At 42.8% G+C, this 144,179-nt stretch overlaps 5 protein-coding genes across 7 annotated transcripts; 2 read left to right on the top strand and 3 right to left on the bottom strand.

Moving 5' to 3' along the window:
* The first annotated feature begins 27,322 nt into the window (after positions 1 to 27,322).
* Positions 27,323 to 28,537, top strand: LOC139407852 (thyroxine 5-deiodinase-like). The gene has a single exon (XM_071151721.1). The coding sequence runs from the start codon at positions 27,398 to 27,400 to the stop codon at positions 28,199 to 28,201; it is 804 nt and encodes a 267-aa protein (XP_071007822.1). The 5' UTR covers positions 27,323 to 27,397; the 3' UTR covers positions 28,202 to 28,537.
* Positions 28,538 to 62,724: 34,187 nt separating this feature from the next.
* LOC139407317 (serine/threonine-protein phosphatase 2A 56 kDa regulatory subunit gamma isoform-like) lies at positions 62,725 to 101,333 on the bottom strand. 3 transcript variants are annotated; one of them, XM_071150999.1, is made up of 16 exons: positions 101,194 to 101,333; positions 100,702 to 100,746; positions 99,062 to 99,227; positions 81,433 to 81,632; positions 74,239 to 74,349; positions 73,935 to 74,027; positions 73,699 to 73,829; positions 73,286 to 73,345; positions 73,080 to 73,188; positions 72,828 to 72,881; positions 72,388 to 72,558; positions 72,124 to 72,251; positions 71,907 to 72,008; positions 71,542 to 71,614; positions 69,218 to 69,328; positions 62,725 to 67,415 (listed from the first exon to the last, which is right to left on the bottom strand). In XM_071150999.1, the coding sequence occupies exons 1-16, from the start codon at positions 101,218 to 101,220 to the stop codon at positions 67,281 to 67,283; spliced, it is 1,716 nt and encodes a 571-aa protein (XP_071007100.1). In that variant the 5' UTR covers positions 101,221 to 101,333; the 3' UTR covers positions 62,725 to 67,280. The 3 variants fall into 3 exon arrangements, with proteins under 3 accessions (XP_071007100.1, XP_071007102.1, XP_071007103.1); XM_071151001.1 differs by having other exon boundaries at positions 99,062 to 99,224; positions 101,194 to 101,282; XM_071151002.1 differs by lacking the exons at positions 99,062 to 99,227; positions 100,702 to 100,746; positions 101,194 to 101,333 and adding an exon at positions 87,357 to 87,548.
* A 5,803-nt stretch (positions 101,334 to 107,136) lies between these two features.
* LOC139407316 (heat shock protein HSP 90-alpha-like) lies at positions 107,137 to 114,254 on the bottom strand. The gene is made up of 11 exons (XM_071150998.1): positions 114,083 to 114,254; positions 111,941 to 112,090; positions 111,278 to 111,647; positions 111,028 to 111,161; positions 110,357 to 110,686; positions 109,986 to 110,151; positions 109,689 to 109,879; positions 108,791 to 108,938; positions 108,427 to 108,695; positions 107,876 to 108,209; positions 107,137 to 107,637 (listed from the first exon to the last, which is right to left on the bottom strand). The coding sequence occupies exons 2-11, from the start codon at positions 112,088 to 112,090 to the stop codon at positions 107,528 to 107,530; spliced, it is 2,202 nt and encodes a 733-aa protein (XP_071007099.1). The 5' UTR covers positions 114,083 to 114,254; the 3' UTR covers positions 107,137 to 107,527.
* Positions 114,255 to 114,742: 488 nt separating this feature from the next.
* On the bottom strand, positions 114,743 to 120,182 carry LOC139407315 (heat shock protein HSP 90-alpha 1). Its single transcript, XM_071150997.1, has 11 exons — positions 119,905 to 120,182; positions 118,480 to 118,629; positions 117,908 to 118,274; positions 117,608 to 117,741; positions 117,124 to 117,432; positions 116,841 to 117,006; positions 116,534 to 116,724; positions 116,265 to 116,412; positions 115,877 to 116,145; positions 115,425 to 115,758; positions 114,743 to 115,186 (listed from the first exon to the last, which is right to left on the bottom strand). Exons 2-11 carry the CDS (start codon positions 118,627 to 118,629, stop codon positions 115,077 to 115,079), a joined length of 2,178 nt encoding a protein of 725 aa, XP_071007098.1. The 5' UTR covers positions 119,905 to 120,182; the 3' UTR covers positions 114,743 to 115,076.
* Positions 120,183 to 123,576: 3,394 nt separating this feature from the next.
* Positions 123,577 to 135,430, top strand: LOC139407314 (WD repeat-containing protein 20-like). Its single transcript, XM_071150996.1, has 4 exons — positions 123,577 to 123,905; positions 128,042 to 128,224; positions 131,468 to 132,865; positions 133,366 to 135,430. The coding sequence occupies exons 1-4, from the start codon at positions 123,657 to 123,659 to the stop codon at positions 133,417 to 133,419; spliced, it is 1,884 nt and encodes a 627-aa protein (XP_071007097.1). The 5' UTR covers positions 123,577 to 123,656; the 3' UTR covers positions 133,420 to 135,430.
* The last annotated feature ends 8,749 nt before the right edge of the window (positions 135,431 to 144,179 follow it).

Below are 144,179 nucleotides of genomic sequence, written 5' to 3'. Positions count from 1 at the left end.
ATGTACATACTATAAAACATTCTACATTCTATCATGATTGCATTGTTTACCACTATTCGTTGATTTCGGTAGAGCATCCCCTATCTAATTGATGAGCTGTTGTCAAAGCCGAAATGAGTATGACATATGGATATTCGGACAAGGCCAGCTTCTAAGAGCAACTTTATTCTACTTAGTGAATCTGTTATGGGAATGAAGATAGAACGGTAGGGGAGACCGGGGTTGATATGTATACGGATTGGTTGTCACAGTGCTTATTTATCATCATCTATGTAATCATTTTCAGATGAAACTGATGGATTTTGATGGAAATGGTTTTTGTTAAAAGATCGTTTGATTGTTTTGATCACGCGGACTGGGACATGTTCCGGGTAGCCTCAGAGAATAATATTGATTTATATGCTGATTCTGTGAGTGAGTTTATAAGGAAGTGCATAGGAGATGTTGTACCACTGTGACTATTAAAACCTACCCTAACCAGAAACTGTGGATAGATGGCGGCATTTGCACAAAACTGAAAGCTCGAACCATCGCATTTAACCATGAAAAGGTGACTGGGAATATGGCCGAACACAAACAGTGTAGTTATTCCCTCTGCAAGGTAATCAAACAAACAAAATGTAAGTATAGAGACAGTGGAGTCGCAATTCAACAGCTCAGACACGAGACGCATGTGGCAGGGTCTACAGACAATCACGGACTACAAAAAGAAAACCAGCCACATCACAGACACCGACGTCTTGCTTCTAAACAACTTCTTTGCCCGCTTTGAGGAAGTGCCACCGATGTGGCCTGCTACCAAGGACTGTGGGCCCAAGATCTCTGTTGCCAACATGAGTAAGACATTTAAACGTGTTAACCCTCGCAAGGCTGCTGGTCAAGATGGCATCCCCAGCTGCATCCTCAGAGCATGTGCAGACCAGCTGGCTGGTGTGTTAAACAGACATATTCAATCTCTCCCTATCCCAGTCTGCTGTCCCCAGATGCTTCAAGATGGTCACCATTGTTCCTGTACCCAAGAAGGCAAAGGTAACTGAACTAAATGGCTAATCGCCCCATAGCACTCACTTCTGTCATCATGAAGTGCTTTGAGAGACAGTTGAAGGATCATATCACCTCCACCTTATTGGTCACCCTAGACCCACTTCAATTTGCATACCGCCCCAACAGGTCCACTGACGATGCAATCGCCATCACACTGCACACTGCCCTATCCCATCTGGACAAGAGGAATACCTATGTAAGAATGCTGTTCTTTGAATACAGCTCAGCATTCAACACCATAGTACCCTCCAAGTTTATCATTAAGCTTGAGGCCCTGGGTCTCAACCCCACCCTGTGCAATTGGGTCCTGGACTACCTGACGGGCTGCCCCCAGGTGGTGAAGGTAGGAAACATCTCCACTTCGCTGATCCTCAACACTGGGGCCCCACAAGGGTGCGTGCTCAGCCCCCTCCTGTACTCCCCGTTCACTCATGACTGCGTGGCCATGCACGCCTCCAACTCAATCATCAAGTTTGCAGACGACACAACAGTAGTAGGCTTGTTTACCAACAGCGACAAGATAGCCTATAGGGAGGAGGTGAGGGCACTCGGAGTGTGGTGTCAGGAAAACAATCTCTCACTCAACGTCAACAAAACAAAGGAGATGATCGTGGACTTTAGGAAACAGCAGAGGGAGCACCCTCCTATCTACATCAACGGGACAGCAGTTTGTCAGATCACGGACAAACTGAAATGGCCCACCCACACAGCTGATGTCACAAAGTGCTATACAGAAATCCAGCCTAAAACCCCAAACAGCAAGCAATGCAGGTGTAGAAGCACGGTGGCTAGGAAAAACACCCTAGAAAGGCCTGAACCGAGGAAGAAACCTAGAGAGGAACCAGGCCATGAGGGGTGGCCAGTTAACAATAATTTTGCACGCCCAATTTTTCAGTAATTTGATTTGTTAAAAAGGTTTGAAATATCCAATAAATGTCGTTCCACTTCATGATTGTGTCCCACTTGTTGTTGATTCTTCACAAAAAAATACAGTTTTATATATTTATGTTTGAAGCCTGAAATGTGGCAAAAGGTCGCAAAGTTCAAGGGGGCCGAATACTTTCGCAAGGCACTGTATATTCTTATTCTATCCCTTCACTTGGAGAGTGTGTATTAGATAGTTGTTCTGGAATTCTTAGATTACTTGTTAGATATTGCTGCACTGTCGTAACTAGAAACACAAGCATTTTGCTACACTAGCAATAACATCTGCTAACCATGTGTATGTGACTAATAAAATTTGATTTGGATACTTTGGGATTTTGGCAATTGGGCCCTTTATCTACTTGTGGAAACCATTTCTGTCTCTGTGTCCAGTATGATGGAAGATAGAGGTAGTTTTGCGAGCCAATGCTAACTAGCATGACTGGAAGTCTATGGGTATCTGCTAGCATGCATGGGGATTTAAAGGGGATTTAAATCTGTGAATTCTTTAAAATAACTCCTCCACCTGGTCAATTCATGTCAGTATGACAAAACATTGAGGTGAGGGGAGTTTGTTTTTCATAGGTGAAAGATGTCTTGCTATTTTCTTGGTAGATGTTTGAATTGTGGGAGTATACAGTATATGAAACATTATGTTTGTTGCAAAGAGGAAAAGGAGAGCTACATTCCAAACCTGTTTCTGCGTTGCTACAGCTGATCAAGCCATGTGGTAACTAGCATCTTCATTAGCATTGCAGGGCAGGTTAGGGATGGTTTTCACATAAAATGTGGGGTTGTTTGTCACTATCAACTCCATTATAACCATATTGCTCGGGAACATTGCCACTGCCAATAAATCCCACACTCTTTTGTTCTGTTGCTATAAAGACCTCCCTTCCCAGTAAACACAAACACCTTTGCCCGAAATGTCTATATGTGTTGGGAATATGTAGTGTGGAGAGCGTTTGTACATTGGGAAGATGTCGCCGAGTCATCAGAATAGAATGTTGATTACTGGCCGACGTATAAACGATGTAGAACTGTGGAATTTACAATGTACTAGGTATTCTACACATCTGTGAGACTTAGCAAATGCTGTCTAAACTGTATCTTCCCGATGCATCATGAATACATCTGTTGGGCAGAGGTATCTGTGCTATCTGGGTTTGTTGACTCTCTCGCACACACATATATTTTCTTTCAAACACCCACACATGCAAACACACGCATACACACACATACACACACAAACACACGCATACACACACATACACACACATACACACACATACACACACATACACACGCATACACACACATACACACACATACACACACATACACACGCATACACACGCATACACACACATACACACACATACACACACATACAAACACACGCATACACACACAAACACACGCATACACACACACATACACACACAAACACACACATACACACGCATACACACACATACACACACATACACACACAAACACACACATACACACACATACACACACATACACACACAAACACACGCATACACACACATACACACGCATACACACAAATGTACTCAAAATGTCTAATGTTGTTCTCACGGAAAAAAATGCTAAATTTTGTTTGGAATATCGCTCGATCAAAGAAAGGCTATTTATAAGACTGTTTGCTATATTACTTAATTTCCTGTTACAAAAGTTACATTGCGACAACCAACCCTATACTGTGTGACATCCAACCCTGCGATGGGTCTGGTTGTCACAAGTGGACAGAGTGTGTTTGATGGCTTATAACAACATATTGGAATAAGAAATGATGATAAAAAGGTCTCCATTTCAACCCAAGACTTTGGTCTTTCTCCTAATATTGAAAAGAGGCTTGTAAGATATACTGGTAATGAGAAATACACACAAGAGTAAAAAGTGTGACAACCAACCCCGGTTCCCCTAACAGAAACAGAGCATGACAAATGAGAAAGAAATGGGTATTGAACATTAGCATAAGAGAGCAGTGAGTGGAGTCTAGCATTGTCAGTGTGTGTCCACTCTGGAGCAGCATAACAATAGAGCCAGGACAAATATGTTTGGACAACTATTCAAAAAATGTTTTTTGATTACTGAGAAAGAGCCAGATTAAAATCTAAGAATCGCTGCAATCAACTGGAACCTTGAATAACAACATAGACCTTATCTGCCCATAATTGAAAACAAAAGCTGAATTGGATCAATAAGCAATGATTCTCCACATGATCAAAAGTATGTGGACGCCTGCTCGTCGAACATCTAATTTCGAAATCATGGGCATTAATATGGAGTTGGTACCCCCTTTGCTGCTATAACAGCCTCCACTCTTCTGGGAACATTGCTGCTGGGACTTGCTTCCATTCAGCCACAGCAGCATTACTGAGGTCGGGCACTGATGTTGGTCGAATAAGCTCGAAGTCAGTGTTCCAATTCATCCCAAAGGTGTTCGATGGAGTTGAGGTCAGGGCTCTGTGCAGGCCTGTCAAGTTCTTCCACACCGATCTCAGCAAACCATTTCTGTATGGACCTCACTTTGTGCATGGGGGCATTGTCATGCTGAAACAGTAAAGGTCCTTCCCAAAACTTTGCCAAAAAGATGAAAGCACAGAATTGTCTAGAATGTCATTGTATGCTGTAGCGTTAAGATTTCCCTTCACTAGAACTAAGGGGCCTAGCCCAAACCATTAAAGCAGCCCTAGACCATTATTCCTCCTCCCCCAAACTTGACAGTTGGCACTACACATTGGGGCAGGTAGCGTTCTCCTAGCTTCCACCAAACATAGATTCGTCCATTGGACAGCCAGATGGTGAAGCGTGATTCATCACTCCAGAGACCACGTTTCCACTGCTCCAGAGTCCAATGGAGGTGAGTTTCACACCCCTCCAACCGACACGTGGAATTGCGCATGGTGATCTTAGGCTTGTGTGCGGCACCTCGGCCATGGAAACCCATTTCATGAATCTCCCGACAAACAGTTATTGTGCTGACGTTGCTTCCAGGGACAGTTTGGAACTCGGTAGTGAGTGTTGCAACCAAGGACAGACCATTTTTATTTTAACACGCTACCCGCTTTAGCACTCAGTGATTCCATTCTGTGAGCTTGTGTGGCCTACCACTTCGCCGCTGAGCCGTTGTTTGTCCTAGACGTTTTCACTTCACAATAACAACAATTGCAATTGACTGGGGCAGCTCTAGCAGGGCAGAAATTTGATGAACTGATTTGTTGGAAAGGTGGAATCCTATGATGGTGTCACGTTGATAGTCACTGAGCTCTTCAGTAAGGCCATTCTACTGCAAATGTTTGTATATGCAGATATATGGCTGTGTGCTTGATATTATACACCTGTCAGCAACGGGTGTGGTTGAAATAGCTGAATCCACTAATTTGAAGGGGTGTCCACATAGTGTTCTATATATAGTGTAAGTATTCCATCTGCAAACACTTGCCATGTGTTCACACTCCTGGCATGTTCTCCCTAAACCACAAAGTCTTTATGTCCAACAAGACAACAGATATGAAACCTTTAACTGGTTTCCTACTCAGAAAATCATAGCTTTCAACATCATAGAGTTGAAGTCGGAAGTTTACATACACTTATGTTGGAGTCATTAAAACTCGTTTTTCACCCACTCCACAGATTTCGTGTTAACAAACTATAGTTTTGGCAAGTCGGTTAGGACATCTACTTTGTGCATGACAGAAGTAATTTTTCCAACAATTGTTTACAGAGAGATTATTTCACTTATAATTCACTGTATCACAATTCCAGTGGGTCAGAAGTTTACATACACTAAGTTGACTGTGCCTTTAAACAGCTTGGAAAATTCCAGAAAATTACGTCATGGCTTTAGAAGCTTCTGATACGCTAATTGACATCGTTTGAGTCAATTGGAGGATGTATTTCAAGGCCTACCTTGATCTCAGAAAAAAAAGATTGTAGACCTCCACAAGTCTGGTTCATCCTTGGAAGCAATTTCCAAATGCATGAACGTACCACATTCATCTGTACAAACAATAGTACGCAAGTATAAACATGGGACCACGCAGCCGTCATACCGCTCAGGAAGGAGATGCATTCTGTCTCCTAGAGATGAACATACTTTGGTGCGAAAAGTTTAAATCAATCCCAGAACAAGAGCAAAGGGCCTTGTGAAGATGCTGGAGGAAATAGGTACAATGCATTTTAATCCACAGTAAAACGAGTCCTATATCGACATAACCTGAAAGGCCGCTCAGCAAGGAAGAAGTCACTGCTCCAAAACTGCCATAAAAAAGCCACTACGGTTTGCAACTGCACATGGGGACAAAGATCATACTTTTTGGAGAAATGTCCTCTGGTCAGATGAAACAAAAATAGAACTGTTTGGCCATAATGACAATCATTATGTTTGGAGGAAAAAGGGGGAGGCTTGCAAGCCAAAGAACACCATCCCAACCGTGATGCACGGGTTAGCAGCATCATGTTGTGTGGGTGCTTTGCTGCAGGTGGGACTGGTGCACTTCAGAAAATAGATGGCATCATGAGGCAGGAAAATTATGTGAATATATTGAAGCAACATCTCAAGACATCAGTTAAAGCTTGGTCACAAAGCATACTTCCAAAGTTGTGGCAAAATGGCTTAAGGACAACAAAGTCAAGGTATTGGAGCGACCATCACAAAGCCCTGACCTCGATCCTGTAGAAAATTTGTGGGCAGAACTGAAAAAGCGTGTGTGAGCGAGGAGGCCTACAAACCTGACTCAGTTACACCAGCTCTGTCAAGAGGAATGGCCAAAATTCATCCAACTTATTGTGAGAAGCTTGTGGAAGGCTACCCAAAACGTTTGACCCAAGTTAAACAATTTAAAGGCAATGCTACCAAATACTAATTGAGGGTATGTAAACTTTGGCAGCGATTACAGCCTCAAGTCTTCTTGGGTTTGTCGCTACTACTTTGGCACACCTGTATTTGGGGAGATCTTCTCTGCAGATCCTCTCAAGCTCCGTCAGGTTGGATGGGGAGTGCCGCTGCACAGCTATTTTCAGGTCTCTCCAGAGATGTTCGATCGGGTTCAAGTCCGGGCATTCAGAGACTTGTCCCGAAACCACTCCTGCATTGTCTTAGCTGTGTGCTGGGTCGTTTTTCTGTTGGAAGGTGAACCTTCGCCCCAGTTTGAGGTCCTGAGCTCTCTGGAGCATATTTTCATCGAAGATCTCTCTGTACTTTGCTCCGTTTATCTTTCCCTCGATCCTGACTAGTCTCCCAGTCCCTGCCACTGAAAAACATCCCCACAGCATGATGCTGCCACCACCATAACTCCACCGTAGGGATGGTGCCAGGTTTCCTCCAGACATGACGCTTGGCATTCAGGCCATAGAGTTCAATCTTGGTTTCATCAGACAAGATAATCTTGTTTGTCGTGGTCTGAGTTCTTTAGGTGCCTTTTGGCAAACTCCAAGTGGGCTGTCGTGTGCCTTTTATTGAGTAGTGGCTTCCATCTGGACACTTTACCGTAAAGGCCTGATTGGTGGAAAGCTGCAGAAATGGCTGTCCTTCTGGAAGGTTCTCCCATCTCCACAGAGGAACTCTGGAGCTCTGTCAGAGTAACTATCGGGTTCTGTTTTTCATTTCTAATACAACTGCAACATGTTTTATTTATTTAATCCATTTTACAATAAGGCTGTAACGTAACATAATGTGTTACAAAGCGAGGGAATCTAGCAGACAATTAGAAATATTAAATCCAAATGCCTGCGTTCATTAATTAAAGGTTAATTACACAGTTTAGCATATCTTATATTGTAATTTAAGAATATACATACATGTGTAGAATGTGAATTGTATCACTTTTTTTCCTGGACCACAAGAAATGCAGAGCTTTGTGATTTACATAGATTCACTGAAATCTCGCACTAACAAACAGTTATGTTAACGGTATTGCACTTTTCGTGTAGTCTGCTTTTGGCCAGCTAACAGCTAACAGCTAACAGCCTAAGCTAATAGCTAATCAAGCAACATTATGAACTAAACCTTCAAATCCTGTTGCTGAAGTATTATTTTGCTGTGACAAAATAGGTCAAATGAAGATCCTATATCTGTACTTCACCCCCGCCCCCCCCCCCAAAAAAAAAAAAAAAAAACTTAAAATAAGTACCTGTAGGACATACTGTATGCTTTGCTTTGTTACTTTAAAGATAAAATACTTGAGCATTTTTCAGGTGGCTTTGATAACAGCATGATGTAGGCTAGTGAGTAACCGAACAAATAATGCATGTGTGTGACCACAAGGTACTGTATACACAAATCCACTACTAAACACATACCTGGCCCATGTATAATTAATTTCTATCTGTGAGTTCTTCTTGACTTTGACTTAATAAAACATGAGAATTAAAGGGGCTGGAAAGTTCTTTGAGAACGTCCTTCTTTACAATTATATTATCCCAGACCTTCGAGGGTATTCATAAGTTCACACCAATGATACATATTACATGGGTTCACAGTGAACATTGTTCCATATGCCATTCCAAGTCACTAATGCTACAGGAGTGCTGTGAGGTGAAGGCAGGTCAGGCAGGATGTGGATTGTGAATAATTCAATAAAACATTGCTCAACTCCACTCTTAAAAGTAATAGCAAATTGACTTTCCAAGCTCCAGGCTTCTGAGGGTGTTCTCTCAGTCTTTCCACTCAAAACCACATCTCCTGCATACTAATGGGCATGTTACTGTCTCTATGTGACTGTATAGTTAACATGGCAGCCAGCAGGTGTGTGTGTGTGTATATAGCAGGTGCTCTCTGCAGAGATCAATAGGAAACTTTGAGTTGGCCAGAGGAGTGTTTGAAAGTGAAGATGATACAAGAGGAGAGAGGCTGTGAGCAAAGTCCTGAAGAGAATTGATTGACAACTGGTTAGTTAACAACTGTAAATCAAATGTAAATCAAAACTAGACGTTGAACTGATGTATGTGCCCAGTGGGAAACTAGTCCAGTGAACATACTAAGACCCTCTGGTCTCAGTCAAGAAGGAGGACAGTTATTCAATCACTTAATACATCCCTTTCTGTGTTTACAAACAAAGCCGCACGAGGGCGATACGTGCAAATTGGTGGCAGAACAAGGGGGAGTTCTAATAGAACGCCAGCAAAAAAAGTTGTTTATGAGTGCATTTCACAATCATTTGGGATTTTAATTGGATTTTAAGGCTCGTTTGAATGTCTGAATCAATATAATGTTTGTGTCATCATCGCAAATCAACTGAATTCTACTTAAAAAACACTTAAACTTCAACCAGGAAAATTGTTCTTTGGCTAGTTTTTGCTACAGCCTATATCAATGAGGGTTTGCATTCTAGCTAACAACTACTGCATCCAAAATAGTTCATTTCCAAAGATCACAACCAAATGTAATCTTAGAGACTGTTCAAGCAAGAATCGAAACATCAGTGTAAGCGTATGAGAACGGCAAAAAGTTATTTTGTTTAGAAGTAATAAAAACTTAAATCTAGGCTATGTTGAATGGGTGCAGACGTCAATGGCTTTGTTACAGCTGCCAAGAGTTGCGAGCATCTTTGCGTGACGTCAGTGTGTCGTGTACTGGAAAAGGGTCTATAGAGAGTTTTTTAACCAACCTATGCCATTCCTCAATAAAATCAGGTTCTTGGAGCTCAGTTTGGTGAATTACTGCACCCGCCGTAGCTTGTCACGTTTTAATATTTTTTTTTTTATCAAGGGCGGAGGAGGCTGAGAAAATATTAAACGAATGTTTTATTCAGTTTTGGCCGGCCTTCAGAAGAAGAAGTCAGACAGTATCTATCGGCAGCAGTGTCCTCATGGACAAAAGATAGAAGGATGGGATGGAGTGAGGGAGAGAGGGAGGCGTTATGTAGCCTATCAGCCTCCAGTCACGACGAGACCCTGGCCTTGATAGCTGGATTAGCCTGAGTGGGACTTGATGATGGTTGCTTAGTAACCACAAGCCTACTCAACTGCTTATGGAAGCAGAGGGACAGAGTAGCATTTTGACTGTGGCTGAGGGGAGGGAATTGAAGCATTTTATCATTTGGCCCATAGGGAAAAATATACACATATACTACAGGCTACATCAGAAATATACCTGTACCGTATATGGTGCTTATCCTATAGATGTGTGTGTTTCACTGCCCAGTGGTTAAATGGCCTTCGTAAGTTCCCACTGCTGGTGGATTTCAGCCACTGTTAGAGCTTGGCTGCAGGCTGGGCTGTTTTTCCTATTCTGGGCTGTCCTTGTGTGACCTGGGTTCCCATGCCAAGCGGGGCCTAATGAAGGTAACTGGCTGAGGAGCCAGCACTGTATTTCAGCAACCACATTCCTGGCAAATAAAAAAAAAGTGACACAAGGTATAAAAAAAAAAATCATATTTCAAAGGCCCTAGTTGTTGTCATCTTTGAGAATGTCAAACAACAACTGTGGCCATTGAATTAGGCCTATTATGGTCTGGCGAGGGAGGGGGGAGATAGAGACAGACAGACGAGAAAGTTGTTAACTTACACACGTCTCTTTTGTGTTGAAACTAGGTCTATAAGGGGTGATGCAAGGCTACTTGAGGCTCTACTGGACGTGTTAGGAGTTGAAGAGTGTGACAGTCACAAAACCCAGGAACACAGAGACGTAGAAAGTTAGCTGGTTTACCTTGACTTCATCTCAATGATAAAGAATATTGGACAGAGACTGCCGGCACATCACGATCTTAGTACGTAAGCAGAATCACATCATTGTCCATTCCCTCAGTGAAGTGAAGCAGCCTGACTGACATCTAGATACCAGGGATGATCATAATGAACAAATGAAATCAGAATGAAAGATACGATGTTCTTTGACTAGAGAAATAGGATGTTATTTGAAAATAATCTGCCATGTAAAGTCTGGTGTAAAACTTGTGAGTGGGTGATTATAATTGCTTTAAAATAGTTGACTTCACAGAGCTTAAGGTTCTATGTGAGCATTCCTTAGGCCACTGGACCCTGTCGGCATATACACAGGCTTATCCGCTTTTGACCTCTGCTTTCTAAGGACTCATATGGTTCTAGGAAGCGTGTGTGTGAGAAGAAACGCAAGGGGGGTGTAGACCTTCCATAGGCACTGTATACAGTATGTATATGTACACTGGGTATTATAAGTATTCAACCCCTTTGGATTTTTTTACAAAGTGGGATTGAAATGGATTTAATTGTCATTTTTTTGTCCATGATCGACACAAAATACTCAATCATGTCAAAGTGGGAAAACAATTCTAACATTTATTACAAAATTAATGAAAAACGAAAGACTAATATAACTTGATTAAATAAGTATTCACCCCTTCAGTCAATACATGATAGAAAAACCTTTGGCAGTTTTTACAGCTCTGAGTCTTCTTGGGTCAGTCTCTAAGAGCTTTGGACACCTGGATTGTGCAATATTTGTCCATTATTCTTTTCTAAATTATTCAAACGCTGACAAGGTGTTGAGAGTCATGGCTACAGCAATTTTCCAGTCTTGCCATAGACTTTCAAGCAGATTTATGTCAAAACGGTTACTTCACCACTCAGAAACATTCACTGTCTTCATTCACAGGCTTACCTGACCTGCTTTCTCTGGATTCAGACTATTCTAGGAAGCAGACCTATAGATAGCTTTGGGAGCTGGATTTTGATTATTAAGCAAGTTCTAGGTGTTGAGTCTTGACTCATCACTGGCTAATCAGAACGTGATCCATGGCTAAAGATGTGGTTGCTTCAAGTTGTTTTGTACGTATTGTGTTGTCATGAACTCCAATTCGAATGGAAATCGGTAATAGCCTAGTTTGTTAAAGGTCCAATGCAGCCATTTTTATTTCAATATCAAATCATTTCTGGGTAACAATGAAGTACTTTACTGTGATTGTTTTCAATTAAAATGGTCAAAAAGAAACAAAAATTGCTTCTTAGCAAGGAGCAATTTCTCAAGCAAGAATTTTGCTAGGACAGTCTGGGAATGGTCTGAGTGGAGAGGGGAAAAATCTAAACTAGCTGTTATTGGCAGAGAGGTTCGAAATTCTCTTTTTCGGGTGTTCTAAATTACCACCTGATGATGTCACCAGGCAGGTCAAAACGCCATCCCACCACAACAGGATGAAATTTCAGGCAGTCTTTTCAAACATCCCTTACACTAAACTGGCATTATCATAATTTTCACAATATATTTCCAACTTCAGTGTGGAAATAAAAAATTCTCATTGTTTTTATAGCACTGGGCCTTTAAATAGCCTAGAAACAAAATAGAAAATATGGGATTGGTCTATATTCTGTTATGTTGAACATGTTTGCAGTCCACATTGCTCTTAGTAATTGCATGGCTTCAACATGGAAATATTTTGTAACTTAAACATAGCATTTGCACCAATAGCCTATGTGCCTACTGTAAAATGCTTTAGGCCCTTGTCTTAGCCATGGTCTTGACATAGAAGGTTTCAAATACAAATAAATACAACTACAGGCAACATCATTGTCTAAATACAACTACAGGCAACATCATTGTCTAAATACAACTACAGGCAACATTATTGTCTAAATACAACTACAGGCAACATTATTGTCTAAATACAACTACAGGCAACATTATTGTCTAAATACAACTACAGGCAACATCATTGTCTAAATACAACTACAGGCAACATCATTGTCTAAATACAACTACAGGCAACATTATTGTCTAAATACAACTACAGGCAACATTATTGTCTAAATACAACTACAGGCAACATTATTGTCTAAATACAACTACAGGCAACATCATTGTCTAAATACAACTACAGGCAACATTATTGTCTAAATACAACTACAGGCAACATCATTGTCTAAATACAACTACAGGCAACATCATTGTCTAAATACAACTACAGGCAACATTATTGTCTAAATACAACTACAGGCAACATCATTGTCTAAATACAACTACAGGCAACATCATTGTCTAAATACAACTACAGGCAACATTATTGTCTAAATACAACTACAGGCAACATCATTGTCTAAATACAACTACAGGCAACATCATTGTCTAAATACAACTACAGGCAACATCATTGTCTAAATACAACTACAGGCAACATTATTGTCTAAATACAACTACAGGCAACATTATTGTCTAAATACAACTACAGGCAACATCATTGTCTAAATACAACTACAGGCAACATCATTGTCTAAATACAACTACAGGCAACATCATTGTCTAAATACAACTACAGGCAACATCATTGTCTAAATATAACTACAGGCAACATCATTGTCTAAATACAACTACAGGCAACATCATTGTCTAAATACAACTACAGGCAACATCATTGTCTAAATACAACTACAGGCAACATCATTGTCTAAATACAACTACAGGCAACATTATTGTCTAAATACAACTACAGGCAGCATCATTGTCTAAATACAACTACAGGCAACATCATTGTCTAAATACAACTACAGGCAACATCATTGTCTAAATACAACTACAGGCAACATTATTGTCTAAATACAACTACAGGCAGCATCATTGTCTAAATACAACTACAGGCAACATAAGAATATTATTAGTATTTAGTATTTATTAGGATCCCCTGGGGTCCAAACAGGGTTAAAACAGTTACAACAAAAAACAACTGCCTGCATAATCAATAAAACAATACATCATACAATACATTATTACTGTAATATTACACATTTACAATCCAAAATCCACAATACCACAACATTACAATGTGTGTGAGTGTGTGTGTTTCTCTTCTTGTGCTGTAAGGTGTTATTATATATTTTATCTGATTCTACTGCTTGCTTGAGTTACTTTTTATTACATTTTTATTTCACCTTTATTTAACCAGGTAGACTATCTGAGAACACCTTTATTTAACCAGGTAGACTATCTGAGAACACCTTTATTTAACCAGGTAGACTATCTGAGAACAAGTTCTCATTTACAACTGCGTCCTGGCCAAGATAAAGCATAGCAATTCGACACATACAACGACACAGAGTTACACATGGAATAAACAAAACATACAGTAAATAACACCATAGAAAAAGTCTATATACAGTGTGTGCAAATTAGGTAAGATAAGGGAAGTAAGGCAATAAATAGGCCATAGTGGCAAAATAATTACAATTTAGCAATTAAACACTGGAGTGATAGAGACTAGAGTGATAGATGTACACAATATGAATGTGCAAGTAAAGATACTGAGGTGCAAAGGAGCAAAAATAAATAAATAACAGTATGGGGATGATGTAGTTGGGTGGGCTATTTACAGATGGGCTATGTACAGCAGCAGTGATCTGTGAGCTGCTCTGACAGCTGATGCTTAAAGTTAGGGAGGGAGATATGAGTTTCCAGCTTCAGTGATTTTTGCAATTTATTCCAGTCATTGACATTAGAGAACTGGCAGGAAAGGCGGCCAAACGAGAAATTGGCTTTGTGGGTGACCAGTGAACTATATCTGCTGGAGTGCGTGCTGCTATGGGTGCTGCTATGGTGACCAGTGAGCTGAGATAAGGTGGGGCTTTACCTAGCAAAGACTTATAGTTGACCTGGAGCCTGTGGATTTGGCGATGAATATGAAGCGAGGGCCAGCCAACGAGAGCATACAGGTCGCAGTGGTGGGTAGTATATGGGGCTAGGGTGACAAAACGGATGGCACTGTGATAGACTGTATCCAATTTGCTGAGTAGAGTGTTGGAGCCTATTTTGTAAATGACATTGCTGAAGTCAAGGATTGGTAGGATAGTCAGTTTTACGAGGGTGTGTTTGGCAGCATGAGTGAAGGATGCTTTGTTGTGAAATAGGAAGCCGATTCTAGTTTTAATTTTGGATTGGAGATGCTTAATGTGAGTCTGGAAGGAGAGTTTACAGTCTAACCAGACACCTAGGTATTTGTAGATGTCCACATATTCTAAGTCAGAACCGTTCAGAGTAGTGATGGTGGACGGGCGGGCAGGTGTTGGTAGGATCGGTTGAAGAGCATGCATTTAGTTTAACTTCCATTTAAGAGCAGTTGGGGGCAACGGAAGGAGAGTTGTATGGCATTGAAGCTCATCTGGATGTTAGTTAACACAGTGTCCAAAGAAGGGCCAGAAATATACAGAATGGTATCGCCTGAGTAGAGGTGGATCAGAGAATCACAAGAGCGACATCATTGATGTATACAGAGAAAAGAGTCAGCCCGAGAATTGAACCCTGTGGCACCCCCATAGAGACTGCCAGAGGCCCGGACAACAGGCCCTCCGATTTGACACACTGAACTCTGTCTGAGAAGTAGTTGGTGAACCAGGTGAGGCAGTCATTTGAGAAACCAAGGCTACTGAGTCTGCCGATAAGAACGTGGGGATTTACAGAGTCGAAAGCCTTGGCCACGTCGATGAAGACGGCTGCACAGTATTGTCTCTTATTGATGGAGGTTATGATATCGTTTAGGACCTTGAGCGAGGCTGAGGTGCACCCATGACCAGCTCGGAAACCAGATTGCATAGCGGAGAAGGTACGGTGGGATTCGAAATGGTTGGTGATCTGTTTGTTAACTTGGCTTTCGAAGACGTTAGAAAGGCAGGGTAGGATAGATTTAGGTCTGTAGCAGTTTGGGTCTAGAGTGTCTCCCCCTTTGAAGAGGGGGATGACCGTGGCAGCTTTCCAATCTTTGGGGATCTCAGATGATATGAAAGAGAGGATGAACAGGCTAGTAATAGGGGTTGCAATAATTTCGTATGATCATTTTAGAAAGAGAGGGTCCAGATTGTCTAGTCCTGCTGATTTGTAGGGGTCCAGATTTTGCAGCTCTTTCAGTACATCAGCTATCTGGATATGGGTGAAGGAGAAATGGGGGAGGCTTGGGCAAGTTGCTGTGGGGGTGCAAAGCTGTTGACCGGGGTAGGGGTAGTCAGGTGGAAAGCATGGCCAGCCGTAGAAAAATGCTTATTGAAATTCTCAATTATTGTGGATTTATCGGTGGTGACAGTGTTTCCTAGCCTCAGTGCAATGGGCAGCTGGAAGGAGGTGCTCTTATTCTCCATGGACTTTACAGTGTCCCAGAACTTTTTGGAGTTTGTGCTGCAGAATGCAAATTTCTGTTTGAAAAAGCTAGCCCTTGCTTTCCTAACTGCCTGTGTATATTGGTTCCTAACTTTCCTGAAAAGTTGCATATCGCGGGGGCTATTCGAGTCTAATGCAGTACGCCACAGGATGTTTTTGTGCTGGTCAAGGGCAGTCAGCTTTGGAGTGAACCACGGGCTATATCTGTTCCTGCTTCTACTTTTTTTTTGAATGGGGCATGTTTTTTTTAAGATTGTGAGGAAAGCAATTTTAAAGAATAACCAGGCATCTTCTACTGACAGAATGAGGTCAATGTCCTTCCAGGATACCTGCGCGAGGTCATTTAGAAAGCCTGCTTGCTGAAGTGTTTTAGGGAGCGTTTGACAGTGATGAGGGGTGGTCGTTTTACCACAGACCCAAGCAATGAGGCAGTGATCCTGGTTGAAGACAGCAGAGGTGTATTTGGAGGGCATGTTGGTTAGGATGATATCTATGATGGTGCCCGTGTTTACAGATTTGGGGTTGTACCTGGTAGGTTCATTAATAATTTGTGTGAGATTGAGGGCATCAAGCTTAGATTGTAGGATGGCAGGGGTGTTAAGCATGTCCCAGCTTAGGTCACCTAACAGCAAGAACTCTGAAGATAGATGGGGGGCAATCAATGCATATATATATATATTTTTTAACCAGGTAAGTTGACTGAGAACACATTCTCATTTTACAGCAACAACCTGGGGAATAGCCAATTATTTGGTGACCATGATGGTTTGAGGGACAGATTTGGAATTTAGCCAGGATACCGGAGTTAACACCCTTACTCTTACAATAAGTGCCATGGGATCTTTAATGACCTCAGAGAGTCAGGACTCCCATTTAATGTCCCATCTGAAAGACAGCACACTACACCAGGCAGTGTCCCCAATCACTGCCCTAGGGGATTGGGATATTTTTTAGACCAGAGGAAAGAGTGCCTCCTACTGGCCCTCCAACACCACTTCCAGCAGCATCTGGTCTCCCATCCAGGGACTGACCAGGACCAACCTTGCTTAGCTTCAGAAGCAAGCCAGCAGTGGTATGCAGGGTGGTATGCTGCTGGTGCAAAATATGGCGTCCAAGGTGTCCAGGGCACAGCTGGGGGCAGAAGGTGGTCTATCGCAAGCGGAAACAGTGAGAGACTCGTTTCTGAAAAGGTGGATTTTTAGAAGTAGAAGATCGAATTGTTTGGGCACAGACCTGGATAATATGATAGAACTCTGCAGGAGATTGCAAGTAGCGATGCAGCGACACTGTCAATCGCTCCTCTAATTTGAGCCAGGAGAGACTGACATGCATGTTATTGATATTAGCCCTCAGAGTACATTTAAGGGCCAGGAAGTTCTGCTCTGTTCTTCATGGCACTTGACCGTTAACTGTGGGGTGGCTGGTAGCCTAGTGATTAGAGCATTGGGCCAGTAACTGAAAGGTTGGTGGATTGAATCCCAGAGCTGACAAGGTAAAAATCTGTAATTCTGCCCCTGAACAAGGCAGTTAACCCACTGTTCGTAGGCCATCATTGTAAATAAGAATTTGTTCTTAACTGACTTGCCTAGTAAAAAATAAAGGTTAAAGGTTAAATAAAAAATTACAAAACTGGTCAGTAGTCCAGGTGTGATAAAACAAAGGTCTGTAGGACTTTAGTTGATTGTCAAGGAAGAAACGTAGCTCTTTATCATGGACAGAACTCTACCCATCAACATGTTTTGTCCATGTCAGTTTACAATCTAGTGTTACTCCAAGCAGCTTAGTCTCCTCAACTTATTCAATTGGCACATTATTTATTCTAAGATTTAGATTCAGTTTAGGCTGTAGCGAATTACTTTTCCCAAATACAATGCTTTCATTTTTTATATATGCAGTACCAGTCAGAAGTTTCGACGCCATTCAAGGGTTTTTCTTTATTTTTTACTATTTTCTACATTGTAGAATAATAACGAAGACATCAAAACTATGAAATAACACATATGGAATCATGTAGAAAACAAAATAAACTGTTAAACAAATCTAAATATATTTGAGATTTGAGATTCTTCAAAGTAGCCACCCTTTGCCTTGATGGCAGCTTTGCACACTTGGCATTCTCTCAACTTGGTCAAACAGCCCTTACACCTTGGGATGCTTTTTCAACAGTCTTGAAGGAGTTCCAACATATGCTGAGCACTTGTTGGCTGCTTTTCCTTCACTCTGCGGTTCAACTCATTCCAAACCATCTCAATTAGGTTTAGGTCGGGTGATTGTGGGGGCCAGGTCATCTGATGCAGCACTCCATCACTCTCCTTCTTGGTCAAATAGCCCTTACACAGCCTGGAGGTGTGTTGGATTATTTTCCTGTTGAGAAACAAATGATAGTCCCACTAAGTGCAAAACAGATGGGATGGCGCATCGCTGCAGAATGCTGTGGTAGCCATGCTGGTTAAGTTTCCCTTGAATTCTAAATAAATCACAGACAGTGTCACCGGCAAAGCACCCCCACACCATCAAACCTCCTCCTCCGTGCTTCATGGTGGGAACCACACATGCAGAGATCATCCGTTCACCTACTCTGCGCCTCACAAGTACGCAGCGGTTGGAACCAAAAATCTCACATTTTAATGTCCATTGCTCGTGTTTTTTTGCCCAAGCAAGTCTCTTATTTTTATTGGTGTCCTTTAGTAATGATTTCTTCGCAGCAATTTAACAATGAAGGCCTGACTCACACAGTCTCCTCTGAACAGTTGATGTTGAGATGTGTCTGTTACTTGAACTCTGTGAAGCATTTATTTGGGCTGCAATCCGAGGTGCATTTAACTCTATTGAACGTATCCTCTGCATCAGAGGTAACTCTGGGTCTTCCTTTCCTGTGGCGATCCTCATGAGAGCCAGTTTCATCAAAGCGCTTGATGGTTTTTGTGACTGCACTTGAAGAAAGTTTAAAAGTTCTTGAAATTTTACGGATTGACAGACTTTGTCTGAAAGTAATGATGGACTGTCGTTTCTCTTTCCCTATTTGAGCTGTTATTTCCATAATATGGACTTGGTCTTTTACCAAATAGGGCTATCTTCTGTATACCACCCCTACCTTGTCACAACACAACTGATTGGCTCAAACTCATTAATGAAATTTTGCCAATCACACCTGATAATAGAAATGCATTCCAGATGACTACCTCATGAAGCTGGTTGAGAGAATGCCAAGAGTGTGCAAGCTAACATCAAGGCAGAGGGTGGCTTCTTTGAAGAACCTAAAATATATTTTGATTTCTTTAACACTTTTTTGTTTACTACATGATTCCATATATGTTACTTCATAGTTGATGTCTTCACTATTATTCTACAATGTAGAAAATAGTCCAAATAAAGAACAACCCTGAAATGAGTAGGTGTGTCAGCTGTTGACTGGTGCTGCACATTTTTTCAGCTGCAGCCTATGATCGATAATGTTGAAAGCTGCACTGAAGTCTAACAAAACAGCTCCCACAATCTTCTTATTGTCAATTTCTTTCAGCCAATCATCAGTTATTTGTGTTAGTGCCGTACATGTTGAGTAACCGTGCTGAAAGTCCGTTGTTAATTTGTTTACTGTGAAGTAGCATTGTATCTGGTCAAACACGTTTTTTTTACAAAAGATTACTACGGGTCAGTAGCAGGCTGATTGGTCGGCTGTTTCAACCAGTAAAGGTTTCTTTGTTATTTTTGGGTAACAGTATGATTTTTGCTTCCCTCCAGGCCTGAGGGCACTAACTTTCCTTAAATGTGTACAGATGTCAAATAGGAGTATGGAGGGTTTTACGCACATCCAAACTTTTCACAGGAGCTGGAAAAATATCCACTATAAAGAGAAAGGGGGAATGTCCACTTACTGTATTGCTACCAAATGTATATCCGTAGCTTTAGCCAACCATGGCCGTTGATATGGCCAGCAGTGACTTTCAGGAAAACAAACAAACAGGCATAAAGCCTACAAGCAAATTCATCACCACAGACCACGTGATCAGAATTCCCGTGATTTGACAGTTAGGTCCAATAGAGGAAAATGGAAGAAGCCTTTTTTTAAAAAATTTTTACAAAATGATGAACAAAAATTAGTAAGGTAATGTTCCTAAGCAGGCTTCCTACAGCCACTGACCACCTTTCATGACCAAACTTTTCACAGAAGCTGGACAAAAATGATGTCCCATAAAAGTAAAAAAAAAGGGGCATGTCTGTCTGTTTTGCTGCATGTTATACATTAAGAAAACATTGGTGATGTACATAAGGCTACTGTGTGCATTACAATACGGCTAAAACTTTTGGTCAGTCTTAAATATCCCTAGTTGTGCTGACTGAAATATTGGGGCACATTAAGGACACCTAAAGTATTTCCACCCCTAATTTGTTTAGAATTGAAAAAAAGTTTTGAAATGGAGACCAAATTGAAACACGTCCTCATTCCCCACAATTTAATAAAGCTATAGATTATTATAAGCCTATATGTCTGGTCGGTGTAAGCGCACCAAGTGCGTAAGGACGCATTCACGGCTGAGGCCACTGACCAGCTAGAGGAGCAAAAAAAGAAGAAAGATTAAGGAGTCAGGCCGGGCACTCAAATTGGGCACTCAAACTCAAACTCTACTGGAGGTGTTAGGAGTTGAAGAGTGTGACAGTCACAGAATCCAGGAACACAGAGACACAGAAAGTTGGCTGGTTTAGTTTGACTTCCTCTCAATCATACAGAATAATGGACAGAGCCTGCAGTCACATCCTGATCACAGTACGTAAGCAGAATCGTGACATCGTCCACTCCCTCAGTTCAAGCAGCCTGACTGACATCTAGATACCAGGGCTGATAATAATAAACAAACGAAATCAGAATGAACGATACGATGTACTTTGACCAGAGAGATAGGATGTTCGCTGACCAGAGAGATAGGATGTACTTTGAAACTAAGCTGCCATTTAAGCTGTGGTGTAAACATGGTGAGTGGGTAATTATAATTGCTGTGTAAAACATTTAGTAGACTTGGCAGAGCTTAAGAGACTATAGGATCATCCCTTAGGCTATTTGACCCTGCCAGCATGTTCACAGGCTGACCCGCTACTGACCTCTGCTTTCCATGGACTCAAACGGTTCTAGGAAGCGTGGGTGTAGAAATCCAAGGAGGGTGTAGACCTTCCATAGGCACTGTATATGTATGTACATGAGGTATGATAAGTTTTAACTTTGTCATTATGAGGTATTGTGTGTAGATGAGTAAAAAAAGAAAGATTTAATCAATTTTGAATTCAGGCAGTGACACAACAAAACGTGGAATAAGTGGAATAAGGCATTGTAGTTCAAGGAAACACCTCTCTCCTTCTCTCTCAGCAGTAAACCTAGCATCTGTGCCATTGTTTTATTGAACCTTTATTTAACTAGGCAAGTCAGTTAAGAACAAAATAGTGTTTACAATAACAGCCTACCAGGGAACAGTACCTTGTTCAGAGGCAGAAAGACAGATGTTTACCTTGTCAGCTCTGGGATTTGATTCAGCAACCTTTTGAATCCTGGCCCAATGCTCTAACCACTAGACTACCTGCCACCCCCCAAAAAATACATAACTGTATAATTATTTTAAAAAATGTACCTTTATTTAACTAGGCAAGTCAGTTAAGAACAAATGCATAATCTGGATCACGGGAACCAATGTAGCAGACTGGTGCAGGGACCCAGGTCTTCTTCAGAAGTCCAGACTGCCTTAGTTTGAGCTGTAACCCAGGATGATAACTCTTGTGAGTTAGTACACAAAGTAAAAAATATCTACAACTTTTAGGTATAAACTAGCCTCATCCCCAGGCTCAAGAGAGAGAATCTCTGGTGGATGAGATTATGCATAGGCCTCCAAAAAGTGCAAACAAATATAAACCATCCTATTAGTGGAGAAGAGAGAGCAGATGTGTACATTTCCGACTCTAAAATGACACAACAATGCATTATTACCACCTTAATTCTATTGGCATGAATTATTCTGGGGCTGAAAATAATGGCACGTTGAACAAATTAGCCTATGTTAAGATATATCCAATCTGGTTAGAATTGAAAACAGCTGTTTGAAATGGAGATCAAGTGCACCCAGCTCGTAGTGACACATTCACTGACGAGCCACAGCAGCAAATTAAAAAGTGGCACAAGACATAAAAAATAAAAAAAAACAAGGAGTCAGGCCAGGCACACATATCAAAAAGCCTTAGCATTCAGCCAGAGGGATCTCTGAGAATGTGAAACAGCAACTGTGGCCATTGAATTATTGTGTGTGTGTGTGTGTGTGTGTGTGTGTGTGTGTGTGTGTGTGTGTGTGTGTGTGTGAGTGTGTGTGTGTGTGTGTGTGTGTGTGTGTGTGTGTGTGTGTGTGTGTGTGTGTGTGTGTGTGTGTGTGTGTGTGTGTGTGTGTGTGTGTGTGTGTGTGTGTGTGTGTGTGTGTGAGAGATTAAGAGTTTAAGTTGTTTACTTTACACACGTCTCTTTTGTGTTGAAACTAGGTCTATAAGGGGTGATGAAGGGCTACTTGAGGCTCTACTGGACGTGCTAGGAGTTGAAGAGTGTGACAGTCACAGAACCCAGGAACACAGAGACACAGAAAGATGTCTGGTTTAGCTTGACTCCATCTCAATGATAAAGAATAATGGACAGAGCCTGCTGGGCACATCCTGATCGTTGTATATAAACAGATATTACAGCTCTGAGTCTTCTTGGGTCAGTCACTAAGAGCTTTGCACACCTGGATTGTGCAATATTTGCCCATAATTCTGTTCAAAATTCTTCAAACGCTGTCAAGATGTAGGGGATCATGGCTACAGCAATTTTCAAGTCTTGCCATATTTTTTCAAGTAGATTCATGTCACCACTCAGGAACATTCACTGAATTATTCCTTAGGCCACTTGACCCTGTCGACCCTGTTCACAGGCTTACTCGCTTCTGACCTCTGTTTTCTCTGGATTCAAACGGTTCTAGCAAGTGTGCCTGTGTGTTCACCAAGTCTCTTCACCTATCCACCTCTCAGGTACCAATGTAGCAGACTGGTGCAGGGACCCGGGTCTTCTTCAGAAGTCCAGACCGCATTAGCCTGAGCTGTAACCCAGGATTATAGCACTTGTGAGTTAGTAAACAATGTCCCATTTGGTTTGTCAGGCAACTAAGTGTTGTTTGTAAAAGCACATCTGCCACATGAGATCGATTAACAAGATCAATTAACAAGATCAGCAACATCCCCTCTCTTAACCAAACAGACACCTTTGGAGGTTTCTATTTGATTATGTGATACTGTTCAATAATTATATAGCAGGCCTGTGTGTAGAGTCATACATTTAAAATATCTAAAAGTTTTATGTATAGACTAACCTCGTCCCCAGGCTTAAGAGAGAGACGGCTGGTGGACGAGACTATGCATAGGCCTCCAAAAACCTCCTAGAAAAATATAGCATTGTTTATTGAAAAATGAAAAGTGCAACATGCAGATGTGTCAATCTCCAACTCTAAAATGACACAACAATGCATTATTACGAGGTTAACTCTATTGGCATAAATTATTCAGGGACTGAAAACAATGGGATGTTGAACTAATTACCCTGTGTACACTGAGTGTACAAAACATTAAGAACAGCCTTGAGACAATTGAGACACGGATTGTGTATGTATGCCATTCAGAGGATGAATAGGCAAGACAAAAGATGTGCCTTTGAACAGTGTATTTTTGTATTTATTAGGGATCCCCATTAGCTGTTGCCAAGGAGCTACTCTTCCTGGGGTGCAAACACATTAAGGAACTTACATTACATACAGTATTAAACTAAAGATAAAACAGTGCATCATATAACATTATTACACCATTGCATCAGTGGAGGCTCCTCAGAGGAGGAAGGGGAGGACCATCCTCCTCAGTGAATTTCATAAAAATGGTAAAACATTGAAAAAGTTATCCTTTTAAATAAAAATATACTAAATATATTCATGTCACCAAATAATTGATTAAAACACACTGTTATATAATTTTACAATAAAGGTCTACAATAGCCTCAATAATCTGTAGAGTAGCACCATGGGGTAGCCGGAGAACAGCTAGCTGCCGTCCTCCTCTGGGTACATTGACTTCAATACAAAACCTAGGATGCTCTTGGTTCTCACCCCATTCCATAGACTTACACAGTAATTATGACCACTTCTGGAGGACGTCCTCTAACCTATCAGAGCTCTTGTAGCATGAACTGACATGTTGTCTACCCAATCAAGGGATCGGAAAATTACTCTAGTACTGAAAGAAGGACAACCATCTCTGCAGCACTCGACCAATAAGGCCTTTATGGTACAATGGCCAGACGGAAGCCACTCCTCAGTAAAAGGCACGACAGCTCACTCTGAGTTTCCCAAAAGGCACCTAAGGACTCTCAGACCATGAGAAACAAGATTATCTGGTCTGATGAAACCAAGATTGAACTATTTGGCCTGAATGCCAAGCATCATGTCTGGAGGAAACCTGGGACCATCCCTACAGTGAAGCATGGTGGTGAAAGCATCAGGCTGTAGGGATGTTTTTCAGCGGCAGGGACTGGAAGACTAGTCAGGATTGAGAGAAAGATGAACGGAGCAAAGTACAGAGAGATACTTGATGAAAACCTGCTCCAGAGCACTCAGAACCTCAGACTGGGGCAAAGGTTCACCATCCAACAGGACAACAACCCAGAGCACACAGCCAAGACAATGCAGGAGTGGCTTCAGGTAACTCCAGTGTAGATTTGGCCTTTTGTTTTAGGTTATTGTCCAGCTGAAAGGTGAATTTGTCTCCCAGTGTCTGGTGGAAAGCAGACTGAAGCAGGTTTTCCTCTAGGATTTTGCCTGTGCTTAGGTCCATCCCATTTATTTTTATCCTGAAAAACTTCCCAGTCATTCCAGATGTCAAGCATACACATACCATGATGCAGCCACTACCCCTTCAAAATGTTTTTTTTTTTTTTTTTGCAGTGTGCCTGTTGCATGAAGGGTGCATGTTTTAGAATAGTTGTATTCTGTATGTTTGTATTCTCCTTTTCACTCTGTCATTTAGGTCACTATTGTGGAGTCACTACAATGCTGTTGATCCATCCTCTTTTTTTACTCCCATCACAGTTATTGAACTCTGTAGCTGTTTTAGTAACACCAATGGCCTCATGTTGACATCCCTGAGCACTTTCATTCTTGTCTTGCAGCTCAGTTCAGTAGGTTGGCTGCATCTTTGTTGTGTCTGGGTGGTTTAATACATCATTATTAGCATAATAATTAATAGCATAATTATTAACTTACTAAATGCTTAAAGAGATATGCAATGTCTTCTTTGTTGGTGTTACCAATCTACCAATCACTGCCCTGCTTTGAGGATTTCGAAAAATCTCCATGGTCTTTGTAATTGAATATGTTCTTGAAATTCAGTACCTTACATACATTAGATATGTCGAATTTGGTTAGAATTGAAAACGGCTGTTTTAAATGGAGATCAATTGAAACAGGTCCTGATTCCATACAATTTAACAGAGATTATTATAGGCACCCAGCGCGTAATGACACTTGCAAAGCAGAGGTCACGCACTATCCGCATCATCAACATACTGCATCTCTCTCTATCTTACCAACTTTTGTCTAATCAAAATGTCATGACCTCATAACAAAGTTATATCAACCATTGTTGATTAGCAATAAAGCATGTTATCATACTGTACATACTGAGTGCAGGAGAATTGCGTTTTGTATAGTTTTTACCTCGACACGAATCAGCACATTCTAGCCCTAATTTTCCTACTTGAATGAGTTATTTCATCACATTATATGCGAGTCGGAATCAGTTCATGGAAATAAAAAGGTCAGTATTTTTTATGTAGGCTTATAGGTTTCCTAAATTATTTGGTCCGATTATTCAACACCTCTTGTGACCAGACACGTATGATTGATTAGTTCCTCAGCGCAATAACTGGATAATCCATTCCCTTGTCTGTAACATCACTTAACGGATATTATTGATTAGCCCAGTTCTATAGGGCTGAGTAATCTTATTGCTCTGTGAAGGAATCGGGTAATAAAGAGTCGCATTGGGAGAGAGAGAGAGAGAGAGAGAGAGAGAGAGAGAGAGAGAGAGAGAGAGAGAGAGAGAGAGAGAGAGAGAGAGAGAGAGAGAGAGAGAGAGAGAGAGAGAGAGAGAGAGAGAGAGAGAGAGAGAGAGAGAGAGAGAGAGAGGGAGAGAGAGAGAGAGAGAGAGAGAGAGAGAGAGAGAGAGAGAGAGAGAGAGAGAGAGAGAGAGAGAGAGAGAGAGAGAGAGAGAGAGAGAGTAGGATACTGACCTCAAATAACCGATGTTTTTTTGAAGGTGCCCAATGCGCACTGCACATCATTGGTATGGGAGAGCGCCGTCTAGTGTGAAATGATTTGGTGAATGTAAAACCCATGGGCTGAAATACACAGATAAAAAAGCTTTTAAGACTTGTCATGTTTTAATGAACCTAGTTTCGTGAGACAAGTAATTAACAGGCCTTGAATACATTTAAAGATTGGGCAGGCGTTCAAATTTGTCAACAAAAAATAATTAATTGCTCTTGGCCCATTTAGGCACTCTTCAATATCTTCCCGATGCAACAGCATGAACATGAAATGCGTATTTCTTCTGAAAAGGATCACAACAGTCTCATTTATCTTAATCACAAAATATAGGCATCCAGAGTCCAGTCTTCATCGTCATGCTTGATTTGAAAAGAGGTGGCTATGTTTTTGTGCCCCAAATGTGTGAATTCTGAGCACATTTGTGCCCTATATAATTTCACCTTGTTCCTTAGACATCCCTTTCCGACAAACAGGTGTTGTAAAGTATGATATTTCTCCATTTGGAGATCATTTACCGGTAACTACATTGATTCACCCCGAAATAAGTGCCAGTTATGACGTGACGAGTCCGCAAAAAAAAACGGACCCGCGGCCGTGTTCCTCTCTCCCTCACACACACACACACACACACACACACACACACACACACACACACACACACACACACACACACACACACACACACACACACACACACAGTCTCTATTTATCTCTCCCTCCCTCTCTCTTTCTCCTCTCTCTCCCCCTCTCCCATGAGAACCGGTGAGAGTTGACTGGAGGTAATCCCCGCCATGTGAGAGGGCGGCACTAGCTGTGGAGGCGGGTTGTTTTTTTCATTCAAATCCTGCTGCTCCTATAAAAAGCACAACTCTGATAGGCAGAGGCTGAAAACAGATGGGAAAAGGTGACTGATACCATTGTCTCTATCTGCCTTGCCTGCCTGTCTGTCTTGCCGGCCGGATATAATCGTCAGGGCGAGATGCAGGAGACTGCAGGTGTCCTGACGGTGCGGGCCCTGAAACACGCAGCCCTCTGTCTGGTTTTTCTGCCCCGGTTCCTCCTGGCAGCGCTGATGCTGTGGCTCCTGGACTTCCTGTGCATCAGGAGGAAGGTGCTGCTGAAGATGAGGGAGCAGGGCAGCAGCCGCGATGACCCGCCCGTTTGCGTCTCCGACTCCAACAAGATGTTCACCCTGGAGTCGCTCAGAGCCGTGTGGTATGGACAAAAATTAGACTTTTTCAAATCAGCGCACCTTGGATGTATCGCGCCCAACACAGAGGTGGTGCAGCTGAAGGACCGGCGCAGGGTCAGAGTCCTGGACTATGTGAAAGGGAGGAGACCTCTCATCCTCAACTTCGGTAGTTGCTCCTGACCACCGTTTATGACGCGCTTGGCCGCGTTTCAGCGCGTCGCGAGCCAGTACGCGGACATCGCTGACTCTCTGCTTGTATACATCGAGGAGGCGCATCCCTCTGACGGCTGGGTGAGCTCCGATGCGCCGTACCAGATACCCAAGCACTGTTGTCTAGAAGACAGACTGAAAGCCGCTCAGCTGATGCACTCTGAGGTGCCCGGCAGCAACGTGGTGGTGGATAATATGGACAACTCGTCTAACGCGGCGTATGGAGCCTATTTTGAGAGACTTTATATCCTGAGGGATGAGCGGGTCGTGTATCAGGGGGCCAGAGGACCAGAGGGCTACCGGATATCAGAGTTGAGGAACTGGCTCGCGCAATACCGGAACGATTTGGAGAATTCCAGAACAGTGGTGGTCCACGTTTAACTTAAAGATAACCATTACCTGCGGCGCGTAAAGTGTCCACACATCAAATAAGTATTCAGATGCTGCTACAAACTCTTGACACACTGCACATATGCCTCTACATGTTGTTTTGGTTCAGAAGCGTTATAACAGGACGCAGACAGACATGTGACATGTTTATTATGATGTAAAAGGCATGATAGGCTTTGCAGTTCTGCTGTCTTGTTCCTCATTTTTTGTTTGGTTCTTTGTTTTTGTAAGGATATGTCCTGTTGATTTGAACCTCTGCAACATTTTGACTCATTTCAGTTTGAGCATCATTTGATTATGATCACTTTATTTTTCTATGGCTCTACCTTGAAGTGTGTGTGTGTGTGTGTGTGTGTGTGTGTGTGTGTGTGTGTGTGTGTGTCTGAAAGGCTAATACCTTTTACTCTAGTGTTGTTGTGAAGTTCAGTTTTGAAAGGGTTTTAAACCAGGAAACTGATACTGATGTTATTTGATACTAGAGTACTTGGCGACTAGCAATGTCCTCAACAAAATGTTCTGTAAATTGTGTATATTTTACTGAACAAATATTTGTAATAAAATGTTAGAACACATTGATCTATTGACTCCTGAAAGCGTCTTACTGACACATAGGTCAAGGCCTATTTATGTCAGTCAAATCTTTTCAATACTATTTGCACACTTCATGTGCAAGTTCAATCATTGATTAGGCTGCAATGATTAGATGTGCTGCAAACATGATTAGATGTGCTGCAAATATGATTAGATGTGCTGCAAATATGATTAGATGTGCTGCAAACATAATTTGATGTGCTGCTAACATGATTAGATGTGCTGCAAACATGATTAGATGTGCTGCTAACATGATTAGATGTGCTGCTAACATGATTAGATGTGCTGCAATCATGATTAGATGTACTGCAAACATGATTAGATGTGCTGCAAATATGATTAGCTGTACTGCAAATATGATTAGATGTGCTGCAAACATGATTAGATGTGCTGCTAACATGATTAGATGTGCTGCTAACATGATTAGATGTGCTGCAATCATGATTAGATGTACTGCAAACATGATTAGATGTGCTGCAAATATGATTAGCTGTACTGCAAATATGATTAGATGTGCTGCAAACATGCTGCAAATGTGCTGCTAACATGATTAGATGTGCTGCTAACATGATTAGATGTGCTGCTAACATGATTAGATGTGCTGCAATCATGATTAGGTGTACTGCAAACATGATTAGGTATACTGCAAACATGATTAGATGTGCTGCAAACATGATTAGATGTGCTGCAAACATGATTAGTTAGATGTACTGCAATCATGATTAGCTGTGCTGCAAATATGATTAGCTGTACTGCAAATATGATTAAATGTACTGCAAACATGATTAGCTGTGCTGCAAATATGATTAGCTGTGCTGCAAACATGATTAGATGTGCTGCTAACATGATTAGATGTGCTGCTAACATGATTAGATGTGATGCTAACATGATTAGATGTGCTGCTAACATGATTAGATGTGCTGCTAACATGATTAGATGTGCTGCAATCATGATTAGGTGTACTGCAAACATGATTAGGTATACTGCAATCATGATTAGATGTGCTGCAAACATGATTAGATGTGCAAACTGAAAACATAGATGTGCTTAACAGATTAGATGTGCTGATGTAGATGTGCTGCAATCATGATTAGATGTGCTGCAATAATGATTAGATGTGCTGCAAACATGATTAGATGTGCTGCAAATATGATTGTGCTGCATGATTAGATGTGCTGCAAACATGATTAGATGTGCTGCTAACATGATTAGATGTGCTGCAATAACATGATTAGATGTGCTGCAATAACATGATTAGATGTGCTGCAATCATGATTAGGTGTACTGCAAACATGATTAGGTATACTGCAATGCATGATTAGATGTGCTGCAAACATGATTAGATGTGCTGCAAATATGATTAGCAAACATGATTATGTGCTGCATGATTGTGCTGCAAATATGATTAGCTGTGCTGCAAACATGATTAGAAACATGATTAGAAACATGATTAGATGTGCTGCTAACATGATTAGATGATTGTGCTTAGATGATGCTGCAAATATGATTAGATGTGCTGCATGATTAGAAATATGATTAGCTGTACTGCAAACATGATTAGATGTGCTGCAAACATGATTAGATGTGCTGCTAACATGATTAGATGTGCTGCTAACATGATTAGATGTGCTGCTAACATGATTAGATGTGCTGCTAACATGATTAGATGTGCTGCTAACATGATTAGATGTGCTGCAATCATGATTAGGTGTACTGCAAACATGATTAGGTATACTGCAATCATGATTAGATGTGCTGCAAACATGATTAGATGTGCTGCAAACATGATTAGTTAGATGTACTGCAATCATGATTAGATGTGCTGCTAACATGATTAGATGTGCTGCTAACATGATTAGATGTGCTGCAATCATGATTAGATGTGCTGCAATCATGATTAGATGTGCTGCAATCATGATTGGATGTGCTGCAAACATGATTAGATGTGCTGCAAACATGATTAGTTAGATGTACTGCAATCATGATTAGGTGTACTGCAAACATGATTAGATGTGCTGCTAACATGATTAGATGTGCTGCAATCATGATTAGATGTGCTGCTAACATGATTAGATGTGCTGCTAACATGATTAGATGTGCTGCAAACATGATTAGGTGTACTGCAAACATGATTAGATGTACTGGAATCATGATTAGGTGTACTGCAAACATGATTAGATGTGCTGCTAACATGATTAGATGTACTGCAAACATGATTAGCTGTACTGCAAACATGGTTAGATGTACTGCAAACATGATTAGGCATACTGCAAACATGATTAGATGTACTGCAAACATGATTAGCTGTACTGCAAACATGATTAGCTGTACTGCAAACATGATTAGGTGTACTGCAAACATGATTAAGTGTGCTGCAAACATGATTAGGTGTACTGCAAACATAATTAGGTGTACTGCAAACATGATTAGGTGTACTGCAAACATGATTAGGTGTACTGCAAACATGATTAGATGTGCTGCAAACATGATTAGGTGTACTGCAAAAATTATTAGATGTTCTGAAAACATGATTAGGTATACTGCAAACATAATTAGGTGTACTGCAAACATGATTAGGTGTACTGCAAACATGATTAGGTGTACTGCAAACATGATTAGGTGTACTGCAAACATGATTAGGTGTACTGCAAACATGATTAGGTGTACTGCAAACATGATTAGGTGTACTGCAAACATGATTAGGTGTACTGCAAACATGATTAGGTGTGCTGCAAACATGATTAGGTGTACTGCAAACATGATTAGGTGTACTGCAAACATGATTAGGTGTGCTGCAAACATGACTAGATGTACTGCAAACATGGTTAGATGTGCTGCAATCATGATTAGATGTGCTGCAAACATGATTAGATGTGCTGCAAATATGATTAGCTGTACTGCAAATATGATTAGATGTACTGCAAACATGATTAGATGTGCTGCTAACATGATTAGATGTGCTGCTAACATGATTAGATGTGCTGCTAACATGATTAGATGTGCTGCTAACATGATTAGATGTGCTGCAATCATGATTAGGTGTACTGCAAACATGTACTGCAAAGATGTACTGCAAACATGATTAGATGTACTGCAAACATGATTAGCTGTACTGCAAACATGATTAGCTGTACTGCAAACATGGTTAGATGTACTGCAAACATGATTAGGCATACTGCAAACATGATTAGATGTACTGCAAACATGATTAGGTGTACTGCAAACATGATTAGCTGTACTGCAAACATGATTAGGTGTACTGCAAACATGATTAAGTGTGCTGCAAACATGATTAGGTGTACTGCAAACATAATTAGGTGTACTGCAAACATGATTAGGTGTACTGCAAACATGATTAGGTGTACTGCAAACATGATTAGATGTGCTGCAAACATGATTAGGTGTACTGCAAAAATTATTAGATGTTCTGAAAACATGATTAGGTATACTGCAAACATAATTAGGTGTACTGCAAACACGATTAGGTGTACTGCAAACATGATTAGGTGTACTGCAAACATGATTAGGTGTACTGCAAACATGATTAGGTGTACTGCAAACATGATTAGGTGTACTGCAAACATGATTAGGTGTACTGCAAACATGATTAGGTGTACTGCAAACATGATTAGGTGTGCTGCAAACATGATTAGGTGTACTGCAAACATGATTAGGTGTACTGCAAACATGATTAGGTGTGCTGCAAACATGACTAGATGTACTGCAAACATGGTTAGATGTGCTGCAATCATGATTAGATGTGCTGCAAACATGATTAGATGTGCTGCAAATATGATTAGCTGTACTGCAAATATGATTAGATGTACTGCAAACATGATTAGATGTGCTGCTAACATGATTAGATGTGCTGCTAACATGATTAGATGTGCTGCTAACATGATTAGATGTGCTGCAATCATGATTAGGTGTACTGCAAACATGATTAGGTATACTGCAATCATGATTAGATGTGCTGCAAACATGATTAGATGTGCTGCAAACATGATTAGTTAGATGTACTGCAATCATGATTAGATGTGCTGCTAACATGATTAGATGTGCTGCAATCATGATTAGATGTGCTGCAATCATGATTAGATGTGCTGCAATCATGATTAGATGTGCTGCAAACATGATTAGATGTGCTGCTAACATGATTAGATGTGCTGCAATCATGATTAGATGTGCTGCAAACATGATTAGATGTGCTGCTAACATGATTAGATGTGCTGCAAACATGATTAGATGTGCTGCAAACATGATTAGATGTGCTGCAAACATGGTTAGATGTACTGCAAACATGATTAGGCATACTGCAAACATGATTAGATGTACTGCAAACATGATTAGCTGTACTGCAAACATGATTAGCTGTACTGCAAACATGATTAGGTGTACTGCAAACATGATTAAGTGTGCTGCAAACATGATTAGGTGTACTGCAAACATAATTAGGTGTACTGCAAACATGATTAGGTGTACTGCAAACATGATTAGGTGTACTGCAAACATGATTAGATGTGCTGCAAACATGATTAGGTGTACTGCAAAAATTATTAGATGTTCTGAAAACATGATTAGGTATACTGCAAACATAATTAGGTGTACTGCAAACATGATTAGGTGTACTGCAAACATGATTAGGTGTACTGCAAACATGATTAGGTGTACTGCAAACATGATTAGGTGTACTGCAAACATGATTAGGTGTGCTGCAAACATGATTAGGTGTACTGCAAACATGATTAGGTGTACTGCAAACATGATTAGGTGTGCTGCAAACATGACTAGATGTACTGCAAACATGGTTAGATGTACTGCAAACATGATTAGATGTACTGCAAACATGATTAGGTGTACTGCAAACATGATTAGATGTGCTGCAAACATGATTAGATGTACTGCAAACATGATTAGATGTACTGCAAACATGATTAGGTGTACTGCAAAAATTATTAGATGTTCTGAAAACATGATTAGATGTACTGCAAACATAATTAGGTGTACTGCAAACATGATTAGGTGTACTGCAAACATGATTAGCTGTGCTGCAAACATGATTAGGTATACTGCAAACATAATTAGGTGTACTGCAAACATAATTAGGTGTACTGCAAACATGATTAGGTGTACTGCAAACATGATTAGGTATACTGCAAACATGATTAGGTGTACTGCAAACATAATTAGGTGTACTGCAAATGTAATTAGGTGTACTGCAAACATGATTAGGTGTACTGCAAACGTAATTAGGTGTACTGCAAACATGATTAGGTGTACTGCAAACATGATTAGGTGTACTGCAAACATGATTATGTGTACTGCTAACATGATTAGGTGTACTGCAAACATGATTAGATGTGCTGCTAACATGATTAGGTGTACTGCTAACATGATTAGGTGTACTGCAAACATGATTAGATGTGCTGCTAACATGATTAGGTGTATTGTGATTACGTTTGTGGGGGTTGTCTGTGAATGACGGGCTGTTTCACCAGTTTGAGAGAAGGCAAAAATGGTGTGATTTATGAGGGGTGGGGACTTAGGGTTATGAAACAGGGCTATTTAACATATGATGTAATGCCAGGTAGAACCTGACCTAGGAGGGACTTATAATAATAATAATTTATTACATTTGTAAAGCACTTTCCATTATTCTTGTATAATCTCAAAGTGCACAAAATATTTAAAAAATCTATAAATATACAGTACCAGTTAAAAGTTTGGACACACCTACTCATTTGTTTCATTATTTGTATTATTTTCTACATTGTAGAATAATAGTGAAGACATCAAAACTATGAAATAACATGTATGAAATCATGTAGTAAACAAAAGTGTTACACAAATCAAAATATATTTGAGATTTTTCAAAGTTGCCACCCTCTGCCTTGATGACAGCTTTGCACACTCTTGGCATTCTCTCAACCAGCTTGACAAGGTAGTCTCCTGGAATGCATTTCAATTAACAGGTGTGCCTTGTCAAAAGTTAATTAGTGGAATTTCTTTCCTTCTTAATGCATTTGAGCCAATCAGTTGTGTTGTGACAAGGTAGGTTTGGTATACAGAAGATAGCCCTGTTTGGTAAAATAACATATTATGGCAAGAACAGCTCAAATAAGCAAAGAGAAAAGACTGTCCATCATTACTTTCAGACAAAGTCTGTCAATCTGGAAAATTTCAGGAACTTTGAAACTTTCTTCAAGTGCAGTTGCAAAAACCATTAAGCTCTTTGATGAAACTGGCTCTCATGAGGACCGCCACAGGAAAGGAAGACCCAGATTTACCTCTGATGCAGAGGATACGTTCAATAGAGTTAACTGCACCTCAGATTGTAGCCCAAATAAATGCTTCACAAAGTTCAAGTAACAGACACATTTCAACATCAAGTGTTCAGAGGAGACTGCGTGAATCAGGCCTTCGTGGTCAATTGCTGCAAAGAAACCACTACTGAAGGACACCAATAATAATAAGATAATTGCTTGGGTAAAGAAACATGAGCAATGGACATTAGACCAGTGGAAATCTGTTCTTTGGTCTGAGGAGTACAAATTAGATTTTTGGTTCCAACCGCTGTGTCTTTGTGAGATGGAGAGTAGGTGAACGAATGATCTCAGCATGTGTGGTTCCCACAATGAAGCATGGAGGAGGTGGTGGGATGGTGCTTTGATGGTGACATTGTGTCTGTGATTTATTTAGAATTCAAGGCACACTTAACCAGCATGGTTACCACAGCATTCTGCAGCGATACACCATCCCATCTGTTTTGAGCTTAGTGGGACTACAATTTATTTTTCAACAGGATAATGACCCAAAACTCACCTCCAGGCTGTGTAAGGGCTATTTGACCCCAAGGAGAGTGATTGAGTGCTGCATCAGATGACCTGGCCTCCACAATCTTTATTGGACATTTATTTAACTAGGCAAGTCAGTTAAGAACAAATTCTTATTTACATGGACGGCCTACCAAAAGGCCTCCAACGGGGACGGGGGCTGGGATAAAAAGAATATTTAAAAAACAGTATAAATATAGGACAAAACACACATCACAACAAGAGAGACACAACCCTACATAAAGAGAGACCTAGACAACAACATAACAAGGCAGCAACACATGACAACACAGCATGGTAGAAACACAACATAACAACATGGTAGCAGCACAAAAACATGGTACAAACATTATTTTCAACAGCACACAGATCAAAAAGATAGAGACAACAATACATCATACAAAGCAGCTACAACTGTCAGTAAGAGTGTCCATGATTGAGTCTTTGAATGAAGAGATTGAGATAAAACTGTCCAGTTTGAGTGTCTGTTGCAGCTCGTTCCAGTCGCTAGCTGCAGCAAACTGAAAGGAGGAGCGACCCAGGGATGTGTGTGCTTTGGGGACCTTTAACAGAATGTGACTGGCAGAACAGATGTTGTATGTGGAGGATGAGGGCTGCAGTAGATATCTCCGATAGGGGGGAGTGGGGCCTAAGAGGATTTTATAAATGAGAATCAACCAGTGGGTCTTGCGACGGGTATACAGAGATGACCAGTTTACAGAGGAGTATAGAGTGCAGTGATGTGTCCTATAAGGAGCATTGGTAGCAAATCTGATGGCCGAATGGTAAAGAACATCTAGTCGCTCGAGAGCACCATTAACTGCCAATCTATAAATTATGTCTCCCTAATCTAGCATGGGTAGATTGACCTCAACTCAATTGAGATGGTTTGGGATGAGTTGGACCGTAAAGTAAAGGAAAAGCAGCCAACAAGTGCTCAACATATGTGGGAACCCTTTCAAAACTGTTGGAAAAGCCTTCCTCATGAAGCTGGTTGAGATAGTGCCAAGAGTGTGCAAAGCTGTCATCAAGGCAAAGGGTGGCTACTTTGAAGAATCTCAAATATAACATATATATTGACTTGTTTAACACTTTTTAGGGTTACGTGATTCCATGTGTGTTATTTCATAGTTTAGATGTCTTCACTACTATTCTACAATGTAGAACAATGTAAAAATAAAAATAAACATTGAATGAGAGTTCAAACTTTTGACTTGGGCTCTATTCGGAAGATGTTCAGACCCCTGCACTTTTTTCCACATTTTGTTACTTTACAGCCTTATCCTAAAATGGATTAAACATATTTTTTCACCTCATCAATCTACACACAAAAAACAAATATAACATTTACTTAAGTATTCAGACTCTTTAATCAGTTCCTTGTTGAAGCACCTCTCCAGAGATTTTCGATTGGGTTCAAGTCTGGGCTCTGGCTGGGCCACTCAAGGACATTCAGAGACTTGTCCCTAAGCCACTCCTGTATTGTCTTGGCTGTGTGCTCTGGGTTGTTGTCCTGTTGGATGGTGAACCTTTGCCCCAGTCTGAGGTTCTGAGTTTTTTGGAGCAGGTTTTCATCAAGTATCTCACTGTACTTTGCTCCATTCATCTTTCCCTCGATCCTGACTAGTCTCCCAGTCCCTGCCGTTGAAAAACATCCCACAGCATGATGCTGCCACCACCATGCTTCACCGTAGGGATGCTGCCACCACCAGGCTTCACCGTAGGGATGGTATTGGCCAGGTGACGAGCGGTGCCTGGTTTCCTCCAGACGTGACACTTGATATTCAGGCCAAATAATTCAATCTTGGTTTCATCAGACCAGATAATCTTGTTTCTCGTGGTCTGAGAGTCCTTTAGGTGCCTTTTGGCAAACTCCAAGCATGCTGTCGTGCCTTTTCCTGAGGAGTGGCTTTGGTCTGGCCACTGTACCATAAAGGCCTGATTGGTGGAGTGCTGCAGAGATGGTTGTCATTCTGGAAAGTTCTCCCATCTCCACAGAGGAATTCTGGAGCTCTGTCAGAGTGACCATTGGGTTCTTGGTCAACTCCCTGACCAAGGCCCTTCTCCCACGATTGCTCAGTTTGGCCGGGCGGCCAGCTCTAGCAAGGTTCCAAACTTCTTCCACTTAAGAGTGATGGAGGCTACTGTGTTCTTGGGGACCTTCAATGTTGCAGACATTCTTTGGTACTCTTCCCAGATCTGTGCCTCAACACAATCCTTTCTTTGAGCTCTACGAACAATTCCTTCGACTTCATGGCTTGGTTTTTGCCCTGACATGCACTGTCAACTGTGGGCCCTCATGTCCAATCAATTGAATGTACCACAGGTGGACTCCAATCAAGTTGTAGAAACATCTCAAGGATGATCAACGGAAACAGGATTCACCTGAGCTCAATTTCGAGTATCATAACAAAGGGTCTGAATGCTTAGGTAAATAAGGTGTTTTTTTTCCTTTTTAACACATTTGAAGAAAAAAAATGTAAAAACATGTTTTCGCTTTGTCATTATGGGGTTTTGTAGTTAGATTGCAGAAGATTATAATTTTTAAATCCATTTTAGAATAAGACTGTAACGTAACAAAATGTGGAAAAAGTCCCGGAGTCTGAATACTTTCCGAAAGCCCTGTATATATGCTTGGTTTAGAGTTATTTGGCAACTTTAGTTGAGTGATACAAACCTTAGAATGTCTTAGATATCAAATCATATATTGGCAGTATGATGTGACTATAGGATATCGATGATTTCAAAAGGTCTCAAAAAATGCTTGTTCTTACCTCAGGCTACACACGCTGTTCTCTCATCAAGTGATCATATTTTCAACCATAAGACTATTCTCAGTTTAATCTTGTCTTTACTAATATGTAACATTTGATTCGGAATGGCCCATTATGAAATGGGCAGGAACAGAGGCAGGGGAATAAAGACATGTCATCCGTATGCACTCAAATAGGGAATGGAGGACACTTCCTGTTTTTCAGGCATGCGGGGTCGGCTACTGGCTTTAGAGTGGAGCATGTGCTTAAATGCAGCTCTGATCCTCCTCTTTTTAGTGGCAAGTGGCAACCATCAAAATTCTGCTTTCACATGGAATTGCATGTAGAAATGTCTGGTTTGAAAAGAACACAGCCTATTTCACTCCATGCATCAGACACTGTTTGAGGAGCAGGCAGCCTCTCGTTGCGTGACAGGTGATATTGCTCCCAAACTGTGTAGGTCATGGGCTCGCCAATCCTGTTCCTGCAGCTACCCAATGGTTCATTTGGTAGACCAAGTGAAATATGTTCGGGAACATCGATAGCAACTTGTTTTCACTACGAAACATATTTAATTAAAAAACGGTTGTCTCTGTGCGCTAGAGATAGGAATGAAGGAGAGAGAGGAGATGTAAACGCACTGTGGTGATAGAATGTATTCTGTTTATAAAATAATGTGTCAGCCTATTCATTGTTGAAATATAAAAAAAGACCCTATTACTTGGCTATTCAAAATCAAATTCACTATAATTGTTGGCTAACTCAAAGCAGCCCTGCACAATCAATAAACCGTCAGCACAATCAATTAACCAACAGCATTGCCTAGGGCTATACGTTCTCTCTCAGAATCATGGATAGAAAGTTGAGCATAGCATTAGATAATCAGTCTATCTAGTATGCTCAATAATACAGTCCACACTTAAAGGCGATTACTATAATTTGTTTACTTTTGGAGTACAGGCTAGAGCAACTATGTACCAAAGACATCTTAGATCTATGTTTTATAAATGTTTTTCTGCTGTTGTAAAATGCGGTAGGCTAAGTATTGTAGGCTGTAATTGCACAATCAGTATTTTAATTTGGGTTTTTTTCAGTTTTGAGCTCATATATAGTAGGCTTATGCTTATCCATCAGCTCTAATATGTGTATGAGTGTTTTGAATGAATCATCACCTTAGAAAGTGCTGTTCATTTTTGTTGTGTTTGGCTTTGAAACAACATCCACAATGACCATGTTTTCCACTCAGTTTCAGCCTGTTGTTGAGCTTCTGTCTTCAGATTGATCAAGCACAGTGAGGTGAGTTTTAAAAGCATAATAACGTTTTGATGAGTGTGTGATGTGATTTTAGATGGCATTTGCATTAAATTTGGAGTGTTTAGAGGGACAGTAATAGCCCTGAGTAGCCATTAGTGACCTGACGGTCATTAGAGAGATGGGTACTGAACTTATGTCCAGAGTACATAAAAGGAGATTACTGTGACTGTTGTCAGTATATGTGGAAAACAGCAAGAACGGGAAGAGGGGGAGATGTACAGTTCTGTGTGGGCTCTTTTGGCTTACGAATGGAATTCCTACCGCCTTACTGTCCTCAATGTTTGAGCTTTTTCTGTAGGATTCCAAGTTGAATAAGTCAATTTTACGGTTTAACCCTCTTGAAACTATGAAGGAATCCTCCTGAGTAGAACATGCGAGTGTCCCCCATTTCTGTAATTTGTGGTCCTCTGTAGTCCTCCCGGAGATAGTAGGTGAAACATTTCAATGCAGGTATTCAATGCAGGTATACTCAAAAGAAAACAAACATCTTTCTATACTTTGTTGATGGCAGGAAAGTACAATTTCTTACCCTATTTTAACATTGAGTCTCAAAATTACTAGATTAAAATGATCAGTACTTGATTACCTACTCAAAAACAAAAGGTTAAAAAAGCACATTAAAACACAACACAAATTCCAAATAAAATAGCTGAACAATCAGCCTAGGCTTCCATAAGTGTGCCATGGCAACCTACAAAATTATGACCACATATTTCTATAGAATGGAGTGTGTACTTGCAAGTATTATAAATATCACCAGCATTTTGTAGATTATATATGATCTCTTACACATATGAACATACAAGTAACTGCCAAACTAATGGAGAAAACGAGGATACAGGTGCTTCCACACAGGTGTAGTTCCTGAGTTAATTAAGCAATTAACATCCCGTCATGCTTAGGGTCATATCTAAAAATGCAGGCCATTATTTTGGCTACCATGGCTATGCCCCCATAGGATGACAATGCCCCCCATCAAATCAAATCAAAGTGTATTTGTCATGTGCGCCGAATACAACCTTACAGTAGACCTTACAGTGAGATGCTGAATACAACTAGTGTAGACCTTACAGTGAGATGCTGAATACAACAGATGTAGTAGACCTTACAGTGAGATGCTGAATACAACAGGTGTAGTAGACCTTACAGTGAGATGCTTACTTACAGGCTCTAACCAATAGTGCGGAAAAAAAGGTATGTGTGTGTGTCGGTAAGTAGAAAGACATTTGAAAATAACAGTAGCAAGGCTATATACATACACCTGTTAGTCAGGCTTATTGAGGTATTATGTACACGTAGGTATGGTTAAAGTGACTAAGCATATATGATAAACAGAGAGTAGCAGTAGCGTAAAAAGAGGGGTTGGCGGGTGGTGGGACACAATGCAGATAGCCAGGTTAGCCAATGTGCAGGGGCACCGGTTAGTCGGGCTAACTGAGGTAGTATGACATGAATGTATAATTAAAGTGACTATGCATATATGATGAACAGAGAGTAGCAGTAGCGTAAAAAGAGGGGTTGGTGGGTGGTGGGACACAATGCAGATAGCCAGGTTAGCCAATGTGCAGGGGCACCGGTTAGTCGGGCTAACTGAGGTAGTATGACATGAATGTATAATTAAAGTGACTATGCATATATGATAAACAGAGGGGAGCAGCAGCATAAAATAGGGCTGGGGGGGGCACACAGTAAAAGAGGGCTGGGGGGTGCACACAATGCAAATAGTCCGGGTAACCATTTGGTTTGGAACAGGAGTCTTATGGCTTGGGTTTAAAACTGTTGAGAAGCCTTTTTGTCCTAGACTTGGCACTCCGGTACCGCTTGCCATGTGGTAGTAGAGAGAACAGTCTATGGCTGGGGTGGCTGGGTTCTTTGACAATTTTTAGGGCCTTCCTCTGACACCGCCTGGTGTCGAGGTCCTGGATGGCGGGAAGCTTTGCCCCAGTGATGTACTGGGCCGTACGCACTACCCTCTGAAGTGCCTTGCGGTCGGAGGTCGAGCAATTGCTGTACCAGACAGTGATGCAACCGATGCTCTCGATGTTGCAGCTGTAGAAACTTTTGAGGATCTCAGGACCCATGTCAAATCTTTTTAGTCTCCTGAGGGGGAATAGGCTTTGTCGTGCCCTCTTCATGACTGTCTTGGTGTGTTTGGACCATTCTAGTTTGTTGTTGATATGGACACCAAAGAACTTGAAGCTCTCAACCTGCTCCACTACAGCCCCGTCGATGAGAATGGGGACGTGCTCGGTGCTCCTTTTCCTGTAGTCCACAATCATCTCCTTAGTCTTGGTTACGTTGAGGGTTAGGTTGTTATTCTAGCACCACCCGGCCAGGTCTCTGACCTCCTCCCTATAGGCTGTCTCGTCATTGTCAGTGATCCGGCCTACCACTGTTGTGTCGTCTGCAAACTTAATGATGATGTTGGAGTCGTGCCTGGCCATGCAGCTGTGGGTGAACTTGGAGTACAGGAGGGGACTGAGCACTCACCCCTGGGTAGCTCCAGTGTTGAGGATCAGCGTGGCAGATGTGTTGCTACCTACCCTCACCACCTGGGGGCGGCCCGTCAGGAAGTCCAAGATCCAGTTGCAGAGGGAGGTGTTTAGTCCCAGGGTCCCAGTCTGATGAGCTTATATACCTCTCCTCTCCCCCACCCTGACCCACCAGAGGCAGTGACAGCATCACTATCTGTGGGTAGAACAGAACCAGAGGCTAAACATCAGGTGACTGGAGTCATAGCAGAGTAATGCTCACAGATCTGGGACATCTCAGAGCACTCCAGGACAGTGTGCACGGGACAGTGTGCACGGGAACGTGTGCACGGGCCATCTGTGCAGGAATGAACACCAATCAACTGAAGCCAGCTTATATACCTCTCCTCTCCCCCACCCTGACCCACCAGAGGCAGTGACAGCATCACTATCTGTGGGTAGAACAGAACCAGAGGCTAAACATCAGGTGACTGGAGTCATAGCAGAGTAATGCTCACAGATCTGGGACATCTCAGAGCACTCCAGGACAGTGTGCACGGGACAGTGTGCACGGGAACGTGTGCACGGGCCATCTGTGCAGGAATGAACACCAATCAACTGAAGCCAAACCAACAAACTGATACAAAAAAAATGTTTTTACTACAGAATCAAGTGAAACATGTAAATGTAATGACAAGGGGCCTCTGAAGAGCTGGCCCTGTTTGAGGGGACAGACAAACAAGCAATTTTCCAGAACCACAGCAGCAACACTTGTCCCAGAGTAGGATGGAATCAGAACACCATAACAACAGTCTAATCTCTCTGTGTGTGTGTGCCACTCTATATGTTTCATTCAGCGGCCCTATGCGGACCACTGTGAGGTTACACTGACGTTACACGAGTGGTCAGAACATTATGTGAGTGGTCAGAACATTACGTGAGTGGTCAGAACATTACGTGAGTGGTCAGAACATTACGTGAGTGGTCAGAACATTATGTGAGTGGTCAGAACATTACGTGAGTGGTCAGAACATTACGTGAGTGGTCAGAACATTACGTGAGTGGTCAGAACATTGCGTGAGTGGTCTGAACATTGCGTGAGTGGTCTGAACATTACGTGAGTGGTCAGAACATTGCGTGAGTGGTCAGAACATTGCGTGAGTGGTCTGAACATTACGTGAGTGGTCAGAACATTACGTGAGTGGTCAGAACAGTACGTGAGTGGTCAGAACATTACGTGAGTGGTCAGAACAGTACGTGAGTGGTCAGAACATTACGTGAGTGGTCAGAACATTACGTGAGTGGTCAGAACAGTACGTGAGTGGTCAGAACATTACGTGAGTGGTCAGAACATTACGTGAGTGGTCAGAACAGTACGTGAGTGGTCAGAACATTACGTGAGTGGTCAGAACATTACGTGAGTGGTCAGAACAGTACGTGAGTGGTCAGAACAGTACGTGAGTGGTCAGAACATTACGTGAGTGGTCAGAACAGTACGTGAGTGGTCAGAACAGTACGTGAGTGGTCAGAACATTACGTGAGTGGTCAGAACATTACGTGAGTGGTCAGAACAGTACGTGAGTGGTCAGAACAGTACGTGAGTGGTCAGAACATTACGTGAGTGGTCAGAACATTACGTGAGTGGTCTGAACACTGCTTGTCCTATCTGGCACAAATTGAATCTCGTGAAACAGCCACACTTTAAGTCACTTACAGTGAAGGTCTGCTGAAATGAGAGGGATGGGTTGTTGTTAGGTAGAGCAGGGGAAACTGGGGCTTCGGTTAGTGTTTACAATTTACATACATCTTCCTTTAAATATATATGGCCACTGTTTCACATATGCCTCTGTATCTACCTGGTTGAATACATGTTATGCATTCAAATGGTGAAACTTGTGTACATGTTACAGAACAGGAGTACACAAGACACATGCTCCTCCACCCCACTTGTGACACAAAGACATGTAATGGGACTCCAACGTATCAGTCAAACAGTATGTACACACACACACAAACGTACACACACACAATGGAGGAGAGAGAGAGAAGAGCAGTGTTCTGCTGGGATGACATTTCACTCAATAATCTGATGACCTTTTATGATAATATTTAATTTGATCAAACACTCCTTTCCTCCGGGGAGACTTAGAGATAGATGAAAGCCTGGGTGGCAGACACATGGACACGAGAGGAGTGAGTGTTGTTCCTGCCAGTCCCTCAGTGCGTCAGACTCTGCAAAACACAAGACCAGTGTTCTGATTGGATACAGGAAGTTATGCTGTTATGAAAGCTGCAATGCACCGTCAGGTGGATATCTATTCTTTACCCATTCTGGGGAATTTAGAAAATGTGTAATGATCATGGTCAACAGTTAATGCAAGACCCAAGTTAAATTAAAGTATATGTCATCACACACATGATAATTACACACAGGATAATTATAAACATGATAATTACACAACAATCCTAAAGTGGATGGAATCTAATAGCAGCCTATTGGAGAGCTGTATGGGGATGGTGTGAATGTTGCAATGGATAGAAGAAAATAAGAGTAGAAAGGTGGAAACAAGACAAGACATTGTCGGGGGGGGGGGGGGGGGGGGTCAGTCCAGCATCCAATCATCACTCGTCAAGTTACCTCAGCGTGGTATCTGTATCCCAGGTTGCCATGGCGATGTGGTTGCTATGAGATCAATCCATCTGTAGATCACATAGTGGCTGGCGGAAATCGGACTCGGTTCTCTGCTCAAAAAGGACTCAGTTGCACTCAGTTAAAACTCCTAGCTTTTACACTCTGGCTTGTCACTGAAATCCTATCACCTATCACAAAGATTTAGAAAATACATATCTTTCTAAAGGTAGAATCGATAGCCTTAATAGGAGATCATGCTCATGCTGCAATGAGAAAGAACTAATGACTGATTCTCCATAAGCATTTATCTTAGTGGAGAGTGTGTTGAATGTAAGATGGACTGTTACAGATCCCCTAACCACAGCTGCTCCCCTCACCCTCTGAGTCATAATCAATGAGATCAGTGAATAACTCCAGTATAGAACTACTCTCAACAGTTTCCGGGTTCAAAAAATCAATAGGATGTGATTCGACAACAGCATTAGTCATACCAACATAAACAATGAGGTCAGACTGCATTGCATAGCTAGTTATAATTAGCTACCTTTCACTGCACAACTAAGGCCTGTCTGTCAGTCACGTCTAGATGGGATGCAGCTTTTGTCAAATTTGACGTGAAAATTGGATTTGTTTTGCATTTTCGCTAAACCGAAACCTTTTCCTAATCTTAGCTTTATTCTCCTAACCTGCTATGTTAAATCTCCTAACCTGCTGCATAAATTATTTTAAACCTGCTACAAAAAGTAAATTTTTACAAAAGCTGTAGCCCTTCTAGACAATACCTTGCCTGTCTGGCCAACTCCAAGTGCCTCTTGCCACCCAACATAGACTGTCCCTCCCCCTTCCCCTCTCTCTCTACCCCCTTCCCTGCATATCCCAGGGACTCTCATGCGCAACATGGTGTCACCGTATGACGCATGGCCCAGTACCTCTGACGTGGGGCAGTGGCAGAGCCCTGGCTGCCAATATACAGTACACTCAACTTCCTAATACCACCAATCAGCTTATTTCCCCTGTGACCTCAGATACCTGAACTTCTGGTTGATTTCTCTCCTCCATCTGCACTTCCTCTACCAGTGTCCTGGATTATCATTATCCTTCTCATCTCCCATGGGAACTGGCCTTGAACCCGCATAGAGAGAGAGAGAGCACATATTACAGACAATATGGATGGTGTGTGTGTGTGTGTAGGCTTTGTGTTACACATGGGTCTGTTGAGGGTCTCTATAAATAGTCTCATGTTACATGGATGTTAGAGCCTCAGGCCTTGTACAGGGAGATATCAATCACAGCAACAGCTGTTGGCAGAGTCTACAGTTTAAAAAAATATATATATATTTGACCTTTATTTAACCAGGCAAGTCAGTTAAGAACAAATTCTTATTTTCAATGACGGCCTAGTGGGTTAACTGCCTGTTCAGGGGCAGAACGACAGATTTGTACCTTGTCTGCTCGGGGGTTTGAACTTGCAACCTTCTGGTTACTAGTCCAACGCTCTAACCACTAGGCTACCCTGCCACCCCAACCTCCTTCAGATTCAGGTGGGATGGTGACTAGCTGCATTATGCTAGAAAACTTCATTCACTTTACTGAAAAAGTCAATAGGTATGTGTGGTACGGTACAATACTACATTATACTACATTATAATAATTTGTCACAACAGAAACTGGTACCGACATACACCGGATATTGGAAACTACAGAAATTGAACACAACATAAATTGGATACACACACTAACAGACACACACAGGGTCAGGGGTCAAAGGTGATGGTGGGCCCCAGTGCAGAGCCCCTGGTCCTGGTTCCAAACTGGGAAATGGGAAGCACACATACCTATTGACTTTTTCAGTAAAGTGAATGAAGTTTTCTAGCATAATGCAGCTAGTCACCATCCCACCTGAATCTGAAGGAGGTTGGTGTCAGAAGTGGGATTGTGAGTGGAATAAGGAGGCATAGGAGTCAGGTCTCCATTATGCAGGAACTGTGTGTGTCTGGTTGGCTTTTCTCTTCAGAGTTTCAGCCACAGAGGTGTGATAACGCCAAGGATCAATCAGAGGATATCACAAAATCAATATGAAAGTTACAGTCTGTTCCAATAGCTCATCATGGACCCTGTAACCTTCCCCTGTCTGGTGTTTATGATATAACTCTGACTCACAGTTGAACATCTGAATCTCTCCCTGCCGCCAGAGGTTACACTCAGCCCCCCTGATGTTATGTGACCACCTTTAGCCTGCATCCCCCCCAGGAGTGAGCTGGAGAGATCCCTTGTTGCAACATTAATTAGCAGGATATGTTCTGTACAACACAGAACAAACACCCTCGGATTGACAGATTACTGCAGTCAGCGATACTCAGGTATAATATATTTTTTATATTTTCAAAATAAAACAACACTTGTTTTAGGCTGTTCATAAATGAATTGCATTGAATACTGTACTTCTAAGAGCAACAAGTGATTAAAATCAGTTTTATGTGAGTGTGGCGAAATAGTAATTCTCCATCCATTCTCTTTATTTAGCACATCAAAGACATTCATTATGGCAGATTTGTCAAGTTCATGGTCTGCTCAAACAGCAGAACAATGAAGCAGTTTTTTCTGTTTAAATGTTCTGATGGTATTTCATTAAAAATGGAGTGCCGAATTGAACTTTAAAAAGTGTATTATTATACTGTATTTTACACTAATTCTACCAATAGTGTGATTATGTTGTGCAGTTGGACTGTAAAACATGTGATCAGATGTCTCTACTGTCATGACTGTCCTGAGAGGATCAGAATGGGTCAGATCAGCTTGGCAATGGATGACAGTAACCAGACCCTCTCTCACACACAGATGGGGGGAGAAGGGAGCTGATGTGGGGTTGACAGCTCACACCCTGTTATAAATCAAGGTGAAAGATCTAGGGTCTCCCTCTCCAGTATTAACCAAAGGAATGTTCTTTGTTAACATACCTTTCCTGCTGAAACTAACATGTTTAAAAAGTGAATACTGGAACAATATTTCTAACATAAGAATGTGGGGAATGGTCAGAAGTGATCTAAAGAATAATAACTTCATACGTTTTTTTTGTGATGTCATTAAAAAGGTTATAAAGGAAATACTGTAACTTGACAAATATACCCACTACATGTATGAAGTCTCCATCCTCTATGTTGTATATTAAATATGAAAAAAAATGCTAAGTATTTTTGTTAAGATAGGAATGTGATTTTAAGAGCCATGAGATCATTTGTCTCCTATAAACTTTGTATAGTAAGTAGCCAAGCCCCGAGTGAGTTCAGAGAGCATGTCAGCCTGACGGAACTATCCCTTTCTACCAGAGTGCACAAAAGGATTTAACTTAACTTTGAACCTCAACGCAAGGTGAAGAAAATAAACTCACCTCCCAGACCAGGAAAGATGGGGAGCTGCAGCCCATGTCTAAAGTGGTTTGAACTCTGAATATCAACATGAGGAAGAGGCAAGAAGCCCCAAATTCCTAATGAGTTAATTGTTACATGATTAATTTAAATCTGGTAACAATTAAACATAGTTAGTTGATTCGATAAATAACAGTCATCAGATAAATGAAAGTAAAGTAAACTTTTTACTTACGAAGGCCCATCGTTCCCCAGGGACCATAGCCAACGACGACTTCTCTCCATCGCACTCTGTTCCCCAGGGACCATAGCCATGGACGACTTCTCTCCATCGCACTCTGTTCCCCAGGGACCATAGCCATGGACGACTTCTCTCCATCCACTCTGTTCCCCAGGGACCATAACCATGGACGACTTCTCTCCATCCACTCTGTTCCCCAGGGACCATAGGGTATTGACGACTTCTCTCCATCCACTCTGTTCCCCAGGGACCATAGGGTATTGACGACTTCTCCCCATCCACTCTGTTCCCCAGGGACCATAGCCATGGACGACTTCTCTCCATCGCACTCTGTTCCCCAGGGACCATAGCCATGGACGACTTCTCTCCATCCACTCTGTTCTCCAGGGACCATAGCCATGGACGACTTCTCTCCATCCACTCTGTTCCCCAGGGACCATAGCCATGGACGACTTCTCTCCATCCACTCTGTTCCCCAGGGACCATAGCCAACGACGACTTCTCTCCATCGCACTCTGTTCCCCAGGGACCATAGGGTATTGACGACTTCTCTCCATCCACTCTGTTCCCCAGGGACCATAGCCATGGACGACTTCTCTCCATCCACTCTGTTCCCCAGGGACCATAGCCATGGACGACTTCTCTCCATCCACTCTGTTCCTCAGGGACCATAGCCATGAACGACTTCTCTCCATCCACTCTGTTCCCCAGGGACCATAGCCATGGACGACTTCTCTCCATCCACTCTGTTCCCCAGGGACCATAGCCATGGACAACTTCTCTCCATCGCACTCTGTTCCCCAGGGACCATAGCCATGGACGACTTCTCTCCATCACACTCTGTTCCCCAGGGACCATAATCATCGACGACTTCTCTCCATCCACTCTGTTCCCCAGGGACCATAGCCATCGATGACTTCTCTCCATCCACTCTGTTCCCCAGGGACCATAGCCATGGACGACTTCTCTCCATCGCACTCTGTTCCCCAGGGACCATAGCCATGGACGACTTCTCTCCATCCACTCTGTTCCCCAGGGACCATAGCCATGGACGACTTCTCTCCATCCACTCTGTTCCCCAGGGACCATAGCCATCGATGACTTCTCTCCATCCACTCTGTTCCCCAGGGACCATAGCCATGGACGACTTCTCTCCATCCACTCTGTTCCCCAGCGACCATAGGGCATTGACGACTTCTCTCCATCCACTCTGTTCCCCAGGGACCATAGCCATCGATGACTTCTCTCCATCCACTCTTTTCCCCCCCGGGACCATAGCCATCGATGACTTCTCTCCATCCACTCTGTTCCCCAGGGACCATAGCCATCGATGACTTCTCTCCATCCACTCTGTTCCCCAGGGACCATAACCATTGACGACTTCTCTCCATCGCACTCTGTTCCCCAGGGACCATAGGGCATTGATGACTCTTCATCACACTCTGTTCTGGGTTGTCTGCTCAATCTCATTCCACCCCATGCCAGATCTTTTGGTGTCTGCAATAAAATGCCATTGATATCAAATTGATAATTAGCTCATTATCATGTCAGAAATATATTTGTCAATGCACCTTTGATCTGGTGTACTTGGCTGTTATAAATACATATCAGTACACATCATTCTTCTTACTCAAATGTACAAATGCTCCATCCAAGCAGAAACATACCTGATTCTACAAATCAACTAATCATATTCTCTAATCAAGGCTTTGATTAGTAGAATCCCTGTGTTACAGCTTGGCTGAAGAAGAAAAAAGCCTGGACGCACACACACGCACTGGCAGGGTAAGATTGTCTACTCCTGTTCCTGACTGTCAGAGTGTGGTCTTGGCTACCTGTGGTTTTCCAGTGTGGTCTGAAATGTACCTTTGGCCCAAATACAGTACAGCTGCAGCCAGACACACAATAGACTCCATTAGACTCTCACACAGAGAGGGTGTTGTTGTTCCCATTTGACTCTGGTAAACAATAGCATAGTCCCCCTGTGTGTGTGTGTGTGTGTGTGTGTGTGTGTGTGTGTGTGTGTGTGTGTGTGTGTGTGTGTGTGTGTGTGTGTGTGTGTGTGTGTTGCTTCAGACGGTGACAGCGGGAGTGTGTCCTGGTGTAACTCTGTGGTATCCTGACAGTCATTCGTCCCAGCTTCCCTGTTGATTGGATTACTGCTGAGGAGACCGACCCAGCTTTATCCCCTTGACACACACACACACAGCCCTGCCTGTCCCTTATCAACTGAACTGAGATCACGGCGGCGCTCATCCTCTCACCTCTCCTTACCTCAGATGAACTCTCAGCACCCCCCACCCGCCAAGCTCCCTTTCCAGCACAACATACAGCTCTCCTCCCCTCCTCCCCTCCTCCTCTCTCCTCTTCAGACAATTGGATCTTGGTTGCTAACTCTCAGCTCGCCTGGACTGATTGCTCATCTAACACTGTCTGCCCCTTGTCTTCTAAATATATCATATTTATCCAACTTTTCATCTCCTACACTTTTAGAAAAAAGGTTTCCAAAAGGGTTCTTCGTCTGTCCCCATAGGAGAACCCTATTTAGTTCCAGGTAGAACTCTTTTGGGTTGCATGTAAAACGCTCTGAAAAAAGGGTTCTTCGTCTGTCCCCATAGGAGAACCCTATTTAGTTCCAGGTAGAACTCTTTTGGGTTCCATGTAAAACGCTCTGAAAAAAGGGTTCGGCGTGAAACCCAAAAGGGTTTTTACCTGGAACCAAAACGGGTTTATCAAAGGGTTCTCCTATGGGGGACAATTGCAGAACCCTTTATGGTTCTAGTAGCACCTTTTTTTCCTAAGAGTGTAGCAACCATGGCTAGGTTCCAATATCCACACTATCATACCGTTTAGAAAGCATGCCCAAGACATACCTTCATTCTAAGTGGTATGTTAGTGCAGATATCAGAACAGGGCCAATGTCTATAGTATACTAAGGGCATCTATTTCCTGGAAAATCAGGGTGTCCTCCTAACACGGAACACACTGTGAAATCTCATAATGGGGCAAAGGCGGAAATCGGAATCAATCTTTAAGATGGTTCCTGGGCAAGAGCCAGAAAATATCCACCAATCACAGAAGTGCTCTCTGCTCCTGGAAGACACACAAGAGCCAATCAAGATAGCAGAATTCCTGGAAGTTGCATCTTCTATTAAGAAGCAAGAGGATTCCAATTAAAAACAACATACCCACTGGGCACAGACATTAGTTCAACATCTGGTTTTGATTTATATTTGGCTGAGTTGACAATATTTCACCATGTCTTTGGATTTAGGTTTGGGGGGAAAAGACGGAATGCCCTGACGTTGGTGACTTTTTGCAAATCTGATCAGTTTACCACATTGATTCAACGTCAACTTATAGATTTTTTTGGGTTGAAATTACGTGGACAACATTCTGATTCAAACATTTTTTTCCCTAGTGGGTGGTCACTAAAACTGTACTTCGGCAAAGTTATGCCCTATTACTTTGTAATTACAATGTACAAAGTCACAGAGCAGTTATAGACAATGAGCCTGTTGTAATACTACAGAAATGTATATCTTCCTTTCTTGGATAGTTAGGGTGCTAACAAAATTAGGTAGCCAAGATGCCACGACATTCATTAATCCAGTCGGCTCAGATCAATAAATATTTCCCAGTGAACATTTCCTAGGAAATTAGGATGTAACGGGGTTCTTCCTGGGAAGGAGAGGAGGACCAAAACACAGCGTGGTTGAAATTCATGTTTCTTTTTAATAAGAAAAATATACATGAATAAACTACAAAAACAACAACCGTGTAAACCCGAAACAGTCCCGTGTGGAACAAACACTGACACAGGAGAAAATCACCCACAAAACGCAACACCAAACAGGCTACCTAAATATGGTTCCCAATCAGAGACAATGACTAACACCTGCCTCTGATTGAGAACCATATCAGGCCAAACACAGAAACAGACAAACTAGACACACAACATAGAATGCCCACTCAGATCACACCCTGACCAAACAAAACATAGAAACATACAAAGCAAACTATGGGTCAGGGTGTGAAATAGGAGGAAATTTTTATTTATTTTATTTTTTTATTTTACCTTTATTTAGCCAGGCAAGTCAGTTAAGAACAAATTCTTATTTTCAATGACGGCCTGGGAACAGTGGGTTAACTGCCTGTTCAGGGGCAGAACGACAGATTTGTACCTTGTCAGGTCGGGGGTTTGAACTCGCAACCTTCCGGTTACTAGTCCAACGCTCTAACCACTAGGCTACCCTGCCGCCCCATTCTATTTTCAAGAACTAGACTAGAATATTGCTGAGCCGTCGTTTTTCTTTTCAGGGCTACGTGGCACTCTTTCTGAAGGGAAAAGGCAAGGTGCAAAAAGTCCAGCCTATCGCGGACAGCTTTTTGTCTAGAGTGAACTTTGAGTTCATAGAGAACATCCAAACACCTAACGGCAGATTGACAAACCAGCTAACTGTGCCAGCGACTCCAATCCCCATCTGTCTGCTTTCCATCCATTTTCCATTCCTTGTGTGGCCGATTAGTAGCTATGTAACCCTCTCTTCAGGACAGAACATCCCCAACACCAGTTCTATATATTTATCTGGTAAAAACCTGTTAGGAGTTACTACAATCTCTCTAAGATACTAAATCAGGGGTGGGAAAACATTTCGGCTCGAGGGCCACATGGGGATTTTGAAATTCAAAGGAGGGCTGCGTTTTTGGGGGGACCAATTGTTTGTTAAAATCAATTTGCGGGGACCTCCCGAGTGGCGCAGCGGTCTAATGCACTGCATCGCGATCCCAGGCTCTGTCACAGATGGCCATGACTGGGAGGCCCATGAGGCGGCGCACAATTGGCCCAGCATTGTCCAAGTTAGGAGAGTGTTTGGCTGGCCGAGATTTCCTTGTCCCATCATGCTCTAGCGACCCCTGTGGTGGGCCGGGTGCAGGTACGCTGACACGGTCGCCAGGTGTACTGTGTTTCCTCCGACACATTGGTGCGGCTGGCTTCCGGGTTAAGCGGCCATTGTGTCAAGAAGCAGTGCGGCTTGGCTGGGTCATGTTTCAGAGGACGCACGGCTCTTGACTTTCACCTACGGGAGTTGCATCGATGGAACAAGACTAACTACCGATTGGATATCACGAAATTGGGGAGAAAAAAATATCTCAATGGCTGGATTTGTATGTCTCGCGGGCAGGATTTGAAGTGCCTTGTGGGCCGGAGCCGTACTTTGCCCCCCCTTGTGCTAAATGCATACTGTAGCTGACAGAAATGTTTGTTTCTGTTTAATGCACTTATTTGTTAAAGGCATAGTTAATTGAAATACAGTAGGCTACTGATGTCTGAGTCTCAATAACCCGTTGAAGCACGTTTCTGAATGTTCAGCCTATTTTATTCAAGATGGAGACAAAGAAGCTTTGGTAAAGTGTGACGGACTCCAGTATCTTCAGCGGACATCTTGTGTTATGGTTCTAGGCTGGACCAAAAGCACACAGGGTAAAAACAGCCAGCCAGTCTCAAGATTTTTGTCTTGTTGTGCCCCTTGGACAGGGTGAGAAAGGGACATTGGCTCGACTCCACCCGCTCTGTAGACGCCACTCATATTAAGTCAATGCTGGGCACTCAATTCAATTCAATTCAATTCAAGGGCTTTATTGGCATGGGAAACATGTGTTAACATTGCCAAAGCAAGTGAGGTAGATAATATATAAAGTGAATATATAAAGTGAAATAAACAACTAAAATTAACAGTAAACATTACACAAACAGAAGTTTCAAAACAATAAAAGACATTACAAATGTCATATTATATATATACAGTGTTTTAACAATGTACAAATGGTTAAAGAACACAAGATAAAATAAATAAGCATAAATATGAGTTGTATTTACAATGGTGTTTGTTCTTCACTGGTTGCCCTTTTCTCGTGGCAACAGGTCACAAATCTTGCTGCTGTGATGGCACACTGTGGAATTTCACCCAGTAGATATGGGAGTTTATCAAAATTGGATTTGTTTTCGAATTCTTTGTGGATCTGTGTAATCAGAGGGAAATATGTCTCTCTAATATGGTCATACATTGGGCAGGAGGTTAGGAAGTGCAGCTCAGTTTCCACCTAATTTTGTGGGCAGTGAGCACATAGCCTGTCTTCTCTTGAGAGCCATGTCTGCCTACGGCAGCCTTTCTCAATAGCAAGGCTATGCTCACTGAGTCTGTACATAGTCAAAGCATTCTTTCATTTTGGGTCAGTCACAGTGGTCAGGTATTCTGCCGCTGTGTACTCTCTGTTTAGGGCCAAATAGCATTCTAGTTTGCTCAGTTTTTTTGTTATTTCTTTCCAATGTGTCAAGTAATTATCTTTTTGTTTTCTCATGATTTGGTTGGGTCTAATTGTGCTGCTGTCCTGGGGCTCTGTAGGGTGTGTTTGTGTTTGTGAACTCTCCTGCTCTCTTTTGCTAGGTTTCACCATCTCTCTCTTTACCTCCCTCCTTGTTTGTTTATCTTCCTCCTCTCTCTTTCCCCCCTCCCCCCTTACTTAATTTCTGCATCACTCTCCCCCTTCTCAGGGTCAATTTAACTTGAAGTGTGTTTTAATGAAGATGGAGCCGACATAACCTCTGAGCTGAGTGAAGCACAGGCCCTTGCTCCTGCACCAGCAGAGACTTTTGCTGGCTAACTTTTATGTTCTCTGACAAATGTGGTTAATTATTCAAGTAGAAGAGCAGCACAGGGTGATGTAGAGTATCCCAAACTAGGTATGTTGCTTAAAGCCACTCATTCACACACTCTTTCCCCTCTCTTCATATCTTTCTTTTGCTCTACATCTCTTTTTCGCCATCCTTTTCCCTGTTTTTCTCTCCCTCTCCGGGTAGATCGATTCGCGCTACCTTGATCAGTGTCATAACTCCACACCTCTCCCTTGCTCTTTTCCTCACTCTCCCACTTGCTCTCCTTCTCACTCTCTTTTTCCACCCCCCCCCCCCCCTCTCCTCCCGTCTGTCTGCCTCTCACCCTCCCTGGCCCTGCCTGCTGCCACACCACTCCAGTCTGCTGACCACAGAGAGAGCTGTTTTGGTGGTGAGTGAGTCGCATGGTCCCATGACTAAGGGACCAGAAAGAAAATAGGTCAGGGAAAACAAACGTATCCCTCTCTATGAAGCAGCACAGCGGAAGGCCTGATCTCTTTATGATGGAATCACACGCTGCTTCTATACTGAGTTCTGGCACTACAGGAGAGAGATGCGGGAAGGACACAGGTAGGGAGAGAGTGTTTTGTTTTGTTTACATACTCATCTCATTTGTACATACTGTACTCGATACCATCTACTGTATCTTGCCTATGCTGCTCTGTACCATCACTCATTCATATATCCTTATGTACATATTCTTTATCCCCTTACACTGTGTACAAGACAGTAGTTTTGGAATTGTTAGTTAGATTACTTGTTATTACTGCATTGTCGGAACTAGAAGCACAAGCATTTCGCTACACTCGCATTAACATCTGCTAACCATGTGTATGTGACAAATAAAATTTGATTTGATTTGATTTGTTTGTGCAAGAGAGAAATACAGTGAGAGAGAGATACATAAAGACAGGTACATGAAGAGAGAGAGACAAAGACAGAGAAATTAAAAGAGAGGGAGTCATATCCAAGCTGCTCCAGACCCCCAGGGCAGTGTGAGTCAGTTTCCTGGTCCTCAGTAGCTCTTTCCTGGGTAGCTGACCCCTCCATCTTCTCTCCGTCTCCAGTTCATCCACAAGCTGCTGGAGAGGGGTGCTGAGTCATGTAGAGGTGGGAAGGAACACACACACACAGACATTGTTGAATGTTTTTTCTAAAATATGATTGGACGCAATCTCAATGGGGTCCCTTAAAAGTTCCGAGCCGTGTTTCCATGGCAATAGTAGCTGACACCATCCTGTCGTGACAAGATGTTTTTTGGATACAGAGACCTCGGGTAGCGGCGCAGCAGCGAGATTTAACACTGGAGATAGAGGGGCTTTGCAGGACAACAAGCACACAACTAGTATATCCTCTCTGAAACACTCTGGTAGCCTACACAAAGCAAGGCACTTTGGCTGTTCGCAAAAACATTAAACGAACTCAACGACCTCATCTGAGAGACAGAAAGCTAGAAAGAGCGAGAGAGAAAAGAGGGAGGGTAACCACAGGAGAGGGGGAGAGAGAGAGAGAGAGAGAGAGAGAGAGAGAGAGAGAGAGAGAGAGAGAGAGAGAGAGAGAGAGAGAGAGAGAGAGAGAGAGAGAGAGAGAGAGAGCGAGAGAGAGAGAGAGAAAAATACTCACTTTGACAACCAACCGTTGACGTGTTTTCTACGTCTCAGATTCCTTAAAGAGAACATTTGTTTTGGGATAAATGGCAAGCAGTGTCGATAAAGGTAATTATTTGTTTTTAAGAAACACCTCCAAAGGGTCAAATGCGGACACTCTTTTCACTTACATAAAGGAATGATTATGACACAGACTGAGGTTAGCCTGTGGCTAATGTTGTTCTAACTGAGAGTGATCCACACTGTCTATTACAACACAATATGTAAGTATATTCTAACTAGGTTATCAACTAAATTAAGAATTACTGCATGTATCATCATCATAAACGCCATTACCATCACAATAGTCATTATTATCATCCTGATAAGGATCATGGCGTTGAATGAGCATATTCATTATAGACATGATTCCCTGAGCGGCTGAGCGTGTCGGTCCGTTGGATGGATGGATGGTGTGCGACCAGAGCAGGGCTCAGCAGGGGTACTAAACACAGAAGGGTGTGCCTAGGTGGGGCGGTCGCCAAGCGACAGTCAGCCCCGTCTGTTCTCTAAGTCGCTGGAGAACTGCATGACCCTGGAACAACCTATTAACAGTCAGGGGCTGGCACTGTTTGGCCAATTGCCCCACTACACCACCATCTAGACAGCACAGCCCAGAATTACACTTACCTCATCTTCCCAAATGGCTCAGAATTCCCTATATAACACACTCCTTTTAACCAGAGCCCTATGGACCCTGGTCAAAGACAGTGCACTAAATAGGGAATGTGCCAATTGGGATATAGCCCAGGAAGCCTATATTGGTAGATAACAACTAATAAAGTTAAAGGTTTGGCCTCAAAGGTTATGACTTGGTTCTGTGAGGCTCTGGTCCAATATCCACACTAGAATCATTGTCAGGTGGCATCACTCATGCGTGAGGTTCATCCTTCAGTGCAGGCAGAATCTGACGTAAGACAACGCACTAGAACACCATTTAAGAGGTAATGTATTTGGCATACATTAAGACTTGATATGCTATGGATATTGGGACGTAGCCTGTGAGGTTAGTTTCAAAAGAGAAACTCTGGGCCTGCACAAGGCCTTCCTGCAAAATTAAGTTTCATATTTGATTAGAATTTCCTCTTAATGTCTTCTGTTGGATCACACATCTAACATACTGTATATAACATAACCCAACATGAAATAGGCCAGAATTCAATCCGATCAAGCTTGTAGACAACACGAAGTTCAAACACAAAGTAATCTGTCGCTAAACCATCAATACATGCTAAAATCACCCATATAGCTTATTGCTCAATTGCAGCCACCAATTTACCGCTCCCTAAAGCGAATGTCGGGGAACATTTTTTGTCCTGATTGCTGTCCATATTGGTGTCTCAGGGGGAGTTGGGATATGCAAAACATTTACAATTCACATCACTGACATTTTCAACCTCTCCCTGACCGAGTCTGTAACACCAACATGTTTCAAGCAGACCATCATATTCCCTGTGCCCAAGAAAGCGAAAGTAACCTGCCTAAATGACTTGCGCCCTGTAGCACTCACGTCTGTAGCCATGAAGTGCTTTGAAAGGCTGGGCATGGCTCATATCAACACCATCATCCCAGAAACCCTACACCCAGTACAATTTGCATAACATCCCAACAGATCCACAGACACAATCTCTGTTGCACTCTATACTGCCCTTTCCCACCCAGACAAAACAAACAACTATGTGAGAATGATGTTCACTGACTACAGCTCAACACCATAGTGCCCACAAAGCTCATCACTAAGCTAAGGACCCTGGGACTAAACACCTACCTTTGCAACTGGATCCTGGACTACCTGACGGGCTGCCCCCAGGTGGTGAGGGTAGGTAGCAACACATCTGCCACGTTGATCCTCAACACAGGGGCCCCTCAGGGGTGCGTGCTTAGTCACCTCCTGTACTCCCCGTTCATCCACGACTGCGTGGCCAAGCATGATTAACACCATCATTAAGTTTGCTGACGACAACAGTGGCCTGATCACCGACTACAATGAGAGAGCCTATAGGGAGGAGGTCAGAGACCTGGACAACAACCTCTCCCTCAACGTGAGCAAGACAAAAGGAGATGATCGTGGACTACAAGGAAAAAGAGGGCCAAATATGGCCCCAATCACATCAACAGGGCTGTAGTGGAGCAGGTTAAGAGCTTCAAGTTCCTTGGTGTCCACATCACCAACAAACTATCATGGTCCTTGGTGTCCACATCACCAACAAACTATCATGGTCCTTGGTGTCCACATCACCAACAAACTATCATGGTCCTTGGTGTCCACATCACCAACAAACTATCATGGTCCTTGGTGTCCACATCACCAAAACTATCATGGTCCTTGGTGTCCACATCACCAACAAACTATCATGGTCCTTGGTGTCCACATCACCAACAAACTATCATGGTCCTTGGTGTCCACATCACCAACAAACTATCATGGTCCTTGGTGTCCACATCACCAACAAACTATCATGGTCCTTGGTGTCCACATCACCAACAAACTATCATGGTCCTTGGTGTCCACATCACTAACAAACTATCATGGTCCTTGGTGTCCACATCACCAACAAACTATCATGGTCCAAACACCAAGAAAGTAGTGAAGAGGGCACGACAACAACTATTCCCCCTCAGGAGACTGAAAAGATTTGTCATGGGTCCCCAGATCCTCAAAAGGTTCGAGAGCATCCTAACCGGGAGCATCCTGACCGGTTGCATCACCGCCTGGCATGGCAACTGCTCGGCATCCGACCACAAGGCATTACAGTGGTTGGTGAGTACGGCCCAGTACATCACTGGGGCCAAGCTTCCTGCCATCCAAGATGTTCTCTCTGCTACAGCGCGACAAGCGGTACCGGAAAGCCAAGTCTATGTCCAAAAGGCTCCTTAACAGCTTCTACCCCCAAGCCATAACACTGCTGAACAATGAACAATTAATCAAATGGCCACCCGGACTATTTACATATACTTATACTTATTTACATATACTTACATTGACTCGGTATCGGTGCCCCCTGTATATTTTTGTTATTTTTTTATTATTAAATCATGTATTTTACGTTAAGATTATTTTGTAAATATTTTCTTAACTCTATTTTCTTAAAACTGCATTGTTGGTTAAGGGTTTGTAGGTAAGTATTTCACAGTAAATTCTACACCTGTTGTATTCGGCGCATGTGACAAATAAAAAATGTATTTGAAGAGAAGTATTCCCCATTGTGTCAGTGAACAGATTCTGGACTAATCTCAACATTGGAGTATTTGACATGAATTTGACCCTGGTCTGGTTCAAATGTGTAAACTAAGCACCCAGTCAGTTGGCTGTCCCATTTACGCAACAGGCAAACTAAAATGAGTATAGTGTTTCTAAGCAATGACAAGCCCCCATCTGCTCCATTGAATTAGTTTCATGCAACTGGCCTCGTCTAGCAAATCTCCTCAGAATGTCTGGTTCACTATGATCGAAAGATTCCTTGTATTTGATTTCTGGTGCTGTGTGAATAAAGTGACCATTTTAAACCACAAGATGGTAGCAGACGGTTTCAATAGGATGCTCTAGTTGATACTGGGCCCCGGTTTCAATGCTTGGAAAATGCTTGTTGCTTCCTTTCGGACATCATAGTTGGTGTAACTCATTTTTTTTTAAAGACAGGAAACCAAAGTTCCAATATACTCATTAGCACAACAGTATGCATGACAATGAGACAAAACATATGGGGGTCATACATGCTCAAAAAGTCCTACAATGCATTATGACTGCATCATAAGGTTTATTGGGTGTTCTACCTAACTTTGCTTTTTTCCGGGAAGCCCATTTCAAAACTATTAAATTGCTTTCTTTTTTCCTTTTTATAAAATTATCTTCAGGATGAGAACATTTTATCAATGTAAACTTAATAAAACAAAAATCAGATATGCAGAAAATATTTTAAATTGTAAGGTCATCTTTGAAAACTAACAATTATCAAAATAAAGGCTAGACAGTCAGGGAGAATCTAAAATGTACAAAAATAGGCATTAAAACCGGTTTCCATCCAACCTTAAGAGAGTAAAGTAATTTTTGTATTTTACAGCAACAACCTGGGGAAATGAATGAGCCAAATGGAAGCTGGGGATGATTAGGTGGCCATGATGGTATGAGGGACATATTGGGAATTTATCCAGGACACCAGGGTTAACAACCCTACTCTTACAATAAGTGGCATGGGATCTTTAGTGACCACAGAGTCAGGACAACTGTTTAATGTCCCCAACACAGGTCAATGTTCCCAATCACTACCCTGCAGCATTGGGATATTTTCTTTTAGACCAGAGGAAAGGGTGCCTCCTACTGGTCATCCAAAACCACTACCAGCAGCATTTGGTCTTCCATCCAGGGACGGACCACGACCAACCCTTAGCTTAGTAAACCAGCAGTGGGACATGCTGCTGTCAAAAATGCATGTGGGATAAAAAATAAATCATGACAGGCCTGGTGGAAACATTTAATTTTTCATTAAACTTTTCAAATGTCGACAAAACTAAATACGCTGTGTCGGTAAAATTAGGTGAGAAATGTCAGTGGAAACACTTATGTGCAAATATTGATATAATAACCATCATATCTAAGTAAACCTCCCACTGCCACATGTCAGGAAAGCATGCAGTTTATTAGGTAAATGAGAATTTAACCGAAAAGGGTATTTTTATGTGAACTATGTCATCACACACAGCCTTTTAGCTGGTGAGAAAATGCACTTTAAAAAAAATGTATATTTTAAAATATTAATGTTAAAAATCTGTCACCAATTGGATGGAAACCTAGCTATTCAGGAGTATTTGTCATGGCATGTGGCCCCCATTGATTGTTTGTGTTTGTGTCACAGATGGCATAATTAATGCCAGCAGCATACCACTGCTGGCTTGCTTCTGAAGCTAAGCAAGGTTGGTACTGGTCAGTTCCTGGATGGGAGACCAGATGCTGCTGGAAGTGGTGTTGGAGGGCCAGTAGGAGGAAAATAACCCAATGCCCAGGGCAGTGATTGGGGACACTGCCCTGTGTAGGATGCCGTCCTTCAGATGGGACATTAAACGGGTGTCCTGACTCTGAGGTCATTAAAGATCCCATGGCATTTATCATAAGAGTAGGGGCGTTAACCCTGGTTTCCTGGCTAAATTCCCAATCTGGCCCTCAAACCATCACGGTCACCTAATAATCCCCAGTTTACAATTGGCCCATTCATCCCCCTCCTCTCCCCTGTAACTATTGCCAGGGTCATTGCTGCAAATGAGAATGTGTTCTCAGTCAACTTACCTGGTCAAATAAAATAAGCCGTGTAGAATTGAAAGAGAAAAAAATTGCTTTAAAACTAACATTATATTTCCGCAAAATGTGTAGAATTCCAAGAAATTTGCCTTATAACAGTTACATTTGGTTACCAACCACCTGAAACCCATTTTTATCCATAAAAGAAATTATGTATTATACCTGCAGACTTACAAAATAATATTGACAATTAGGTTCATTGTATGCTAGATATTGGAACAGTCAATAAAACAGCTCAGGCGTTAATGTAATCGGTATTGTTTGCATAAAGCATAATTCATTTAAATGTTTGGGAGCATAATTAGTGCACAATTGTATTTTTATAGTTTACTCTCCGATAGACAGCACTGCTATAAAATGTTTTCTGGTATGAGTCAGTGTATGCCTTCTACTGTATTAAAGATGAAAAAACAGGCTTCTAAATGTACATATTCGCTCTGGGTGATGTGTTGTGTGGAGATATAATATTCTAGACAAAGGCAATCTCCAGATTTTGAGTGATGGAGATGAGTTGGAAACATTGATAAGTGATTTGATAAGTAATCATCCGTGTCCATGGATACAGAACCAAATAAGGATAGGGGATGTAGTTCATCAAGGAGTAGTCTCACATGGCCATCCTTCCAAATCGTGTCACAGGCTTCCAAGGGTAGTGAATGAGGAATTAGGCGGCATATCATGAAAGCACTATACCTGTTCTAGGATGAAAATATAAAAACTCACACGTTCTCTTTATTTACCATATACAGCTAGATAGATGTACACCACTGGAGAATTTGGATAAAAGCATACACACAATGCAGATGTATGTAGGAACTCATCACATACTTTAAAATGCTGAAACAAAGAAAATCTTGGATTACAAATCGATTAAAAAAATAGTAGATCCAAATTCAAAACTGTTCTAAATGCATATAGGTCACGTGTTGATGTCTGTGCCACATCAACTGTGGTAGCTAATAACCTTTGTTTTCTGTACACGGGGGACATTCTGTACAAAATATTACATCTACCATGTAGTAGCTATAACAAAATAAAAGTACATTATATGTACAATATTAGAGGCCAATTATCATACAGGGTGTATACCAAAAGACACGGGCAGAATCATTCTTTTCAAAATAAACAAAACCATACAGTGCCTTCGCACTGTAAGTATTCAGAACCCTTGACTTTTCCCACATTGTTACATTAGCCTTATTCTAAAATGGACAGAGAGAAAAAAACTACTGAGCAATCTACACAGAACCCCACAATGACAAAAGGGAAACTAGTATTTATTTTATTTTTTTGCCAATTTATTTAAAAAAAACAGAAATACCTTATTTACATAAGTATTAAGACCCTTTGCTATGAGACTAAACATTGAGCTCAGGTGCATTCTGTTTCCATTTACCATCCTTGAGATGATTCTTCAACTTGGTTGGAGTCCACCTGTGGTAAATTCAATTGACTGGAAATGATTTGGAAAGGCACATACCTGTCTATATAAGGTCCCACAGTTGGCAGTGCATGTCCGAGCAAAAACCAAGCCATGAGGTCAAAGGAATTGTCCGTAGAGCGCCGAGACAGGAGTGTCGAGGCACAGATCTGGGGAAGGGTACCAAAACATTTCTGCAGCATTGAAGTTCCCCAAGAACACAGTGGCCTCCATTCTTAGAGGAAGTTTGGAACCACCAAGATTCTTCCTAGAGCTGGCCGCTCAGCGGTCTGGGGAGAAGGGCCTTGGTCAGGGATGTGACCAAGAACCCGATGGTCACTGACAGAGCTCCAGAGTTCCTCTGTGGAGATGGAAGAACCTTCCAGAAGGACAACAATCTCTGCAGAACTACACCAATTAGACCTTTATGGTAGAGTTGCCAGAAGAAAGCCACTCCTCAGTAAAAAGGCACGACAGCCTGCTTGGAGTTTGCCATAAAGCAACTAAAGACTCTCAGACCATGACAAAGAAGATTCTCTGCTCTGATGAAACAAAGATCAACCTCTTTGGCCAGAATACCAAGCATCTGGAGGAAACCTGGCCCCATCCCTACATGGAAGCATGGTGGTGGTGGCATCATGCGGTGGGGATGTTTTTCAGTGGCAGGGACTGGGAGACTAGTCAGGATTGAGGCAAAGATGAACAGAGAAAAGTACAGCGAGACCATTGATGAAAACCTGTTCCAGTACACTCAGGACCTCAGACTCGGGCCAAGATTCTCATTTCAGCAGGACAACGACCCTAAGCACACAGACAAAACAATGCAGGAGTGGCTTCGGGACAAGTCTCAATGGCCTTGAGTGGCCCAACTAGAGCCTGGACTTAAACCCAATCGAACATCTCTGGGGAGACCTGAATATAGCTGTGCAGAGCTTGAGCGGATCTGCAGGGAGGAATGGGAGAACCTCCCCAAATACAGGTGTGCAAGGCTGGTAGCATCATACCCAAGGAGAGTGAAGGCTGTAATCACTGCCAAAGGTGCTTCAACAAAATGTAAATGTTCTAGATAAAAAAAATATAAAATTTGCCCAAATTTCTAAAAAACTTTCTGCTTTGTCATTATGGGGTATTGTGAGTAGACTGATAAGGGGGAAAACAACTTAATACATTTTAGAATTAGGCTGTAACGTAACAAAATGTGGATAAAGTCAAGGGGTCTGAATACTTTCCAAATGCACTGTATGTAAAATATAGAGAGCGCCACAGAGGCTACAATATGAAAGCAATTTGATGAAGAACAACAGTCACAAACAGAGTCCTCTCTGCTCTCAGGACACTGGGAACAGCCAGGGATCCATTCACATTCAGTCAACTGAAATTCCAATTCTCCTCTGTGAAGCAATGAGGAACATTTGTATTTCAGATTACTTCCTTAATTGACCCAAACCCTGGTGCCATCCAGTTTTGTTTGTGCCATCTATAAAAGCACTCTATACCTCCTTTTAGTAATTTTACAGCAAAATAGTTGGGGGTGGCATACATTTATGGTGAATGGTATTCTTTAAGACAAAGAAAATAATCTAGAAAGAGACAGTGAAACGTCATGATAGTAATATATTTACAATTTGCACATTCAATCTGAACATCAGAGTTTTTGCAGGCAATGAAAAAGACCCTGCACACATCCAGAAGTAGTGTCTCACACACACAGAGCTTCTCTACAGGGATAAAGCCAGAGTGCATGTCTGTCTGGGGACTCAAACAATGGTGCATCTTAAAATGGCACACTATTTCCTATATAGTGCACTTCTTTCGATCACGGTCCATAGGGGAATAAGGTGCCATTTGGGGGACATCCTAAATGGAACAGGGCGAGGGGTAATAAGATCAGGTTGAATAAGCATCATCCTTCTCTACACGTTTTTCCGTCAGGAGGAACTGACGTAACTAAACAGACCAGACAGCACTAATTATTAATTCATTTTGGATCTTGGGTTTTTATTCTTCAAGTTTTATCAGGAAGTGCTTCTATCTTAAGTCTTTGGGGCTTACCCACTCCTCTCTAGCTTGACCACAATCATTGATCTGCTTTGTAGATTTAACAAAAACAACTTGTATGCGTTTTACACTAAACATGGCCCTAAATACTCTGTGGGTAGGTGTGAGTGTCATTGTGTTTCAACATGCATCTCTCTGGTCTGTTGGGAAGCTAATGCTAAATTGAACATGGTTCTGCATTCACATAACACTGCTATTCTACTCTGTTTAGCCGCTTGTACAATAAAGGCACTATGAAAGGAAAGGCTTGTGATGAATTTTGACTGACTACAGACAATGATCTTATGTGACTGAACTAGGCTACTTAGTTACCAAGGTATAAAAGCAACATCAGAAAGAGGGGTCTTGGTTATGAAGAGTAGAGAGCAGTGAGGAGCAGGTATTCCTCTGTGTGTAGCCCAGTACAGCTCCTCCCACACTACAGCTCAATGGGAGTCTGTAAACACTGAACTAGAACACAGACTTCAGCTTTCACAACACTAACATGACTTGGATGTCTTGATCAATACTGATTATGAATGAAGACATGAACAGACCGACAGGGAATGGGATTGACGTGTTCACATGGACAGTAAACTCCAATGGATCCAGAAAACAATTGATGTGCTGTGCCCTCAGTCTTAGAAAACCATTAACCATTGTTCGAACCAACCAAACACACTACAACTTATTGCCTACAATATCATACAGCTAAGAAAGGGTGGATAAGTTTTTAAAAAAGCAAGACAAAGCAAGCGTGAGGTTGGAACCAAACTAGGTCTGTACAGACCAGCTGATGTCCAGTGGACAGAAGAACCCCCCTTTCACTAAGCTAAGCACATTTAGAGCCACAACTTTATTACGTCTCTTGGCGGTCCCCAATAATTCCCCTCCCATCAAATCAATCCTAGCAGAACACAAGAAAAAGATTACGCTTATGGCAATAGCAGCAGTAACTAGGCAACAAAGAATAAACATGAGAGAGAAGGACTGTGCTTTCCTCTCTATGCTGAGAGAGGAGACTAAACTGCTTCTTCCTTCGCCCATTACGTACAGTATGCATCTATAATACATGTCTGTCTGCCAATCCTATTGCCAGTGCACATGACATCTAGAATGAGGATGAGAGAAAAACAGAAAGAACCCAACAAATTAAAACAATAACAGAAGACCTGAGAAAAATGACCACAAGGGGACAGCACTGCTTTTACAAGAGAGAGGGAGGGCAACAATGTCATGTTTGGTGGTCATGCCATACAGTCCTGTGCCATTGACATCTCTGGGCAGGGCTGTAGCGAACTGGGGAACACTTCAGAGTTGGACTGGTGGAGTTGTTTGAGCTGCAGCTTCTTTCAGCCAGGCCATTCTGTTTTGTTCTATTCTGGTCTGGACCTTGTCTGTGCTGGATTGTTCTGGGCCCCCCTGGGGCTGGTCTGTCTGTCAGTATGTGGTGTCTGACTGTGTATGTGCGACTGTCTGTACGTGTGTGTGTGTGAGAGAGAGAGACTGTCTGTACGTGTGTGTGTGTGTGCGCGTGACTGTCTGTACGTGTGTGTGTGTGCGCGACTGTCTGTACGTGTGTACGTCTGTGTGTGCGACTGTCTGTACGTGTGTGTGTGAGAGAGAGAGACTGACTGTGTGTGTGTGTGTGTGTGTGTGTGTGTGTGAGAGAGAGAGAGAGAGCCTGTCTGTACGTGTGTACGTCTGTGTATGTGACTGTCTGTACGTACGTGTGTGTGAGAGAGAGAGAGAGAGAGAGACTGTCTGTACGTGTTTGTTCGTGTACGTGCGTGTGTCTTTAGTGTCCGTCGTGTGGTGTGACCACATCATTGGCCCTCCGGTGCGTCTCCAGGGCCTTGACGGTGGAGATGTCCTGAGGCAGCTCAGACTTCCTCCTGACCAGCGGACGCTCCTTACGCTCGTTCCTCTGGAGCTTTCGGGGGAGAGGGAGAACAGTTATAGAACAGTCAAACCAAAATCTACAAAGTAATAAGGAATCGTGGAGATCATCCTATGTGGATGTATTCTCCAAATAGCATGTTGCGCTGGCTGTTAGCCTATTCAGCGTGGTGTCCAAGCAAGCTAGATCCTCCCATCCCTGATTGTTATTAAGGCGCTGCTAATTTGCATAAACGTCAGACTCTTTAGTCACCGACAGTTGAGGTCTGCGTTCGGGGAAGTATCACGACTGTCCGTCCCAGAGACTGATGCTTTGTGGAAGAGAGGTGCACTTTAGGGAAAAGATGCATCACGTATTCTGCTGTTATATTGCACATGCAGTGACAGAGGAAAAAAACTGGTTCTTTGTTAGTTGTAATTTCCCCAGACGGACGTAAATGTTTCACCATTAAGGATCCCAGCTCAGTAGCTAAACCACATTTAATTTATCACATGCTCCGAATACAAGAGGTGTAGGTAGACCTTACCGTGAAACGCTTACTTACAAGCCCTTAAATGTATTTCTTGAACCTCATTTGTTTAAGAAAAAAAAAATCAAAAACATACATCAAATATATTTAAACTATATTTAAATTAAAGTTACAATAAAATAATAACGAACCTATATAAGTTAATGTCAGGAAGTACAGGATCCAGTTGCAGAGGGAGGTGTTTAGTCCCAGGGTCCTAAGCTTAGTGGTGAGCTTTGAGGGCACTATGGTGCATCCTTGTTTCTCACTCCTTTGATAACGAATGACTTCCAATTGTTTGATTGCTAGAAGTAGTGCCTGGTCTTATGGAGGCATTAGACTGATCACACATCCTCTTCAAGAGATGGGGGAACAGTTACACATCCAGAGTCCATCAACCTAAACAAACCTTCTCTAGTCCTTGATAGTCCTCAGTGCTGCTAGAATTCAAATTCAGCACGTTTAACTAGGTCTATCACGGCTTGACTAGATCTCAACTTGTATACCCAACTCAGCCCAATCCATCATGTCCTAGATATGTAGTAGTCCTGTATGAAGTGTACAGTATAGTATACATTACCGTCAGCTCTCCCCCTGCCTTAGAAATGTGAGCCTGCCTATAGATATGATTCTGTCGATAAGTACATCACTCACAGCCCTCTTCCCCGACCCTGTCCCTCTCCAACCTACATTACATCCCAAATGGCACCCTATTCCCTATGTAGTGCATTACTTTGTACCAGGGCCCATAGGGCTCTGTTGAAAGTAGCGCACTATATAGGGGATATGGTGCCATTTATGACAGCCTGGGCAGTAGGCAAGGAGAGGGCTGTGAATGGCGTACTTCTACCCATGCTGCACTACTCCTGTTCTACACGTCTGACTCCACCCCTCTTAACCCTTAGCCTACAATTTCTGCACCCCAGCGGGAATCTAATGAACATAATAATAGAAAATCCCCATCAACATCTGACTGTTGAAGCTAGAGATGTTTTTGCATGGGCAGCGTCTCAAAACACCACATCCACCGATATCACCCTCTACCTTCAGGGGCCTTTAAATTACACACGAATAGCTACATGATACTTGGTATGACCATCTTAAACAATTCCATAATGTTAGCTTAGAACACCCACCACCACCCCACCCAGGCTTAAAACTGCAACAAGGTGTGACAGGAAGCACCAGATTCTGATGCTACATTTCAAACAGCTCGGGAGACTGTGCTCTGAACCTTCACACGAACAGTCTAATTCAATGCACTGACTGCATGGAGGACGTCAGAGGAATTGCACGCTAGCCCGCCCGCCCCACCAACACACAGTACCTGTGTGGCTTCTTCCGCTATGGTCTTCTTCAAGATGTTAACATCCTCCATCATAGGTCCGTCTGTCTCCATAGGACTACCCAGGTCTGACGGGTCCACGTACACCAGGAACTAAACACACCGACAGAGAGAGGAGGGTAGGATTATAATGAGACAACAGGAAGTAAACCCAGCGGAGAGGTGAGGAACGCCCAGAACCAAAAATAATGATATAGACCTTTTTAGATCATTTGGTCAAATCCATGAGTCAGATGATTTCTGGTTGTTGAGTTCTGAGCCATAGAATACACCTGCGTATCTGGTGCTGCCTGGGCTGTTCTGTGGTGGAGGAATAGTGGCAAAACTACTGGCTCAGGTGGTAGAGCATGGTGCTTGTAACACCAGGGTTGTGGGTTTGATTCCTACAGGGGACCAGTGTATGTATGTATGTATGTGTGTATGTATGTATGTATGTATGTATGTATGTGTGTATGTATGTGTGTGTATATGTATATATATACATACACACACATCTATATATAGTGGGGAGAACAAGCATTTGATAACCTGCAAAATCGGCAGTGTTTCCTACTTACAAGGAATGTAGAGGTCTGTAATTTTTATCATAGGTACACTTCAACTGTGAGGCGGAATCTAAAAAAAAATCCAGAAAATCACATTGTATGATTTTTAAGTAATTAATTTGCATTTTATTGCATGACATAAGTATTTGATCACCTACCAACCAGTAAGAATTCCAGCTCTCACTGACCTGTTAGTTTTTCTTTAAGAATCCCTCCTGTTCTCCACTCATTACCTGTATTAACTGCATCTGTTTGAATTTGTGACCTGTATAAAAGACACCTGTCCACACACAATCAAACAGACTCCAACCTCTCCCCAATGGCCAAGACCAGAGAGCTGTGTAAGGACATCAGGGATAAAATTGTAGACCTGCACAAGGCTGGGATGGGCTTCAGGACAATAGGCAAGCAGCTTGGTGAGAAGGCAACAACTGTTGGCGCAATTATTAGAAAATGAAAGAATGAATGATGACGGTCAATCACCCTTGGTCTGGGGCTCCATGCAAGATCTCACTCAGTGGGGCATCAATGATCATGAGGGATCAGCCCAGAACTACACGGCAGGACCCGGTCAATGACCTGAAGAGAGCTGGGACCACAGTCTCAAAGAAAACCATTAGTAACACACTACACCGTCATGGATTAAAATCCTGCAGCGCACGCAAGGTCCCCCTGCTCAAGCCAGTGCATGTCCAGGCTCGTCTGAAGTTTGCCAATTAACATCTGAATGATCCAGAGGAGGAATGGGAGAAGGTCATGTGGTCTGATGAGACAAAAATATAACTTTTTTGTCTAAACTCCACTCGCCGTGTTTGGAGGAAGAAGAAGGATAAGTAAAACCCCAAGAACACCATCCCAACTGTGAAGCATGGAGGTGGAAACATCATTCTTTGGGGGTGCTTTTCTGCAAAGGGGACAGGACGACTGCACCACATTGAGGGGAGGATGGATGGGGCCATGTATCGCGAGATCTTGGCCAACAACCTCCTTCCCTCAGTAAGAGCATTGATGATGGGTCGTGGCTGGGTCTTCCATCAAAACAACGACCCGAAACACACAGACAGGGCAACTAAGGAGTGGCTCCGTAAGAAGCATCTCAAGGTCCTGGAGTGGCCTAGCCAGTGTCCAGACCTGAACCCAATAGAACATCTTTGGAGGGAGCTGAAAGTCTGTATTGCCCAGCGACAGCCTCGAAACCTGAAGGATTTGGAGAAGGTCTGTATGGAGGAGTGGGCCAAAATCCCTGCTGCAGTGTGTGCAAACCTGGTCAAGAACTACAGGAAACATATGATCTCTGTAATTGCAAACAAAGGTTTCTGTACCAAATATTAAGTTCTGCTTTTCTGATGTATCAAATACTTATATCATGCAATAAAATGCAAATTAATTACTTAAAAATCATTCAATGTGATTTTCTGGATTTTTGTTTTAGATTCCGTCTCTCACAATTGAAGTGTACCTATGATAAAAATGACAGAACTCTACATGCTTTGTAAGTAGGAAAACCTGCAAAATCGGCAGTGTATTAAATACTTGTTCTCCCCACAGAATGTATGTATGTATGTATGTATGTATGTATGTATGTATGTATGTATGTATGTATGTATGTATGTATGTATGCATGCATGCATGTATGCACTCACTACTGTTAGTCGCTCTGGATAAAAGCATCTACTAAATGACTAAAATGTCAAATGCTTGAGAGAGCAAGAGACAACGGGGCTGGATTAAAACACACGAGGAAAGATGCTTAGAGCTCACCTTAGGGTTGGACTTGGCCAGATTTTCAATCTTCACCCACGCCTCTTCTCTCTCTTTCCACTTGGCCTTCTCTCTTCACACACACCAGGTTTAGGGAGACAGTGGAACAGAGATCAGACGACAACGGGGGAACAGATCAGACAATGACGGGATTAGGGAGACAGGGGAACAGACATCACAACGACAGGTTTAGAGAGACGGGAACAAAGATCAGATGACAGCGGAACAGTCATTTCAAGATGAAATCTGCTAAGTGGAGACAGACGTAGAATGAAACTATGTGGGTGGATGTTGCGAATGAATGAACAGTTATGACAAAGGTTTTATTCAGTGTGTGTGTGTGTTTAGAAGTAAAGTAGTATTACTTGTTCTTCTCTGTTCTGAACTGCTGTGTGCAGTCATCAAACAGCTTCTGGTTCATCTCCATGAAGAGCTTCAGGGCGTTGTATATCAGACCGTGGATCGTCCTGCACACACACATTAACCATACATATGGAACAATGTTTACTTCTCTTTCACAGGGCAGCAACAGAGACGGAGAAAGAGTCTGCTCCATAGTGGTAGGTTAGCAGAGTGGCTCACTTGTTCCAGTGGGTCTTGGAGTTGAGGTAGAGCGAGGGGAACATGATAGGGAGGATCCTGGCAGCATTGTCACTGATCAAACTCATGATGTACTCATTGTTCCAGTAGTACAGCGCTCTCTCTGCCACCTGATACACACACAGAGAGAGGGATGCCTGGTAAGGCCACACCATAGCACAGATAACCACACACAAGCCTGGACATGCGCAACACACGCATATGCACAACACACACTGCATGAGTTCCACCAGATCAACAACACACCTGGAAGTGAGGGCTGGACACACACTTGGCCAGCTGTCTGAAGAGAGGCTCCATGACCTTGACGAACTCAGAGGGTTCGATGACGTCCAGGATTTCCTCCAGCTCATTGAGGAACATCACCTCCTTTGGACTGTGTGTCTTCGGCCAGTACTTCAACAGAGCCATCACCGTCTACAAGATTAGTCATACATTAATACTGAACTAAGCAGTCCCTCCCACAGAGCTGTGGGTCTAACTAACCAGTCCCTCCCACAGAGCTGTGGGTCTAACTAACTAGTCACACAGAGCTGTGTGTTTTGGCCAGTACTTTAACAGAGCCATCACTGTCTATGGAGAAGATTCACACATTCACACTAAGCCAGCATTAGAGCAAAGTACTAACCTCACGCATTCCATGGGGGAATGGTGATTTTTGCCCAGCGAACAGCAAGATGTCTTACCGGTTCTGTGAGAGTGCTGTCCTTCTCTAGAAACTGCACCACGCAATAAGCCAGCTAGAAAAGACAAACAAAAAAGCAGATTAACTACAACCATCATGTCGACACCGCTTAATACAACTAATAAACGCTTATTACAACCTAACACACATATATGCCTAATCAAAAGGTTTATTGTATTGCAGGCCTAAGGCTTTAACTGCACGGTCATTAACAGTAACGTGTTTGAAACCAAAGGTAGTTAGGGATAGCTACCTGTGGGTGATAGACACTAAGGGACTTGACTTTGTGTAAAGGCAGCAACACTTTCAACAGGAAAATCTTGTGCTCCTCTTTCAACGGTAAGGCAAAGCCATTGATTATGCTGCAAACAGAAGGATTTGAAGGTTGTGATCAGCAATGTAATACTTCTGATCAACACAAAACAATATAGGCACAAAAACGATTAAAGAACCACATACCTTCCTAATATTTCCAATAACTCTGCTATTCCGTTATGACGTTCTGTTTCATAAATGAACCTGGAAAGAAATGACAATGTCAAAGCAGAACAGAGCAGTTCAATAAATGGTCATTTAAACATTGGCATTCGCCATGTTGTGTCTCCCCGTTCAAAGGCCCTTAAATCTTTGGTCTTGCCCATTGAATGTCTCAACTGTCTCAAGGCTTAAACATCCTTATTTAACCTGTCTCCTCCCCTTCATCTACACGAATTGAAATGGATTTAACAGGCGACATCAATAAGGGATCGTACTGTAGCTTTCACCTGGAATCACCTGATCGGTCTGTCATGGAAAGAGCAGGTGTTCGTAATGTTTTGTACACTCGGTGTATGACAATACAATTTCATAGTACAGTATGACCATTTACTCACTTATAGAATATGTTATTGATCTGTTTCCTGATGTACGCTCTCAGGCCCAGGAACTTCCCGTAGATGCGATGTAGAGTGGTCTTTAGAAAGTCCCTTTCCCTAGGGTCTTCACTGTCAAACAGGTCTAATAGCTGTGGAGACAATGCAGCAGGTGACCTTAGATCACATGTACTTTCTCACACAATCTCACATCCTGTTTATTTACTTCCAGTGAGAAAGGTCCAGTGCTTAGCTACCTGCATTACAAATTTCTGGTCGATATACTTCTTGGCCACATTTGGTTGAAAGTCTGGAGACTCCAGAAACCGGAGGAAGAACTCGTAGACGAGCTGGAGAAAGAGCAGAGGTGTACACATCAGTGGTATGAAACGGTGCGCATGTTCATTTGCTTGTTTGTGTGACTGTGTGCGGTGCGCACGACCGTGGAGTGTGCGTTGCGCGCAACTGCAAGTGTGTTGCGACACCGTGCGGTACGTGGTGTGCTTGGCTGTGCGGTATGCGGTGCATGACTGTGCGGTATGCGTGACTGTGCGTGTTTACCTGGAGGTGTGGCCACGCGGCCTCTAGAGTGGGCTCATCCTCCTCTGGGTCAAACTCAGCCCCTGTGGGGTTGGATGATGGAGGCAATGTCCTGAACATGTTCACTGCAAACTGAAGGACAGACAGGCAGGTCACGACACAGCACTTCATATTATTACCATAAGGGCTATTGGAAGAACTATCCTAAGCATGTGTCAATGGTTAGCCAACTCCAGCACTTTGGAAACTGACATTTTGGGTGTCTCAAAATGAATACTACCATGCTCTGCTCACACGTCGGAGAAAACATTTCGAAGTATGCATCGCTGAAAGCTGTATACACAGAAATATGACGCAACCACATAAAAAAAGCAAAAATGATTGAAATCAATGGAAGCCATTATTTTGGGCTGAAGAGAAGAAATAAACTGACTTGAGAATGAACTGTTGCCCATTCACATCTCTTATGTTGCCGGACTACAATATTTTATCTTGATATGTTAATAAATACAGTGTTCATTTTGGCATGTTTACCTGCCTACAATACTATGGGGTTGCACAATGGGTAAGTCAATAGGTCTAACTGGCCACAAACAATTGGAAACTAACTAGCCACGAAGAATTGACAGCTCGTCATCTAGATTGCATAACATCGGTTATCAGTCATTTTTGCCTTTTAAACTAGCTGGCTAGCTAGACTATTACGATTCACATATTCACAGGTGATCATTCCAAAGTTACGTTTATGTAGTCTTGTGTCGTCTGTATTGCCATTAGACTGGCTGGCTGGCTGCAGATCGAGTCTTATAGGCAGTAATGCGTTACAGGGCAAAGTTGTGCTGAGGTGACTGAGGCACGAACAGCTCGTCTCCCGACTCGTGTAAGTATTTGTAGCGTAGCTAGTAACAGATTATATTAATGTTTTCACTGTTTTCACAGAGTACTTGCAGGCTGTGTCGTAGCCCATGCAGCCATGGTGAGTGCTAACTTAACTAGCCCGCTAACTTGGTCAGCTTTCTAACCATGGTTCATGAGGGTTAACAACCTATGGTTACAGCACTAGCAAGTTACCTTTTACTAGTAAACAAGTATGGTCATTGTCTAGGCTAATATTTTATGTTAATGATAGTAAGTTGCAAGCTAATGCATAAAGTTAATTAAGTCTACCCCCTCCTTTTTCGAACATTCTGTTAAAAATCACGCAACTTTTCAGCGTCCTGCTACTAATGCCAGGAATATAGTATATGCATATGATTAGTATGTGTGGATAGAAAACACTCTGAAGTTTCTAAAACTGGTTAAATCACGGCTGTGACAATAACAGATTGTGTGTCAGTACAGGGAGAACACTGCATGAAACCCTCCCACCTCAGTAAACAGACCCACACGCTCTCCCTCGGTCTCAAAAACACTCCCAAACATACTGCTGTCAACTTTAAAAACCTTATGCACCAAACAGAATTTAAGGAGCACCAGTAAGAGACATTTTAGGCTTCCAATAGGCCAATATGATTCAAAAATGGTAGGATTCATTTCTCATGAGTAGCAAAGCAGACCCTTTCTTCCTGTGCCAATCAAATTTGCCTAGACCTACTGTCAAGTTAGGTTGTTAGCTAGGAAACATGACTGAACATTGTTATCAAACCGATTCATCGAAAAGCGCAAGAAAAACATCCCCACTCGCCATCACATCCCCACTCGCCATCACATCCCCACTCGCCATCACATCCCCACTCGCCATCACGGCTATATATTTTGTTTTATTGATGGAGGACTAAATGCCGCAGGAAGACCAGACAGAGATGCAGGTGAGTGATGGCTGGAAGGGGATCCAGCTGCCGGCTGGCTGTGTACAGCTGCCACGTGATAGGCGCATGAATGTGAGGCGGACATTGTTGGACTGGCGCAAACAAGAGTCTAGATAATGTTGCTTAAACTCAACAGAATTTCTAAACAAAACTGACTATTAAGATTCCATAAACAGGAGTCAGCGGGTTCTTTAAATTGGTAGGGACAACCAAAAACATGGTAGTATCTTATGAAACAGTACTACGGTATTCTAAAATGTTGGTATCATAAGTACCATGAGGTTTTGGTACCATGATATTACCCTGGTACCGGTATACCATGCAACACTAGTCTATGTAGATAATTTGCTTTACTGACAATATTGCAATGTAAAACCGAATCAGACGTTTAAATCTACAAATGTTTGACGTATAACGGCTGAGAGTAATCCAGGAAAGTCAAGCATAGATGAGCAGCCGACATGACTCAATTTACTCTAAAAAGGTCCAAAGTAATGAAATAGCACGGGACTGCCTAGTGCCTCAAAATGTACGGACTGAGGATGGGGGTGTGGAGCAGGGTAGAAGGCATATTAAGAAACACCCTTTGTTTCATGTGTATTGTGAATACAACTAAATATAAGAGAACAGTACAGATGTCCAGCCGACCTCTTCACCCATCAGGCTGCATCTTCTTGATCATTTACATATTCATAAATTAAAAACCTTTTCAATCAACACAGCCACAGACCAGTAGAACCAGAGAGAGGAGGATGTCAGGACCTTTAAGATTACATTTATCAGACCCCCCCCCACCCCCCTCAATGAGAAGCAGACATTTTTTGTTTTAACCAGCCGAAGCTTAAGCTACTCTTTTTGTTCACTTCTCCAAGCCAGCAGCATACCACCCTACATTCCAATGTGTGCTTGCCTCTGAAGCTAAGCAGGGTCGGTTCTGGTTTGTCCCTGGATGGGAGACCAGGTGCTGCTGGAAGTGGTGTTGGCAGACCAGTAGGGGGCACTCTTCTCAGGTCTAAGGAGATCCCAATGCCCCAGGGCATTGAAGGGTACATAGGATGCAGTCTTTCGGATGGGACGTTAAATGACTCTGTGGTCATAAGAAAATCCCATGGCACTTATCATAAGAGTAGGTGTGTTAACCCCGGTGATAAGGCAAAATTCCCAAACTGGCCCCATTTCATCATCCACCTGATAGTTCATGTGTGGTGAGCGTTCTGGCACAAAATGGTTGCCGTGAGTGCCACACGGTGGTGGATGAGGCGAGTTTCTCTCCTTAAAGCGCTTTGAGTACCTCAGTTTGTAGAAAAGCGCTATATAATTCCCATTCATTCTCACCTTTCAGATGACGACCCCCCCCACCCCCAGCAGGTTGAGTTAAAATGCACTCGACTGAATTTTCAATGTAACATTTGTTTTGGGGCGCTGTAACAATAATGCACTTATCAATTGGGCGCCCCCGCAAAGAGTCACCCATTGTGGTCTATCTAACCATAAAGAACACACCCTTTAGAGTCCGCCTCGTCCACACTTTGATGTTAAAAGCAGTGAACATATCAAAGTGAAAGACTCAGGAAGGGGAGAACTAAAGTAAACCAAGAGTATATTCTTATGCTGATTTGGCAGGGGCCTTGCATTTTCTGCTGCACTGATCAAATAGAGGCAGGATCAGGAGAATGAAGGGACATTTGCACCTTGATCATCCTTGGTTTCTTGCTTTGATAAACATCAAAGCCTGTTTTAATTCAGACCTGGCTGGCTGGCCGGCAGGCAGGCAGCACCACGACACATCACATCCCCAGCCATGTATATATATTACAGAGGTAGGTGAGCCCATGATGACGAAACCACAAAGGATGAGTTCAGATTTTCACACCAATCTGATTTCAGTCATATGTGGCGTAACACAGATATTGAGCCCACAGTGCTAGCCCTTGGCCGATGTCTAGCTAGGTAGACAATAGGCCTACTGCTAGCTGTACTATAGAATAACAAAGTCAGCCCGCTTCTGACTCTGGGTAACAGATTCAAGTTCGGTGAGTGTAAAGCAGTTTCCACTCTCTGCAATGTCCTGGTTTCACAGAGTTCACCTGGAAGGGAATGGGACGCACCTATGCCTCAGGAACTAGAAAAGAAAACATCTAGCCTAACTAGAACTGAAAAAACTTGAAGAATTTCTGCCAAAGGCACCCTCGACAAAAAACGTGAGACTGAGAAATGCGGGAACTTTGTGGTATGTGGAATATGCCATTTGAAAGCTTCTGTGACAACTTAATTGATTGAAATGGCTAATAGCTTTCATGACCACTTGATAGCAGGGTTATGAATTCACTCAAGACAGAAAGACAGAGGCCTACACAAAATGGTTGTGTCTATGGACACTAAATGTGTTTGCAACACAAACGTCAGAGGGTCGTCTTTGGTGACCATTAAAAGCAAGTTTGAGGACAATTTGGGATGTGACAAATGTAAAAAATGTTCCTTAATGTTTACAAACATTTGTTAAAACGATAAGAAACATCGTTAAATCAATTACAAAATTCCACATCAATTTACAATACAGAATGGTTGGATTACGTATGTATGAACTAGGTCTGAGCGATGAAGTTATATCTACCACATCCCTTTACAGACATATTACTGTAGATGCGTTATGTCGATAGCGACAACTGATAACTTCAGACAGTTTAAAAAAGTGCCACATCAAGTCTGTACCTTTTCAGACAGTGCAGTCGTGGCCAAACGTTTTGAGAATGACAAATATTAATTTCCACAAAGTTTGCTGCTTCAGTGTCTTTAGATATTTTTGTCAGATGTTACTATGGAATACTGAAGTATAATTACAAGCATTTCATAAGTGTCAAAGGCTTTTGACAATTACATTGATGCAAAGAGTCAATATTTGCAGTGTTGACCCTTTTTCAAGACCTCTGCAATCCACCCTGGCATGCTGTCAATTAACTTCTGGGCCACATCCTGACTGACGGCAGCCCATTCTTGCATAATCAGTGCTTGGAGTTTGTCAGGATTTGTGGGTTAAAAAAATAGATGTTTTGTTCCCCGAGCCACTTAGTTATCACTTTTGCCTTATGGCAAGGTGCTCCATCATGCTGGAAAAGGCATTGTTCATCACCAAACTGTTCCTGGATGGTTGGGAGAAGTTGCTCTCTGAGGATGTGTTGGTGCCATTCTTTATTCATGGCTGTGTTCTTAGGCAAAATTGTGAGTGAGCCCACTCCCTTGATTGAGAAGCAACCCCATACATGAATGGTCTCAGGATGCTTTACTGTTGGCATGACACAGGACTGATGGTAGCTATTTTTTCCGGATGCCCCAAACAATCGGAAAGGGGATTCAGAGAAAATGACTTTACCCCAGTCCTCAGCAGTCCAATCCCTGTACCTTTTGCAGAATATCAGTCTGTCCCTGAGGTTTTTCCTGGAGAGAAGTGGCTTCTTTGCTGCCCTTCTTGACACCAGGCCAACCTCCAAAAGTCTTCTCACTGTGCGTGCAGATGCACTCACACCTGCCTGCTGCCATTCCCGAGCAAGCTCTATACTGGTGGTGACCCGATCCCACAGCTGAATCAACTTTAGGAGACGGCTATGGCGCTTGCTGGACTTTCTTGGGCGCCCTGAAGCCTTCTTCACAACAATTGAACCGCTCTCCTTGAAGTTCTTGTTGATCCGATAAAAAGGTCGATTTTGACAGAGGTTGACAGAGGAAGAACAATGATTCCAAGCACCAGCCTCCTTTTGAAGCTTCCAGTCTGTTATTCGAACTCAATCAGCCTGACAGAGTGATCTCCAGCCTTGTCCTCATCAACACTCACACCTGTGTTAATGAGAGAATCACTGACGATGTCAGCTGGTCCTTTTGCGGCAGGGCTGAAATGCAGTGGAAATGTTTTTTTGGGGATTCAGTTCCTTTGCATGGCAAAGAGGGATTTTGCAATGAATTGCAATTCATCTGATCACTCTCCATAACATTCTGGAGTATATGCAAATTTCCATCATACAAGCTGATGCAGCAGACTTTGGGAAAATTAATATTTGTGTCATTCAAAACCTTTGGCCACGACTGTAGAATTCTGCTTCAGCGTAAAAATGTTCTGTATTTTTTCCCTGACAACAATAGACGCTGCTGTGTTATTTATGCAGTTTAATGGTATGGTAGCTAGATGTGTCTTATACTAAAATGTATTGGTAAGTCACGGTATTTAACAAACTTTAAAGTACTTTTTTAGGAGTGAGTAGTCTGCGAGCATGCAGCAGGCGAGCCGGCTTCGCGCAGTAGCTCGAGATTATGATTGACAGTTCTGGTTGCCTAGTGATGGAAGCAGTAATTCCTTTAAAGACAAGTAAATGTCAGTTCATCTCACCAGAGAAGGTTTCGTGTGGGCATTTAAAAAAAAAATACATAGTGTAGACTACCCTAACAGACAAACATGCTGCAGCGCTTTCAAGGAACCACATTCCATTGTCTGAAAAGCGTAATCAAAACAGGCTACTGGTATTGTGATTTCATATGAGACAAAAAAACACAGTAGGCTACACCAGTTAAAATGTTAACATGGGCATTTTGAAATACTGACTATGGTTTTCAATAATGTAAAATGTATAAAAAATATATTACAATAACCACCTAAGACATGCCAAATAAAATATCTCCAACTCGGGGCTCCAACTATGCATTTGGTTTGCGAACTTGTTAGCTAAGCAGCTAGCTTGCAAGATCAAGCTGTTTTTTTTTACAGCAGAGAATCAAATCGCCTCCTGGATCAAGATCCCTGCTGCTTACAATTGTTTTGTGCGAAGATAATGTATTTTTACGGTCTATATTATGGTCTGGAAACAAATGGCCCCAAAAAAAAGCCGTAGGTGCCAGAAAAGGCAAGGATATTCTATTCGCAACAGACCGAAGTCTGCACACTGCTAGCCAAGAGACAGAGCAGGCAGGCCAGCATGTGAGAGAGGCAGGAGAAGGCAGGCCAGCACAAGAGAGAGAGGCAGGCATGAGAAGGCAGGCTGGCGGTCATATGTTAAAATAATCTATAAACACAGAAAACTTAACTGTTTTTCAGTTAAGGGTATATCTGTTTAACATTACTGGTCCCAACTTCGTTTAAACGTTTTAACTTTTAAACGTTCACACCCCTAAGGACAATACATCAATGTCACCAGAGGGCCTTCTCCACTGACTAGGCCTATGTGCACCACACAATAAACAGAAGAAAAACATCATGAAGGTGTAGAAGGGTTGAAAAACCAGGAACCAAAAATTATCAACAGTACTCCCTCCCTCCTTTGGACCTAACAAACACTTTTCTTTCTCTTTTATGTTTAAAAATGTTTTGGGACAGTGTGCACTAATAATTACGACCAAGGCATTCTTCACTGTGTCTACTGACCACGTGCACCACCTCTGGGTAGATGGGCTCTGTGATGACGTTCCTGTTGTGGGTGATGTACTCCACCATCTCGCTGAGCGCTGCCCGTTTCACCTCCTTCCATTTCAGGTCGCTCAGAGGGTCCGACAGAAAGTCAAACAGGACGCAGCACTGACGCAGCTTCTGGACAAACAACTTTTCCTGCTCCGCCGGAGGGACATCTGGGAGGGGGGGGGAGAGAGAGAGATGAGTCAGATTCATTATCCACACAAGGAAATTCATTTTCACTGCTTGACAAAATAACCAAAATAACCAAAAACCCAGCCACTTAACTAGAGAATGAGTGAGTGATTGAAAAAAATACACAAAAAATAGTCTCAGACACTGACGCTCCTGATTACAGAGCCTACTGAACGAATACAAATGTAAACACTTTCAATTTCGGTCTGGGGCACAGAGCGTGGCAGCCATAAAATAAACATTAACATCCAAATATCTGCTCACTCTCCTTTCTGTGCATGAAGGCTCACTCAGGTAGATACACTACATGATCAAAAGTATGTGGAACATCTCATTACAAAATCTAGGGCATTAATGTGGAGTTATTGCAGCAAGGGGGGGCGGGGGGGGGGGGGGGGGAAACTAACAGCCTCCATTCTTCTGGGAAGGCACTCCACTAGGGTTAACATTGGAAGCAAGTCCCAGCAGCATTCAGCCACAACAGCATTAGTGAGGTTGGCCACTGACGTTGGGCGAATAGGCCTGGCTCGCAGTCGGCATTCCAATTCATCCCAAAGGTGTTCGATGGGGTTAAGGTCAGGGCTATGTGCAGGCCAGTCAAGTTCTTCCACAACTCAACAAACCCATTTCTGTATGGACCTCGCTTTGTGGAAGGGGGCATTGTCATGATGAAACCGTAAATGGGCTTCCCCAAACTGTTGCCACTAAGTTGATAGCACAGAATTGTCTAGAATGTCATTTTATGCTGTAGTGTTAAGGTTTCCCTTCACTGGAACCTAGCTCAAAACATGAACAGCTCCAGACCCTTATTCCTCCACCAAACTTTAGTTTGCACTATGCATTCAGGCAGGTAGAGTTCTCCCAGATTCGTCCGTCGGACTGCCAGATGGTGAAATGTGACTCATCACTCCAGAGAACACGCATATCCACTGCGCCACAGTCCAATGGCAGCGAGCTTTACACCACTCCAGCCAACAGTTGGCATGGTGATCTTAGGCTTGTGTGCGGCTGCTCGGACATGGAAACCCATTTCATGAAGCTCCCCACGACCAATTCTGATAACATTGTTTCCAGAGGCAGTTTAAACTCAGTAAGTGTTACAACCAAGGACAGATTTTTTTTGCGCTACAGCACTTGGCGGTCCTGTTCTGTGAGCTCGTGTGGTCTACCACTTCACGACTGAGTCGTTGTTGCTCCCAGACCTTTCCACTTCACAATAACAGCACTTACTCACTAGCAGGGCAGACATTTGACAAACTGACTTGTTGGAAAAGGTGACATCCTATGACTGTGCCACATTGAAAGTCACAGCTATTCAGTAAGGCCATTCTACTGCCAATGTCTATGGAGAATGCATGGCGGTGTGCTTGATTTTATACACCTGTCAGCAAAAGGTATGGCTGAAATAGCCAAATCCACTCATTTAAAGGGGTGTCCACATACTTTTGTATATAGTGTAGCTAGCGAGCTCATCACGCATCATTGCCGTGTGCACTGTGCATGCGATGACTGACCACAACCTGACAGAAATCAATATTGAGAAGCAGCCAGCGTCATACACTAGGCCTACATGACAATTCCAATCTGAAGAGAAAACAAATGCAGTCTAACAAAGCTCTCTGACGGTGCATTCTGGTAAACCACTCAGAATGTGTACCTAACACAGGTTAAAATAAACAAACGCTATTAGGTTTAAAAATGATTTATAAATGAGTGCCTTGAATTTTTTTGTTGCAAGTTTGTCATTTTGATCTTGGTTGAACTGACCTACTACCACTACCTGCACACTAGGTCACCACTGAAGCAGGAGAGAGAAAGGACTTTGGATCAGGGGCCATATACACAAAGCATCTTTGACAAAGATGGTGGTATATACTGATACTGGAGATACTGGAGTCACCGCTCTTACAATGGGTTAAATGTTCCCAAAGACCAAAGGCAGGCGGGAACATTCTGGCCAATGAGAAGGCAGAAACTCAGATATAAAATTGTTTCTCAAAGATGGAGGAAAAACTATGCTCGCATGATGGGTACCCTAACCATGGCTGGTTAGCTGAGACTTAAACATTCATTTTGGTTCCCAGAACTAAAACCTTGGCTTTAGCTCAGCGAGATATTGCTGTCTTGAGTTCAATACCTTACCTGGTCAGGTACATTGGTGCTAAGGATGGCATCTATACAGACATGCTGGATTTAAGCCCTTATAAATAATTTCTGATAGGTTAATTTGTACATTGAGGGTTTTATCTATTTTAACAAACCTTTATTTATTTTTTTACTTTTGTATTGTATATTGCTTTTTATATAAGCCCTTGGGCTTCCAACCACATCCACTTCATTATCAATTGTTTTTGGGGGGGGTGGGTATTTTCTTAAAACTGCATTGTTGGTTAAGGGCTTGCAAGTAAGCATTTCACCTGTTGTAGTCAGCGCATGTGAGAAAATGTGATTTGTATTTTTTTAATCTTTGTTGTTTATCACTTGTTTTCTTTGGTGCAAATAAATTATATGTTAAACCTACAAAACCAATGAGCCCGACACTGAGAAGGACAACCTCCACCAGTATCATCCCACCAAACACACAACCTTATGAGTGAAACACTGCCTGGCTCTCAGACTTTTAGTTAACACAGCATGACCAAGAGTGTGTCCCAAACAGAACCCTATTCCCTATGTAGTGTACTACTTTGACCATAGGTCATTTGGGACAAAGCACCAGAGAGAATCCTACAGAAAAGGTTGAGGAAACAGGGACGAGGAGGGCTGTATATCATATAGCACAGCAAATCATAGCTCAGCAAAATTCACCAAACCAGCTGATTGTCCAAACTGGACAATTCTATATAGGCCTAAACCTGGGTGTTTTTTTTTTTTAAGTAAAAAGAAACTACCTGATTTGGCAGCCCAGTGCTAACACGACCCCTCTTCTTCATTATCCCCTGTTGCATAACACTGCTCCTGCTGTGGAACATGCCTGTGTCAGGAGTGTTCAGACACGTTGTTGCTCTAACATGCGTGTCCCATTATCCACTCCTCCATGCCTACCCTACCCCAGTCCCATTACACAACAGCCCTAGGGTTTCCCATCATGCCTAAAATATTAAAGGGACGTGTACCCCACACACACACACACCTGACACAGTGTATGTGTGCATGGGCTCATGCCCTTATTGCCTCCACAGACATTTACAAGTTAAGAGAAAGCATCTGAACATTCGCTATGGGTGTAAAACAGGGCACAGATCTAGGATCAGCTTCATCATACCTCCCAGTGAACACAAGCATATCTGAAGGGTTGATGCACAGACCCGGACTCAGCCAAGGCAAAACGGTTAGGGCAATTGTGTCAAGAAGGGCCTACTTAATGCTTTAGGACAAGCTGAAAGTGTGAACTGCTTTGCCTAAACCAACTGCTTTGAATGTTTGCACCATTTTTATGCAAAATAATAGCATGAATGCATTTCTCATAACTAGGCCTAGTAACACCAGTGTTTCCCATAGGATTGTTTTCAGCAGGGTGCTACTAGCGCTAACGTAATGACATGCTAGCTGTTGCCATAGACTTCCAGTCAATGAGCCAATGACTATCCATTTAAGTGTATCTCGCCAGAAATAGACAGTATTCCAAACATTAGGAACATCTTCCTAATATTGGAGTTGCACACCCCCTTTTGCCCTCAAAACAGCCTCAATTCACCAGGGCATGTACTCAACAAGGTGTCGAAAGCGTTCCACATAGCCCATTCAAAGGCACTGACCGAAGAGGGGACATTATCTTCAAGCTGATGGCACAACTCGAGTTGCACCGCATTATTTATGTCTCATGCACAAATTCATGTTATTACTCCTATGAACAAAGGAAGTGAAATTTAACGATATTGAAAAAGACCTAAGCCAATAATAATAATAATAATAATAATAATAATAATAATAGCATAAGCCTATCGATACACATTCCTACTGATTCATTGCAGCGGCAGAGCTGGTTGAAGTAGGGAGAACAAGCTTTTTATGGATTATATAAAGTGTGAAAGTAAATCACCCAAAAACAGCAGCTCTTTATTGTATTCATTGACGGTCTCTAGTTAAGGTTAGAAAAGTTTTGAAATTTCATAGTATTCAGTGCGCTCGAGGAATCTTTATTTTACAGGTTACTGTATGATAATCTGAGACATCCGATAGGCCTGGCGCTGGCCAATAGGTGCACTTGCTTGCTCCCCCGTTAAAAAAAAGGAAATCAAGGTTTTATTGTTTGGCTATAGACTGGTTGGTGACCACTTACCTACACTGATTGAAGTGGATTTAACAAGTGCCATCAATAAGGGATCATAGCTTTCCCCTGGATTCTCCTGGTCAGTCTATCATGGAAAGAGCAGATGTCCTTAATGTTTTGAATACAGTATATTTTGAAGTGATGCCAACAAATTTACCAGCCGAGGGCCAACGCTGCTAAATGAAGAGTGGAAACACTGAACACAAGTCTACACCTCTAAGCCAAAATGGTAGTGTCACTCCTACAGTGTCTCAGCAGACTACTCACAACAACAGTGCCAGAGGCCATTAGCTTTTATGGAAATTTGAACGACAGCTGATGCATAATACATCGGCAGAAAAAATGTCATGACAACAATATGCTGCAGCAGGTCACAGGTGTCTTGGCAAAATCTATGTGCATAATAATACGAGACTGTGGCCATGGGGACAATACAGTACGGTTTCCATAAAAATGCCCTTGTTTTGCAATCAGGAAACCGTAGTTTCTTCACTATTAGTAAAAACAGAACACCAAACAATGTATATTCAATGACTAGTGTCTGCTACTGTTGTACTAATTTGGTCCTTAAAGCTACTGCTTAACACTGAAGATGTATGAAACAGTGTTCCTTCAGTAGTGGTTGCACATGTCTGTTTTAAAGCTACACATTTTGCCATGGGGCAGAGAGAACATTTGACCTTTTTAAAGCCATTTTCCTGCAATTCTACATATTTTGCCATGGCTTATGCTGTGTTCTTATTCGGAGTGACTCAAACATAGCTGATTGTTTATAAAAACATTTAAAACTAATGGTTGTTAGTTCTCAAGATGATCCCATTTAAAAATATGTAGCCCCATTATATAAAATATGTAGAACAGATATCTGGTTATAGTTTACACTGAAAACATTTTACCATCCCAAAAATGATTTTTAAAAATGTAGTAATATTTTCGGGAGCGGCAACAACTAAATGAATATAGGGAAAACACATCCATCTCCACTGCGAGGGACAGGAGTATAGCAAAAGGGCTCTGGGTGACAGCAAACACAAACGACTGTGACCTCACATCCTTTGACATCAGCAGTCTTGGTGGGGGATGGTAGAGGCAGAAGGCAGTAAAACTAGCCCCCTTCCCCTCCCTTTCTCCCACACTGAGCTATGCAATGCCCTAGCAAAAACCTTCCTTCATTGCCTACGACAAAAACAATCTTCACTTGCTCCAAACACTCCCCAGGTGCCCAGACAGTAGATAAGACACCCTTCCCTGCCGCCTCCTAGTGAAGGCTTTAGTCTCAAACCATTTATATCTGCAAAGCACATTAAAACAGCTACAGATGGTAAATGGCAACATTTTTGCCCACCTCCCCTAGCGTGCACACACACACACACACACACGAGAGAACCAGATAAGACAGAGAAAAAAAAATTAGCCAGCTAGCATTGCTCACCTCTGAAATGCATGAGGGCCACGGGCTGAAAAGGCCCATTTGAGCTCGGTGCATCCAGAACCATCACGCTGGCAGCACTAGTGCCTGTCAACATCTAAGGGCTGGGGTAGAGGAGAGGGTAGCACAGGCTAAGGCGAGGAGCCAGCCTCCATTTTAACACCAAACACTCTGAGCAGAAAATGAAACTCTGCTGCAGTTGGAGGGAACAGGCTAGTTTGTGATGTCACTCTACGGAGTCTGATTGGCCAACCTGGGTCACATGGGGCAGGCTGTCAGAATGCATAAGCATGAGGCAGGTCGAGGGGATTTGCTGGTGGGCTGGGGAAGAGGCGGGACCTTTGCTGTGATTGGAGCAGACCCAGGAGGTCTGGCTAACAACCTCAGTGGGAAAGATGACTGAAGCTCTAAAAACCTTACCCCTCATCTCTTTCCTTCGCTGTCTCACACAAACATCTACCCTGCCCCCGCACCCATTACAATAAATGGAATTCCCATCAGAAAGAGCAATGTAAATAAATCAAGACTTTCAGACAAAGTAGCCCCCAATGAACAAAAAAAGTAAGCAAACAAACAGTGTAGGGTCGGTCTAAAAGGCTACACATTATCACCCGCCTTATCTTGGCTCTAGGAAAAGCACAGACAGTCCATTGATTCTTTATACAAAGTACAGTAGGTCAGATCTATACACACCTATTGTTAGGCTGCATCTTATCTCTGGCTCACAACAATAAGAGGATACATAATGACACAGTGATTGATGAAAGACGTGAAAAACAGCAAAACACTTGGAGGCATTGACTATCATTCAGTAAAAGCGGAGGTCCCGTGTGGGTGCGTGCACATACAGATGGCCCAGGTGTAAGAAACAGGAAGCCACAGTTATAACACAGGAAGCTAGTGAGCAAATGTTCTGCCTCAGCTGCTCTCAGAGTGAGCAGTTACATCACTAACACCAGCACAACAGGCAGACACACGGCGCGCACACAACGACTATGGCTCACATTCTTCTCTTGCTCTTAGTCGTGTATGCATGTCAGACCTTTCTGCTTGATAAGACAATGACAGGAGCGTAGACTGACTAACCATGTTCGTTGTAAAGAGCAGGGACACATAGGATTGCCTACCTGTCACCAGCCAAGAGTAATTAGCACCTCTGAAGAGTGTCAGTAGTCAAGCTCTTTAGTACACACCGCAAAGACCATGAAGTTGGCAGTCACAAGGCCTTGGTGGCAGTAGCATTGTTTGGCAATGCATGTCCGTTTGCGTTGCTTAGTGTTAAGGTCTAGATTCCAATGTTAGTTAGCTAGCTAGATGTGCCAATGTTGCTATTTTGTAGAAAGTCCTTTTTGTAAGAGATGGCCACAGCTAGAAAAATATCAAATGACGAACAATGTAATTCACTCTCCACAATCCCATACTGCCACTGCCAGCCCATAGCGACATTTTTAGCTAGCGCTAGCATATTTGCTAGCTAGCACAACATAGCTATTGAGCTAAGGACACTGCAATAACAGGCATTGTGATTGAATTATAATGGAAATACTAACTACACTATTTAGCTAGCTAGGAAGAAGAATGTCAAATTTTCAAATCTAATTTTATTAGTCACATGCTGTAAGGTTGTAACAGGTGTAAACCGTACAATGAAATGCTTACTTACGAGCCCCTAACCAACAATGCAGTTTAAAAAATATTGATAAGGATAAGAAATAAAAGTACAAAGTAAAAGAGCAGCAGGAAAACAACAATAGCGGGACTATGATTCACCGAACAATATTTTTAAAGTACTAAAGTACTTTAAGAAAGTTTTCGTTTCAGTCTCCTCCATCTCCACTAATCGAAGCAAATTGTATGGATTTTTTTCCTATTAACAATGTCAAATTAACATCTGTACAGAAAGACAGATGAAGGCCACATTACAGAAGAGGAACTTCTTGATGCAATTAAAGCCTTTAAGTCCGGGGAAAACTCCAGGGATGGATGGCATACCAGTGGAAGTGTGAAACAAAGTTTGATATATTCAGAGGATGAGAGCATGTTTTAATCACTCCTACATAAACGGTGGATTATCAGACCTTTTTGCTTGTCTGATATTATTACTGAAACAGGATCCAAGTGGTATATAAAACAATAACCCTTTTTACAAGACCCTGTCTTTCAAAGATACTTTTTATTAATTAAAATAACTTCACAGTTCATTGTAAAGGGTTTAAACACTGTTTCCCATGCTTGTTCAATGAAACATAAACAATTAATGAACATGCACCTGTGGAACGGTCGTTAAGACACTAACAGCTTACAGACGTTAGGCAATTAAGGTCACAGTTTTGAAAACTTAGGATACTAAAGAGGCCTTTCTACTGACTCTGAAAACACCAAAAGAAAGATGCCCAGGGTCCCTGCTCATCTGTGTGAACGTGCCTTAGGCATGCTGCAAGGAGGCATGAGGACTGCAATGTTGCCAGGGCAATAACTTGCAATGTCCGTAATGTGAGACGCCTAAGACAGCACTACAGGGAGACAGGACGGACAGCTGATCGTCCTCGCAGTGGCAGACCACATGTAACACCTGCACAACAGCTGCCCGAGTTACACCAGGAACGCACAATCCCTCCATCAGTGCTCAGACTGTCCACAATAGGCTGAGAGAGGCTGGACTGAGGGCTTGTTGGCCTGTTGTAAGGCAGGTCCTCACCAGACATCACTGGCAACAACGTCGCCTATGGGCACAAACCCACCGTTGCTGGACCAGACAGGACTAGCAAAAAATGCACTTCACTGACGAGTCGCAGTTTTGTCTCACCAGGGGTGATGGTCGGATTCGTGTTTATCGTCAAAGGAATGAGCGTTATATCGAGGCCTGTACTCTGGAGCAGGATCGATTTGGAGGTGGAGGGTCCGTCATGGTCTGGGGTGATGTGTCACAGCATCATCGGACTAAGCATGTTGTCATTGCAGGCAATCTCAACGCTGTCCTCCCTCATGTGGTACCCTTCCTGCAGGCTCATCCTGACATGACCCTCCAGCATGACAATGCCACCAGCCATACTGCTCATTCTGTGCATGATTTACTGCAAGACAGGAATGTCAGTGTTCTGCCATGGCCAGCGAAGAGCCCGGATCTCAACCCCATTGAGCACGCCGGGACCTATTGGATTGCAGGGTGAGGGCTAGGGCCATTCCCCCCACAAGTGCCTGGGAACTTGCAGGTGCCTTGGTGGAAGATTGGGGTAACATATCACAGTAAGAACTGGCATATCTGGTGCAGTCCATGAGGAGGAGATGCACTGCAGTACTTAATACAGTTGGTGGCAACACCTGATATTGACTGTTACTTATTCCATTTCTGTTAGTCACGTCTGTGGAACATGTTCGGTTTATGTCGGTTGTTGAATCTTATGTTCATACAAATATTTACACATGTGGAGTTTGCTGAAAATAAATGCAGTTGACAGTGTGAGGTAATTTCATTTTTTGCTGAGTTATATAAGATCCAGTCCATTTAAAAAAAACGTACACTTCAGTGTTGCGATACAAAAATTCTAGCCAAATGCTTGGCTCATAAATTTAGTTAGAAAGTTGTTAGATATTATTCATCCTAATCAGACAGGTCTTTTTTTTTTTCTTTTTTTTTTCCACCAGGTAGGCTAGTTGAGAACAAGTTCTCATTTGTAACTTCGACCTGGCCAAGATAAAGCATAGCAGTGTGAACAGACAACAGAGTTACACATGAAGTAAACAATAAACAAGTCAATAACATAGTAGAGGGGGGAAAAAAAATCTATATACACTGCAAAAAAATAATAAAGGGAACACTAAAATAACATCCTAGATCTGAATGAAATATTCTTATTAAATACTTTTTTCTTTACATAGTTGAATGTGCTGACAAAAATCACACAAATTATCAATGGAAATCAAATGTATCAACCCATGGAGGTCTGGATTTGGAGTGACACTCAAAATTAAAAGTGGAAAACCACACTACAGGCTGATCCAACTTTGATGTAATGTCCTTAAAACAAGTCAATGAGGCTCAGTAGTGTGTGTGGCCTCCACGTGCCTGTATAACCTCCCTACAACGCCTGGGCATGCTCCTGATGAGGTGGCGGATGGTCTCCTGAGGGATCTCCTGCCAGACCTGGACTAAAGCATCCGCCAACTCCTGGACAGTCTGTGGTGCAACGTGGCGCTGGTGGATGGAGCGAGACATGATATCCCAGATGTGCTCAATTGGATTCAGGTCTGGGGAACGGGTGGGCCAGTCCATAGCATCAACGCCTTCCTCTTGCAGCAACTGCTGACACACTCCAGCCACATGAGGTCTAGCATTGTCTTGCATTAGGAGGAACCCAGGGCCAACCGCACCAGCATATGGCCTCACAAATTTGGCCGAGGTTGGAGTAGCCAGGAGAAAGGCATGGCCAGCCGTTGAGAAATGCTTGAAGTTTTCGATTATCACGGATTTATCAGTGATGACCGTGTTACCTAGCCTCAGCTGGGAGGAGGTGCTCTTGTTCTCCATGGACTTTACAGTGTCCCAGAACTTTTTGGAGTTAGAGCTACAGGATGCAAATTTCTGCTTGAAAAAGCTGGCCTTTGCTTTCCTGACTGACTCTGTGTATTGGTTCATGACTTCCCTGAACAGTTGCATATCGCGGGAACTATTCGATGCTATTGCAGTCTGCCACAGGATGTTTTTGTGCTGGTCGAGGGCAGTCAGGTCTGGAGTGAACCAAGGGCTATATCTGTTCTTAGTTCTGCATTTTTTGAACGGGGCATGCTTGTCTAAGATGGTGAGGAAGTTACTTTTAAAGAATGACCAGACATCCTCAACTGACGGGATGAGGTCAATATCCTTCCAGGATTCCCGGGCCAGGTTGATAAGAAAGGCCTGCTCGCAGAAGTGTTTTAGGGAGCGTTTGACAGTGATGAGGGGTGGTTGTTTGACCGCGGACCCATAGCAGATACAGGCAATGAGGCAGTGATCGCTGAGATCCTGATTGAAGACAGCAGAAGTGTATTTGGAGGGCAAGTTGGTCAGGATAATGTCTATTAGGGTGCCCATGTTTACGGATTTAGGGTTGTACCTGGTGGGTTCCTTGATGATTTGTGTGAGATTGAGGGCATCTAGCTTAGATTGTAGGACTGCCGGGGTGTTAAGCATATCCCAGTTTAGGTCACATAACAGAACAAACTCTGAAGCTAGATGGGGGGCGATCAATTCACAAATGGTGTCCAGGGCACAGCTGGGAGCCGTGGTTTAGAATCAATCCTCAAGGGGGGGGGGGGGTCGGTAGCAGGCGGCAACAGTGAGAGACTTATTTCTGGAGAGATTCATTTTTAAAATTAGAATATCGAACTGTTTGGGTATGGACCTGGAAAGTATGACATTACTATGCAGGCTATCTCTGCAGTAGACTGTAACTCCTCCCCCTTTGGCAGTTCTATCTTGAAGGAAAATGTTATAGTTGGGTATGGAAATCTCCGAATTTTTGGTGGCCTTCCTAAGCCAGGATTCAGACACGGCAAGGATCAGAGTGTGCTAAAGCAGTGAGTAAAACAAACTTAGGGAGGCGGCTTCTGATGTTGACATGCATGAAACCAAGGCTTTTTCGATCACAGAAGTCAACAAATGAGGGTGCCTGGGGACATGCAGGGCCTGGGTTTACCTCCACGTCACCCGCGGAACAGAGAAGGAGTAGGATTAGGGTGCGGCTAAAGGCTATCAAAACTGGTCGCCTAGAGTGTTGGGGGACAGGAAATAAAAGGAGCAGATTTATGGGTGTGGTAGAATGTATTCAGGGCATAATGTGCAGACAGGGGTATGGTGGGGTGCGGGTACAGCGGAGGTAAGCCAAGGCACTGGGTGATGATAAGAGAGGTTGCATCTCTGGACATGCTGGTTATAATGGGTGAGGTCACCGCATGTGTGGGAGGTGGGACAAAGGAGGTATCAGAGGTATGAGGAGTGGAACTAGGGGCTCCATTGTAAACTAAAACAATGATAACTAACCTGAACAACAGTTTACATTGACGATACATTGGAGATAATACAAGACATGTACTGGAAACAATAGAATACTATGACATATCTGGGAAAAAAGGCCTGGGTTTCATAGCTGATTTTGAAAAGGCTTTTGATAAAGTAAGACTTGAGTTCATATATAAAATGCCTAGAATATATCAATTTTGTAGAATCTCTTAAAATGGGTTTAAGTATAGTAACCCTATGTAAAAAAAATAGTAAATAATGGCTACATCTCAGTAAGTTTTAAACTGTCAAGAGGAGAAAAACAAGGTTGTCCACTATCGGCATATCTATTTATTATTGCCATCGAAATGTTAGCTGTTAAAATTAGATACAACAATAACATTAAGGGATTAGAAATCCATGGCTTAAAAACAAAGGTTTCATTGTACGCTGAGGATTCATGTTTCTATTAAAACCACAATTAGAATCCCTCCACAGCCTCAGAGGATCTAGATACTTTTCTAACCTCTCAGGATTTAACCAAATTATGGTAAATGTATTACATTATGTATTGGATCACAAAAGTTTACATTACTGTGTAGTTGCCCAATAAAATGTTCTGACGGGGATGTTGACATACTCAGTATACTTATCATGATAGAAAGAAATTCTCACTCCAGTACATTTTTATTGAAAGTTAACAAAAATAGATAAGATCTTGCCATCAAGGGGGGGAGGGGGAGAAATCGCCCTGATTAACTCTAGTCATATCACAGTTGACCTATTTGCTCATGGTTTTGCCTACACCTAGTGACCCACTTTTTAAATTATATGAACAAAAAAACTATTCAATTTATTTTGGAATGACAAGCCAGACAAAATTAAAAAGGGCCTATTAACATAACAAATATGAATTCAGAGGGCAGAAATTATTAAATACTAAAGCATTAGACCTCACAAAATGCATCAGTCATACAAAAGTTACTCAAATCCGAAAAGGTTCTCTAGTAAATTACTAAGAATGTCTCACCCCATGTGCAAAGAAAGGCCTTTTTTCCCCTTTATTCAGATTACACCTTCGGTTATTTGAAAACTATATCTCCAAAATACCATTATTTTTTAAAAACAAGGGGGGTAGAAGCTGTTTAGAAGCCTCTTGTACCTAGACTTGGCGCTCCAGTACTGCTTGCCGTGCGGTAGTAGAGAGAACAGTCTATGACTAGGGTGGCTGGAGTCTGACAATTTCTCCGCCTGGTGTAGAGGTCCTGGATGGCAGGCAGCTTAGCCCCAGTGATGTACTGGGCTGTACTCACTACCCTCTGTAGTGCCTTGCGGTCGGAGGCCAAGCAGTTGCCATACCGGGCAGTGATGCTCTCGATAGTGCAGCTGTAGAACCTTTTGAGGATCTGAGAACCCATGCCAAATCTTTTCAGTCTCCTGAGGGGGAACAGGTTTTGTCGTGCCCTCTTCACGATTGTCTTGGTGTGCTTGGATCATGTTAGTTTATTGGTGATGTAGACGCCAAGGAACTTGAAACTCTCAACCTGCTCTACTACAGCTCGGTCGATGAGAATGGGGGCGTGCTCGGTTCTCTTTCCTGTAGTCCACTATCATCTACTTTGTATTTACTGTTGTCTCTATTGCGTCTGTGCACTTAACCCGCTACCATCCCATAACTTACAATGCACATGAAGTGTGACTGGCTCATGACATTTAACCGATATATGGAGAAAATTCCAAACTCCGGTCCCCACGTGGGGGTTTGTGCTCTCGGATTGGGGAAAGGGGGATACCTAGTCAGTTGTACAACAATGCATTCAACTGAAATGGGTCTTCATTTAACCCAACAACTCTGAATCAGAGAGGTGCAGGGGGCTGCCATAATCGACATCCAAGTCTTCGGCGCTCGGGGAAGAGTGGGTTAACTTTGTTTGTAGCAGGTCGAACTGAACGTGACCAGTCAGGTTAGCTGCTGCGTGTTTTCGATCTGGATGTTCTGTGTCCAGGGTCACTATAGGAAGGTATGAGTAAGTATTAATGTTGCTATAGATAGACTGAACCAACAGTCTTTACATTAGAGGTGAAGGAGGCTGCGTGTCTGTTGGCAAAGTAGCACATGGGGAGAGAGCTAATGTCACTGTGCGCCACACTGAATACTCTGCAAGAAGGTTAAAGGAAGAAGCCTCTCTTGTAAGTTAACTAGTACCATTGGCAGTATTCAAGAGGAGATTAGTTGGTAAATGTATCGTTACCAGTAGAACTAATTACAATTAGAAAATACTGATAACAGGTAATTCAGTTTAGTTATATAGGAATTCCTGGTTTGTGTGTGGGGTGGCGCTGATATTTGACAGTCTCAGCCACTTACATAGGTTTACAGTACGTGAACTAAAGATTGCAGGCCTGCATAAGACTAGAGCAAAGCAACTGGTGAAGTAATGCTCTGTTTTAGCGGTTATGGGCAGCCTAGCTGTGTGGAGAAGGGAAGCTTTTTGTATACAAGAGCTTTGAAATGTGTGAATCATGAATGTCATTTCTGGATTCAAGTATTTAAAAAGTGTGTGTGGTGTGTAGGGATGGACATAAAGTACAAAATACAACTACAAAATACCCTAAAGACCAATGTTTCAATTAAAATACATCTACTTTAAAATATATTTGGAAGTAGCCGAGCTAAAAGCAACAACATTGTCAGTAACCGTTAAAGAAACTTCTATGACTGTGATATATTGTTTATCCAGCTTAGTTGAATCCACTCACTCTGAATAAGAGCATCTTTTAAATGACCAAAATGTAAATATGCAAAACTGAACAACTGCAAAGCACACTGGGTATTTCCATTGACCTCGTTTCAGGGCGGAGATCAGAGTAAGTCAACATGTTATGCAATTGTTCATTTTTAAATTACATATAGTTAATTTATCAGATGCTCATATCACACCATAGTGCCATCAGACTTGATGTAGGGTATACCAATGTAGGGTGAAATAGGGACACAAAATGTTGAACTGCTATAAAAAAAATGGTATAGTGAACTATTTTGAAAATACAAATTACAGCTTTCAAAAGTATCTGTTATAAAATACACTGGAGTGTAGTTCAATACATCATACAAAATCCTCAGAAGTCATTAAAATACATGCAACAGAAACACCGGCCATCTCTGCGTGTTGTCTTGTTCTTCTATCCTCGTGCCGACCTGAAATACCCAAAAGTCCCCACAAGGATAGTAAAACAAGAAATTCTCCATTGTTAGGACATTTCCCATGTCCACACAAGGACAAAGGCTATTTTAAGCTTAGGGGTTAGGTTAGGGTTTGGCGTTAGAAGTTAACGTTAGGTAAAATTGGATTTTGAATGGAAATACATTTTAGGTCCACACAATAATTAAAACAAACAAGTGTGTGTGTGAGAGATAAAGAGCTGTTTCTGGCCTGCTTAGTCATGGGGCATTCTCCTGTCTGAAGAGCTGTTGTTCTTCTGATAGACTGCATGCACTCACTCATTGGTTATCCTCCAAACTCTCATTTGGCACAGGCCACCGGGCTCCAGCCATTTATATAAACTCTCCCACTAGCCTCTGCAGAACAACTGGACTAAACTTGTGACACGTCGGGCTAGTCTGGCTATAACAACAAGGTCTGTATTGTAGCGATTTCAAAGATGTGTCAATGGAAGTAATTGAATAATTATTTTATGAGACTGCTGACACTTCAACACCACATTATATTGACCTCAAGCTACTACTGAAGCCATATGTCATCCAGCCAATGACTTGAGTTCACAGTCACACAGAGTGAAGTTCCTCCGCTCTGAAACAGTTCCTCCAGACAAGAGTTCCCAACAGAGAGCGAGAGAAACTGTATCCCTCCCAAGACAGCTCCTCTGTCACGGGATCTCAAACAAAAACACCAGCTGCTGTTCGTTCCTTTCTTCACCACCTTTTGGCAAACCATTGCAGTGGTGGGAGAGTTGAGAGCCAAGTGGGGGGGGGTTCACTAAAAACAGACACTCGCCTGAAACACTGTGGTGTTGTTTTTAACCCAATGTAGCAAGTTGCTCATGCTTATCAAACTGTGGAAAAGGTCAACATCATCCTGGAACAACTTTTTTTTGGGGGGGGCATTACCCCCACGTGAACAGGATGCAGACTGCATATTCCACTCAGCAATAATGTGAGGTGGTATCAGGCTGCATCTTCCCCTGCCTGCTGTCAAAAAGAAGCACCTACTAAAACTATGTGGAACACAAAATAAACAACCCCTAAAGTTCATTGTAGCTGTCGGAAATCAAAACTTCAGCTACACAGAACTAACTCTCCAAAAGCAGCACTCTACCTCTTCATGTGGCCCAGGTGTCCAGAGACAACCCGTTGGTAAAGCTCTATGAAGCGGTCTAGTCTGCTGTAGTTCAGCCATTCAAAAAGCAGCAGCACTAAAGCTCGGTGTAGCCTGACTGCTGCCGTCCAAAAGAGTCCATCTCTATCCAGAGGAGAATGTGTGGAATGAAAGCAGGCCTTGCTAGGTGCCTGACTGCCTATTAGGACAGGACCACTGGTAACACCCACAAGGTCATGGTCCATCGGACAATATTTGCAGAACAACCTTATCAAAAGCCCTCGTTGGGCCCATGGATGTGACCAGCTGTTATCACAACTCTGAGCTTATCGAACTCGTAAAGAACACAGTAACACAAGAGAAAGGAAACAAAGGTATTACATGATCAGAGATAAGTGTCTGCCTGAATGTAAGCGGTCTGACAGAAGACACAGGGAAGAGTGAGAGGTGTACAGGACACACCATCACTGCTGAAGCAGTTGGCTTGCGTGGTTACTCTAGACAGAGTTGAATGTATAGACAGAAACTAAAGCAGCTCTCCACTTTGCCCCAGCTCTTAAACACCAAATGTCCCATGTTATTTCAAACCCTGCATCTAGGCCTAAGTACTGCACGGGTCCTGTCCTTTTCACGTGGTGTAGCATAGCTTATGTACTTATGAAATCTGCTGGATGTGCATACTGCACACATACCACATCTATAATAGTTTGCCATGGACAGCCAACTGCATGCCAGTCACTCACAGTAGTAACATTATAACACTGCATAGGATTTGCATGCGCCAGTGCTGATATTGTCCATGAGAAATGCAGGGGAGGGTAGGTGGGTTGTAATGTAGCTCTCTGCCAGCCACCCGCTTATCTGGCAAACGGCAGCATCCTGAAACAAGGACCTGGCAGCATCAAAGCCTTATCTCTGGATTACCCCCTAAATATAGACACTTGGTTTAAATCCAGCGCAAAGTCAGAGCCCTTTACGTCCACTGTTTGTTTCCACGTCTTGCGCAACGCTGTCGGAGGTACATTTTATAGCATGGCAGAGCAGTGGAGAGGTACAGAGACTTGCACAGAGAGCGAGAGAAAGTGATGGTGACGTTGCTGTGATTTACATCAGAAAATAATGCAAGACAGCTTTTGGAGATGGCAGGCAGCTATGCTAAAGCTTACCAGGGTTAAACCTAGAGGATAAGCCAGAGCTGGGGGTAATGGGACATGGGTAAAGGGACAGGGGCCAGCACATACATCAGTTGGGAGGGCTGAGAAACCAAACCAATGCAGGATTCAGACCATTGCCTAGGTAGCTTGATTTATTTTCAATTATGGAGTGAACAGAGACAAAATATGTGTCTTTGAATAGGCCGAGTTAAGGCTAGCCTAGATTAGGTCCAATCGTACCTTTGAAGGCAGGCAGCTTCTGCAGCTCTCTGTTGTTGCTGAGGCTGAAGCGGGACGAGCTCTGCCTCTTGTCCTTCTTGACCGGCATCTGGGAACCCGGCTGCTTGCCCTTCAGCAGCTGAGTGGCGGGAGGGACGCTGTTACTGCCTTTCCTATTGGAACCCTGCTGTGTGGAGGGAGGGAGGGGGGGGGGGGGGGGGGGGCATGGATCAGAGCCTGCACCAAGGTTTGTTCATTCGACACCAAACAAAACAATGAAACGGAGGGACTATTCATTTTTATCTAATTTCCAAAGATTTTTCCCTACTGAACAACCCCGTTTAGAGTCGTCCCGGTCCCCCCTAGGTTAGATATGAAAACTGGTAAATGCGGGCAGTTTCTTATAGTCTTGTCCCACCTGCCTGCTGGGATCCTTTAAACCTGACAAGGCTGTCTTTCCACTATGGAGTTACATCAGAAGGGGGATATGTCAAATTCACTGAACTCAACTAAATGTTACCTTTCACACTACAAGACAGGGGTTTAAGGTTTTAGGCCTTAGTGAGCCGCCGACTGTCTAGTAATGGGAGGAATAAAGCTGCTGGAACACATGACGGGCCTGGATTACTGACCCATGACACAACAGAAGGTCTTCTCTCCCGCTGATTAATTTACCCAATATGTTAGCTTCCTAACTGTATACCTTCATAGCGGTGTCAGCTTCATATACTGTATTAGCTTCATACTGCAGCTGGTCAGGCCCTTGGGTAAGAAAGTGGTGTGGTTCACACATCCAAAAAACACAGGAGACAAGATAGGAAATAAGTCTAGCTACATGTATCCAAAGAGGCAGACATGGCTGTTCAGAAACAAGCAGAATAAATATCAACAAACTTCTCTGCTTGCATCTATCGACCTGTTTAACCCAGCTCAAACAATGAGAAGGTCGTGCCAGCTCAGGCCACTGGCGCTTAAACAAAGGGTATTACTAAGCCTGAACCAGCCTGTATAATATGACTCCCATGGTTTCATTGTCATCATCCCACTGACGTCAAAAGCTTAGAACCCCAGTGGCCACAAGCATCCCAGAGGAGAGCGGAACCTGGCTGTATGCAGAGGGGTTGGATTGGGTTGTGGGAGTAATACAGCGATTTCAATTCGACACAACGCTGGCACATTAGCAGATCGGCCGCATGGCTGATGACACAGAGTACAGATAGATAACCCTGGATTACACCCCCAGAGAGAGAGAGAGGAGGGCAAACTGTTTCTATGAGGGCTTAATCACTGACTGGTGTATGTTCCTGTGGATTCATGGCCATATCTACATCTTCAGTACATCTGATTTTAACTGACATAGCTAGCCTTCTTAAGTGGTCTCAGATCACAATGGTAGTAGCTAATGTTATGCAAGCATTCTTTATATTCTGACACAGTAAAGGGATAGTGGCTACCATGTTTTAGAAACGGACAACCAGCCTCTCTACATGCGAATCAGGTTCATATCCACTGCTTGGGTAGACCAAAATGGCATCTTAATGTTTGCAATATATATATATATATATATATATATAGTTTTTGGTGCTGTAGTAGCTAACGTTAAGTGTTTATCTTGCACATTCATAGACAGGTTCTCAAGAGCTAGCGAGGTGTTTAGTTACCTCATGGTCGTTTTCTTGACCTCCAGTTTTTACAACTTTTGACTCCTGTAAAGAAAACATATTTTAGACATGCCTTATTAACAAGTCATTTAAGTCATGTGTAGGGACAGGGGGGAGCAAGTTGACTAATGTCAAACGCTAGCACTTCTTCATGTTTACATTCCCAAGCAAAGCTAATATTTGACAGTTTTGTTGAAGTTGAACAAGTTATTTAGTAACTTTAATAAGTTCACTTTAAATTGTAGCTAACGTTAGCTATGCGTTTATGTCCCTCAAATCGTACTGTACTTTTTGTTACAAATAATCTGACTAGCTACATGCAACTAGCCAGCTAACGGTAGCTATCCAAGTTAGCATAGCTAGCTAACATTAGCTAGTCATAATGAGACATTGCAAATGTCGAGTCGATGGCCGCATGTTCGTAGTTTAAAACATAAAACAAGTTGTTGTACATTCCACTACTCGTATCTGCGGTTTTGCAAGCCAACTTACCTTCTCTTTTTTCGCTTTATTCGGCATTGCAAAAATGTAGCCGCCCTCGTTCCCTCTCTGACGCTCTCCAGAAGCTAAAGCCTAACAACGTTTAGCAGTTCTTCTTCTTTGGTATCATGGCGTTCGCACATTTTGTTTGTGCATGCCGCCACCTACTGTGCGGTAGTGTGTGGTAGATCACGTTATATTTTGTGATACAAAAATAAAAATGAAAGAATTTCACCACCAATTAACCTACACCCATGTAACCTACCACTATTTAATAAAAATCACCCCCACATTTCACTACTTCGCCCCTTACTGATCCTATACCAGGCTGACGGCCTGGGAGGGTGTTTAAAACCTTATGTCTTCTGCAGTAAAACCTCTACACCCAGTGGCAATATTAGCATGGGGTGGGAAGAAAAAAAGTAATAATGTTTTATGCATGCCAGCAAAGCCACTCTACAATACTAAACAAAACATGCATTGCACTGTTAGGGACTACATATAGCTGTCCCAACAGCAGAGCTTTATTTTAAGCCCCATGGAGTAAATCCTTGCTATCAGAGGAGCCTTGCCTGGCAGCCAAACTATTCATTCAGCCTCATTTACTGCCTTTCAAAATAACATAGCTGATATGGCTGACTTGCTTAAACAAATGTGGTTTCTACTGACAATTGAGATGTACAAACTATGGCATAAGGGAACTATGAGCGGATAAGAGGCAATCCGTAATTTCAATTAAGACAATAATGAGCGAGCTAAAACAGACATAGTCGATATAACTTCTTCTTCTTCTTCTTCATCTATGAGGTTTAACGGCTAGACTGGAGTACAACTCCCTTATACTTTACTTGAAAAAAAAAAGTACTAAATAAATACCCTCTCACACTATACTCTATAATCTCACCTCATGCCATTACCCTGAAAGGATGAGACATCACCACTTAACACATCCTGTAACTCTTCTGCTGTCAAGTCTCGCACACCCAATTACCTCTGCAGCTGCCACCACAACCTCAATTTTCTGAGACTTCTGATCCATCCCTGCAGTACAATTAATAACCATTTTTATAAATGCTAAAAGTCCAATCTTACTGAAACGTATTTCACTTTTTGGCCTATCCCTCTGTACTGGTATATCTTTACTACTCTCACCACTCCTCCCCCTTAACCCACCTTCCTCTACTTTCTTCACTGCCTCTCTTCACTACTCTAACCCTGGAAACCTCAACCTGCCTCTCTCGCACGGGAATTTTCTGATTCCCAACTCAATGGGCGCCCCTACAATTTCCACAACTTTCCGCAATGCTACACATTCCTTTGTCTCATGCCCTTCTGCACATTTCTCACACCTTGGACCCTCCCTCCTACACACTGCTGCCACATGTCCATAAGCTTGACACCTGTAACGTCTTAATGCATTCGGCACATATGCTCGTACATGATAACTTATATATCCTAACTTCACTTTGTCAGGCAAAGACTCAACTTCAAAACTCAAAAGAACAGACAATGACTCTTCTGTTTCCCCACTCTCGCTACCCTGTCTGTGTCGCATCAAACAACAGGCATCACATACACCGGGAATCTTTGCCCTCAGCTGGTCAACGTTTATATCTACTGCTACCCCAGTTATCACTCCTTTCATTGGTTCCCTTTTCTCGAGAACAAAACAATTCACTTTTCTAGCCTCCATTAGTTTTACTCCGAAAGCATTCTTCCTATGCCCAACAGAAACACACACAATTATCACTAAACCACTTCTAGTTACCCTCACCGATTCCACATGACCCAAGTCTTTTTCGCCCACCTTGTGAAACCACAAATGGATCAGCCAAAAGGCAGGAGTCCACTTTTTCTGTAAGCTTCACTTCTACTGTAACAGACTCTTCTTCATCCTGATCCTCGGTGCATACCTCGATCTCCATAACTTTACCGCACCTACCACCTCCGATACTTCCCCCTCATTCACTTCCATTTCACCTCCTGTCTTCATCTCTGTCTCTGATTGTGAATCATACTTAGGTAGCCTTTTTCCCACCTGTGTTTTGTGGGTAGTTATTTTTTGTTTTGTCTCTGTTACCTGTTCGCGTTGTTACTTTGTTCAAGTGTTTTTTTTTAAATAAAAATAATTGTGGTGCGCTCTGTGGGAAGTGGGCATCCAGCCAGGACAGGTTGTGCCAGCTCTACGCTCGAGACCTCCAGTGCGCCTCTACGGCCCAGTGTATCTGGTGGCTGTGCCACGCACCAGGCTTCCAGTGCATCTCCCCAGTCCAGTGAGACCTGTTCCGGTTCCATGTACCAGGCCTCCAGTGGCCCGGAGCCTGTAGTGATGTTCCATGGCACAAAGCCTCCAGTGACAATCATGTCTGGTTGTGATACAGCCTGGAACTGAACCAGGGTCTGTAGTGACACCTCTAGCACTGAGATGCTGTGCCTTAGACCACTGCACCACTCGGGAGCCTAAGTGTTGTTCATGATCAGTCCAATCAAAGCTACGGTAGATATAATGTGATATGAGTAATTTTATCTGTGGCCAATGATCCTGCCCCTTCTTGGATAGGCACTTCTAATGTAAATCTATGGCAGCACCCAAGGGGGCTTGAACTTTCTAGCTCTCCCTGTAGATTTGGCGGTGACGTAGTGTCCCATGAGTGATGGAACACTAAACCAATCACGGCTCAACTAGAGAAGATTACCAACCCCTACGCTCTGTATTTTCCAGATGGCTGCCCCTCCACCACAGAAAGCACTTTATTAACTCAATATATATATATTTATCCATTGTTTTCAAACTGATGCGTATTAATGCCAAAATAACATGCAAAACAGGTGGGGCTCAAAACATGTGGGGCTCTGCATCTATTTTCTGTGATTTACATTCCATTTCTGTGGTACAGTTGATAACCAAGGCAAAGAAGCCAACCTTACTGAAGCACAAATTCATATCACTGTATTGGCCTAGGCCTACTGCTCACCTTTGACCATTCATCCTGCGCTCTCTTCACTGCCTCAGCATATGACACATTCTCCTCTACTCTGACCCTGGCAACCTCAACCTGTCTCTCTTGCACTGGGCACTTCTGATCCCCAGCAACATCGGCACCCTCACAATTGAGGCAGTTTTTTCCACCAATACTACACATTCCTTTGTCCCAGGCCTCCTGCACTTCTCACATCTTAGAATCTCCCTCCTACACACTATTGCAACATGACCATAAACTTGGCATCTGAAACACCTTAGCGGGTTTGGCACAAAATCTCTCACGGGATAACTGACATCTTAACATTAGTTTATCAGATTAAGACTGCTTCAAAACTGAAAAGGATAGATGATGTCTTCTCCGTTTCACCATGCTCGCCACCGTGTCTGTGTCGCACCAAACGACGGGTGTCACAGACAGGGAATTTTCCATTTCAGTTGCTGCATCTTAACACCAACCCAGTAATCACTCCTTTCAAAGGCGCCCTGTTCTGCAGAACAAAGCAAGTCACAGGTCTTGTTCCTAGGCGTGTGATGAGAAGAGCCTGCTACCTCTGGACAGAAGTCACAAGTCATCTTTGAGCTATCTTCACAGATTTAACAGTACACAACTTATTTTCTACCCAGCCTGAGACTACATATGGATCAGCCAAAAGGCAGGGATCCACCTGCTCCAAAAATGTCACTCCCACTGGGCATGAATCATCCTTTGCATGATCATCGGGGCAAGGCTCGGACTCGGAAGGCTTCACCACACCTGCCACCACAGGTCATTCATCCTCACTCTCATCAGGTTAAAAATCTGAGCCATCAGAGACAACAGAATACAGTTTGTACTTGGCCATTCTTCATCAACACATATCTTCCCGCTGCAGCCAGCTCTTCTCATTCTTCGCTGCCATTTCCATGGCATTCTGTTCACCATGCTCATGTCGCGCCTTCACCCACTGTACTGCTTGCAGAGCATTCACTAGTGGCTTTTCTCCACTACCCAACTTCTGTAATTCACTAGTCTGTCTGTCTCTGGCCTCTCCATGCTCCCAAAATGTGGGCTACTCTGCCCATAGAACTTTGTGTCTCACAACTTGTCTGGATGAAGCATCATCAGAACATTTTCGCCTATCCTCGCCGATTATATTAGGCTGCTAACTGTCAGGCGACTCAACGTCTCTTTTTTAACAGACAGTGCTCGAGTGTGCATGGGAGCACCAACCCATTGGCACCCGCCCTGCTGGCAAAACACGTTACAACTGCAGCTGGTTGACATCAGTCAAGTTGGATGGGTGTCTATCTGGCTCCTACTCCAACATGGCAGGTAGATAGCAGTTTTTATTTTGTATGGTTGTAAAAAAATAAATAATTTTCAGCTGCTGGAGACATATAGCTAATAGTATGTGGCTGGTACTAGTATTGCAGTTCATGTTTAATATGCCAACTATCTCTGTTAGTCTGTTTGGGATAGCATAGTAGACGCAGATGCCATGAAAGTGCATAATGTTGTGTTGCATATTTATTCTGATTATGGAGTTCTTCTCCTTCCATTCATGCTGTCTATTCATAGGCTATGCAACTGTGTAATTGTTATCGTAGACAAGGATTGTAATGCAGTATTTGTCAGCACCGTAGGGGAGAGTGGGGTAAGTTGAGCCAAACGGGTAAGTTGAGACACCCACAAAATGTATAATTAATAATTTGACCAAATATTTAAGAGGTCATTTCATGGAATGTGTGGAGGAAGAAACATGGAAAAAGTGGTAAGAAATTTCACCAAGTCAAATTAATGTCTTACAAGTGTCATGAAACCTCTAAACCAAAGTAGATCATTTTAAGGTTGTTTTTTTCATCAGTTGGGTTATTAGTTTCAATGTGAGGTGTTAAAATCTAGCATGAAAGTGCATCCTTGTAGCTTTGTGGGCTAATTTAGTCAAAATGTTTGCCTTGGGGTAAGTTGAGCCAATGGCCTTGGGGTAAGTTGAGAAAATGTGTAAGCCAATGGCAAGTTGAGCAAATTGAAATGTTTTCTTCCAAGGGATAATTCAAGGCATTATCACTTGGGATATGAGTTAACAGGGCCTGACCCATGTTTAAAGTGTAAGGTGTTAAGGCTGTGTTAAAATTAAGACAAAAAAGCACTTGTGATTGTGTTGAATTGAGTTAGGGAAATAAATAATATTTTAAAAAGTGGTAATATTTAATTCAATACAGAAATGTGTAGGTGGCCTAACTTATGTTGTACCGTGGCTCAACTTACCCCAGTCCTGGGATAAGTTGTGCCAGGAGACCAGTTTTTTGGACAAGCTATGGTTTTCAAAACTGTAATGTTATAATGAATTCTGAGATATGTAGACATCTTTGTTAGAAATAATACTTATGGCCTCCCGTGTGGTGCAGTGGTCTAAGGCACTGCAATGCAGTGCTATCTGTGCCACTAGAAATTCTGGGTTTGAGTCCAGGCTCTGTCGCAGCTGGCCGCGACGGGGAGACTCATGGGGTGGCGCACAATTGGCCCAGTGTCATCCCGGTTAGGCCGGCAAGGTTGTCCTTATCCCATTGTGTATTTGCGCAGTGCACAATGACATGGTCGCCAGGTGCAGTGTTTCCTCAGACACATTGGTGCGGCTGGCTTTTGGGTTAAGTGGGCATTGTGTCAAGCAGTGTCGGCTTGGTTGGGTTGTGTTTCAGAGGATACACAGCTCGACCTTCATCTTGCCTGAGTCCGCACGGGAGTTGAAGCTTTGAGACAAGACTAACTACCAATTGGATACTATGAAATTGAGGAGAAAAAGTGGTAAAAGTAAGAAATAACTGATTTCCCTTGATGGCAGGATGCTGAATGTAATGGTTTTAATCAACTTACCCTACTGACAGAAGAAGCTGTACACCATTATAACTTGAGTATTTGTACAGTATCCAACTAAACCGCTAGAAAAGCTCATTTTATTCGAAAACACAAATAGCAAAATGAAGCAATGCAATTGGTTAACGTGGTACTTTTATTTTTTGGGTCCCCAACATTTGAAGTTCGTATCAATTCGAGAATATATTTACAGTCAAGTCATACAGTCAACACACAAAAGAACATTGGAATGTCAATAAATACAAAAATGCTTGATACAATTCAAGATACAAAAAAATAAATAAAAGTGTCAACAGGCTCTTGTTTTTCTTCAAAAGATTTTAACATTTAGGGGAATTAATCTGAACTGCATGTGGTCAATGCAGGTCAAGGGATTTTGGATCAAGTAAGAGGGCAAGGGGGGGGGGGGGCATTCCAGGGTTATGAACAAACAAATTAATCCTGTCAATACTACTAGTGCCAAAGCTAACTGACATAGTTACAGTAACACAGCAGCTGAGCAAGCTGGTCTAGTCAACCTCCTCCATCCTGGATGTATCCTCATCTCCCTCCAGTGGTGGCATGTCCTCGATAGGGGCTGAAGTTGGCTCCTCAGGGGTCAGCTCATCCTCGTCAATACCTAGACAGGGGAATGGGGGAGGAATGAGTCACGGTCAGTTACTGAAGCTTTAACAAGGTTCTCTCTCATATCTAGGCCACTTAATGTTAAGTATTGTATACTGGAGGGCTAGATGGAGACTATGACCTTATTGATTACACCAACATGGGTCCTTCAGATCAGAAAACACAAAAGGACTACAGGCAAAGGGGTTACAATTGATCACAAACATCGTCCTTGTTTGAGCAAATCAACTAACCCAGGCCTAGCTTTATCATCCGGTAGATTCGGTTGGAGTGTGTCTGAGGGTCATCCAAGGTGAACCCAGAGGACAGTAGAGCCGTCTCAAACAGCAGAATGACCAGGTCCTTCACAGACTTATCATTCTTATCAGCCTCTGCCTTCTGCCTCAGGGTCTCCACAATGGGGTGGTCTGGGTTGATCTCCAGGTGTTTCTTGGCAGCCATGTAGCCCATGGTGGAGTTGTCCCTCAGGGCCTGGGCCTTCATGATCCTCTCCATGTTGGCCGTCCAGCCGTAGGTGCTGGTCACGATGCAGCAGGGGGAGGAGACCAGGCGGTTGGACACTGTCACCTAGGGGGGGGGGGGGGGGGGGGGGGGGGGGGGTAGAATAGGTTGGTTATTAGGAGGATGATTAGGACAGCATTGAATCAGGCAATCGTTGTACTGTCAGTGAGCTTGTAAATAAAGTGGGGTTTATTGGTGACATTTTGAGGTAAACATTTTCCTTATCATAAAGGACCTCTTCAGCAACATGATATCTGTAAGCAGTGTGATTAAGCGTCCTCACCTTCTCAACTTTCTTCTCCAGGATGTCCTTCATGATCTTGCAGAGGTTCTCAAACTGAGACTTCTGCTCTTCTTGTCTCTTCTTCATGTCCTCATCCTCAGGCAGCTCCAGACCCTCCTTGGTCACAGAGACCAGGTTCTTGCCATCGTACTCCTTCAGCTGCTGGACACAGTACTCATCAATGGGCTCAATCATGTAGATCACCTCCAGGCCAGCCTTGCGAAGGCGCTCCACGAACGCGGAGTTGGCTACCTGGTCTTTGGTCTCGCCTGGAACATGCAGTAGGTAAAGCAACTTGAGCAAACAAGTTCCTACCATCTGACAACCTATGAACTGGGCTGTACAGTGAGGAGTGTTTCCTCACCAGTGATGTAGTAGATGTGTTTCTGGGTGTCCTTCATGCGTGTGACGTAGTCCTTCAGGGAGACCATCTCGTCCCCTGAGGCTGAGGTGTAGTAGCGCAGCATGTCTGACAGCCTCTTACGGTTCTGAGAGTCCTCATGGATACCCAGCTGGGAAAGAAAACAGATTTAAGTTAAACAACAAGTCACCCAGAAAGTATCTTGGTGCGTTACGAGACTTTTACATTTTCCAGGAAGTAACCCAAAGTTCTGACAAATATGATATCTAGAAGGGGCTTGTTTGTTGCCTTGTGTCAGTAAGGTAAACGTCCTTTAAGAATAGAGCCAGATTTCACATAATTCCGGAGGACATGAAAGGTGTGCCCCCTGCAGATTGTTTTAAGGTAGGCCCTGGATTCCAAGTTTAGATTTATGCAAGCACTAACAATATGCCATAGAGGCTGACCCTAGTCATGCAAACCCACTTCAGCAAGACAGAAGATGGTGGTAAGGAGCACTCTGAGCGACAGGGCCCTAAGCAGCTTATATCAGGTTTAGAGGAGACAAGATGGCGAGGGGATCAGACAGGTGGCGACCAGTTAAAGGTTAGTGGAACATTCTTCAAAGAACAGGGTATATGACATAGTATCCACCTAGATTGTCTCCTACATCCTATTATACCATGAGATACAAGGTGACTGTCGCAACCTAGATTTAGTTCAGGCTGACCTTGAAGGTAATGTTACAATGATGATAGCTGATGTGTGGTGAGCATGTTGGCACAAAACGGTTGACGTGTACCACCCATGTGGTGGGTGCTGCTGTTACACATCAATTGTCAGAAAACTAGTGAAAAGCTCTGTATAAATAATATAATCCATTATTACTATGTTTACAGTGTCACATTAGTATGAAACTGACCTTGATGTTCTTGGAGAACTGCTCATAGTACTTCTTGTAGTTATCTCTGTCCTCTGAGAGTTCTGTGAAAAGCTCTATACACTTCTTGACCAGGTTCTTGCGGATCACCTTGAGGATCTTGCTCTGCTGCAGCATCTCTCTGGAGATGTTCAGTGGGAGATCCTCAGAGTCCACCACACCCTTGATGAAGTCTGGAGAGAACGACCGAGACAATATGGGTCAGATGAGATTATAGCTGTGTTAATCATTCACAGACCTGCTCTATGTGAGCATCTACTTCAGTTCTGTCTGACTTACTGAGGTACTCAGGGATCAGATCGTCACAGTTGTCCATGATGAAGACCCTCCTGACGTACAGCTTGATGTTGTTCTTCTTCTTCTTGTTCTCAAAGAGGTCAAAGGGCGCACGGCGAGGCACAAAGAGCAGGGCACGGAACTCCAGCTGGCCCTCCACTGAGAAGTGCTGTAGAAGAAAACAGAAGGTCAACTACTAACTAAAACAAATCTTCATGTACATGTATACTGTATGCCATTATGAAATTAGCTCAAGCATTATAAACTTACCAATACTGGTACTACCTATGACTACCTACAAATCAGAGTGAAACTTTGTAAATAAACAGTGTGGAAACATATTCTGTTGGCCAATATAAATAGAATATCCTCACCTTGACAGCCAGGTGTTCCTCCCAGTCGTTGGTCAGACTCTTGTAGAACTCTCCGTACTCCTCGTTGGTGATGTCATCAGGGTTACGAGTCCAAAGGGGCTTGGTCTTGTTCAGCTCCTCCTGGTCAATGTACTTCTCCTTGATCTTCTTCGTCTTCTTCTTCTTCTTGTCCCCACATGCGCCGTCATGGCCATGATCATGGTCATCCTCCTCGTCCGAGCCTACGTCCTCGATATCAGGTTTGTCCTCCTCTCCTTCCCCATCTTTCTTCTCCTTCTCCTCCTCCTCCGCCTCATCATCACTCACTTCCTTGTCGCGCTCCTTCTCCACCTGAACAGAGAGGATCATGGGCATGTTAGGGGACAGAGTTAGTGTACAGGAAGTTATTTTTAGGGGGTAGTTGGCAGAAATATTTCATTCACTGTGTTTCACATTCGATTTAAAAATGAAAAAAGTGAAAAATGTTATCAGCATCAATTTATCGTCCAATCAGTTACTTGTCCAATCTGAAATCTCTTCCTACCCCCTCCCTTGACCTCTTATGCAAATCTGAAAGGATCCTTGAGATGTACTTCCAACAACGTAGTAATCACTCAGTGCAGTTCCCACTACATTAGGGGTTGATTTCACACTAGTTACAATTTAATCCACTCACGCCTACTAGTTCTTACAAAGAGTGTGATGGGGTATCCGATGAACTGGGAGTGCTTCTTCACGATTTCTTTGACCCGTTTTTCCTCACAATATTCTGTTTGGTCATCCTTCAGGTACAGAATCACCTTGGTGCCACGACCAATAGACTCAGCTATTGGAGAGAGACATGGGAGTCAAGTCAGCGTTTAGGACAGACCATACCAGGAAAATAATCTTAACATTGAGTTAAGTGGTACAGTTCACTGTAAAACTATAATCTGTCTTTACCTGACGTGTCGACTTTGACGGTGAAGGATCCGCCAGCAGAGGATTCCCAGATGTACTGCTCATCATCGTTGTGCTTGGTGATGACAGTCACCCTCTCAGCCACCAGGTAGGCGGAGTAGAAACCCACACCGAACTGCCCGATCATAGAGATGTCAGCTCCAGCCTGCAGGGCCTCCATGAAGGCCTTGGTGCCAGACTTGGCGATGGTTCCAAGGTTGTTTATCAGGTCGGCCTTGGTCATGCCGATGCCGGTGTCAACCAGGGTCAGGGTGCGCTCCTCCTTGTTGGGAATGACCTCGATCTTCAGGTCCTTGCCAGAGTCCATCTTGGTCGGGTCTGTCAGGCTCTCATAGCGGATTTTGTCCAGAGCCTAGTAGTCGAATGAAAATAAATAGGTCTAAATACACCTGAATTTTGATTTCACACCGACCTCAGCACAAGATTAACAAAACTCTTAATTATATGTAAATGTATCCTGCAGGCTACGTCAATATTTTATTGTGTTTAATAAAATATGAATTTAAACAATCTAAAGATACTTCAAATATTAATAGTGGCGCAATAAACTAGGAATGTAAGTAAAATGCCTGTGTATTTTATGAATTGTCAAATAATACTAAATTACCAAGAAGTCTAAGTGCTTGTGGTGTCTGAAGTACTCACATCTGAGGAGTTGGAGATGAGCTCCCTAAGGAAGATCTCTTTGTTGGAGTAGAATGTGTTGATGATCAGCGACATCAGCTGGGCGATCTCAGCCTGGAAGGCAAAGGTCTCTGCCTCCTCCTCCATCGGAGCGTCATGGGCTTCTGGCATCTGTGGAGACAGACACACACTCTGAGAAGGAGACAACACACCAGATTGTCTTCTGACAGGTTGCGTCACTCCTTGGACTGTCAGTGCAGCCGAAGTTGTGCAATCTGACGTCACCGTCAAAAACACATTTTTCAACTCCACCCCAAAACAGCTTTTTAGCAAAGAGTTATTTCCTCAAGCAAGAATTTTGCTAGGACTGTCTGGGAGTGGTCTGAGTGGGAAACTGAAAACTAGCCATTATTGGCAGAGAAGTTTGGAAGTATCTTTCTTATTGGCCTATTAAATGTGTACTATGTAGAAATCACTGAACCATTTCCTGGTTGCAAAAATTAAAATAGTTCAGCTAATTTCAGTTCATGTGACAAAACAAGTAGTGTCGAGAATCATTGTACAATCTAAACTGCCGTGAAATATATTTTCTATAACAATTTTATGCTGTTTGAAGCTGGTGTACAAAACCAAAAGTACGATGCAAAATCTAAACTTTAGGGAAGCATAACAATAGCGCACATAGAACAGATCTACCGCTTCTTAGACTTGCTTTCAATGAAATTTCAGATCATTAACTCACATTTCTATATGCATTTGGTCAGGTCACCCAAAAAGTTACATATTGCATCTTAAATAATTTACCACCTGGTGATGTCACCAGGCAGGCCAAAACTCCATCCCACCAAAACAGGCTAAAATGTCAGGTGTTCTTTTCAAACCGCTCTTACACTAAAAGGGAATTATCATAATTTTCGAAATGTCACAGTATTATTCCAATCTCGGTGTGGAAATATATATAAAACACAGGAAATCATGTTTTTGACAGCACTGGGCCTTTAATGTGCGCACTAGCTCGTGCACCTGCATCGAGTTCCGTAAGGGATTTATAGTTTAAAACAGACAGATGGTGTGTGACAGACTGTCCTCGCTGTTCCTCACAGCTGCATTGACTTCATGACCATAATCCACCAAATGCAAACCATCAGCAGAGAAGCCACAGGTCCTTGCCACATTTGAGTCATTTAGCAGATGCTCTTATCCAGAGTGATTTACAGTTAGTGCATTCATCTAAAGATAGCAAGGTGAGACGACCACATAGTCATAAATATAATCCCCCCTAAAAGTATGAACACTTTTCCAAATGTCTCCCTCAAAATGTAATAAGTATATTCTTACATTTTACATAGCTTATTTCATAGAGCAAAGTATTCAACAAAATAAACTGAAATAAATTCATTGTAAGGAAATTACATCAATGGATAATTGTCTACTGTTAACAGGCGCACTATAATATAATCGAATATTCTACATTCCACACTGCTGGTAGGCTATGAAAGTACCAGCCATAATGACGATGCGCTAATAAGCAACAGTTACTTTGACGATGAATGAGTTCTTATATATAAAAAATAAAACTCATTCATCGTCAAATCTCAGTGTAATCTGACCGAAAGCACGTGGCTTGAAGTAACATCGGACAAACATGCTCCACCTGCCGGTTGGTACGGTAAATAACATGATTCTAGAACCTACCAGCGCATAATCCGTTTCTATCTATCATATCGCAATCTCCTCCTCGCGACTGTGTATTATAACTAGTTATGTTTATATTTATGAATTTCCTACTTGAATAAATATTATCCAAATCGTGATGAATAGTTATTGTTTAGTAAAGTGAATGAAAATCATTTTCGGAAAATGATCAAAGTGTGACAGACAGTCAAGATCCATGACGGGATATACTGCAGGTTTTATAGGTCAGCTTCATAACATAATGAATGCAAACGTATGGATGGTGGGCTATGCTGAAATAATGTAAGGTAATTAGGAAAAGTACAATGGAATTCATTGCAACAAAATAATGTTTTGGATGGATTTTTCTGATGGCAAAGAAATGAAATATAATCTATATATTTCGTTAATAGACTGGACTACCACTGACTGTATGACTTGGAGAGTGACACTCATCTTACTGTTGGAAAATGTTATTTCATTTCTTACCTTACTGTGGATGGAAATGTCCCTGTACTCTTCTTCAGAAGTTGGTTCCTGACCAAACACAACCCAGCCAGCTAACGCCAAAGATGGGGAGAGGAGGACAACTGGCAAGGTTTTATACCAGCTGAGTGTCTTCGAGAAATCCTCAGCTTCTAGAACCGTCTGGACTCTTCCAAAACTGTGCTTCTACAGTGTGTAGGATGAGTGTGTGCACTGAGAGGAGCGATGGAATGTCAATCAAACGCTAGAACTCTGTCCACGCCCCTCTTGCATTCAATTCTGTGAAGGCGGGTTTATGGGCGTGGCGATATCAGGGTTCATTTTGTATTTTCTTTTTTAAAATCAGGGTTAATACCTTCATATAAACAAACAGTCATTGGTACAGTACATACCAATATAGTGTCCCTGTGTTGAATTTCCACGACAATATCATGACATGTTCATCATCATGATAACTCAAAAGAATTCACAAGAAAACAAGATGTGAAATACTGTCATTACAGGGAGCACCTAGGAGAGGCTAAGGTGATGCAAAATAAATAGTCCATTCATCCATCTCTGAGATATTAAATTTGTGTTGAATTATAAACATGCCAGACATCACAATAATCCAGACTATTTGAAAAAGAGGATTCATCAACCAGAAAGAGACAATGTAAGATATTTTTCTAAATACATCTTTATTATAAATCTTGTCGTTTTTCATAGAAAATAGCTCACAGTTACAAAAAGACAAGTCAAATCCCTGTTGACTTGACATTAAATAGCCTATTATTAAAGTACAGTTGAATAGGGTATACTATATGAATAGGCAGCCGGTATACTATGTGATTATGGTAGTGATTAATTATGATTGATTAAATACAATACTTTCTCCACAGCTTGACAGTCATGGGAAATGTAAATTGGAAAGTCTATTTGGGACAAACAAAAAAATTACTTACAAAATAAAGAGTTAAAAGGCTCTTAAATAAAATGATGTACTTCTGTAATATCTTTAGTCAACTTCCTCCATTCTAGAGGTGTCATCATCTCCCTCCAGGACAGGCATGTCATCCTCACTGGGCTGGAGGATGTCCTCCACTGCTGAATCATCATCATCGATGCCTGTAGATGGGAAGAAATAGCCTACATTAGAAAACCATCTTCAGTTGGTGTACTAACTGCTATTCAGACAGCCAAAGTATGGAAAAAGCAAAAGCCATATTCCTTACCATTGTACTACCATGATATTTCTGTCAGTTACTTGGTGTTTGCAGCCCTGTCTGTATATTGCTCTAGGAGGAGACTTTCAATCCCATCAACCAAGACAAAAGCTGAGGGCGAATAAGCTTGATCAACTCACCCAGGCCAAGCTTGATCATCCTGTAGATGCGATTTGCGTGGGTCTGAGGGTCGTCCAGTGTGAATCCAGAAGACATCAGAGCAGTCTCGAATAGCAAGATAACCAGGTCCTTCACGGCTTTGTCGTTCTTGTCGGCCTCAGCTTTCTCTCTCAGAGTCTCGACAATAGGGTGGGTTGGGTTGATCTCCAGGTGCTTTTTGGCTGTCATGTAGCCCATGGTGGAGTTGTCTCTGAGAGCTTGAGATTTCATGATCCTCTCCATGTTGGCTGTCCACCCATAGGTGCTGGTCACGATGCAGCAGGGGGAGGAGACCAGGCGGTTGGACACTGAAACCTGTCAATATTGAAAACAGATGATTAGTAGTCATAGTGACGATTGTTGTAAGTGGTCTGATATTAAAAGGTGAAGACACTTTGCAGAGGGATTAGGTTCAGGTAAATTGTGCTTGTACCTTCTCAATTTTCTTGTCCAGGATGTCCTTCATAATCTTGCAGAGGTTCTCAAATTTAGAATTCAGCTCCTCCTGTTTCTTTTTCTCATCCTCATCCTCAGGCAGCTCCAGACCCTCCTTGGTCACAGAGACTAGGTTCTTGCCATCATACTCCTTCAGCTGCTGGACACAGTACTCATCAATGGGCTCAATCATGTAGATCACTTCCAGGCCGGCCTTGCGGAGGCGCTCCACAAAGGAAGAGTTGGCGACCTGTTCCTTGGTCTCACCTAGAAGAGGATACACAGTTATTAACATTTGGATTGCCCTGCTTCTTTCTCAAGTTTTCAATGTAACATTGATTTAACAAAGGAAAAATAATAGAGAGAAAAAATGTAGGGAAGCTCACCAGTAATGTAGTAGATGTGTTTCTGGGTGTCCTTCATGCGGGAAACGTAGTCCTTCAAGGAAACCATTTCATCACCGGAGTTGGAGGTGTAGTAGCGCAGCATGTCTGACAATTTCTTGCGGTTCTGAGAGTCCTCATGGATTCCCAGCTAAAAGGCACACAACGATGGAAGATGTTAAAGCTAAAGCTCCCTCAAAAAGAGAAGGAGAAGTTTGGGAGAAAATCTGTAGTACCTTGGAAAAGCCATTTCAAAGTGAGGAAGAGCGTACCTTGATGTTCTTAGAGAACTGCTCGTAGAACTTCTTGTAATTGTCCTTGTCCTCTGAGAGCTCGATGAAAAGCTCTATACACTTCTTGACCAGGTTCTTGCGGATCACCTTGAGGATCTTGCTCTGCTGCAGCATCTCTCTGGAGATGTTCAGGGGGAGATCCTCAGAGTCCACCACACCCTTGATGAAGTCTGGAGAGAACGACCGAGACAATTGGTCAGACATCTTACTTACAGCTTTATTTGAAGTCCTGATTGAGGTAGGTGCTCAGGAGGTATCCATGAAAGGTTTAAGGAACAGTACTCACTGAGATACTCTGGCATCAGCTCGTCACAGTTATCCATGATGAAGACCCTGCGCACATACAGCTTGATGTTGTTCTTCTTCTTCTTGTTCTCAAAGAGGTCAAAGGAAGCCCTCCTGGGTACAAAGAGGAGAGCGCGGAACTCCAGCTGGCCCTCCACTGAGAAGTGCTGTGGGAATAAAAAGATAAACATTGACTCATACAGTCCTAATAATATATTAATTCATAGGTTGGATCAAGATAAACCCATAAGGGTTGAGTTTTCGGGTTGCTATCATAGACTCACCTTGATAGCCAGGTGGTCCTCCCAGTCGTTGGTCAGACTCTTGTAGAACTCTCCGTACTCCTCATTGGTGATGTCATCAGGGTTACGGGTCCAGATAGGCTTGGTCTTGTTCAGCTCCTCTGCGTCGATGTACTTCTCCTTGACCTTCTTCTTCCTCTTGTTCTTGCTGTCCTTGGTGTCCTCGTCCTCATCAGAGCCGACGTCCTCGATCTTGGGCTTGTCTTTGTCCTCAGCTGCAGCATCTTTATCAGCCTCCTCATCCTTTTCTCCCTCCTCAAGGTCCACCTCCTTCTCTCTAGACTTCTCCACCTTGATGAAAATGTTCATGTTATTAAAACGTTTTAAGAAATTGCCTACTATAGGGAGCAATGTTTGGGTCCACTATTATTGAAAGGTTACTTTCCTAGTTTATACAGTATATTTCAGTTAATCTCACCAATATTTTGTTACGACTAAAGAAATATAGAGCTCTATTAGAACTTACATAGAGTGTGATGGGGTAGCCAATGAACTGGGAGTGCTTCTTCACAACCTCCTTGACGCGCTTCTCCTCACAGTATTCAAACTGGTCCTCCTTCATGTGCAGGATCACTTTGGTGCCACGGCCAATGGACTCACCTTCAGGTCGGACAAATCAGACTCACACATTGGATCTAGGCTTACTACCTTTAGAATGACATTGTTGCACAGCAGATTCAAGTTATGCAGGAAGAGGGTTTATAGTGTTGTATTGGAAAAATGTGTTTGTGGTAGCACATTAATCAATACTGTTGAAAAGGCTTACCAGTGTCAACTTTGACAGTGAAGGAGCCACCAGCTGCAGACTCCCAGATGTACTGCTCATCATCGTTGTGCTTGGTGATGACAGTCACCCTCTCAGCCACCAGGTAGGCGGAGTAGAAACCCACACCGAACTGCCCGATCATAGAGATGTCAGCTCCAGCCTGCAGGGCCTCCATGAAGGCCTTGGTGCCAGACTTGGCGATGGTTCCAAGGTTGTTTATCAAGTCGGCCTTGGTCATGCCGATGCCGGTGTCAACCAGGGTCAGGGTGCGAGTGCGCAGGTCAGGGGTGACCTCGATCTTTAGGTCCTTGCAGGAATCCAATTTGGTGGGATCTGTCAAGCTCTCGTATCTGATCTTGTCCAAAGCCTGTCAGAACATGAAAAAAAGAGGTCACAATGGTAAAAAGAAGTATCTTGGTTGATAGCTTGAGCTACTTTAACAAGGTGGTTAGCATGCTAACTCTGAGCTATAACTTGTTTTCTCTATTGGCTCAGAGTGCAGTGTATGAGTGGTTGGTTACTAAGGTAAAATGTTACATGGGACAATTCAGCGTTATGATTAATCTACTCACATCTGAGGAGTTGGAGATGAGCTCCCTAAGGAAGATCTCTTTGTTGGAGTAGAAGGTGTTGATGATCAGCGACATCAGCTGGGCGATCTCAGCCTGGAAGGCAAAGGTCTCCACTTCCTCCTCCATGGTGTGGCTGGCAATCTCTGGCATCTAGAGAAACAAAATGGCAGACATTGAAAGATCTTTAATTGTACTTTTATTATCCTATGAATGGCTGAATATCCTTGTATTAAGGCTATTCAGAAGACATGCTTTTTAAAAGCACTTTAGGCTTTTTGCTGCATTTTTCAATAAGTCTTGCTTCAGCGCAATTGAAGAAAATAAAACTTATAGTAGCTTACAAATAGTCATTGCAGGAAATGTTGCCTATTTAAAGCTTTTAACATCTGGAGACACCTGATTTTTTCTAGAAAGCCTCAAGTCTAGTCAGCCACATGGCAATGAGAGATAGAAGTGCTGAGGAAGAAAGGCAGCTGTTATACAGCCCTCCATTGGAGGCTCCTGTTGCACAGGCACCATCTGTCAATCAAGGCCTCTGCCATTTGAAAATAGGGTGGAGTTTACAGAATCTTCACACCCCCTTGCCAACAGCTGTAGTGGTGCCATGTGAATGTGACTAAGATGATGTAAGACTTTTGTCTTGAATAGAGAAATGTTGAGTTTTATTATGTCTTCAGCATGGAATTGTCCTCTCTACTATAGGGTTTTGTGTGTTATTTAATTTCAGCAAAACTATTATAGTTGCTCTTAAAAGTCCTGATTGTTTTAAAGCACTGATATATTGAGAAGTATTCATCAAATGCCATTAACATTCTTCCCAATTGAAGACACTTTTTCCTAAAGCAGCATCTTGTCCATAAAAATGATCAAGGCTTCATAAAACTACTTTTCCCAGATCAATGCATCTATGAATCCATCATTGCCCTTCGCTTCAAACTGACTATATTCATCTTATAGGTTCTGGTCTAAGACACTTTGAGGTCTGATAAATGCATTCTTTAATAACTTGTTATAGGTAACTTGATTGTAATTGTTCTCTGTGCCGACTGCCAAGCCTCTCTTCTCGTCCTTCTCTTCAGCTGCCATGTCTCTCTCTCCCTCTAACCAGGGTCATATTCCATGTGCTCATCTCCTAGCATGCTCACACAAAGGGTTCTACCAGACCCAGGAAAACGGTCTGTTAAATTCTCCCCACTGATTTAATGCTATTTCAGATGAATACGGTTCAATTCTTCCCCGGTATACATTATTCCGTATGGAGTACCAACATACTGTAGGCTGCTTGTTTCCTGCTGGTCTTTCACCTTTATAAAATGAATGCATAATGTATATCCAGAATATTTTCTATTGACCTTCCTTACACTCCCGAGTTGCAAGTAGCTATTCATTTGGTTTGCCTTTCATCTATCTCCCTCTCCCTCTTACCTTGACTAGATAAGAATGTGCTCCTGTGCTTCACTTGGCGTTTTCTGATCACTGTAGATTGAATCTCAGAGCGTCTCTGCTGTTCCTTTGCAGATTAATCTAGTATTTAAATCTCTGTATTTCACTGGTCCTAATCCTCTATGGATTCAGGTGAATGTCCTCTCACTCGCTGTATCTGAGGACCCCTGGGCCTGCTCCTGTCTTTTTATACAAGAGGCGCTTTCTCGAAGCTCCCATTCAGAAGCTTCCAGAAGGAATGCCCAGTCCCACTACAGTATAGAGTAAGGGGGGGGGGGGGGGGGGGGGGGGGCTAAAGAAAGTACCAGTAGGGTGAGGGTGATAGTGAGAGCTGTGAGGGGTCTGTCGCCGTAAACCACATGTGTCCTTATAGGGCAGCACAGTCACAAGGGGTGCCTGTCACTCAGGGGCCAGAGGCGTCCTGATAGCGTCTGTCAGGCCTGGCCCAGCAGGCCCCACCATGGCCTTTCCAACCACCTGCTCCCACCAGAACCCTTTGGACAGAGACGCAGGGCAGAAGGCCTCCGAAAAGATAACAGGCAACACGTCTTTTTTTGGCTAGTGAGATTGAGAAAGAATAGCTGATGTGTTAGAGTAATGGTTCAGTTCCAGGCCACGGAAACTGTGTTGGGAGATTGGCTACAGAGTTTACTTCCACAGTCTTTGATCCTGTCTATCCTTAATACACATGCATGTCTATAGAAAGAAATCATTTTGCGTGGTTTTACCTCAACAAGAGGGCCTTTTTTGTGTCCTAATGGTGACACTACTGCTGATTTAGTTATAATGATGATATAAACAAGATGTGGAATATGTTGATTTTGTTTGAATGGAACATGAGTAGGCTATTTTCTCTGCATTGTTGGAAAGGGGCCGTAAGTGAGCAGTTCACTGTTAGTTGACACCTGTTGTTTACGAAAGCATGACGAATACAATTTGATTTGATTGATTTGAAATTAGAAAATGTATATAATGGAGAAAGCAGTACGATGCAACTCGTGTCTTCATTTTTAGCAGACATCATGGTAAGACAAATGTCAAATCATGAACATAGAGAAAATGATGGAAAAGACCAGAATTCTCCGGCATGTGTGTTTGAGCAATGACTGCCCAGAGGATGGCGCTATTAGCAACAGGCGAGTAAAGCAGTATGTATCTAGTTGTTTGGAGAAGTTGCATCTCCCCTGATGTCTGGAAACATTGAGAGGCAACTGCTAGAGAAGACAGAACAATTCCATTTTGACTCAGATCATGATATGGGGAACTTATGGACCGGACAAATAATGAACGTTAAAGAATACATGTAATCGCTTACAACTCTGATGATTGGGACCGGATGACTCGAGTATGCAATTTGAATGGTAATAAACATATTTAATTCATTCAAGCGTATCCTTACATTTGGGTTAGATGTGTTCCCTGTGAGTTATTTTCAATTCAGAAGAATTGTGATCAGATAAAATAGAGATCTGATGTTGCATGGATGAAGAGTGGGCTACAGACGAAAATAATGTAGTAGGCTCGATCAAATTAATTAAATATGAATATCCACAACATGAATATACATTTCACAATTGTAAAATGGTCATATCCAAATTGAAGGATTACTTTTTTAGAACGACTTCGACATTTGCAGCATTCACGAGCGTTTTTCGCATGATGGTCTACCTAGCCTAAAGGCCACCAGATGGCGATATTGAGCCATTTCATCTTACCTTTGGATGGTTTCACATCATACACAGTTTCATTCACGTTTCATAAACTGCCTTTGGATGGTATGATGAAACGACTCAATATCGTCATCTGCTGGCCTATGGGCTAAGGTAAAACATGATTCAAGGACCGAATTCTCCACAATAAGAAAGTATATGTCCATGCAATTCCACTGGAACGTTTTGCTACCTAGACAAACTATCACATGCATTTTGTCGAGGGTTTATACATGTATTTTGCCTCACCAAATTCCTCACCACTCTCGCTAAACTGAAGTATTAACACATTGAAGCTTTTAGCGCGTTGGTTGTGGTCTCAACTGAGGAGCGCATGCTCTATCAGTACCAGTCAAAAGTTTGGACACACCTACTCTTTCAAGGGTTTATTTTTTTCTGCATTGTACAATAATAGTGAAGAAATCAAATCTATGAAATAACACATATGGAATCATGTAGTAACCAAAAAAAGTATATTTTATATTCTTTCAAGTAGCCACCCTTTCCTTGATGACAGCTTTGCACACTCTTGGCATTCTCTCAACCAGCTTCAACTGGAATGATTTTCCAACAATCTTGAAGGATTTCCCACATATGCTGAGTACTTGTTGGCTGCTTTTCCTTCACTTTGCAGTCCAACTCATGCCAAACCGTCTGAATTGGGTTGAGGTCAGGTGATTGTGGAGGCCAGGTCAGCCAAGCAGGTTAAGTGTGCCTTGAATTCTAAATACATCACTGACAGTGTCACCAGCAAACACTCCCACACCATCACAACTCCTCCATGCTTCATGTTGGGAACTACACATGCCGGAGATCATCTGTTCACCTACTCTGCGTTTCACAAAGAGACAGAGTTTGGAACCACAAATCACAAATTTGGACTCATCAGACCAAAGGACAGATTTCCATTGGTCTAATATCCTTTGCCCGTGTTTCTTGGCTCAAGCAAGTCTCTTCTTCTTCTTATTGGTGTCCTTGAGCAGTGGTTTCTTTGCAGCAATTCGACCATTAAGGCCTGATTCACGCAGTCTCCTTTGAACAGTTGATGTTGAGATGTATCTGTTACTTGAACTTTGTGACAGCATTTATTTGGGCTGCATTTTCTGAGATTGGTAACTCTAGTGAACTTATCTTCTGCAGCAGAAGTAACTCTGGGTCTTCCTTTCTTGAGGCGGTCCTCAGAGAGCCAGTTTCATCATAGCGCTTGATGGGTTTTGCAACTTCATTTGAAGAAACTTTCTAAGGTCTTCAAATTTTCCAGATTGACTGACCTTCATGTCTTAAAGTAATGATGGTCTCTCATTTCTCTTTGCTTATTTGAGCTTTTCTTGCCGTAATATGGGCTTGGTCTTTTACCAAACAGGGCTATCTTCTGTATACCACCCATACCTTGTCACAACACAACTGATTAGCTCAAACGCATTAAGAAGGAAAGAAATTGCACAAATTAACTTTTAACAAGGCACATCTGTTAATTGAAATGCATTCCAGGTGACTACCTCATGAAGCTGGTTGAGAGAATGCCAAGAGTGTGCAACGCTGTCATCAAGACAAATGTTGGCTACTTTGAAGAATCTCAAATATAAAATATATTTGATTTATATAACACTTTTTTTGGTTACTACATGATTCCATATGTGTTATTTCATAGTTTTGATGTCTTCACTATTATTCTACAATGTAGAAAATAGTTTAACAAATAAAGAAAAACCCTTGAATGAGTTGGTGTGTCCAAACTTTTGAAATGTACTGTATATATATATATATTTGTTTTTAATGTTTAGCTAACATTATACAATTTAAAACTATGCATTAAGGTGTATGTAATATAATACACGTACCAAAAATGAATTTAAACATTATTCAAGCATTTATGTAACTTCCAAATCTTTTTTTTTTAACGGAGGAGGAGTACCAAGATGGGTGCGCGTTGGCTTTAATACCCAGTCTCGGTATATCATCCAGGTTGAATACACATCGTTGGTAAGATCCGGGTTTTGGACAGGATGAACGCCAATTTCCAAGATGGCTGCGGAGGGAGGAGGGAAGGAGATGAACGAAATTAAAACTCAATTCACCACTCGGGAAGGTGTCTATAAACTCCTCACTCACTCCGAATATAGCCGCCCTAACAGGGTGCCTTTTAATTCACAGGGCTCAAATCCGGTAAAAGTCTCATTCGTGAACGTGAACGACCAGTCAGGCAACGGCGACAGAATCTGTTTCAATGTGGGCCGGGAACTGTACTTTTACATCTACAAAGGCGTAAGAAAGGTAAACAGCACTCAAAGATGACAACTTTTATTATTAAAACGCTAATGTGCGTGTTCAAATGCATAGCAATGTGCTGTCCAGTTTAGAAGTTTCGCTGACGTGCGCAGATAGCTAACCAGAGTAGGCCACTTAGCTATGGTGGCTAACTAGCTAGTTAGTAGCATCGCCACAGTTTGTTTTGCCCGCACCCTGTGGAGAAGTGCTGGTATGTGTATATCGCCCACCTAGTTAGCCAACTAACCGGTTCGATTCAAGTGAATGGCCTCTTGGACTGTTTGTTTTCTCTAGCTATGTGAATATGCACGCTTTAACCTTGGAACTGCCCGTCTTCAGTTCTGACATGTTGATTGACATCTTCTGCAGTTGCAGAGTACGTTAAATGCGACACGTTAAGTAATGTACATATTGTGTATAATGAGGTTAGAGTGATAACTGACAACAGTGGTGTTTTTAGTGCTATTTTTTTTATTTACTCTGCACAGGTTCTTTGCGATCATAGAATAGTCAACTATTGTATAGACAACTAGTTATGTGTCCTATGCTAGTCCTTCAAGGCCCCAAAGCCAGCTTGGTACTGTTTATTGTGAAAGTGTGTTTGGTTGGAAGCGAGCTGTGTTTCTGGATGATGAATTGCAAGTGATTTGTCTGGGTCTGATAGTGACAGGGATGATGTCATTGCATCGAGCTGTTTAAGGCATCTCGTGATAATGACGATGAAATGTCCTATTGTTTGTGTCTTCACATTTCTAAACTTATTCAAAACATAAAACAAGTGAAACTTATATCACATTGTCAGACACCATTAACTTATCGTGTGTTGTGGCTGCTCGGGCATTTCTATTGTTATGATGAGGAAGATGTTGGACTGCTTCTAGGACTTGCTGTGTTGGCCTAGTTGGTGTTAACATGGGGACTTCGAGGATGGAGTAGATTTGTGTGGGTGATTGTAAGATATTTTAAGTTTAAGTTATCACCTCAATTTTTGCAAGTGTTTCTGACTAATGGATGTTGGTTTTAGTGGTATACCGGGGTATTTGGAAAGCCATGGGATGGTTTTTCAATATCGTTGAAATTGTCTTCGAACATTTTTAATACATTTGAATATTTGTAGCTACTTTTCAAGTAAATAACTGCAGTCAACTTGTGTAATATGTTAATAATTTCAGCTGTCACATAATGTTTCATTATGAAGCTTACCGGTAGGCCCCAGTCACGTGGTGTTTGTTTACAAGCACACAACAACGAGACCAGAGCCTTGTGAGTCACTCACTGGTGTGCAGGAAGCACTAGGTGATATAGTTTCAGTACGGAATTCATAACTAAATGTTTGCCAGCTAGATATCTTGTAACTTCTACGTTATCTGTCTAAAATGTGCTAAATGCTCTGCAGTTGTGCATTTGATTTGCTAATTTAGTAGCTATCGCTATCTAGCAAAGTGATTAGTTGGGTTGGACGGTATCCAGATTGTTGTACCTTCATACTGACCTTGTGCGATTCCGGGATATTCGGTAATACCGGCACAAGGGGCGCATTTTTTCAAACCCCGTTGAGCCTGTTATCCGAACGTTAGCAATGCTAACACGTACATGTAACATCCCATAGAGAATGCAAACTAAATGCTAACGAGCACATTGCAAACATTTTATACATTCTCTGACCTGAACTGTCTGCAGTTTGTCTGTCTGCAGGAGGGGATTATCTGCTGTTACCAAGAGAAGCTTGATTTTGGAAGAAGCTAACCACTAGGCTTTGGCGGGGTATATTGGGCTATTTGGCAATAGCCACGGTACAGGACTGAACTGAGGTCTCTGTAGTCCTTCCTGTAATCAGCGAAGACTAGAGGGGTATTCTACAAAGCAGGACCAATGAGTTAGCCAGTGAGTTAACTTCCCCAACAATTTTATAAAAAGATGAGCAGGAAATCGACATGGTCTAATTTGTCTGAACAACCAAAAACACGTCTAATTTTAGCTTTCTTAATGAACCAGAAAATCAATAGTAATTTCTGGTGTTCAAAGGCTAACTCATTTGTCCTGCTTTGTAGTATACCCATCAGGTATAGGACAGCAGAGCTACTGCCTGACTAGAAAACCGAGCAAACAGCTGAGATGTCAGCGAGCCCAGTGGGTCGGCTTTGTGAATAGGCCTACAGTCTCTCGCTCATTACCAAAGACTTAGGACATAGCCTAGTCTGTGTTGAAATCTCCTAATTAATTTGATAGTGGCATTGGATTATATTTTAGCAGTGTCTGTGAGGACATTTCTCAGTTGATGACAAGGAGGCAGAAGGCTAAGCATCCTCTTGCCTAATTGGCAAAATGGGTATTTTTTTTTGCCGCTGACCCAGTGTGCAGTCACTCACACTTTTATCTCTCTTATGCTGGAGTTCAGAGTTAGGTCTGTTAGGGATCATATCTGTGGCCCTTGGTGTGATTGAATTTGCCATGGTATTATTCATCTGATGATGGTACACAGATCAGCAGGATATTGTACTGGATGGGACACAGAGATGTAGGCTAAATCAATGACCTGTCTCTTATGAGTTTCACATTAGTAAAAGTTCCGTGGATAGATTAGGGCTTTGGCTACTGGTTTGTCCAGGGCTTTGGCTACTGGTTTGTCCAGGGCTTTGGCTACTGGTTTGTCCAGGGCTTTGGCTACTGGTTTGTCCAGGGCTTTGGAACTGCATGGATTCTTGGCATATTGAAGTGTGGAAAAGATCCTAATTTCATTAGTGCTGGCCCTGCTCTGACAGATCTGTCAACAGTCTTATGACAGCCTTACCTCCCCCACTGCCTCCGTTGGTCCTCCACTCAGTTAGACCAAGGTTTCCCAAACTCAGTCCTGCCCCCCCCCCCCCCCCCCCCCCTGGGTGCATGGTTTAATGTTTACCCTACACTTAGTGTAGTGCTCGGGCAAAAACTAAAATGTGCACCCAGGAGGGGGGCCCTGGGATCTAGTTTTGGAAACTGTGAGTTAGACCACCAGAGTCCTACAGTATCAACCCTAGGGCCAGGAGGTTTTCCTGGTCAGTTCATGCTGACAGGAAAAACTATTGTCCCTCATCAATATCGCTACTCATCTTATGGGTGATAACCTAACCTATACTTTCCGGGGGCCTCAAATCCATCTACAGCGTCCTACTGTACCACCAACTGCCTAGTACCGACCAGCTGTCCACAAACCCAGTGCTCTTAGATGTTTTACACCTATGAATTTGACAACAGCTGACAACAGCAATTTGACAACAGCTGTTTTTTTGTGCTGCTGCCATGTTGTGCTGCTGCCATGCTATGTTGTATTGGGTCTATTTATTTAGTGTTGTCTCTTTGTCGGGATGTGTGTTGTCCTATATTTTTATCCCAGCCCCCATCCCTGCAGGAGGCCTTTTGGTAAGCCGTCATTGTAAATAAGAATGAGTTTTTAACCGACTTGCCTAGTTAGATAAAGGTTAAATTGAAAAAAACTAAAAATAACTGACATAACCCCCTCAGTGTTCACACAAGCATTTGTCTGGTTAGAATCAAGTTGTCTCGCCATAGGCCTGTCTCTGCCCAAGACAACTGTTGGTAGACACTGGCACTGCAAGGTAACCTATATTTCCCCACTGGAGTGGACATCTCTTTTTCTGTCTCTCTCTCTGTGTGTCTGTCTCTCTTTTGGTCTGTCTCGCTCTCTGCCGGTGCTAATGATTGTCTGGGCAGCAGGACCGGTGTCTGGTGCCTCTGAGGTAGCTTAATAAAGTGGAATTTGCGGACATGCGATACCTCTAATGCCCTTGACATGATTGTCCTTGGGCAAGTTTGACAGAATGTTGCTACTTGCTAGGTAATGATTTCTAGGTCACTAGGATGTTTTTTGGGGGGGTTGTGTGAAGGATGGTGGAAGTCCTTGGAGAGAAGTAAAGGAAGCGGTGGGGCTGAGGCTACTTGAGGTCACTGCAGACGAGGTCTTTCATGTCTGTATTTCAGTTGGCTAATAGGCCTTCTGTTGCATTACCACTGGTTCTCATTAGGTCAGTGCATTACCTGCAGGTGTTATAGTGACAGGAGTGGCCTTGTAAAATCACTGAGGTGTATGTTGAACTAAGATAATTGCTATATGTGATTCTGACTGTCTTGTGTTTCTTCACAAGGCTGCTGACCTGAGCAAGCCCATAGACAAGAGGATCTACAAAGGAACGCAGCCCACGTGTCATGACTTCAACCCCCTCACGGCCACGGCGGAAAGCGTCTCCCTGCTGGTGGGCTTCTCGGCTGGCCAGGTGCAGCTCATCGACCCCATCAAGAAGGAGACTAGCAAGCTCTTCAATGAGGAGGTGGGTCCAGCAGAGTTCACTTTAGCCAGACTGGCTAAGATGAGTCTCCTGTGACTGAATATCAAGTAGAGGTCTACCCATTATGATTTTTCAACGCCGATACCGATTAATCGGCCATTTAATTTTTTTATTTATTTTTATTTGTAATAATGACAATTACAACAATACTGAATGAACACTTATTTTAACTTAATATAATACATCAATAAAATCAATTTAGCCTCAAATAAAATGAAACATGTTCAATTTGGTTTAAATAATGCAAAAACAAAGTGTTGGAGAAGAAAGTAAAAGTGCAATATGTGCCATGTAAAAAATCTAACGTTTAAGTTCCTTGCTCAGAACATGAGAACATATGAAAGCTGGTGGTTCCTTTTAACAGGAGTCTTCAATATTCCAAGGTAAGAGGTTTTAGGTTGTAGTTATTATAGGGATTATAGGACTATTTCTCTCTATACGATTTGTATTTCATTAACCTTTGACTATTGGATGTTCTTATAGACACTTTAGTATTGCCAGTGTATCAGTATAGCTTCCGTCCCTCTCCTCGCTCCTACCTGGGCTCAAACCAGGAACACAACGACAACAGCATTCCTCGACGCAGTGTTACCCATGCAGAGCAAGGGGAACAACTACTCCAAGTCTCAGAGCGAGTGACGTTTGCAACGCTATTAGCGCGCAACGCGCTAACTAGCTAGCCATTTCACATCGGTTACACCAGCCTAATCTCGGGAGTTGATAGGCTTGAAGTCATAAACAGCTGCTGTCAAACAAATGTGCTGTTTGAATGAATGCTTACGAGCTGCTGCTGCTGCCTACCACCGCTCAGTCAGACTGCTCTATCAAATCATAGACTTAATTATAATATTATAACACACACAAATACGAGCCGTAGGTCATTAATATAGTTGAATCCGGAAACTATCATCTCAAAAACAAGACTTCTTCTTCTATTCTTTCAGTGAAATACGGAACCGTTCCGTATTTTATCTAACGGGTGGCATCCATAAGTCTAAATATTCCTGTTACTTTGCACAACCTTCAATGTTATGTCATTATTATGTAAAAGTCTGTCAAATTAGGGAGCCCAAACTGTTGCATATACACTGACTCTGTGTGCAATGAATGCAAGAGAAGTGAGACAATTTCACCTGGTTAATATTGCCTGCAAACCTGGATTTCTTTTAGCAAAATATGCAGGTTTAAAAATCTATACTTCTGTGTATTGATTTTAAGAAAGGCATTGATGTTTATGGTTAGCTACACATTGGAGCAACGCTATGCACCGCATCGATTATATGCAACACAGGACACGCTAGATAAACTAGTAATATCATCAACCATGTGTAGTTAACTAGTGATTGATTGTTTTTTATAAGAAGTTTAATGTTAGCCAGCCACTTACCTTGGCTTACTGCATTCGCATAACAGGCAGTCTCCTCGTGGAGTGCAATGAGAGGCAGGTGGTTAGAGCGTTGGACTAGTTAACTGTAAGGTTGCAATATTGAATCCCCCGAGCTGACAAGGTAAAAATCTGTCGTTCCTCCCCTGAACGAGGCAGTTAACCCACCGTTTCTAGGCCGTCATTGAAAGTAAAAATGTGTTCTTAACCTACAAACAAGCAAGATTTCTGGCTCTCACAGACCGGTAACTTCTTCTTTAAGATGCTGCTCTGTCCTCCACTGTATCCACCTGTATTAATGGCACCTGTTTGAACTTGTTATCAGTATAAAAGACACCTGTCCACAACCTCAAACAGTCACACTCCAAACTCCACTATGGGCAAGACCAAAGAGCTGTCAAAGGACACCAGAAACAAAATTGTAGACCTGCACCAGGCTGGGAAGACTGAATCTGCAATAGGTAAGCAGCTTGGTTTGAAGAAATCAACTGTGGGAGCAATTATTAGGAAATGGAAGACATACAAGACCACTGATAAACTCCCTCGATCTGGGGCTTCACGCAAGATCTCACCCCGTGGGGTCAAAATGATCACAAGAACGTTGAGCAAAAATCCCAGAACCACACGGGGGAACCTAGTGAATGGCCTGCAGAGAGCTGGGACCAAAGTAACAAAGGCTACCATCAGTAACACACTACGCCGCCATGGACTCAAATCCTGCAGTGCCAGACGTGTCCCCCTGCTTAAGCCAGTACATGTCCAGGACCGTCTGAAGTTTGCTAGAGAGCATTTGGATGATCCAGAAGAAGATTGGGAGAATGTCATATGGTCAGATGAAACCAAAATATAACTTTTTGGTAAAAACTCAACTCGTCGTGTTTGGAGGACAAAGAATGCTGAGTTGCATCCAAAGAACACCATACCTACTGTGAAGCATGGGGGTGGAAACATCATGCTTTGGGGCTGTTTTTCTGCAAGGGACCAGGACGACTGATCCGTGTAAAGGAAAGAATGAATGGGGCCATGTATCGTGAGATTTTGAGTAAAAACCTCCTTCCATCAGCAAGGGCATTGAAGATGAAACGTGGCTGGGTCTTTCAGCATGACAATGATCCCAAACATACCGCCCGGGCAACGAAGGAGTGGCTTCGTAAGAAGCATTTCAAGGTCCTGGAGTGGCCTAGCCAGTTTCCAGATCTCAACCCCATAGAAAATCTTTGGAGGGAGTTGAAAGTCTGTGTTGCCCAGCAACAGCCCCAAAACATCACTGCTCTAGAGGAGATCTGCATGGAGGAATGGGCCAAAATACCAGCAAGTGTGTGAAAACCTTGTGAAGACTTACAGAAAACGTTTGACCTCTGTCATTGCCAACAAAGGGTATATAACAAAGTATTGAGAAACTTTTGTTATTGACCAAATACTTATTTTCCACCATCATTTGCAAATAAATTCATAAAAAATCCTACAATGTGATTTTCTGGATTTTTCTTTTCTCATTTTGTCTGTCATAGTTGAAGTGTACCTATGATGAAAATTACAGGCCTCTCATCTTTTTAAGTTGGAGAACTTGCACAATTGGTGGCTGACTAAATACTTTTTTGCCCCACTGTATGTGGTTGACTTTCCTCACCTGGGAGGAAACTGTCGTCAAATGCAAATTAGAATATGACTGTTCCGTTCCCATATCCACACGATGTGTTGGGCATCTGTTTAGGTGTTACGGTAGTGTGGCTATTGGAACTTAGACGGGTTTGAGTAGCATGTCCTCGGTTTAAAACGTTTTCTTTTCAATGCATGTTTTACAACACTCACGTCTACGTCTCTCCGTCCCTTACCCTCAGAGACTCATAGACAAGTCTGGTGTGACGTGTGTGCGGTGGGTCCCTGGCTCAGAGAGCCTCTTCCTGGTGGCTCACTCCAGCGGCAGCCTGTACCTGTACAACGTAGAGCACACCTGTGGCACCACACCACCCCACTACCAGCTCCTCAAACAGGGCGATGGCTACGCCGTGCACACCTGCAAGAGCAAGTCGGCCCGCAACCCCCTACTACGCTGGACGGTGGGTGAGGGGGCGCTCAACGAGTTCGCCTTCTCCCCCGATGGGAAGTTCCTGGCGTGTGCCAGTCAGGACGGCTTCCTGCGTGTGTTCGGCTTTGACGCGGCCGAGCTGCATGGCACCATGAAGAGCTACTTCGGTGGACTACTGTGTGTGTGCTGGAGTCCAGACGGACGCTACATAGTGGCTGGGGGGGAGGATGACCTGGTGACTGTCTGGTCCTTCTCAGACTGCAGGGTGATTGCCAGGGGCCATGGCCACAAGTCGTGGGTGAGTGTAGTGGCGTTCGACCACTGTACGACCAGTGTGGAGGACAGCGACCCGCCCGCAGAGTTCAGCGGGAGCGACGAGGAGTTCCACGAGCAGATCCATTTTGCAGGTGGGCGGGACCGGGCCAACAGCTCCCAATCACATCTCTCCAAGAGGAACTCTACAGACGGCAGGCCGGTCAGCGTGACCTATCGCTTTGGCTCGGTGGGACAGGACACCCAGCTGTGTCTGTGGGACCTGACTGAGGACATATTGTTCCCCCACCTGCCCCTGTCACGCACCAGAACTCACACAAACGTTATGAGTGCCACCAGCCCCCCAGCTACTGGGTCGGCCACTAATACTACTACTACTACTACTACTACTACTACTACTAACCCACCTGGCACCAATGGCAACAACACCGTGAGCAGTAGCAGTGGTAACAGTGGCACCCTCTCTAACTCAGTCCCCGCTCCCCTGCCGCGCTCCAACAGCCTGCCGCACTCCACTGGCCCCGCAGGGGGCAGCACCACGCCTAACAGCCACATGAGCAGCAAAGGAAGCAGCATCATCGACAGCGCCTTCATCGCCACCGGGGTCAGCAAGTTTGCCACGCTGTCGCTACACGACACACGCAAGGAGCGCCACGAGAAGGATCACAAACGCAACCACAGCATGGGCCACATCAGCAGCAAGAGCAGTGACAAGCTCAACCAACTGAGCTCTGCGGCGCGGACAGCCAAGGCGGATGCCGCTAAGACTCTGGGCACGCTGCTGTGCCCGCGCATGGAGGAGGTTCCTCTGCTGGAGCCACTGGTGTGTAAGAAGATCGCTCATGAGAGACTCACTGTGCTAATCTTCCTGGAGGACTGTCTGGTCACAGCCTGCCAGGAGGGCTTCATTTGCACATGGGCCAGGCCCGGGAAAGTGGTGAGTCTAGACCCCTAGCCACTTCCAACCCCTAGGGAAGATCTCATTTGAATCCTTCTTTAAACCTATTGGATGAGAAAGCCAGAGGTCCCGCCCCTCTGACCTTCTCCAATGGGTTTTGAGAAGGAGGTGAGGAAGGAGGAGTATGTAATTGAGATCTTCCCCTAGACACTATAGTTTGACATCTGGCACCTAGACTAGACACTTCTCATAGATTTCTGAAAATGTTGATTGACTATTGATTGGCAGTTTAGGTTTGCTATGCAGCATCCTCTTTTGCCCACTGTGATACCCTTACAGGGATGGTTATCAATCCAGGAGCTTAATTGGCAATTTAGAAATGTTATGGATTTGTTTTGGTGCTAAAAACATTTTTTTGTGATGATGATGTAACCTACTGTTTCCCATTGATGACAAGTTTCAAATAGCATTGTTTTTTCCTTTCTGAGTGTCCAAAAAGTCTCTCCTCCTCTAACTCATTCCCCTCTCCTCCCCTGCAGGGCTTACTGCCATCTCAGAACCCGACCAACTCTCCTAGTGGGACTGTAGTATAGCCCTGGTGCTAGTGCTGCTAAACTAAACCGAGCTCCACCAGACGACAGATGGGACAGGATGACCTGTCCACACCTCGCCATAGCCCATTAGTGCTGTTCTTCACTCTCGCACCTTCACCACCACTGAAAGTGGAGAGGCCCACAGTCTGAAAGGGGTGTAAAGGATCATGCAGAAAGCTTGAAATGGTCCATGAGCATTGAAACTGTTGTTCAGGGACAGGAGGCTGGCAGGGCTGTGTTTTATTTGTTTCCACCTCTGTTCCCCCTCAACCTTCTCTAGTCCGCTCCAGAAACAAACCCTGGAAGAGCTCAGGCTTGTTTTCAGACTCTCTAATAGCTTAGCCCGGTCCAGAAACACAACCCCTAGCCACTACTACTTCTGACATTTTGTGTAGATCTGAAAGACTTGGATAGGTTTAATCAATATGGTAGTAGCCACATTTCTTCCCCTATCCAGTCCTCAGATCTACCTGAGTACCTAAGGGTTAGGGGCTGTTTAGGGACAGGTGCTATCTCTTCTCACTAGTCCCTCATCCCTGACTAACCCTGGTGCAGTTTGATCTCATGTTCACAGCAAAGGGAGACCAGAGGAGTTAGCTTCCTTTAACTAAAAGAAGAAAATAAACTGTTTTTAATTTAAATCAGAACATCACAGCTTGAGTATTTTGCACTGATTATTTTTTTTCTTTCTGTTCTGTGTTCATTTTTAATTCATAATTATAATGGGACAACAACAAGATATTTGAAGACAGCCTTTGGATGCACTTGGGTTGATGCGAGGTATCTCTGTCTGGATGCTGCAATCATAGGGGTTTAAAGAAGGAAAAAAATGAGAATTGTTTGCACTTAAGTTAGAGAATGGCTTTACAATTTTGGAGTGTGCAAGGACTCCCCTGACAAGGCTGTTAAAAATATAAATAGAATGAAAACCTTTTTATATCTATTGAACATTTATTTTAATATTATTTCAGATTTAAAAATGGGCTCTGTATTATATGTAAATATTGTACTTTGATGATTTATGGGTGAAATTATTATTACACCAGTTGGAAGTTCTTCATTTCAGAAAATAGTGATATTTCTAATGCAGAAAAATATATACATAATAATATTAAAAATTAATCTTGAATATGCAGGTTGTTTTTGCTTTTCTGTTGTACATAAAGAGAATTCAGGTGTATTTTTCTTAATGATATGTTTGTCTCCATGGAAACCTCTATCTAATAGGTAGTGCTGAAAGCTAGCCTGTTGCTGCAGACCACTATGTAGGCAGGTATGTCCACTCCCAAAACCACCCTATGCCCTTGCGTAGACCTGGATTATGTAAGTAGATATAGCACCACAATTTTCACTATATTGCTTATATGCCTATCCAATCCTCTCAGATTTGCACGAGGGCACAGGTCGTAGGTGCTAGAGGTTGATTTAGGACCGGGCCGTAGGCTAAGATAGGAGCCGTCTAATTCAGCCATCACTCAGAGCTCAGGTAAAACATGGAAGACTACTGCTGACATAGGTCTCTCACCCATTAATAGGCACCAGTACTCTAAACGTGTCAATTCACTTACCTACCTAGTATATAACTAATATGACTGAACTGGTGTTATGGTTGTGTGGACTATGGCGGTACAGGAGTTATGACGACAGGACTGATGTCGAAAATGTGTGATCCAGACAACTGACACTTCTTGAACATCAATACTTGGTGGTATGAGTGCTGGGGCTAGCTCAGGGGAGTGAAACGTTCACATCGAAATGTATTAGGTGAAAATTGTCTATTTATTGCATTGCTTAAAGCTTTGTAGCTCTAAGGTCATCTTCCAACCATTGCTGACAATGGACTTCTATAAGCATGATCGTAGCGCTACCAAGCTTCCGGGAAGTTCTCCCCTGACAGTTTCACCTCCCTGAATAGGGAGGGTGTGATGCACCCAGGTAGGCAGTGGAGGTCTAACAGTGGGAGGGTTTTTTCCCCTCACCGTGTGACTCCTATTAAACAGCTTTGACAGACCTTGTCTCTGACCTCCAGTCTTTTACTAGTGGGCTGAATGGATAGTCAGTCACCAGAGGACTTTCCTCTAAATGTTTCTCATGAGTTTAGCTTCAGCACCGTTTGTTTTAGTAGTATTGTATGGGCACATGAGACCTAGTAGTTAATTCAAATGAAATCAGTCTTGAGGCTTAACACAAGTCTGTTGGACTAACTGTTTAGCTATGGCTCTAAAAGAGCTGAATGGAGGGTTTCTTGGAACCTATATTAAACCACCAAATTGTGACTTAACCACCCACACCAGCATTATGGGGCTGGGAGTAGTGAGGCAGTCAGTGTTTTGGGTCTCCACTGGTCCTATCCGGGGGGGGGGGTACAGCTGTCCAAGGCCTGGCGATGTGACTCCTCTCTGGGCTAGAGGGACAAGACGGCATCTATAATCATCTTTATCAGAATAGGATAAATGTAACTTTTGTCCAACCAGAGATTGAAATATGCCTGTGAAATCAACTAACAAGTACAATATTTAAGTGATAATGCCAGCGAATCCTGTATTTGGAGTATGTATTGGCACAGGTGTTGTCGGGGCAAACCACTTTTATACAATAGATTACGAACATATTCAAAAAATGTCATAAATGTATTCATGCTATTTCATCCTTTCACAAGATATAGTCCTGACACAAATCTAAGGTTGCTACTGAAGCCGGCTGGTCGTTCATTCTATCGGTTCGGTTGCCAGATGCGACCCAGTCATTAAGTCTTTTTGTTCTGTATCTATGGACGCGACCCAGTCGTTGGTTCTAAATGTTCCATTGCCCAAATGTTTGGTAACGTTCTTACCCCTTGCTTAATGCTAGCCAACTACGGCTAACTTAGTCACGTCAAACAGCCAGAATAACAACAGTAGCTGGACCCCTTTTCTAGAAACTGACAGAATATGTCAAAGTTAGGCTATGTTCAAGCAGTGACTTCTATCAATAACAAAGTAGCAGTCATGATAAGAGGTCTCTGCTCACGGCTTGAATTTGCGGAGGACAGCTACTTTGGGCGTTCCAGGGACATCATGTATCTTTGAGCCCTGGTCCAGCTCGTTTGACCCAGGAAAGAGAGGCCAGAGGCTGCAAGAGACAGGAAGAGGTGGAGGGTTTCGCATAATCAAACAGAGGGTGGAGGCGGGGTTACACAAGTGATGTCCCAATGGTCTCTCCTTTCTCCCAAAGTGCACTTGTTCACTTCCCTTCTCTGATTTAAAACAAATATGGTGGTGGAAACTCCCACCAGTCCAATGAGTTTAGATTTGTGGGAAGTAGTGAACGAGTGCACTCTTCAGGAGAAAGGAGATATTATTGGGATGCACACACTTCCACTAAACAAGTAGGGACTAGGTTTAGGACAAGAAGAGGATCCCACTTCCCTTTAACTAGTTACATGGCACCACCTAGTGGTGAAACTCACTGGTACGTCTGTCAGAGTATAATGTGATTGGTTTGGTTCCTTATGATCTTGTACAAGACACAGCCCTGGAGGCTACCTGATTAATGAATACTTGTGAGAGTAGTGTCTGTCCGTTACGAGGCACTCTGGGGTTCTGTACCAACGTGTAGAGATTTACTCTGTGTAGGGTGGGAGTAAACACTCTAACACGAGCCAAAGTCCCCCAGCTTCAGTGTCCTTCTGTTTAGGGGAGAAGACACAGAATACTACTACTGTGTGTGTTTTATACTGTCCTACCACCAAGTACTGTATGAGGCTGGCTGATGAAGGCTGGAATGTGTGGCTTTTAAATGATAAAGAAACATTTTACTGAGCATCCAATTTCATAAAACAGTGACTGAATACAAAGTATAGTAACAATGTAACTGAGTGTTTGTCATGGCATTCTTAGTGCCATCATGGTAGGTTCAGTAGAGTTCTCCTCCAAACTCAAAACATCTCTGTCTATGGGAATCTGTCTCACCTTAATCAGATTGTTCTCTGGTTTGATGTCCCGGTGGAAGAGCCCATGACTGTGGGGAGAGAAGTTACATGTCAATAAACTTAACTGAAATGACCCTTGACCCACACACACACATCAGAAGGGAGTCCGCTCTCCTAATGCTCATCTGTGATTACTTGTGTATGTGGTCCAGAGACTTGCAGAGCTGGTACATGTAGTTGTGGATCCTGCTCTCTGGCATGGGGTACTGTCGGGTTAAACCAGGGGTCAGAAGTCAGGGGTTATGGTAGAAATGAAGCAGTTTTACACCTCAGCCACCGATGATAAAATCACCAGTTTACTGCTGATAGCATTTGAAATTCCAACAAAGGTAAAGGCTGTGTTTCATTCCTGTGGGATGTGAATGTTCCCTCTCTTTTGCCCTCTTTAACTCTGGTAAGATTGGAAATGTGAAATATGGCTGAAAACTACATGGAACAACTCCTTACGACCACCTGTCAGATCTATGAAGGGGAGTGAATAAGGGAAGAAGGAAAGGAATACATTTTTTTGAATGAAATGGAGCCATATTCTAAGAGTGGACTGATACTAGGAGAAGAATATTCTCTAAGTTAATTTTTAAATAAGTCATCAGACACATTCAGTAGAGAGCAGTATGCTTGTTCACTAATCACTGATATCAGGAGAAAGGATCAGGTTTGACATTCACTTTAATGTCATTACAGATCTTAACTTTATTTACAAATTATAACAGGATTATAACAAGAATACTACATACCTTCTGAGAACATGGAGGTGAAGTCAATGAAGGTCTTCACTTTTCCTCCTTCAGTCAGCTGACGTATCCACTTCCTGTTGTTCTCCCTCAGGATTGTCACAGGGAGAAGGTTGTGTGACCTGGTATCTGGAGTCTACCTGCAGATCAGTACTTGTTTCATCCACTAGCTCAGTGTAACACCTCTAATGATGTGTGAGTTACACTTTCCATCAAAAGCGAGTAGAGACCACCTGACTCACTGTTCTATCAGGCTTTAGATCTGTCACTGTTGTGGACAGGGAGACTGTGAAAGACAAGGACATATTTCAATTTTACTGTTACGTATATTTTTATATTATATATATATTTATATTATATTTCTATATATTTACTGTTACGTATATTTTTATATTATATATATATATTTTATTTCTATATATTTACTGTTATGATATTTTGAGTTGTAAAATGCAAATGCATCTCAATATTTATTTGTATTATTTTGAATGCATGAAATTACTAGCTGTGTTATTTTTAAGAATGAGGTGTCAGGACCTCTTTTTCTCTCTCTCTGCTCAGTCTCAGAAAAACAGAAGTGGTCTGCGCTGAAAGAACCACTGAAAGAAGGACCAGTTGCAGACATATACATACCTATTCATTCTGCTGTTTATATAGCTACATCATTGGTTGCAGTTACATCTCTAACAATTGAAATTCCCTCCAATACCAAGGTGGGATATCAGCCTTTAGAGGAAATGGTTTGATATAAGATGGAACCTTTAATTTGTAAACACATAACAATTCTGAAATCTATCATTTTTAAGACCTTTTAGCAACATTCACAGTTATGTGCTGCTTCCATAAGCAGGAACGTGATTGGATGTCCAGTTCTTAACAGGTTTAGAACATATTGGTACATATGCAGAAACGTACATAACATGTGATGTTATACACAAACAGGTAGAATAATCTGCTTAAATATATGGACAGTGCATCATCAAACATTGTACTAAACAAATAGGAACAACACCAAATCACTGGTACTACCCAGTGGGGGCATGGTACTGCTCTCCAAGGCCTGGTGATGGGACTCCTCTCTGGGCTGGAGGGACAAGAAGACAGAACCTATAATTATCTTTATCAGAGTAGGGTAGAATATAACTGCTGCCCATACAGAGACGAAAATATGCCTTTACGTCATCTCACGTAAAATGTACACTACCGGTCAAAAGTTTTAGAACTGTCACGTTGATATAAAGGGTTGGGAGACAGGCGCAGGAATGCGGAATAGTTTTTTTACGAAGCCCAAATTACGGCGTGCTGTGTAAAGGCACGGGGACGAAGACCAAACAATCACGTAACAAAACACAGAAAACAATCACGTAAGAAAACACAGAAAACACACCCAAAACATAAGAGCTTGGAGTACCTGGAATAAATAACACCTGGGACGAGACCCTTAATCATCTGCGCAATCCACAAGGGCACGAAAGCTCAAAGCACAGCACTCCAAACGCACATTGTAACAATGATCGACTGCCCAATGGAAACCAAAGGGCAAACTTAAGTACTAATCAGTGGGAATAGGGGACACATGTGCGTGATGAACGTTCTGGAGGGATCCGTGACAAGAACACCAACTCATTCAAGGGTTTTTCTTTATTTGTATTATTTTTTACATTGTCGCATAATAACGAAGACATAAAAACTATGCAATAACACATGGAATCATGTAATAACCAAAAAAGTGTTAAACAAATATATTTTATATTTGAGATTCTTCAAATAGCCACCCTTTGCCTCGAAGACAGCTTTGCACACTCTCGGCATTCTCTTAACCAGCTTCATGAGGTAGACACCTGGAATGCATTTCAATTAACAGGTGTGTCTTGTTAAAAGTTAATTGTGGATTTGTTTCCCTTCTTAATGCATTTGAGCAAATCAGTTGTAGGGGGGATATACAGAAAATAGCCCTATTTGGTAAAAGACCAAGTCCATATGATGGCAAGAAAAGCTCAAATAAGCAAAGAGAAAGTACAGTCCATCATTACTTTAAGACATGAAGATCAGTCAATCTGGAAAATTTCAAGAACTTTTAAAGTTTCTTTAAGTGCAGTTGCAAAAACCATCAAGCGCTGTGATGAAACTGGCTCTCACGAGGACCGCCACAGGAAAGGAAGACCCAAAGTTACCTCTGCTGCAGAGGATAAGTTCATTAGAGATACCAGCCTCAGAAATTGCAGCCCAAATAAATGCTTCACAGAGTTCAAGTAACAAACACATCTCAACATCAACTGTTCAGCGGAGACTGTGTGAATCAGGCCTTCAATTGCTGCAAAGAAACCACTATTAAAGGACACCAATAAGAAGAAGAGACTTGCTTGGGCCAAGAAACAAGAGCAATGGACATTAGACCGCTGGAAATCTGTCCTTTGGTCTGGAGTCCAAATTTGAGATTTTTGGTTCCAACCGCCGTGTCTTTGTGAGACGCGCTGTGGTTGAACAGATGATCTCTGCATGTGTATTTCCCACCGTAAAGCATGGAGGAGGTGTTATGGTGCGGGGGTGCTTTGCAGGTGACACTGTCTGTGAATTAGTTAGAATTCAAGGCACACTTAACCAGCATGGCTACCACAGCATTCTGCAGCGATATGCCATCCCATCTGGTTTGGGCTTAGTGGGACAATCATTTGTGTTTCAACAGGACAATGACCTAACACACCTCCAGGCGGTGTAAGGGCTATTCCACCAAGAAGGAGAGTGATGGAGTGCTGCATCAGATGACCTGGTCTCCACAATCCCCTGACCTCAACCCAATTGAGATGGTTTGGGATGAGTTGGAACGCAGAGTGAAGGAAAATCAGCCAACAAGTGCTCAACACATGTGGGAACTCCCTCAAGACTGTTGGAAAAGCATTCCAGGTGAAGCTGGATGAGAGAATGCCAAGAGTGTGCAAAGCTGTCATCAAGGCAAAGGGAGGCTATTCGAAGAATCTCAATAATAACATATTTTGGTTACTACATTATTCCATGTGTTATTTCATAGTTTTGATGTCTTCACTATTATTCTACAATGTAGAAAATAGTACAAATAAAAGAAAAACCCTTGAATGCGTTGGTGTTGTAAAACTTTTGACCGGTAGTGTAATTCTACATTGTAAAAACAGTGAACATTACAGACAATGATAGTGTTACGCACGCCTCTATGAAGAGGGAACGCAACACCCTGCTACAACTAAACTCTCCGTGAAGTGAAAAAGGTATGGACTGTAGGTGCGAGTAAGGATGACAACAGGCAGAATGTGGTACCGTTTACAAGGACTTTATTCCTTTACACGGTAATATGTGGAAAAGGGGCTGGACGGAACCAAAGCAAAGAAAGTAAATCTCAAAGCCCCCTCTCCTATCTTACCTGCCTACCCACTACTTACCTAATTTAGCACCACCTGGTGCCCTAACCAAAATACAGGGGGTGGTCCACCCAGGTCTTACCTAGTGTGCCTAGACAGTGAATATACTACGGGTATATGTATGCCCGCGGGCCTCTTGCCTAAACACTCCCAAGGTGCCTTCCCCTTCTCCCCTGGGAACAAATGAAACAGAATATCAAATAATTTCACAAACAAACTAAGAAACAAAGTACATCAAATAAGCTCTGAGCAACAAACTCACAGAACATACCCACTCTCAGCAATGAACTCCCAGCAAAATCAACCTCCAGCAAAAATCTCTCTATCACAATCAATCACTCTGCAATGACCTCCCAGCAAAATATCTCTAGCAAATCTCTATCACAAACAATCGCTCTGCAATGACCTCAGCAAAATCTTTCTCAGCAAAATCTCTCTCAGCAAAATCTCTCTCAGCAAAATCTCTCTCAGCAAAATCTCTCTCAGCAATCCCTACCTCCAAATCTCTCTCCTCCTGAACAGAACACTGGCTTTTATATAGCTTCAGAAGGAATGGGTAATTGGAGACAGCTGTGTCTTGACGAGGGGGCGGGGTCAGCTCTCCAATTAGCCCTGGAGTCGACCAATCAGCTGCTTGAGGGATTTCAGGAAGCCATTTCCTGAAATAAAACACATGCAAATACACAAACTACAACACATAAACTGGGGAACGTAACAGATAGGCATAAGAAAATGATTCAAATATAACATATCTGCACTTTGTCTATATTGAACTTCTGTCTGTCTCTGTACATTAACTTAAATCCAATAAAAAGCAGCTTCAGGAAAGGGAGGTCAGGGAGGAACGAGTTCTGGGATGGAGCCTGTGTTTTTGACCACTGACCTGCTTCTGTCACAGTGAGTGGCAGGTCCTGGATACGATGGCAGGGAGGCATTCACGGTGGATCCTGGCAGTGCAGAAGGAGGGTGTGGGGTAGGGACAGGCCCTGGCTACTGGGGGGACAGCTACACTCAGTCTGAGTATTGTTCTACAGTGCTAGATTAGCATCTATGAGTACGACGCAGGGGTTTGCGTGTGTGTGTGTGTGTGTCACCTGTCATCTGTCATGCTTAAGGTGGTCCCCAGTGCTGGTTGTCTCTCCCCTCCCTCTCCTCTTTCTCCTCTCTCTCCTCTCCCTTCCCTCCCTCTCCTCTCTCTCCCTTCTCCCTCTCTCGCCTCTCCCCTCCCTCTTCTCTCTCTCCCCTCTCCTCTCTTTCCTTTCTCTCCCCTCTCTCCCCTCTCTTCCCTGCCCCCTATATACCCTCTCTCTGCTTTCTCCCCTCTCTCTTCTCTCTCCCCCCACTCCCCTCTTACTCCTTTCTCCCCTCTCTCTCCTCTCCCCCTCTTCCCTCTCACCCCTCTCACTGCTCTCTCTTCTCTCTCCCTTCTCGCTCCCCTTTCTCCTCTCTCTCTCCTCTCCCCCTCTTCCCTCTCACCCCTCTCACTGCTCTCTCTTCTCTCTCCCTTCTCGCTCCCCTTTCTCCTCTCTCTCTCTCCTCTCTACAGTTTTATGTATCACCATGTCAAATACAGTTGTGTGTATTAATGACTGTATTAAAAGGTACACATCTCTGCTAGTCTGTGAGTTGAATTACCTTTCTAGAGGCTGTTTTACTGTCTTACAGACATAGTACTTTCCATCCTTTAGACATTTGGTCCTTAAAACAACTGCAAATATCCCCTCCCCAATTGTCTTGATGATTCTGTATTATATAAGGGAATGCAGAAGACAAGAAACAAATGCATGAGAATGAAGGACGCAAGTTTTTGTGGACCAATAAATAACTTGTATTTTAATTTTTTATTTTTTATCCCTTCCACGTGTAATAACGGTTTGATATTTCAGAAATAATAGTCTGGATGGAATATACAGTAAATCACTAAATCTTACTATCTATCCATCCATCAGACTGCTCATGAACTCTGAATGACATTTCATCACCATATGGTCCTATAGAGTTAATCACATCTAAAGCTGTGGGAACAACCAATATATATATTCCCTGTCAAAAGTTTGGACACACCTACTCATTCAATGTTTTTTCTTTATTTTTACTATTTTCTACTGTGTAGAATAATAGAGAAGACATCAAAACTATGATATATAATATGGAGTCATGTCGTACCGAAAAAGTGTTAAACAAATCAGAATGTTTTATATTTGAGATTTTTCAAAGTAGCCACCCTTTGCCTTGATGACAGTGCATTCTCTCAATCAGCTTCATATCGTAGTCACCTGGAATGCATTTCAATTAACAGGTGTGCCTCTGTCACGTATACTCCCTCTCCGGCCTCTAGGTCATCAGACTGCTGATTATCCCGCACACCTGTCAATAAGAAGAACAGACTTGCATGGGCCTAGAAAAATGAGCAAGGGACATTAGAATGGTGGAAATCTGTCCTTTGGTCTGATGAGAACAAATTTGAGATTTTTGGTTCCAACCATCATGTCTTTGTGAGATGCAGAGTAGGTGAACGGATGATTTCCGCATGTGTGGTTCCCACCGTGAAGCATGGAGGAGGAGGTGTGATGGTGTGGGAGTGCTTTGCTGGTGACACTGTCTGTGATTTATTTAGAATTCAAGGCACACTTAACCAGCATGGCTACCACGGCATTCTGCAGG

The sequence above is a fragment of the Oncorhynchus clarkii genome, chromosome 4 (genome assembly GCF_045791955.1).
Source record: "Oncorhynchus clarkii lewisi isolate Uvic-CL-2024 chromosome 4, UVic_Ocla_1.0, whole genome shotgun sequence".
Classification (NCBI taxonomy): Eukaryota; Metazoa; Chordata; class Actinopteri; order Salmoniformes; family Salmonidae; genus Oncorhynchus; species Oncorhynchus clarkii.
This window is presented reverse-complemented; position numbering and strand designations above follow the sequence as displayed.

Excerpts from the sequence above, each read along its gene's own strand:
- LOC139407317 (XM_071150999.1), bottom strand. The coding sequence starts at position 101,220 with ATGCCGAATAAAGCGAAAAAAGAGAAG. Across the intron at positions 72,009-72,123 it reads TCCAAGACCCACTGGAACAA|GACGATCCACGGTCTGATAT; the intron begins GTGAGCCACTCT and ends GTGTGTGTGCAG. Across the intron at positions 71,615-71,906 it reads TTCAGAACAGAGAAGAACAA|AGAGAAGGCCAAGTGGAAAG; the intron begins GTAATACTACTT and ends GTGTGTGTGAAG.
- LOC139407316 (XM_071150998.1), bottom strand. The coding sequence starts at position 112,090 with ATGCCAGAAGCCCATGACGCTCCGATGGAGGAGGAGGCAGAGACCTTT. Across the intron at positions 110,152-110,356 it reads AGGAACACCTGGCTGTCAAG|CACTTCTCAGTGGAGGGCCA; the intron begins GTGAGGATATTC and ends TTTCTTCTACAG. Across the intron at positions 108,210-108,426 it reads TGGAGAAGAAAGTTGAGAAG|GTGACAGTGTCCAACCGCCT; the intron begins GTGAGGACGCTT and ends CCCCCCCCCTAG.
- LOC139407315 (XM_071150997.1), bottom strand. The coding sequence starts at position 118,629 with ATGCCAGAGATTGCCAGCCACACCATGGAGGAGGAAGTGGAGACCTTT. Across the intron at positions 116,725-116,840 it reads GCTGATGCCAGAGTATCTCA|ACTTCATCAAGGGTGTGGTG; the intron begins GTGAGTACTGTT and ends CGTTCTCTCCAG. Across the intron at positions 116,146-116,264 it reads ACACATCTACTACATTACTG|GTGAGACCAAGGAACAGGTC; the intron begins GTGAGCTTCCCT and ends ATCCTCTTCTAG.
- LOC139407314 (XM_071150996.1), top strand. The coding sequence starts at position 123,657 with ATGGCTGCGGAGGGAGGAGGGAAGGAGATGAACGAAATTAAAACTCAA. Across the intron at positions 123,906-128,041 it reads TCTACAAAGGCGTAAGAAAG|GCTGCTGACCTGAGCAAGCC; the intron begins GTAAACAGCACT and ends TTTCTTCACAAG. Across the intron at positions 132,866-133,365 it reads GGGCCAGGCCCGGGAAAGTG|GGCTTACTGCCATCTCAGAA; the intron begins GTGAGTCTAGAC and ends CCTCCCCTGCAG.